The sequence below is a fragment of the Megascapheus bottae genome, chromosome 29 (assembly GCF_031878675.1).
Source record: "Megascapheus bottae isolate mThoBot1 chromosome 29, mThoBot2.hap1, whole genome shotgun sequence".
Lineage (NCBI taxonomy): Eukaryota > Metazoa > Chordata > Mammalia > Rodentia > Geomyidae > Megascapheus > Megascapheus bottae.
The window spans coordinates 16,013,441-16,156,550 of NC_143537.1; the positions used below are offsets into that span (position 1 = coordinate 16,013,441).

The 143,110-nt window shown below is 44.1% G+C and overlaps 3 protein-coding genes and 1 pseudogene across 10 annotated transcripts; 2 read left to right on the forward strand and 2 right to left on the reverse strand.

Annotated features, from left to right (window-relative positions):
* The first annotated feature begins 531 nt into the window (after positions 1–531).
* Tcf7 (transcription factor 7) lies at positions 532–21,993 on the forward strand. Of its 7 annotated transcripts, none has more exons than XM_090321248.1 (12): positions 532–952; positions 1,030–1,096; positions 1,600–1,724; positions 14,423–14,531; positions 15,127–15,214; positions 16,461–16,553; positions 17,496–17,615; positions 18,403–18,565; positions 18,668–18,775; positions 19,176–19,224; positions 19,759–19,831; positions 21,577–21,692. In XM_090321248.1, the coding sequence occupies exons 1-12, from the start codon at positions 692–694 to the stop codon at positions 21,578–21,580; spliced, it is 1,260 nt and encodes a 419-aa protein (XP_090177374.1). In that variant the 5' UTR covers positions 532–691; the 3' UTR covers positions 21,581–21,692. The 7 variants fall into 7 exon arrangements, with proteins under 7 accessions (XP_090177374.1, XP_090177376.1, XP_090177378.1 ...); XM_090321245.1 differs by having other exon boundaries at positions 534–952; positions 21,600–21,993; XM_090321250.1 differs by lacking the exon at positions 19,759–19,831.
* Positions 21,994–29,251: 7,258 nt separating this feature from the next.
* Skp1 (S-phase kinase associated protein 1) lies at positions 29,252–46,019 on the reverse strand. Of its 2 annotated transcripts, none has more exons than XM_090321214.1 (6): positions 45,893–46,019; positions 42,902–42,998; positions 37,329–37,402; positions 34,295–34,438; positions 31,766–31,906; positions 29,252–30,126 (listed from the first exon to the last, which is right to left on the reverse strand). In XM_090321214.1, exons 2-6 carry the CDS (start codon positions 42,996–42,998, stop codon positions 30,091–30,093), a joined length of 492 nt encoding a protein of 163 aa, XP_090177340.1. In that variant the 5' UTR covers positions 45,893–46,019; the 3' UTR covers positions 29,252–30,090. The 2 variants fall into 2 exon arrangements, with proteins under 2 accessions (XP_090177340.1, XP_090177339.1); XM_090321213.1 differs by having other exon boundaries at positions 45,914–45,996.
* A 9,489-nt stretch (positions 46,020–55,508) lies between these two features.
* Positions 55,509–56,033, forward strand: LOC150044876 (large ribosomal subunit protein uL5 pseudogene; annotated as a pseudogene).
* A 9,932-nt stretch (positions 56,034–65,965) lies between these two features.
* On the reverse strand, positions 65,966–84,255 carry Ppp2ca (protein phosphatase 2 catalytic subunit alpha). Its single transcript, XM_090321209.1, has 7 exons — positions 83,894–84,255; positions 76,630–76,839; positions 72,544–72,717; positions 71,270–71,359; positions 70,089–70,250; positions 69,362–69,480; positions 65,966–67,495 (listed from the first exon to the last, which is right to left on the reverse strand). The coding sequence occupies exons 1-7, from the start codon at positions 83,993–83,995 to the stop codon at positions 67,423–67,425; spliced, it is 930 nt and encodes a 309-aa protein (XP_090177335.1). The 5' UTR covers positions 83,996–84,255; the 3' UTR covers positions 65,966–67,422.
* Positions 84,256–143,110: the final 58,855 nt, after the last annotated feature.

The following is a 143,110-nucleotide window of genomic DNA, read 5'->3' on the forward strand; positions in this document are numbered from 1 at the left end:
TTTGCCACAGAGGCGCTTTCGGGTTTCTCCTGGAGTCTCATGGACTTTAACCGCCAGGGCTGGCTTTGAACCCTGACCCTCCTCAGATCTCAGCCTCCTGAGAAGCTAGGATTTACAGGAGTGAGCCTCAGGCGTCCTATGAGCAGCCTCACACCCTAGTTAAGACTCCAGGCGCACTGGGCTTGGAGCCCAGAGTTCATACAAAGCTGCCCCCAAGTTCCAGCGAGCAACTAGAGCAGAAACGTAGGCCCAGGAAGCAGGGTCTGGACGTTCCTTGAGAGTCTCCGCATTTTAGGACGAGATGGTTTTCAGGTTCGCTAAGCTCCTCCGGCCCTGGAAGAGCGAGCCCTTTAAGACCATGCCCCGAGAGCGCGTCCCAGCCTCTCCCGAGAGGGAAGGGGGCGTGTCCGGGCCCGGGCCCCGCCCCCCGCCCGGGCCCCGCCCCCGCCGCGGCCCCGCCCCCCGGCACTCCGCCGGCGGCGCCTTTGATGTTCCGCCCCGCCAGCTCCCGGAGCGGCCGTGCCCGGCGCCCTCGCCCCGCGCCCACCGCCCGCCCAGGCGGAGCCAGCCCGCGCTCCGCCCGCCGCGCTCCGGGCTCGGAGATCCAGACTCCGGGCTCGCCGCCTCCCGGGCCAGCTCCCGTACCCCTCACGCCCCCACGTCCCGCGCGTCCAGGCGGGCGGAGCGCACCATGCCGCAGCTGGACGCCGGCGGAGGTGGCGCGGGCGGCGGCGGTGGCGGCGGAGACGGCGGCGACGACCTCGGCGCGCCCGACGAGCTGCTGGCCTTCCAGGATGAGGGCGAGGAGCCGGACGACAAGAGCCGGGACAGCGCCGCCGGCCCCGAGCGAGACCTGGCGGAGCTCAAGTCCTCGCTCGTGAACGAGTCCGAGGGCGCGGGGGTCCCGGGAGCCGACGGCGGGGCCCGCGGCGGCGGCGAGGCGGAGGCCGAGGTGAGCGCGCGGCCGCCCGCGGGGACCCCGACCCCCTCCCCCCGCGCCCCTCACCTCCCCTCTGCCTCTCCCCGCAGGCCCTCGGGCGGGAACACGCTTCGCAGAGACTTTTCCCGGACAAACTTGGGGGGTCTCTGGAGGACGGTGAGTGAGTTCCGCGCGGCCCGGCCCCGGGGTGCCTCCTCCTCCTCCTCCTCCTCCTCCTCCCCCGACGGCCGCGGCTCCTCCGAGGCGGACGAGCCCCGGGGGTGGGGGCGGGGGCGGGTTTCCCGGGCTCGGTGGGGGCCCCAGCCACTTCCGGTGCCCTGACCTTTATAGGAGTAAACAGACCCCCGCCATCTCCGCCTCCCTTCCAGTCCAGGTGACTCGACTGACTTCCACCCCCCCCCTCCCCACCCCCCCCGGTTCCCCGGCGGGAGGGATGGTGTGGGGTCAGAGCCGTCCAGGGTGGAGGGGGGACGGGCAGGGGAGACCTGGAACGGACAGCCGCCTCCACCGGCTCCCTGTCAGGGCGCGAACTTACTGGAAGGGGATCCCTCGGCAGGCCCCCCGCTTGATGATTACTCCTTCTCTCAAGAGCAGACCGCAGCCTGCAGCTCAGCAGCCGCCCGGGCTGGTGTCTGACCCAGCTGTGGTTTTTTTCCCAGGCCTGAAGGCCCCGGAGTGCTCCAGCGGCATGTACAAAGAGACCGTCTACTCGGCCTTCAATCTGCTCATGCACTACCCACCCCCCTCGGGAGCCGGGCAGCCCTCCCAGCCGCAGCCCCCGCTGGTAAGTGACCAACCCCCAGTTTGCCTGCCAGCCTGTTCCCTGCTACAGGTCGAAACTTGGGCAAGAAAGTGAGTTTTGCCTAAGAGGATGAAAATTCTGTGCTGTTCCCCTTACACACACCCCCAACCATCTGAAAACCAAAAGAACTCTGCTGCGGGGATTGTCGCCCATCCCCGCTCTTCCAGCTGTAGGCATTTGTCTTTCTAGCTTGTTCACAAGCAGGTTTGGGGGGCCCTGGGTTCTGGAGCGCACAGTGGATCACTTCCCTCTGGAAAGGGGGGTTGTGATTAGAGTTAGCTTTCTCTGCCTCCACCTTGGAGGGATGGACAGGAGAGCTTGCTCATCTGTTTCTTTCCTAGTCGTGCAGGAGAGAAAGTTTCCCCTCAACTGTGACATGACTGGCTTGAGTATGGCCTTGCCACAGAAAGGCCCAGAGCACCAAATGTGTTCTGAGCTGGCTGGCTTGCTCTCATGGGTATCAGGACTGGGTCAGTCAGTGGTGTTTGTTGGCAAGTGGTTGAACGAGAGTTGAATCTTTCTAACTACCCAGAGCAGTGGGATATGTGCATAATTACCACAAATTAGGCTCCTTTTCCCCCACCCCCAGATAAAATGAGATGAGCCTGTGTGCAGAAATGGCTTTTCAGACTGTCTTCAGGTGGCCTGGGTGAAGGGTGAGGACAGATGGAAGGCTTGGGGGTGGGGTCTCTGAGTAACTCTGTCCAGTGGGGCAGCAGGCAGCTCAAGATGGGGTCCACTTGGGGAGGAAAGGACATCTCTGAGGCTGCTTCAGCTGAGGAGTGAGCATTGTGGTGAGAGTCGTTTCCTGCTGAAGGTGGTGGGAGGTGAGAAGACAGACACAGGCTATTCTCCAGAAACCTGACTCTGGACCCCCTTTCTTCATCTGTGACCCACGTATGTTGGCTGACCTGATTTGCTGCCCTAGAGTGTCTTAGCTCATGAGGCGATTCCCTTCCAGGCCTGTGGGGTGGGGGCTTGCTCCCCAACCCTGAGGCCTGACTCCTGCCTGAGCAGATGGTTAACAGAGAGATTTTAGGGTCCTCTAAGGTCTAAACCCATAGATTTAAGGCCAGTTGATAAAACCTACCACTTGTAAACCTCCGGCAGGTGCTGGTTGGACTGGGGCTAGGGTCATTGTGACTAGTTCAAAAAAATACAGGCCCATGTCTCTCGCTATGATCTTAGGCTGAGATCTGAGGACCATGGTTCAGAGAGCATGGGCTAGAAAGTCTGTGAGACTCTTATCTCCAGCTAACCACCAGAAAACCAGAAGTGGTGCTGTGGCTCAGTGGTAGAGTGCTAGACTTGAGGGGAAAATACTGAGGGACAACATTCAAGCCCTGAGTTCAAGCCCCACAACTGACAAACCCCCAAACAACTAGGTCCCAGAAGTTTCCTGGCAGGGGGGCAAACAGCAGTTCCGAGTTCCTCACACTGTCTGAGCCAGCGGCAAGAGAGTCCCCAGGGACAGATGGGTATGGGTGATGGGACCATTCAGGGTTCTGTCCAAGAGTGGGTAGACATTAGACTCCCGCAGTCAGGCTTAGCCCTATGGCCTGCCCCCGCCATGTGCAAGCCCCAGTAGTTCCTGGCTGTGTGTCGTATGTGTCCCTCTTGGCACTCCTCCCTGTGTCCCCTAGTTGCTGCTCCCCCTCCTGGCACCTCTGTGAACCTGGGAGGGGAAGGGCCACTCTGTGAGGCTGGGGTAAAGATAGAGGCTGAGGCTTGTGGTAGGGGCCGCAGGGAGACGCTGGGTAGGAAAGAATATAGGGGAGCAAAGCCCCATAGTTACATCACAGTATGGGAAAGTAGTTCCTTTCATCTGGTTTGGTTGGGACAGGGTTGGGGTGGGGAGGTGTGTGCTGGTTGTAGGCTAGACTCGGGGATTCTGGGACAAGTGCGGCATGGATGATTCCTAGGGGAATGCCAGGCTGCTTCATGGGCAGGTCAGAAGCTCTGGTTCTACCTGCAAAGTCAAGAACTCGTGCTGCAGTCTCACCTCTGAGTCGCCGTGTTGAAGACTAGGTGATGGCTGTGCGAACGGGCCCTGGGCACACGGCACCTGTGGCTGAGTGGCGCCCTGGTCCCCTAGAGTGGTCTTGCTGGCCGGGACTAGAGGCTGACACCACCCAGGGTGGAGAAGCCTATGAAGAGAGTCTGGCACCAGGCGGTTCCCAGATTTGGGGAGTGCCCAGCCAAGCGGTTAAGACAGATGAGTAGACCAAAGCTCAGCTGCAGATGTCCCAGGCAGAGCTGGCCCCAGCCCAGGCTGTGAGAAAGGGTGGCCTGAGACGGGCCTGGGCTTGAGCTTCCCTCCAAACCAATCTTAAGTCAGGTCATCCTTCTAGTGTTTTCCATTGTCCAAACTGTTCACAATGCCCGGGCCTCTACCCTCTTGCCCCTCATTCTCCTGATAGGTTTCTGACCTCAGGACCTTTGCATGTACTCTTTGAGCTCTTCACCTAAGTACCACCTTTTCATTCCCCATTCAGAGCTTTCTTCAGATGTCCGTCAGTTCTTCCCATGCTGCTCTGCTTGCTTCCCCTACCCTGATAGCTCTGGAGACAAGGCTTTATAAGACACTTGTCATGTTTGCCCGATGTCCGAGCCCTGGTTTTCTCGTCTGGACAGAGGGCTACCGATCTGCCCTCCTAGACTTGAAGCTATACCAGAGAGGCACCCAGAGGCCCAGCCTGGAGTCCAATTGTCTTCGGCCAGAATTGCTCTCTTCTCCCGAGCTTTCCTGGTGCTGGCTTGGTGGCAGACCCCGCGTGGAATCCCATCTAGGTGCTGTAGCGCCACGTTAGGTTCTCAGAGACTGTGTGGCAGCTGGACCTTGGGGCTCAGGTATACCAGTCCCTACTATGGAGTAGACCTGACCTCATGCACAGATTCTTCTTTTTAGTGATGAGGCAATACTAGGAATTGAACTCGGGGCTGTTAAGAGTTGCCTCTAGGCCTTTTTGCTTTAGGCTGTTTTTCAGCTCTGGAGCTTTTCCCCAGGCCTGGCCTCTTGACTGCAATCCCCCCTGTGCCTCCTGCATAGCTAGGATTACAGGTGTGTACCGCCACGTCCAGCTAGTTTACTGAGATAGGGTCTCGATACCGCCCGCCCCCCAGGTTGGCTTTGAACTGAGAACCTCCAGATCCCTACTTCCCAAGTAGCTGGGATTACAAGCTTGAGCCATTATGCCTGTCCCTCACCTAGGGATTCTGCGGAGAGGAAGTACTATCCCTAAGGCCACAGTGGGAGCCGGAGCTGTGGCTCCATCCGGAGAATCCCTTCTCCTCCCAAAGATTGATTTGAATGTAACTCCCCTTCCTCACCCACATAAAACCCTTTGTAAGGGAAAACAAAAGAGCCAGGCGCCAGTGGCTCACACCTGTCCTCCTCAGAATGTTGATCTGAGATCAGTTAACCAACAGAAAACCTTGAGCAAAAGAGCTCCGGAACAACCCCCGGCTCCAGGTTCGAGCCCCACAACCGACCGAAAAACCAGCCTTAAACCCCTCTTCTGTGGTGGCTCCCGGGCCGCCTCTGCTGTCTCTCCCTGGTATATCGTCAGGTGGTCATGCTCCTTACTTTCTATTGATACTATGTTCCTGAAGCACCATGTGCAGAGAATCTCGGGCTCAGGAAGTAGGAGGAGGCGGGCCTTCCGCTGCCTGCTTACCTATAGTTTTGGGTCTGTGCGGCCCTGTGGTCCTGGCGGGGCCTGTGATGAGTTTCACCTCGCTTGCTTTCCACTGCCTTTGCGCTGAGTGATGGGACCTGTGTTATCTTGACCTGCCTTTCTTCGTGGTCGGGAAGCAGTGGTATGGGAAGTCTGGCTCCTCTTGCTCCCAGGCTAGGGTTCTGCCTTGAGGGGGCTTCCTGGCCCCCCCCTGCTCTGTTGGGGACAGGGTAGGATGGCTGCAGTTTTAGGGTGAACTAGCTCAGCTGGGCAAACGGACGTTCCTCAGGCTAACGGAGAGCCTGGGTGTGTTGCTAGATTGTGTGTGTGTACAACATGTGTGTGCATGCTGGTGCTTGAGCTCAGGGCCTGGCGCTGTCCCTGTTTTTTTTTGTTGTTGTTGTTGATTTAGCTTCACTTCCAGCTTCGGAGGTTAATTGGAGGTTAAGATCTCACTGACTTTACTGCCTGGGCTGGCTTTGAACCGTGATCTTGAGATCACAGCCTCCTGCGTGAGCCACCAGCGCCTTGTCCGCTAGGACTTTGGTTCTCAGCTCCATCAGCGTTCCCTCGAGGTGGTTTCCCAAGCCTGCACCGAAAGGCATTCACGCCGGCTCTGCCTGCATCCAAGTCTCTCTGAGACTTGGGTGTGAGTGCAGCTAAAGGAGGGAGAGGGAGGCGAGCGGCCCCTGTGGTCTCTCAAGGCCACAGCCCATCCCCTGCCCCTGCCAGAGGGCGGTGCACAGGACTCCAGGAAGATCATATCACCACCGAGGTCAGGATGGGCCCCAAGCCCCCTGGGGGAGGCTGCTGTCCCCCAGCCTCCTCCCTGCGCTCCCAGAACATCCCTCACGCTTGTGACAGTGCTTCCTGTCACTGTGTACAAACAAGGCTGTGTTGAAGGAAACAGGTGTTTTGTGGGGTCACAAGAGCGCCCTCCCCTGCAGTAAGGGGCTGGGATCTCAGTTCCCGCCTGTAGATGGGGGCAGACAGACCAGAAGAGGCCCTGGGTTGCTTGGCCAATGGAACCCCATGGATGCGGGGTGTCAGATATGAGGTGTCTGGCTGGTGACGATGCTGTGCTCATGGAAACTGGGCTGGAGGCCTAACTCTGTACAGGACTTTGAGAAGGAAGCTCAGGATTGGACCTGTGTCCTCCCCTGCTGTCCCTTAGCCTCAGGCGTGACCCTTGGAATCACTCGACCTGGTTTGGCCAAGCCAAACCTCTGCCCACTCATGGCTCAGGCCTAGCGAGGGTGGAGGCAGTGCAGCCCTGAGGTTCTGCTTAGCTGGATGAGGGGCACAGAGGAGAGCAAAGCTTGGAGAGAGAGCAGGAGGTCGGAGCGTGGGGCTCTGACCTAAGCCCAGGAAGAGTTGGCACACAGCCTCGGTGCCCAGGCAGTGCTGGTTCCAGAGTCTAGGAAGGCTGGCAGAGCGCGGGGTGGGTTGGCAGCATGGAAGGTCAGGGCGGTGCCCACCGCAGATGGTTTGAGTTGGACATGCAGGGACGGAAGCAGGCAGCGCTGGCAGCTGGGCCCGACTGGATGCTGGGAGGGGCAGCTGGTGGAGGAATGCGAGCAGACCACGGAGAGGGCAGCCTCCAGCCTGGAAGACCCCCGGGGCCAGCGCAGGTCCAGGACCTCTCCACTGCTGTTTTCCTCTTACTGGTGATTTGGCCAAAGTGCCTGGGGAAGACCCAGGAAGGAAACCATGTTCCGTGCCCCCCCACCCCCAGTTCTGCCAGAAGGAAGGTGGAGGGTACCTGGGATCCAGGGCTGGGGTCCTGGCCCTCAGCTGCCTGCCACCCCAGTGCTGTGGAGCCTGGAGGCGCCTGGTGACACAGCCTTCACCCCCAGCCATGTCTCCACAGCCAGAACGCCCCGGAGAGCAGAGGAAGCGCACGGGCTGCCAACTACGCTTCCTCCTGGTCCCTTCTCCCCGGGCGAGGAGCCGTCTGGGCCCCACACCGTCTGCTTCCAGATGACGTGTGTGCAGTGGAGGCCGCAGGCCTGGGCGGGCAGATGGAAGCCTAGGGAGCTGGGGGCAAGGACTTCCCCCACCCCATGTTGTCTGGGCCAGCCTGGGTGCCAGTGGTGGCAAATGGCCTCTTGCTAGAAGAGCCAGATGTCTCGTGAGGCAGCGGCTTGTGGGGGAGAAGGTGTCCTCGCCCTGCTCCTTATGACCTCTAGCAAATCTGTCACCAGTGGGGGGAAACCCCTAGTTAAGGCTTCTGAGGTCCAGACTGGCTAGACAGGGCCTGCTGGCTGGGTGGGCATCAGGTGCATCTGGCTGGGTCGGGGAGAAGGGTGGTCAGGAGGGAGAGCTAGGCGGTAGCGTCCAGACTGGGGACTCTGAGTAACTCTGACTTGGCTCTGGGGGCCGCCATCTGAAACGCATTACTGATGCTTTGTAAACTCCACATCATTCGGCCACATGAAAGCCTGGGACCTAAAAATAGCCACTCCCGGAGGACGCCCCGCACTGACGGAGCCCAGCTGACCTCTGCACGCACACCCACCGCCGGGGAGCCGGGACGGGCAGTGCCACACCTCCCCACCCAGCGTGGGCTGAGCTGCCTGAGGCGCTGTCTAGGCACAGATCTTACCTGGCTGGTCAAGGCCTCAGGCCTTGAGACCTCACTCGAAGCAGAATGTCTGCAGGAGTCAGGAAGCAGCCTTGAGGGTGTCGTGCAGCCTCAGGACCTGTGCCCACACGTCTATACCTGGAGTTGTCCCTGGCAAGCTCCTTGCAAAGCTGCTGAGGCCCAACAAAGTGTAAGAGGATGCAAGAAGAGGACCTGACTTGCTGAAGATTGGCTTGTCCACTGGTGGGGGAGAAGGGGAGCTCTGCCTGGGCCCTAGGCTTGGGTGAAGAACAGGAGGGCGTTGCTGCCAGCGCCCACTCTTTGCCCTGCTTTCTGTGGATTCCCTCTCCCTACGGTCTCGGCGACCAACTGCAAAACCACTCTTTTCCCTAAAAATAAACATGCTTATGGGATCGAGGGAAGCTTTGTAGCTATCAAAGGAAATAATAGGGTGTTTAAGAAAATTACATTGTGTTTTAAGGAACCAGCATGAAAGTCATTAAGTTGGAAGCTTCATTCAGATCAGATGGCTCTGTGGCCAGTCTGGTGGCCAGGCAGGCAGAGGGTGGGTGGGCCTCAGATGCTGAGAGACAGCCAGGGTCCAGGCGGGGTTGGCCGCTCCTGCGGCCGCCACCCCAGAGCTGGCTGGCAGGCTTTGAAGCAGTGTGCGGCCTCGAGAGCCACCCAGCTGCCTGTGGTAAGCAACCCTGGGAGAGGGGCTGGAGGAAGCAGGGAGGCCCCAGGCCACGAGTGCTGGAGGCCAGAACATGGTGTGGGGGCTTTTCAGGATGGTATGGTAGTTTGCATCCAGAAGGGCTCGATCCTGGCACAGAGTAAGTGCTCGGCGAAGTTGTTGGAAGAACAGGCAGCCACAATGGCGTATGTTTCTAGAGCTTCCCCAAAGCCAGGCCTGTGCAGGAGTGAGAAAGTAGGTACTGTTGTTGTCCCATTCTCCAGATGGGGAAACTGAGGCTCAGGGAGGTTAAAGAACATGCTAGTAACTGACAATTCAGGATCCAGAGCCGCTTCCACGTCTTGTGGGCCTGCCCAGTTTGTTCTAGAATGTGTGGGGCTGGGAAGGTGGAAGTTACCCGGACCCTCAATTCATAAGCAAGGAGAAAGTCTGGCCTTGCCGCTCCTGATCTCCAAGCCAGGACCTGGCCAGGCTGGCACTTCTGCTTCCAACACCAGCTGAGGGCAGGGTGCCCAGCATCAGGAGCTGGTTGGTTGGGAGACCAGAGCTTAGGCTCTGCAGAGGAAATGCCATGTGGGAAAGCGGAGTGAGTGGGCCTTGCGACTCCTCGAGGTTCGGGGTCTGACGGAAGGCTGGCTGGCACTGTCCGCTGAGAACAAGCTGAGTCTGGTGCAGAATGACGGGCAGGGAGATTCCTGCAGCCTCGCCGCCTGCCCGTCTTGCTGGGGGAGGGAGGGAGGGAGGGGGCGTCTACCACTGCTCTGGTGGTTGCCCCACCAGAGGGGTTCGGTGGTCTGCTCTGATGGCAGTCAGACTGAGCTCTCGAGGAAATGGAGGGCCAGCGTCTTGACCTGGCTGCTGCTTCTCCTTTTTTCTCCTTTGGCTGGTTGCGGGGCTTGAACTCAGGACCCTGGGTACTGTGCCTGCTCAAGGCTAGCACTCTCCCCCTTTGAATCACAGCGCCACTTGTGACTTTCGATGGTTCATTGGAGGACTTGCCTTGCTCGAGCTGGCTTTGCATCGTGATCCTCGGATCTCAGCCTCCTGACTAGCTGGTGTTACCGGTGTGAGCCGCTGGCACTCAGCTCCTTTTGTTCTGTTTTTGCTCTTAAGTTCCAGCAATATTAGAAACCATAAAAGTATTCATCAGTACGCTGGGCACGGTGGCTTGAGCCTGTAATCCTTGATAGTCAGGAGGCTGAGGTCTGAGGATCGCAGCTCAAAGCCACCCAAGGCACTAAAGACTGTCAGACTCGTATCTCCAATCACTAGAGAACCGGAAGTAGCCCTGTGGCTCCAGGGGAAGGGCGGTGGCCTTGAGTTGAAGAGCTCAGGGACAGTGCCCGGGCCCTGAGTTCAAGCCCCACGACAAAATTAATCGGTGAACCCTCCCTGCGGCCCTACAAGGTAGTGGACATTGCAGTTGATGAAACATTGTGTAAACACCAGAGGCAAGGTTTGAACTCAGGTACCTGATAGTCCCCAGCTCCTCCACAGTGCTCCACTGCCCCATCGGCTGCATATATTTGTTACAGAGCTATGGCCTCTTGGCTCCCTGCGCCATCTCTTCACTCCCAGAGTTGGGCATTTCACCCTCTGCATCACGTCTACACTGTGTGTGTGTGTGTGTGTGTGTGTGTTGCTAGCAAGCCCTGAAGCCCTGAGTTCAGGTGAGACAGTCCGAGGCCTGCAGTGGCCAGCTTGCCTCTAGGCCAGTTCTTGGCAGCTGCTGTCAGCCACAACGATGCCTTTGAAGCCTGTGGTTGGAGGATGGAGTTTCTGGTCAAGAACCCCAAAAGGTGGAGTACCGGCATGGGGGGGGGGGGCTCTGCCCTTCTCGCCTCGCTCTTGCCACACTTCCCCAGAGCCTTGCTCTCCTTTTACTTCTGCCTGGCAGGGCCAGAGCTGTGCCTGCCTTAGTCCATGGCGGAGCTGGGTGAGAAACCACTAGGACCTGGCGAGCGGGGCGCCCAGCCCCAATTAGCGGCTTGCTGATGTCAGCTAGCAGCTCAGCTACAGCAGCTCCGGAAGCGTCTATTTGCCTCCTAAAAACATCCTGTCCCCCGGGGCGTCCCCGCTCAGGAGGAAGGGCAGTGCAAGTGAACGAAATGCACACAAACCACCAGAGGCTGTGGGCAGCGGGGCTCAGCCAGCTTGGGGTGATGCAGGGCCTTCAGCCCCACAGTCGCCACCGAGCCTGTTACCTGATGTCACAGCCAGGTGCTAAGGGACCGCACACATCTGGCAGAGCTGGGTCATACAGCAAGTAGCTTCCGGCTGGCAGGTGGTATAGAGCCTCCTGGCACAAAAGGGCATGGCCCGGCCATTCCCCAGCCCGGCCAGCACCTCGTGGTGGACTCACCGTGGCTAGCGTCCAGCCTGCTGTGGGTGAGACACTCGGGCTTGTCCTTGAGAGAGCCTGGCATCTTGGGCTGGGCTCCTGCCTTTCGCTCTCTGCTTGTTGGCATGCGGACCTGCGTGGCTCAAGACTGGCACACTCTTTGGGAAAGGCCAGGAGCCTGCCTGCCTCTTTGGATTATTTCTTTCTCGTGGGCCCCAGGCTAGCCAGATTCCCGAGCATCTGCGCTGGGCTGGACAGCGACCCCGGGAATGCCTGATGGGGTTCCCAGGGCTGATGGGGACCAAAGTGGAGGGCAGACATGAGACTTTTCCAAGGTGGCCTTTTGAGCGGGCCACCATTGCAATTGTTGAGGGGAGCTGTGCTGAGGGAGAAACCAGCTGGCACAACGCCCAAGCCCATGCCCAATGTGGGCCTCGTGTTTTTCTAGAATGGGTCATTTTCTCCCCCCGCCCCTTAATTAGCCTGAAGTTGTCACCTCCAAGAGTGGCCACCCAGATTTCCCCTTTCTGCTGCTCCTGACTCAGACCTGCAGGCAGGAGAGGACGGTGCCAAAGGCGAGGGGTCTCAGGTGCCAGGTAGCATGACCTTGGACGTCCTCTAGCTCTGTGTCGCTGTGACCCAGGCCTGCCATGTTCTCCCTGGGTCCACAAGACTCCACACTGCAAGAGGGCCCAGTCAATGCAATCCAAAACAAAGCATGTCCCCAGACCCCAGGCAGAGCTGCCACAGCGTGGTGGGGTCAGTGCAGGAGGCCTCCCCCACCCCCTTACCCCCCCCCCCCCCCCCCCGCCCAGCAGCTGGAGGGCTGGAGCAGGGGGTGAGATGCAGGGAATAAGGCTGCCTGGCATTCTTGAAGACCTTGAGAACCCAGAAGGGGGGCTCAGCAGGAGCAGTGAGGGGCCGCGGGATCAGGGGAGACGCCCCCTCCAGCTTTGCTGCCCCAGGCTGGAGAGGGGGAGGATGTGCAATGCCCGCCTCAATCGAGTTGACCCCAGCTGTGTCGGCGTTACTTGGCTTCACCTCTGCATTTGGCAAGCAGATGGCAGCCTCAGTGCTCCCGTCCCCTTTCTGTCAGTGTCACCTTGGAGGGAGGTCCTCGGACCTAACCACACTCCTCCAGACCCCAGGCCTCCTCCCAGACCTCGCCTGCTCACTGGGCATAGATAGGCCTTCTTCATGGAGGTGACCAGTTTCAGAGAGGAGGAAGGGGGGAGTGCTGGCATCTTAGCAGGAGGATCGTGGGCCAGTGACAGCACGGGAGACATGACAAGGGCTTTGTGGGCCATGGCTAAGTTTTACTGCCGGTCAGTGGCCCTAGCAGGTGTGTGGCAGGTCCCCGCTGTCCTTAGGGTCCCAGGTGAGCCAATCAGCCAGGCTGGAGAAGGGAAAGACTGAGCTTAGGACTGCCATAGCCTTGCTACATCTCCCTTACTGCCCCATCTGCTCACAGCAGCCACAGTGCCTTTGCCATGTAGAGGGTGGCATTCTCGAGGGACCGCTTGCTACACATGTGACCTGTGTCTCAGTCCCCTCATCTGTCAGCGGGGCAACTGGGCCCCTCTCCGGTTGGCTTGGTGTTGGGCTGCCATTGGCACCATCGGCAGGCAACTCATCTGCCTTAGACATTGCTTCACTGAGCACTTGGTGCCTCAGTTACCCCCCCCCATGGCTTGTGCCCGCTGGTGGATCCTTGCACACTGGGGGGTGGGGGTAGGGGTGCATGTCCTGGCACAGTCTGTCACAGGGAGGTGTTTGTAGAAATCTCATAGGCTCCTCTGCCCAGAGGAAGTGGCAGCTTTCTTCGCTGGGAAAGTGTTGTGGGGCTCAAGCGTTTGGGGGTTTTCAGAGTCAACCGTCAGAGGCGAGGGAGTTTCTCTGCTGGCGGTGGTGGCAGGAACTGGGCGCTCACCTGCTGCAAGCGCTGCGGTCTGCAGGGAAAATGCCGACTGTTTTTCACCTGAGCCTGCAGCAGTCAGGGGTGGGGGCGGCCTCAGCCCAGCTTGAGAGCCAAGGGGCAGGAGACCCCCCCACTTTCACCTTTTGCTGCCTGGCTCCAGCCTGCTGCGAGTGCAGGCCAAGCCCCAGAGCAAGGAAATCTTAGCCTTAGCCTTAGGCTAGGGCTGGGGGCACAGGCCTGGGTGAGCGGTGGCAGGAGGGAATCAAGGCTAAAAAGGCCTTGATTCCCAGGGAGTTTTCCACTCTAGTGGCCTCTCATCAGTTACCACCACCCCCAAAAAAAAAAAAAAATCTAGGTCAGACTTCGCACTTGAGCCCAAGGAGGTGGACAGGACAGAGAGACTCTGGTTCTACAGCGAGAGAAGGTCAAGTCCCCATGCAGGGAGAAGACCTGCCCAGCCTCCTGCAATGAAAAGCTGGCAGCATTTAAGCAAGTTTATTATACACTAATTTTACAAATTACCACTGGGGAAGGATGTAGTAAGGCAGGGAAAGGGACAGGAGTCCCCAAACCTCCGAGTTGTCTGGTGAGGGAATCCTGGAGAGGGCTGCATTGAAAGGAGAATAAGGAGGGATTCCTGCAGGGCCAGGCAATGATTACAGATGGGGAAAAAATGGCGGTCTACTTGAACCCTAACGTGTGGGAAAGAGACCAGATTCAGAAGGGCCTCGGCTGTCCACACGGGGGAAGGGTGCAACTCGCTGCTGGAGGCAGGCACACACAGCGCAGCTGGCAGCAGGGCTGGTGGTGAGAGCTATGCCACCTTGTGCCCTGCCTCAGTTTGAGCGTCTTCAGATCCAGCTTTCTCTGTCCTTCCCTGGGTCCCCTGGTTGCCAGGTTGCAGTTTATTACTGGAAAGGTTACTGAAGAGCTGAAGGCATGCAGGGGGAGTCTGGGGTGAGGCGAGCCGGGCTGGGACCGTGGTCGAGGTCACCCCTTCAGGCTGTCAGCCGGTGGCAGGGAAGGGGAGCCTGCATTGGACGTACCCACAGGGCACAGGAAAGGGCGCATGGCTCTGGCAGTGGCTTGCTGTGGCTTGGTTGTGTGTGGAGTCCTCTTCCCAAGCAACCGATGACTGAGTCATCTCTTGACTGAAACCACCCCACGGTGTGAAAAGTAAGAGTCCTGTGCTGCTAAGAAAACCAGAAAAGGGGGGGAGGTGGTCCCCAAGGGAGCCAGTTCTCGTCTCCGAGATACAGGGCTAAGTGGTCTTTTGCTGGAGGAGCAAAGAGCACTGGGCCCGGCTGCCTGGGACTGGTGGCTGTGTGCAGGCTGGCAGGAGAGCTCTCTGTCTCCCGGGACCGAGGGGAGAATGCAATGTGGACCCCCAACCCCCTTCCTCCAAGAACAGCCGAACCCTGCCTGACAGCACTTTTGCCACTCTGGCTCACTTCCCTCCTTTGCAGCACAAAGCCACGCAGCCCCACCATGGAGTCCCCCAACTCTCCCCTCTCTACGAGCATTTCAGCAGTCCACACCCCGCACCTGCAGCCGCAGACATCAGCCAGAAGCCAGGTATGGCGGGGCGGGTGTGGGAGGGGACCCGATGAGACCGGAGCCTGGTAGCTTGGCATACTTTGCAACAGCACAAAGCTACCGGGGCCTAAGACTGAAAGCGTCAGTATGGGGTGGGAGTCGGGGTCACTCTGAGGGATCTGCCACTCGCCACCTTCTGTACACTGCTGATAAGTCAGAGCTGCAGCCTTCTCCTCCCTCAGCGAGAAAATGGAAAGTGATGGTTGTGATGGCTGATTCACCTCAGTCCCAGCCCCAGTCATTCTGAAATCTACCCTAGTCAGCTGTGGGAAAGCTGCTGACTCAACCCTGGGGCTGGGTGGAGCCCTGGCTCTCCCTCCCCACCCAGGTTCCTGGAGGCCTGGTGTTCGGGCCTGGCGGAGCCTGCAGCAGGACAAATCCAGCTGCAGAACTGTGGGCCCCAGAGAGCCTCCCCCTCCTGCGTGGCGCCATAGGCATGTCACCCCAGCTCCTTGTTCCCCTTACCTGTCAGGTCACCATCCATGCTAGGAGAGCCCTAAATAAGCCACTACGTCCCGACCACTCGCAAAGGGAAGTCGGGCCAGGCTTAGCATTGACCCAGCCTTTTCTCTAGTTCATAGGCCTCTGCAGACCCCTGATCTCTCCGGATTCTACTCTCTGACTTCAGGCAGCATGGGACAGCTCCCCCACACCGTGAGCTGGTGAGTGTGGGTCCCGTGGGAAAGGAGCTTCGTGGGCTGGATGGGCTATCTATACCGCCCTTCCATGCTCATCCTTACCACTCGGTGCGCTGCTGGTGTAGACAGCACAGGTTGCCCAGCAGTTCCATTCCACCTGGCCCTGAGCAGGAGCCCTTGTCGTCCCCCGACCTGTGGGTCATTCCCCGATTGGCTTGTAGACTGTCTCTAGATCCATGTGAAAGAGGAAATGAAGGACAGCTGCTGCTCCTCAGTGCTTGTCGCTGAGTGGGTCCTGCCTTGGCCGAGTCGCTTGAGGCATCAGCTCTTGTCCACATGGTGACTGCTTGAGCTCAAGCACCCTGACCCTCTGTTGGGCTTGACTGGGCCCGAGGACATTTCTTAGCTGGAATTGGCTCTGTAAACTACTAGGTCTTCACACGCCCTTGACCTGTGTAACCCAGGTGAAGCAGGAACGACTAGCTTCCCAGGAAGACAGGGAAGGCCACAGAGCACCATTCTAAATACAAAGCAGGGCTATCTCCAAGCACCCTCAGGAGCAAGATGGGGCAGAGAGGGCTCAGAGCCCAGCCTGGTAGCGCCGGGTCAGGATTCTACAGAAGCAAATCTAACCAGCCTCTGGAGAGTTCCCCAAGTCGGAAGCTGCAAAGACCAAGAGCCTTGGCCTGCAGAGGAAGTTTAGCCACGAAAGCTTTTAAGCAGAGGAGTGTAGGCCTGCGTCCTGGAGTCCCCTTGGGTGGCCCTTGACTGCCAGAGCTACTTGAGCTGACAGATGCTTAGAGGTTTCTGCCTTCTCAGAGGGTAACCCACACAAGAGCCAGACAAAGACAGGGCACTGTTAGTATTGCTTTGCTGGGGGACTGTAGGGGCCCAGATGGCTTTCTTTACACTTGGGACCTTGGGAAAGGAGTCCCTTAGTCAGCCAACACCTGAAGAATGGATGACCAGGAGATGAAGTAGGCAAGCTGGGGGCAGAAAAGCATCTCAGACATCTGCAGAGTGCAAAGGCTCTGGGGTCGCTATTAGCCTAAAGTGTCAAGAATGCAGCTGGGAGGCCCAGGAAGCCTGCCCAGCTGGGTCCTGGGAGAAGGCCAACATTAGGCCAAGGCTGGGAACACTAGTACAGCCAGCAGAAACATGTGCAGTTGCCCACCGGTGGCAGAGGCCCATTTGTCTCCAAGACTGCATCCTCAGTAAAGTGTGACTGGCTGGCAGCCAGGCTCCTAACAGCTGTCTCTCCCAAACACAGGCCCAGTCCTCCTCTCTACCCCCTGTCCCCTTCCTGCGGATATAGACAGCACTTCCCTGCCCCTCCCGCAGCCCCTGGCGCCCCCTACCCCAGGTGAGTTCCCTGCTGGTGGCCAGGCTCCTGCTTCCTGTCTCCCAGGCTTCAGTGCCCACACAGGGCTGTGCTTCCCCTGTGTCCATCTGTCCGTCTGCTATTCTGTGCCTAAAAGCTAGCGGGAGTCTGAGGCCTCAGCACAGCACATGATTAACTCGCTAGGGTCCTGCGCCCTGTTGGGGCACCTTTTACACCACTGCTCCCTCCCTCCCACCGCTGGCCCTTAGTGCTGCCAGTCCAGCTATCCCACATTGTGCAAGTGGTAAGGACAGTTCTCCCCCACCACACAGCAAGATGAAAGGGGAAGGGGGACAGAGACAAGGAGTGGCACCTGCCACTTGCAGCCTTAATAGAACCACCACAGCAGAGGGAATTCTACACACAAGTAGCTGGGGAAAGCAGAGAGACTCGAACCAGGCATTCGGGACAGGCAGGGAAGGATCATGGGAATGAGAGTATTCTCAGAGGCAGGGAAAATTGTAGAAGCTGCAGCTGGCTGGGAGTGATAGGAAGCAGAAGATGGAGGGGTCTCAGCAATGAGCTCAGGCAGGATTGAGTCTGGGCTTGATTCTGTGAGCAGTGGGAGGAAATGTCAGCAGGAATGAGGCAGAACATTCTAGATTATGTTGAGAGTGACCTTACAGGGCAAGTGTGAGGAAGCCCACAAGACAGTGATAAGATCTTGAAGCCCCCACTAGTGGGGGCAAATGGCAAGAAGGGAACACTCAGCGCTACTTGGGACCCAGTAACCATGTGAACTGCATCCGCACAGTTCTGTAGTGTCTGCAGTGTGTTGAGAGCAGGACTTGTGTGTGTATATCATGTGTGTCCAGGCTGATGGGGTGTCTGTTCACCTGTCCTCGGCACAGTGCAAGGGACCCCAGTGTGCCCAGTCTGGTCCTAAGTCCTTCCTGGCTCAGTGTCAACCCCTCCTGCTTCCAGGTTCACTCACCCGTCCTTGATGCTGGGTTCAGGTGTTCCGGGTCATCCAGCAGCCATCCCCCACCCGGCCATTGTGCCCCCCTCAGGGAAGCCGGAGCTGCAGCCCTATGATCGAACTCTGTGAGTGAGAACGCCCAGAGCCAGGGACGGAGGGGCATTCAACAGATGTGGTCACCCAGAATGTCTACACCCTTATCAGGCCCAACATAGGCTTCCTAGCAGCTTGAATTGCCAGCGGGACACCGCCCCCCCCCCCCAATGCCACCTTGTGGCATGAGCTACTCATGATCCTGGGGCTTAACTCACAGCTAATGCTAGACTAGTGCTCTACTACTTGAGCCATAATTCCACTTAGGGATTTTTGCTGGTTAAGAAGAGAGAAGAATCTCACAGATATTCCTGCACCAAGCTGGCTCTAAACTACCATCCTCAGATCCGATTCCTGAGTTGCTAGGATGACACAAGCACTCAGCTGAGGGGGTGGATAGGAGAAACATGAGCCAAGGTAACCAGGTAGTGGTGGCTCATGCCTATAATCCTAGCTACTAGGAGACAGATTAGTGGATCTCCATTTGAAGCCAACCTGGTCAGGAAAGTCCATGGAACTTATCTCTTAACTTCCAAAAAAGCCAGAAGTGGAAATGTGCAGCTCAAGTGATACAGCACACTACCCTTGAGCACAGAAGTGCAGGGACAGCCAACAAGCCCCAAGTCCAAGCCCCAAGACCAGCACAAAAGGGAGGGGGTGGGAAAGATGGGCTACGAAATCTGTACCCCTGCATCTCCCTGGCTGTAGTCACAGTGTGGCATCTTCGAGATGTCGTTTGTCAGTGCTAGTGTACATACACTTTATACAAGAGGGCCAAGGCACTGTGGGTAGCTCTTAAATCATCTGTGTGCTTCTCAGGAAAACACAGGCAGAGTCCAAAGCAGAAAAGGAGCCCAAGAAACCAACCATCAAGAAGCCCTTGAACGCTTTCATGCTCTACATGAAGGAGATGCGAGCCAAGGTTATTGCGGAGTGTACACTCAAGGAAAGTGCTGCCATCAACCAGATCCTGGGCCGCAGGGTGAGGACGTGGGCAAGTGGGCTGGCAGGGAAGGCCCCTTTACTATGGCACAGCCTGTGGACTCCCTGATGCACTCCCATATGCCCCTCTCTCCTACTGCAGTGGCATGCACTGTCTCGAGAGGAGCAAGCTAAGTATTATGAGCTGGCCCGCAAGGAAAGGCAGCTTCACATGCAGCTATACCCAGGCTGGTCAGCACGGGACAACTACGTGAGTGACTGAGGATGCGCCCCGGGGTGGGTTGGGAGCCTTCTCAGAGCAGAGCTCCGTCCTAATGACACAGATGAGGCAGTGGAGCTACTGTGAAGGCAGGCCCACGTGTCCTGTGCCCTGCAGAATGCACGCACCATGGGGCTGCTTCCCAGCATGTGGCAGGGCCACATGAGCAGATGAGGGGACATCTGGAAGTTGTTTCCTCCCTTCAAATTAGAAATCAGACTGGGAGAGGAAGAAGCCCCCAAATGTCTCTCTCTCTCACAAGAACCACAATCAGAAAACATTGAGGCCTCAAGGTAGATGGGGTGATGCCCAGAATCCCAGGCCGGCTGGCCAACCACAGGCCAGGTCACTTTCCACCTCCTTGGTCTGAGCATCTTTTCTTTCCCTCTAGGGAAAGAAGAAGAGGCGGTCAAGAGAAAAGCATCAAGAGTCCACCACAGGTAAGGTCTTGCCTCAGCAACAGAATGTCCTCCCGTGTCCCCACTTTCAAAAGAATCCCCTTGCTCTGGCCCTGGGGACATATTGAGGAGCAAGCCTCTGTGCCCTAGGGATCACCAGCAGGAAGCAGGGGGTCAGGGAACCCTCCCTTGGCAGCAGCTCCAGTGACAAGAGATGGATAGAGCGGGCAGGTAGCTGTGGTGGATGGGCTTCCCTAAAGGCATTCATGGGCTCTCGTGAAGCCTCCATGCTAGAAGGGGCCTTGGAGGAGCCTGCCTGAGTAGACCACCTCCCCACTCCATCCTTCTTCCCCCTGCTCTTCTACCCAGCTGGGTGACACCTTTTCTGGTATCTTGCTCTAGGCCCCCACTGAGGCTAGCTGAACCACAGAAAGGTCCAATCAGCCTGTGGAAGCTCTAGGGTGTCTGTAACTATCTTAACACTGACATTACCTCTTCTTTCTGGGCCCTGCTCTGTCCTGCTGCCTGCCTGCTCGCCCTCTGCCCTGTTCTACCCCTCTGGCATGCTGTGAGCAGACCCTGGCTCGCCTAAGAAATGTCGTGCTCGCTTTGGCCTCAACCAGCAGATGGATTGGTGTGGTCCCTGCAGGTGGGTTTGTCCCCACCATCATTTTCCCTTTGCTTCAAGCTGCTTCCCCAACTGCATATATTCTGCCGGGCCTGTAGTTTCCTCCTTTGGCCCCTCGGACCCCCTCCCCTAGCATGCCCAGGAGACAAGGGAATACCTATGCCTTTTAAGAATGAGAATACAGGCCAGGAGTATAGCCTAGTGGTAGAGTGCCTGCCTAGCATGCACAAAGATCCAGGTTCAATCTCTAGGTACCACCTATTTAGAAAAGCCAGAAGTGGTGCTGTGGCTCAAGTGGCAGAGCACTAACCTTGAGGGGGTAACCTCAATGCTCAGTTCAAACTCCAGGACTGGCAAAAAAAAAAAAAAAAAAAAGAGTGGAGAGACAGAACATTCTAGAAGGAAAGGCAGGTGGCTCTGGTGCCAGCCAAGGTCTAGCAAGTCCCCCCAAACAAATATCACACACCACACAGGTGGCATGGGCCCTTGCCCTCAGGCCATAAAGGTAGGTAGGATACCTGCTGATAGAGAATGCCAAGGAAAGCAAGGTAAGAACATTAGAGGACTGTCTGTAGAACCTGGCTGCCAGTCAGAAGATTTGCTGACTTGTTTTAACCAGAGGGTTAAAGTGGGGAAGGTGAACCAATGGTATCCCTGGGCCATCATAGTTAATGGGCTGCATGGTACAAAATTTGTGTACTTTAAGAAATACCTGCAAGTAATCCAAGTAGCCACAGCACCTGTTTTTGTTAAAGCACTTGGGGCCAGTGACTCGTGCCCATAATCCTAGCTACTTAGGCGGCTGGGGGCTGAGGATCACAGTCTGAAGCCAGCCCAGGCAGAAAAATCTTGAAACTTACCTCTAATTCATCACCAAAAAACCAGTAGTGATGCTGTGGCTCAAAATGGTAGAGTGAGTCAGAAGTTCATAGGCCCTGAGTTCAAGCTCAACAATCAATGAAGTTTTGTATATTAAGTCCATTTAAAAAAAACAACAACAAAAAAAATATCAGGGGCTGGGAGTTTGGCCTAGTGGTAGAGTGCTTGCCTAGCATGCATGAAGGCCCGGGTTTGAGTCCTCGGTACCACATACATAGAAAAAAGCCAGAAATGGTGCCGAGTCTCAAGTGGTAGAGCTCTAGCATTGAGAAAGCCCAAGGACAGTGCTCAGGCCCTGATCAAGCCCAGGACTGGCAAAAAAAAAAAAAGTAAAAAAAAGACAACACAACACAGAAGTACCCAATGTATACTGTCAGTCCAAAAAATGTTCACATTTCTACAATCACTTGGTAAGAGTATAGTTAAAAAAAAAAAACAGAACAGAGGAGGTAGAGGCACAGTGGGAAACGCTGTCCTCAGAAGGGATCCCATTCCATCCATTTTGTGCTGAAGACAAACTGGCCTAGATAATTCTTAAGTTCATAATTCTTAAGTTAGTTAACAGACAACTAGGGATTACACAGCCTAGAAGCCACCAGGCACTGCACATAAGGATCCCACAAGCACATGAAGCAGAAGCTAGAAAGACCAGGGGGATGCTGTTTCTGGAAAAGCAGAGGTAATTCCCATGGATGCCTATTCAAGTTCCCTCTGCCACCTGGTGGTGATCATGAGAATTGCACCTACTCTGGGTCAGGCCATCTAAAGTAGACTCAGGCCTGAGGGTAAAATGTCACTCAAGCCATGGGGGAGGGCACACCAAAGGGCAAGATCAGCATTTTTTTTTGGTTGTGGTATATGACTATGAATTCACCCTCTGTTTACAGATAACTCTCTTCACTATTCCTAGGAGGAAAAAGAAATGCATTCGGTACTTACCCGGAGAAGGCCGCTACCCCGGCCCCGTTCCTTCCGATGACAGTGCTCTAGGCTGCCCCATGTCCCCTGCTCCCCAGGACTCACCCTCATACCTTCTGCTGCCCTGCTTCCCCACAGAACTTCTTGCTGGCCCTATGGAGCCAGCACCAACATCCTCAGGCCTCTCTGGCACTGTCAGCCACCCTGTCTCTGAGCCCCCACAGGTCCCCCACCACAGCACCCTTCAGAGTACACAGGTACAGCAACAGGAGTCTCAGAGACAGGCTGCTTAGTGTGCCCAGGGTGAACCCCAAACCTGGGAGGAAGCTGCAAGAGATTGAAATCACATGGAAACCAGAGAAGGACTTGTCAGGGTTCTGGCTCTGAAGCTTTCAGAACCTGCACAACTTCTGCCCAAACTGACCTGGGGCCATCAGTTCAAACTGCTGAAGCAGTGTGGGATCACATCTGTGTTGCGTCAGTGCCCTGAATGAGATGACATCTACCAGCCCACATCATCTCTGCTGTGCTAGCCAGATGCCCTTGCCTCCCTTGCTTTTTCTTTGCTGTAGGATATAGATGGGCCAGACTTTCTCTACAAATGACTTGTGTCCTTTCTGCCACACCCTCCTATGCCAGACATTCTGCATGGACCAAGAATGACCTGTTGTAGCAAAACATGCACAGTCAGCTGCAAAGCTCAAGATGACAATACTTCTACGGGGATCAAGAAGCTCTATTTCCAACAAACCAGCTGCCACTCCTAAGCTGGACCAGAAGCCTCTCACCGTATTCTAAGCTTGCCACAAACAGCAAAAAGAATTAGGTCTAGTTCAGGCAACAGGAATAACCTGGCCCTCTGCTAGCAAGCAAGTGTGGGTATGAAGGGTATCTGCTTTTACTTCAAACATGTCTCCATTTATTAAATCTTTACAGCCACATCCAGCTCATCCCCATCAGTTGAGCCAGTTTTGGGGCAGCTATGGAGAGGACAAATCCTGGCCTTCCCCCTGCAGAGCCTGTTCAGCATGCAGACCAGGCCAGCGTACATATCCTTACAGGGCTACAGGAAAGTCCACAACTAAAAACAAGGAGCCCAGTAACCTCTAGTGGTGGACGTGAATTTCACCACGACCCACTTTTGAGCCAAGCTTCAGTCCTGAGCCTTATTTTTTATTTTTGCATTCTCACCATATATAACCCGACTCCAAAGAAAACTGGCTGTCTACTCTACACGCCTCTCAAGAAAAGCTTTTAGTTCCTACTTTAGCCACTGGTTTCTCAGAATCCAAAGACCATATATTCTAGTGTAGTGTTACAAGAAGTCTTGGGGGGAGGAGAAACCAATGTAGTAATGAAAGTATTTTTGTATTAATATGTCATCATAGAGAATCTTTTGTAAACATAATAAAAATACTTTTTACTGGGTTTTTTCAATGCCCGACACTGAACTAAGCTCTTTTGGGTCAAAGAAACAACTTGGGTTATTGTACTACATGCATTACATAAAGGCTCTGGCCTATGGAATCACAGCCCCAACCAGGGATTACTCTTCTTGTTTCACTGAGAACCAGCTCATGCTGGTTGTAAGTTCCCTTTCCAAAGGCCACGGATTCTACAACTAATGCAGGCTAGCCAGCTTTCTAGTGAGCTGCCATTCAGAGACACATGATAGACATTCACAAGAACACACCAGAGGGCTTTGTTTTTAGAACTAGGGTTTAAACTGGACCTGGCATTTGTTCAGCTTACTAGCTCTATGACTTGAGTCAGGCCTCTAGATAGGCTTTCTCGGTTATTTTGGAATGTAATTATTAAGAATTGTGCCTGGGCTGGTTTTTAAGTCACAATGCCATCTTAATATTCTACGAAATGAGTTTAGTGTCACTCTTTCCTTCCAAAGGCCTGTGTTAAAGACAGTTTTTCCTACTTTCAAGATGTATATGTATGAAGCCTAGACGAAAATCTCTTTTACATGGTAACTGTCATCAAGTGAATGTGTACTGCTGCTAGCTGCCTGGTGGCTCTTTTTTTTCAAGTCCTGGGCTTGAGCTCAGGGTCTGAGCACTGTCCTTGGACTTTCTCAAGGCTAGAGCTCTACCACTTGAGCCACAGCACCACTTCCAGCTTTTTTCTATGAACGTGGGACCAAGAAATCAAACCTGGGTCATCGTGCATTAGAGGCAAGCACTCTACCACTCGGCCAAACTCCCGGCCCCTGGCTCATGCCTTTAATCCTTGGTACTTGAAGGTTGCCATCCAGGCAGAAAAGTCAGACACGTCTCAACAAAAGCTTGAATGAAAGTATACTGCTCTTGTAAATGTGAAAGAGATCATAAAGCCACCAACAGGTTAACCAGACATTAAATGTTAAGAAATGTGTCAAAGGATGCTACTAAGCCACCATCGTGTACTTTTAGTTCAGATTTAACATTTTAAATGTATGTATAAAAAGTCATTTTTCAGAAAGTAGTGTTTATAAAGGAGGCCACTGGACTGGGCTAGGAAGTATGCATCTGTAATCTTAGTAATTGGGAAGCTGAGACAAGGATCACAAGTTCAAGGCAAGGCAGTCCTACATGGTGAGACTGTCTCAATAAAATAGGCCAGTAGAAATTAGTCCCAGATCTGCTGCTTCCTGGGAGGGTGCTATAGGAAAGGAAACAAACCATTCTCTGGACATCTGTCCCATTTTAAAGAATTCCACTGTAGCTACTGGCCTACTTGTTTCCCAAAACTGCAATCTATTAGGGCTTGTGCAAGGCTGGGTTGATGAGTCTCATTTACAGCACACTGCTTAAACAAAGCACCCTTTGTGTAGTTGGGTACAGGGCAGTCTTTAGCAACTTTGTTAGAATCAGACCCAATCTCCAGGGATTAAAAAAAAAACAAAACCCCTTGACTTCAAAAAGGAAATCTGAATCCTCACAAGTCACACCACAACACTCCCAAGAGACCAGAAAGTGATGAGATTATAAACAAATGGAACTTCAAAAACTATTCTAGGCCCCCCAGTTGTAGGCAGCCAAAAACCAACCCAGTTTTTGGAGCTAGCACAGAAACAGGATCCTAGTCTCATGTACTAATTCTAGATACCTGGCTGGCTGACTACTCTTTAGCAGCTGCTGCACCCCATCCTGTGCAGAGGGTAAAGGCTCAGCCCAGCAACTCAACTGGAAGCCATTTTCCCCCTGAGAAGGGGTCTAGAATTGATTTCCCAGGGTCTCATGTTTCTTTCAACTGTGGAGCAACAAGTAGGGTCAGATATACTGCTTCCTAAACCTGTTTCATGCACAACAAGGAGCTATGCTAAGCACGTCCACTTACTAGAAGTAGAAAGCTCCTTTTCTATCAAAACGTTTTCTTTAGATAGAGAAGTTTATTCTAATGATGGCTCCAGGAATTAACAGAACAGAAAGGGCAAGACCATGTCAGACTTTATACTTGCCAGACTAATAAAGCAAAGCAGCACTCAAGACCCCAAACTAACTGGTTACACAAAAAACTCAACTGGCTTTTGAGGTAATGAAAGCTGCATTAGCTGACTGGTCTAAAGTTCCTCAAAGCTTAATAGGTTCAAAAAGGTTCTTTGAAACAAAGAGGTCCACTTGAGCCAGACTATGATTTCTGAATTCTCCCAATCCATGATTGCCACCACCTTGTTGCAAGTCTCCACTACTTTTAAAACTCAGGCTTTGTGAATCTTTGAATAACAAAAATTTTAGCTGGGTGTGGTGGTCATGCCTCTAATTCTATCTACTCAGGAGGATCTAGTAAAATACTTCGACAGTTCCACAAAAGACATAGTTCTACAGTATCAGAATTATTAGAATCTACTGGAAGGGGCTTATTTTTGGCCTATGAATAGGGTTAAAAAAAAAGTCAACATTCAGGAAAGGTTTGGTTTTTAAATCACAAATGACATAAGACATTCAGTGTAAAACCATCAAGCTAGAGAACTGAGTCACCAGAGTTATTATTCACTAGAATGGATGGCGCTGTAGGTGGCAGCTATGTATTTTCCCTGGGTGCAGAGAAAACTGGGATTCTTCACCCCCACTAAACTCACCCCCAAGTGCCAAATACTTTCTGATTATTTCCTTTCCTAGCAAAACAAAGGGTATTTCTTAATTAAGTGTTTAAGGTTAAGAGGAGGTTCCTTTCCTTTGAGTACCAGGAATTGGAGAACTACCTTCATAATTGTCACCAATCACTAATATGCAAACCAAGTCTGCCATCAAACATTACCTCTTACACATGGGAACTACTTGTTTTCATCATACCTAAACTTGAGATTTTTCACTTCCATTTTCTATTTATCCACTCAGAGCAGTACACTGAAAGGAAAATCTGCCACCAATCAGCCCATAAATTTAGTTTCAAAAGGCTGACTGCACAAGATTAACAGCTACTGTTTTCAACCTGCCGAAGGTCATGCAGAAGCACTAAGAAGCAAGGCAAGAATCTAGTCTTGGAAGTGGCGCTGTGGCTCAAGGGATACGTGGTAGTCTTGAGCTGAAGAGCTCAGGGACAACGCATAGATCCAGAGTTCAAAAGTCCCATGATGGACCCCCCCCCCAAAAAAAAACCCCACACCTGGTCTCAAGGTATAGCATATGACATCTCCACAAAGAGCTGAGAGGTGAAGAATGAGGGTACATTTCAAAAGTGAGGCCTAGCTACTATGGATAACAAGAAAGGGCTCCTTAGATACCAGCGAACAGGAAAGAGAAGTGTAGCAAAACATTACCACAGCCCAAGTGAGAACTGCCTTATCTGGTCAACATCCACAACAGCCCATTTTCTCAGAGGAGCTTTCAGATAGATTAACATGAACCTAAAATGATGAGAAACCAAATGTTGATCATCATTCCTTTAGCTCCTCAGATGAAGTTCAAGACCAGCCTGAGCAACATGGCAAGATCCCATCTTAAAAAGATGAGTAGGCAGCTGGATGCTGGTGGTGCATGCCTATAATGTTAGCTACTCAAAGAGGTTGGCATCTGAGAACCACTTGGAAACCGCCTACACATGAAGTCTTGAGTCCCATCTTCAAATAACCACCAAAAAGCTTCAAGTGGAGCTATGCCTCAAGTGGCAGGGTGCTAGCCTTGAGGAAAAAGCTTGAGGACAGTGTCTTAGGCTCCAAGTTCAAGCACTAAAACACACACACATACACAAAATCACGACAGTCTATAATCTAGCTGAAAAAGAACCTTTATGTATAATGGTATTTCTTCCTTTTGTCATTCTAGTCAAGAGTTAATGGGTGGTGTATACTGCTACTTCTGCCTTTTTTGCTGGTTAATTGGAGATGTTTCATCAACTTTTCTGCGCAGGCTGAGTTCAAACCATTATTTTAAGAATCTCAGCCTAAGTAGCTAGGATTATAGGCATGAATCAATGATACCTGGGGCTCAGTCTTTTTTTTTTTTAAACAATGCTTATTTTAGGATCAATATATACACTGGTTAATTGGAAGGCTGAGGAGGAAAGGGGAAAAAAAGAATTCCCAGGCCACATCCCATCTCAAAAGTCCTCTTTCAGAGGACTCATAATAGCCTCTTTCAAAAGCTAATGCTTAGCTAGTAATCCTGGACCTTCAGTAAAGATCGGTGTTTGTCAGGACATTAATAGTATGCAGGTATTACAGTACTCATTATAGATTAAAAAACTCTGATTGGTGCCGGTGGTTCACGCCTGTAATCCTAGCTACTCAAGAGGCTGAGATCTGAGGATTGAGGTTTAAAGACAGCCAGGGCATGAAAGTCCCTGTGAAACTCATTTCCAGTTAACCACTCAAAAACTGTAAGTGGGGCCTGGAGTTTGGCCTAATGGTAGAGTGCTTGCCTAAAATGCACAAAGATCCACGTTCAATTTCTAGGTATCACATACATAGAAAAAGCTGGAAGTGGTACTGTGGGTCAAGTGGTAGAGCTCTAGCCTTGAGAAAGCCCAAAGACAGTGAGTGCTCAGCCCTGAGTTTAAGCCCCAGGACTGCCCCCCCCCCCAAAAAAAAAATTGCTGTGGCTCAAAGTGTTAAGTGCTAGCCTTGAGCTGAAAAGCTCAAGGACAGCATCCAGGTCCAGAGTTCAAGCCCTACAAAAACGAAACAAAAAGACAAAACTTCCCAAGTGAATGAGAATTAGAAACTTTAGGGACCAACAAACTGTATAAAATGCCAGATATTAAATATTTTAAAGCCTTTTTGGTAAGAAGATGCAGTCTGTTTTGGGGGGGGATTTTCTTTTGTTCCAGTCCTGGAGCTTAACTCAGGGTTGGGTGCTGTCCAGGAGTTTATTTCACTCAAGGCTAATGCTTTACCATTTAAGTCCTCTACTTGACTTTTTTGCTGGTTAACTGGAGATAAAAGTTTCAACTTTCCTGCCCAAGCTGACTTCAACCATCCTAAGAATCTCAGCCTAAGTAGCTAGGATTATAGGCATGAACTAATACCTGGGCCTCAGTCTTTGTTTTTCTTTCTTTTTAAACAATGCTTATTTCAGGATAAAGAACATCACGGTCCAGGTATGACCCACATAGGTATATAGTTTGCAATCTTTGGCATAAAAAACAGGTATGATGTTACTTGTCTGTAACCTCATCACTTGGGAGGCTACGACAAAAGAGACCATACATTTGAAGCCAGCCAGAACTATGCAGTAAGACTTTAAAGTTATAATATTCTTAGCCGGGTATGATGGCTCATGCCTGTAATCCTAGCTACTCAGGAGGTTGAGATCTGAGGATCAAGGTTCAAACGCAACTATGGCACAAAAGGATCTGAGGACTCTTATCTCCAATTGACCTCTAGAAAATGGAAAGTGGGGTTTGGCTTAAGGGAAGGGCGGTAGCCTTGAGCTCAGGGACAGCAAGCACCCAGGCCGAGTTCAAGCCCTGTGATACACACACACACGCACGCACGCACGCACGCGCACTCACACACACAAAGTTATAATATTCTTCTCTCATAAACCTAAAAGGCATCATAAGGCCATAGTAGTAGATCACCCAACCATTAGGATAGCAAAAATTAAGCAATGTGTGACAACATATAGGGCAATTAGGCAAGGTGAACTTGGCAAAATAGGTTTTTACATAACCAACCAAAGCCATGATAGCTCACAATAAACTAAAAAAAAAAAAAGAAAATATGTGAGCTAGGAAAGAGGGAAAAAAGGAATAAGGGGGGAAGAAAGTCAACTTAACTTTTTGATGTAACTCAAGCCATCAAAACATTTTGTACCTTCATGGAGAAAAGCCAGCAACATCAGATCAATCACCAACTGAAACACTAGTTTCAGTTAACATATAAACAGGTTATTAAGGAGCTGGGTGCTGGTGGTTCAGGCCTGTGATACTACTCAGGAGACAGATTTGAGGTTATAGCTTAAAGCCAGCCCAGGCAGGAAAGGCTGTGAGACTCGTCTCCAATTAACCAGAAAATTGCCAAGTGACAGAGCACTATAACAAAAAAAATAAATAAAAATAAAATTAGGAGACCAAAGCCTATCAGTACATTCAAGTTCTACTAGAAATCTGATAATTTAGTGAGACACATCTGTTTTAGTAATTTTTTCAAACTAATAACCAAATTTAACCCATTTAAGTGAGAAGACACATTTAAGCCACAAAAGCAAACTGTTACCTATTCTGCAACTAACTCTTTATTGAAATAATTATACTTAGGATTTAAAAAATTTAGCCACCTACTCAATGGCAAAAGTTTAACTGCTTTTTTACATGCAACTAATGTAAACTGTTTTCTCCATAAGGAAATCCTGATCATAAAAAGATGACATATCACATGAATTAAGTGTTTTTAATTGAAAAGCTAACCAGCTGTCTAGTTACATTTCTCCAAAACAGAAAAAACAACCCTCCCCCACACAAACTTGACAGTAACTGAATCTCTAGGCAACACATTCAAAGTTGAGATTAAAAATTGGGGGAGGAAAAAAAAAAAGTCTCAGACACAATTAAGAACCATGCTTCGTATGTATCAGTGGTCCTGGCTAGACTCTAGACAACATCCTAAAAAACCCATTAAGAACATTAACTTCAAGTAGCCTTTTTCCAGTTTCCAATTTGTGAATAAAGATGTATTTTAATTCTATCAGAAACCTGTTGCAACTTATTTACAAGGCCAAATTCTAAAAGCTGAACTAAAGTTAACTAGATAATAAAATTGGCAGAAACTGCTCTACAGAAAGAGAAATCCTAAAATGAGACTTTCCAGAGAACCCACAATTGTTTTATTCAGAGTAAAGAAAAGAGAAGCTTTTGTTGGGACTAGAAGAAACTCAGCCGTAAGTTTGGGATGTGTATTCAAACTACACATGCAATGAGGACAATATTATGCTAATACAATTGATGTGCTGTTGCATTTGTCTACTGTTTGTCTAATATTAACAGTTATATAAACAGAGCAGTGCAACTAGTATTTGAAACAATCCTTATAGTGTTACAGTGTCAGGCACATTTCACTTCTCTTCACACCACTGGTTCTCTTTGCGTACCTAGAGGAAGAGACAGACATTAGGAAGTACCTCGAGTAGTCTTGCCTAAAACATCTAAGTACTAGGTCCTGATAGACCTAGAGGTTAGACTCGAGAGACTAGAAACCCTAATATTCAATAGTCTGAGTCAGAAGGGCAGATGAAAAGCTGGAAAATTATCAGTTAAGCTTATTTTCTAGTCAGATACTGGTGGCTAACTACTCAAAGGCCAAGATTTGAGGGTCACGTTTGAAAGATTCTTTTTTTTTTTTTTTTTGGCCAGTCCTGGGCTTGAGCTCAGGGCATGAGCACTGTCCTTGGATTTTCTCAAGGCTAGAGCTCTACCACTTGAGGTTCAGCACCACTTCCGGCTTTTTTTTTCTATGTATGTGGTATCAAGGAATCGAACCTGGGTCTTCATGCATGCTAGGCAAGCACTTTAACCACTAGGCCAAACTCCCGGCCGTCCATGAGACTCTTATATCCATTTAAGCACCAAAAAAGCCAGAAGGGGAGCTGTAGCTCAAAGTGGTAGAGTACTGGCTTTGAACATAAAAAGCTTAGAGACCATGCAACAGGCCCTGAGTTCAAACCTCAGGACACAGACACACACACAAAGTTTAATCTCCTGATTCCCTTTCTTTTCTTCCCCACCAGCTTTGTATTCTGCCTTGATAATCAAAAAAAGCAAAGACAATGGGCAATTAAGTTTCAGTCCTTTGGGCTTATTTTTCTTTTTTTTTGGTGTCTCTCCCCCCCTTCCCCCCTAGTCCTGGGGCTTGAACTCAGGGTCTGGGCACTGTCCTTGGGCTTTCTCAAGACTAGCTAGGCCTCTACCACTCGAGCCACAGCACCACTTCCGACTTTTCTGTGTATGTGGTATCAAGGAATCGAACCAGGGCTTCTTACATGCTAGGCGAACCTCTACCACTAGGCCACACTCCCAGTCTCTGGGCCTATTTTTCTATAATCAAGTATGACAAAATCAAACATATGACAAAATGTCCCAGGTGTTCAAACTAGAAACTGTTACTGAAAAAAAAAGCATCTCTCAGGCTCAGAATGTGGCTTAGTGGTAGAGTGCTTGCCTAGCATGCATGAAACCCTGTGTTTGATTCCTCAGTACCACAGAAAAAGCTGTAGGCGGTACTGTGGCTCAAGTGGCAGTGTGCTGGCACAGAGACAGTGCCCAGGCCCTGAGTTCAAGCCCCATGGTTGGCAAATAAAAAAAGAATCCCTTTACTCAAAACACTTTTTTTTCTGCTTATAAAACAGCAGTGCCATTTAAGTGTTTATAGACTCAAACACATACATGTAAATGCAAGGTACATACTACTCCCTCAAGTATCAAGACTCCTTGAAAGGAATGTGAAGAGCTATGTGATTTGCTGGGTGCTGGTGGCTCACGCCTATAATCCTAAATACTCAGGAGGCTGAGATCTGAGATCTCAATTCCAAAGTCACTCTGGGCATGAAAGTCCATGAAACTTATCACTAATTAATCACCAGAAAACCAGAAATGGTGCTGTGGCTCAAATGAGAATACTAGCCTTGAATTGAAGTGCTTAGAGACAGCACCCAGGCCCAGAGTTCAAGCCCCACAAGCAACAATTAAAAAAAAAAAAAAAGTATGATCCAAGAAAAACAATGTGATACCCACCTGGGCTTCCTCCTCTTCAGTAAAGTCATTCTTAATGTTGAAAGTTTTGCGAATCTCCTCAGGAGTTTTCCCCTTAATCATATTGGCAACAGTCTTGCATGTGACATCAAGCAAACCTTTGATGTCTAAGTAGTTTGCAGCCTGTAAAATGACAGAATGACAGCTGTTTACTGAAGTATACTAGACTAAACCCAAAGTTAGTGACAAAACAACCTCAAACTAACTTTGAAATGCTACATAATTTTCTAATTTTTTCAGCTTTTTTGATTTATAAGTTACTTGAAAATGTGTTACTTTTTAAAGTATTTCCACATTTTCCTAGTTATCTGCTAACTTAATTCCACTGAAGTAAAAGATTATTTTTGTGTGTGCGTGCCAGTCCTTGAACCTGAACTCATGAAGTGGGCACTATCCCTGAGAAAACTAAGCAAGGCTAGTGGCTCTTCCAGCTTTGTTTTTTCCCATGGGATTTGAACTCAGGGCCCAGGCACTGTCCTACCACTTGAGCCACAATGCCACTTCTGCCTTTTTTCTGTGTATGTGGTATGGAGGAATTGAACTCAGGGCTATGTACATGCTAGGTGAGCACTCTACCACTAGGCCAGACTTTCAGCCCTATTATATACCAGCTGTATTAGTATTTTATTGGAGGTAAGAGTCTGCCCTGGGCTGGCTTCAAACTAAGATCTTCACATTTCGGCCTTGTGAGTAGCTAACATTACAGGCATAAGAAATCAGCTCTGAGGGACCAGGAGTTTGGCCTAGTGGTTAAAGTGCTTGCCTAGCATGCACGAAGACCCGGGTTCGATTCCTTGGTACCACATACATAGAAAAAAGCCAGAAGTGGTGCTGAGGCTCAAGTGGTAGAGCTCTAGCCTTGAGAAAGCCCAAGGACAGTGCTCAAGCTCTGAGCTAGATCAACTTTTTATAACCTGTTCTTGTGACTTAGTTTATGGCTTAGAATATAGTCAATTCCTTTTGGTCAATTGTGGAGCTTAAACTCTGGGCCTGGGCACTATCCCTGAGCTCTTAAGCTCTTCAAGCTCAAGGTTAGTGCTGTTACTTTGAGCCATAGCACCACTTTTGGTTTTCTAGTGACTCACTGGAGACAGTCTGGGCATAGAAGTCCATGAGACTTATTTCCAATTAATCATCAGAAAACCAGAAGTGGCACTGTGGCTCAAATGGTAGAGCGCTAGCCTTGAGCTTGAAGAACTCAGACAGTGCCCAAGTCCAGAGTTCAAGCCCCACAGCAACACCCCCAAAATAGTAAGTAACAAATACTGGATTATCTATGACTAGATATTTACATCTTTCTGGTCTGACTTCCACTGATTTTTTTTTTCATTTTCTGTAAATTCTGTCTTATATCCTGAGTAAATTGATATCTCTTAATTGTTAACCATCTTTTAGTACAAAATCTACTTATGTATAATCACTGTAGCCTTCTTTGCTTTAGTGTTAGCATATACTTGTTTCCCCATCTTAAATCCAATTGTGACATTACATTTAAAGCACAACTGAGACTTACATTCCTTTCTTTTTGCCAGTATTGGGGCTTGAGCTCAGGGTCTAAGCAGTGTTCTTGGGCTTTCTCAAGACCTACCATTTGAACCACAGCATCACTTCTGGCTTTTCCCCATGTATGTGGTAATGAAGAAACAAACAGGGGTCTTTGTGCATGCTAGGCAAACACTCTACCAAGAGGCCAAACTCCCAGCCCTGAGGCTTACATTTCTATCTAATCTGACCTGTCTTCTAACTGGTGTTTGTATCACTTACATTTACTGCAATTGTTAGTATATAGATTTAAATAAAACCTTACCGCCTGTAATCCTAGCTACTCAGAAGGCTTAGACCTCAGGATCATGGTTCAAAGACAGCTAGGGCACTAAAGACTGAGACTCTTTATCTCCAATTAACCAGTAAAAAACCAGAAGTGGTGCTGTGGCTCATGAGGTAAGGTGGTAGCCTTGAGCGAAGAGCTCAGGGACAGTGCCCAGGCCCAGAGTTCAAGCCCCATGATTGACAAATATTACATTTGTGCTCAGAGGATATTACAGCTCACTAGTGATGCATTTACCAAATTCAACTCTTTTTTTTTTTTTTTTTGCCAGTCCTGGGCTTGAGCTCAGGGTCTGAGCACTGTCCTTGGACTTTCTCAAGGCTACAGCTCTACCACTTGAGCCTCAGCACCACTTCTGGCTTTTTTTTTTTTGTATGTATGTGGTACCAAGGAATCGAACCCGGGTCTTCGTGCATGCTAGGCAAGCACTTTAACCACTAGGCCAAACTCCCGGCCCCCCAAATTCAACTCTTTTAAGAACTACCACTGAGTGCATGCCTAGTATGCAAGAAGCCCTAGGTTCAATTCCTTAGTACCATATACACATTAAAAAGCCAAAAGTGCTATGGCTCAAGTGGTAGAGCACTAGCCTCGAGAAGGCTCAAGGACAGTGCCCAGGCCCCAAGTTCAAGCCCCAAAACTGTCCCCCACCCCCCAAAAAATCTTACATATTAAGGACATACCAGAATAAGTTCGAAAAGTGTTCCTTGGTCAACTTTCAGGAATTCTTGGTCCCAAACAGGAATATCATCTGTACGCTTCTCTTTGTTCTCATCATCCTCAGGAGGAGGAGGATCATCCTTGTGGTGGGTGCACCACTGAATGACCTGAAACAGAAGAACAAATCCCTCTGTAGTGTTTGGTTACAAGGTACTCATTCCACTGCTAGAACACTCCTACCTTATTCCTGGGATAAGTTGTTAATCTGCTTGCTCAAGTCAACACTTCAAACAAGCTTTAACGAGCAAAAATGAAGCTTGAAGAATCTTTAAAAATACTAACAGGTGAAAGAATGATTGTGGTTTGATCATAATCAAGTTAACAAGGCCCAATCTCAACCAACAATCTGTGTATGGTGGTTCATTCTTTTTTTTTTTTTTTGCCAGTCCTGGGCTGGAGCTCAGGGCCTGAGCATTGTCCTTGGACTTTCTCAAGGCTAGAGCTCTACCACTTGAGCCTCAGCACCACTTCCAGCTTTTTTCTATGTATGTGGTACTGAAAACTGAACCCAGGTCTTCATGCATGCTAGGCAAGCACTCTACCACTAGGCCAAACTCCCTGCCCTGGTGGTTCATCCTTTTAACTACATCTATGCAAATATCAAGTCTTTCATTTGTGTTAGGTAAAGAGCACAATACACTATCTCTGAAAAAAATAAGGCAAGAAATGGCTTGAGGTGTGCCTTAAAACGGTACAACTCTTACCTAGAAAGAACAAGGCTCCAAGTTCAAAACTAGAGTTTTGTAAAATAAAGGGGGGAAAAGGGGAAGAAAGATTTTAATAGCTTTTGAAAGGAATCTATTAAGACAGAAACAGCAATTAATACTTGCTTCTAGATTTTATTTTTAAATGTGGCTCAGGGCTGTGACCCTTGCACTTGGGAAGCTGTGGTCAGAAGATCCTGAGTTCAAGCCTGGGCTACAAGTCAGAACTTGACTCAAAAAAAGAAGCCAGTGATACTAATAAACATTTTTAAAATTAAAAAAAAAAAAAAAAAAAGAAGAAGCCAGGCATTAGTGGCTCAAGCCTATAATCCTAGCTACCCAGGTTTTATCCCAGTATCTCAACTTGAAGCCAGTCCAGGCAGAGAATTAACCAGCAAAAAGTGAGAGGTAGTGTGCCAGATTTGAGTGAAAAATTTGAGGGAGCCAGGCACGGTGGCTCACACCTGTAATCCTAGCTACTCAGGAGGCTGAGATCTCAGGATCATGGTTCAAAGCCAGCCAGGGCACTAAAGATCATGAGACTCTTACCTCCAATTAACCACCAGAAAACTGGAAGTGGTGCTATGGCTCAAGGGGTAGGCCTTAGGCTGAAGAGCTCAGGGACAGGGACAGTGACAAGGCCCAGAGCCCAAACCCCACGACTGACAGAAAAAAAAAAAATTATTGAGGGCGAGCAGAACATATGGAGTGCAAGCCCCAGTTCCAACATGCACAAATATGTATGTATATATATGAATACACACACAATGCAAATGGGTTAAAAACCTTAAATCCTCAAAGGTAGCCTGAGATCACTATATACACTTCCTCGGTCTAGCTCCCACACTAGCATATTCTTGTCTTCCTGTCAAGTATACCCACTAGCTCCCATAGCCCAAAATTCGTTCTCCTCAATCTTTCAAAGTCTAAGTTCTCAAGAAAGCATTTCCTACCCATTTTAATTATAAAAATAGCTTAACCTTCCTTCCACCTACCAACTCAAAAATCCTTCACTTCTCTATTTTCCACAGCTTTTCTCTTACATTGACATATTTTTTTCTTTTTTGTTGGTCATGGGGTTTGGACTCTGGGCCTGGGCACTGTCCCTGAGCTATTCAGCTCAAGACCTACCTTGATCCTCAGATCTCAGCCTTCTGATTAGCTAGGATTACAGGCGTGAGCCAATGTGGGCTAGCTTAAAAGTTTTTACATGTTTCTATTGTGGCTTGTGTAAATGAGTAGGAGTAAAGCAAGAATATGATGGTCCTTATCCTCATCCTAAACCCATTTCCCTCATGGAAAATGTTTATTCAGACCAAAATTCCTGAAAGTGGACTCAAGCACATTTGAACTTACTCTGCATAGATTGCGTGTGTGCGTGTGTCCCCGTCCATCGTGGGATTTGAACTCTGGGTCTGGGCATTGTCCCTGAGCTCTTCAGCATGGTTTTTATTGAACTTTATCAGTATTTTAGCTGTTAATGCCTTTTTTTTCCCCTGCCAGTCCTGGGCCTTAAACTCAAAGCCTGAGCACTGTCCCTGAGCTCAAGGCTAGCACTTTACCACTTCTGGCTTTTCCTGTTAATGTGGTACTGAGAAGTGGAACCCAGGGCTTCACAAATGCGAGGCAAGCAGTCTAACACTAAGACACATTCTCAGCCCTTGAAAGAACTTTGGTTTGTAGTCAGTTGTTTGTAGTCATTTAGAATTGTATACAGCTCTGAACTAAAGATACAAAGTTAAAACAATGTACTTTCTAGAAGGTAGAAATGTCCAACATGAGAAATATGTTAATGTAGCCAGATGCAGTGGCTCATGCCTGTAATCACAGCTACTCAGGAGGCTGAGATCTCAGGATCATGGTTCAAAGCCAGCCAGGGCACTAAAGATCGTAAGACTTATCTCCAATTAACCTCTAGAAAATGGGAGATGGGGCTTGGCTCAAGTGTATGGTGGTATCCTTGAGCTGAAGAGCTCAAAGACAGCGCCCAGGCCAAGTTCAAGCCTCGTGACCCACAAAAACAAAAAACAAAACTTTTATGCTATGTTTGGTAGTACAAAGTAGTAAGGACACTGAAGGAGAATCTTGTAAGTGTTCAGGCAGGTCAGAGATACACTGCCAAGATCCTGTCTCAAAACAAAACAAAATCCCAAATGACCTGATTCTAAAAATTAAGCCCTTTAAAGACCTTACCTGAGGCTGGGAATGCATCTCAGTGGTGGCTGAATATGTATACCATGCTCAAACTTCTGGGTTGATTGCCAGCATACTCCAATAAAAACAAAGACTTTACCTTTTTTAATATTGCTGCATTAACATTTGGTAGAGGAACTGGGTCATCATCTCCTTCATCATCCATTCCCAAATCTGAAAATACCAGAGAAGAGTGAATATAGTTTTCTAACTCCACTATAATGGCTACACCAAGCAATTTACACGTCAAACAAGTAACTTGCAAGACAAGTTGTTTCAATGAAACTGAGGTGTTTTAGGAAGTAGCATTGTGGTTCGAGTGATAGAGCACTAGCCTTGAGCTGAAGACTTCAGGGACAACATCCAGGCTCAGAGTTCAAGCCCAACTACGAACAACAGCAACAAAAAAAGTAGAGTTAGGTTTAAATGACTGGGCAGCTGGCCACAAAAAACATTAAAGCTGGTAGTTTTTGGGAGGGTTGTTTTTCTTTTTTGCCAGTCCTGGGCTTAGGCTCAGGGCCTGGGCACTGTCCTTGGGTTTTCCCCCCACCCCTCAAGGCTAGAGCTCTACCACTTAAGCCAGAAGTGATGCTGTAGCTCTTTTCTGTGTATGTGTATCCAGGTCCCTGTGCATGCTAGGCAAACCCTCTACTACTAAGCCAAACTCTCACGCCGCCCTGGTGGGGTTATAAGTCTCATGGACTTCCCAGCTAGAGTTGGCTTTAATTTGTGATCATCAGATCTTAGCCTCTTGAGTAGTTAGTATTACAGGTATGAGCCCTCAATGTCCAGCTATTTTTTTTTTTAATTGTGATGACTATTAAAAGTGATTTACAGAGGTCTTCTTTGGGGCAAGGTCACCCCTTTCCTTGCTCTCAGTTTTTCCCTCCCATCCCCATCCACAACTTTCATAGTCCATTTTCTACACAGTGTGTATTAAGTACCACTACTACGTGTGTTCACCCTTTGTCCCTCCATTTCTATGCGCTCTTACTCTTCCAAAGACAGATAAACAAGACAGAAAAATAAAAACAGCAAGGAGAAAATCTTTGTTTCAAGATAGGTTTTCTTTCAAAGCTAAGTATAAGCTGGGCATCAGTGGCTCATACCTATAATCCTAGCTACTGAGTAAGCCGAGTCTGATGGTTAAAAAATGCATGAAGACTCTCATCTCCAATTGACTATTAAAGAAGTTGAAGCAAGCTATGTCTCAAGAGGAAGATCAACAGCCTTGAGTGAAAATGCTCAGACAGCCTAGGTCCTAAGTTCAAGCCCCAGGACCACACCAATGAGAGAATTAGTAAAGCTAGATGTGGTAGTTCACACCTATAATTCTAGCTACTCAGGAAGGTAAGATCTGGAGATCTTGGATCAAAGCCACTTAAACAGAAAAGTCTCAGTGAGATTCTTTTCTCCAATAAATTACTCTAAAAAGCCAGAAGTGAAAAGAAAACACTAAAAATTGTCCACAGGCTCCTGATCTTGGGCTAGGAATATGACTTAGTGGTAGAATGCTTGCCTGGCATGCATGAAGCCCTGGTTTTGAATTCGTAAGTACCACTTCAACAGAAAAAGGTGAAGTGGTGCTGTGGCTCAAGTGGTAGAAGGTTAGCCTTGAGCAAAAGCAGCTTAGGGACAATGCCCAGGCCCTCAATTCAAGCTCCAGGACTGGCCAAAAAGAGAAAAGTAGCCGGGCACAGTGGCTCATACCTATAATCCTAGCTACTCAGCTAGGATCTCGGTCCAAAGCCAGCCTTGGCACTAAAGACTGAGACTTATCTCCAATTAACCAGTAGAAAACAAGAAGTGGTACTGTGGCTCAAGGGGTAGGACAGTAGCCATGAGCTGAAGAGCTCAGGGATGGTATGCAGGCATACAGTCCAAGCCCCACTACTGACCAAAAAAAAAAAAAAAAAAGGTAGATTCATAAAGAATTCATTTTCTCCTGTATTTACTTATCTCCCTTCTTCCTCCCTACCAACTTTGCTCTTAGCCCATCCATAATGTAGGAAAACTATAAACTAAATTAAGACTCAAGTTCCATTTGGATTAAGTCATGTTTCTCCTGAACAGGTCTACTTTTTAAACAAGCAAGAGAAAGAAATTATACTGTAAAATGTTTGTGTTTAGGGAATACATTGGTAAAGAACACAGATCAGCTGTCCTATTTCAACTTATAGGAAACAGCCTATAAATAGGAGTGTATCAAGTTCCTTGTGGTTATAAAGAATCACTTCTCTACCATTTAGGTGTGCAGTCTTTTCTTTTTGTTTTTAAGATAGAATGCACAAGTACCAACACTCACTCCTTTATGCTATCTTGTTTCAAGGACTTCTGAAAAGACACCTGTATCCTGCTATCACACCCTGGACCAGAAAAAAATAAGCCAATCCACATACACATGCCAAGATCTTCACTTCTGATAGGAAAAGGTGCCATGTTCTAAGCCATACGAAACTAACCACAGATACTGAAGATGCCAAACAAGGAAAGCACCAAAGATGCCAAATTCAAGTCTCCCATATAGAATCCTATGTAAGGCCACTGGTACTTAAACCATTATCTTTTGATCTTCAAAGGAAAAGCAACTTTACTTGCTTCAGTAATCAAAGGAACCCTATGTTCTTAAAATTGGCAAATACTTCTGTGAAGCAGCAGAAGATGAGCTAAAGAACACTGCCACTGCCCAAACTAGTATACAGGCAGCAATTCTATCAGTTCTCAGTCTTTTGGGGACACTTGGGATTATTTTTACACGAGTGGTGAGCAAACCATGCTTTTTCATTCAACAGGTACTTGATCAACAAGTACTGTGGAATGTATCAACAATTTTACAAATTTAATAAAAGATCTCTAAGTGGCCAGGATACAGGACTCCAAATCCTGGTACCTATTACCCAAAAGAATGCATTTTGCTTTTATCAGGAAACAGAAGTCACTAAGTTAGAAAACTGAAAGACATATTCTGCTATTCAGCCTCTAAAAGATGAAGTTAGGGGGGCGGGAGTTTGGCCTACTGGTACAAGTGCTTGCACAAAGACCTGGATTCGATTCCTCGGTACCACATACATAGAAAAAAACCGGAAGTGATGCTGAGACTCAAGGGTAGAGCTCTAGCCTTGAGAAAGTCCAAGGACAATGCTCAGGCCCTGAGCTCAAGCCCAAGACTGGCAAAAAAAAAAAATGAAAGTTAGGGTAAGGCTGGGGTGTTAAGAATATAGAAGCCAGAGCCCCCAACTCATGCTTAGTTCTAGGTACTTGAGAGGCAGAAATCAAGGACCTTGATGGCACCCTGGAGATAAAGATGAAACTTCCTCTCAATGCGAGGTGACTAAGCATGGTAGTATGGGAAGAACAATGTGGGCACAGTGGTGCTCACCTGTCATTCCCAGTGACACGAGAGAGCCTGAGGAGGAGGAGCCAGGCTGGTCTAGGTATAAACTGAGATTATACAGAACAGGTCTATCTTTAATAGACTAGAACTCAGGCCAAGATCCATACACAATTGCCTAGTATATTGCTACACAGATCTTTTGAAAGAATCTTAGTTCAAACTCCAAGTCATTTTCTTTTCCATTCCTCTCAAAATTCATACACAGAACTAGGCACAGTGGCTCACGTCTGTAATCTTAGCTACTCAGGAGGCTGAGATTGGAGGATCATGGTTTCAAAGCCAGCTGGGGCACAAAAGGACCTGAGACTTTTTTTTTTTTTTTTTTTTTTTTTTTGCCAGTCCTGGGCTTGAGCTCAGGGCCTGAGCACTGTCCTTGGACTTTCTCAAGGCTAGAGCTCTACCACTTGAGCCTCAGCACCACTTCTGGCTTTTTTCTATGTATGTGGTACCGAGGAATCGAACCCGTGTCTTCATGCATGCTAGGCAAGCACTTTAACCACTAGGCCAAACTCCCGGCCCCAAGGACCTGAGACTTTTATATCCAATTAACCTGTAGAAATGAAAAGTGGGGCTTGGCCCAAGGGTAGGGTGGTATCCTTGAGCTTAAGAGCTCAGGGACAGTGCTCGGGCCAAGTTCCCATGACACACACACCCCTTATACACATACACACAAAAAGTAATTACAGCTCTGCCAGCCACAGTATTAAAAGCCTATCCTATCCCAACAAATCAACTTAAAACTCAATTTTACTTTTTCTTAATTAATCTTGCTTACCTCAGCAGTATCTTCCAAAACATCCCAATTATTAGCTACCTAGGACTTCATTAGTGTTTCCAAAACCTGAAATAACACAAGCCAAGATGCTCCAACAGCACCACTTGGCACTTAACTAGTGCACTAATTACATAGTTTGACAGTTTGCTTTTAGTGACTGGCTCTACTCCCTAGTTCCTAAATTCTTCAAGAGCAAAGACCATGTATCCTCCACCTTCTTTTCGCTAGCATGTAGCTAAGCACAACACATAATCCTTCCTCTTCTCCAAGCCTTTCTATGTAGCTCACCCTCCCCAATCCTGGGATTATGAAGGTGCACTACCATACTGTTTATCCTCTCTTCATTTACTTATAAGTTGTAGATTTTCTTTTGGGGCAGGGGAGTCCTAGGGCTTGTACTCAGGGCCTGAGCACTGTCCTTGGGCTTAAGGCTAGCACTCTGCCACTTGAGCCACAGCACCACTTCTGGCTTTTTCTATATATAATATGTGGTACTTGAACCCAGGTATTTGTGCCTGCTAGGCAAGCACTCTTAACAAGCACTTGGCCAAACTCCCAGTCCTACAGATCTTTTTATGTAAACACTTTTGACATCTGAGTAGTGATACATAGGTTCTGTACCAATTTCTGAACAATGTCAAGAAAAAGGCTTATTATAAAAAAAAGGCAAGAGGCCGGGAGCTTAGCCTACTGGTAGAGTGCTTGCCTAGCATGCACGAAAAACCGGGTTTGATTCCTCGGTATCATATACACAGAAAAAAAGCCAGAAGTGGTGTTGTGGCTCAAGTGGGAGAGCGCTAGCCTTGAGGAAATCCCAAGGACAGTGATCAAGCCCTGAGTCCAAGCCACAGGACTGGCCAAAAAAGAAAAAAAGGAAGCCATGCACACTTTTCCACACATAATCCGTTTACTCCCTCTGCAACAGCATGCTCCATTTAGCTGCTATATAACAAGACCACATTTTCCAAAAGCTTTAATTTTTGCCAGAAGAACTTGTGAATCCAAATTTATTTAAAACAGAAATGAGCTAGTCTGAAGCTTGGGGATAATTTCAATCTTTAATAGGTTATGGTTTTATCCATTTACTGATGGGGGGATGCCCATCAATTCAAACAATGAAGAAAGGACTAACAATGAACTTTATTCATCTAAAGCCAAACTAATTGTGTGTGTGTGTGCCCATCCTAGGGTTTGAACTCAGGGCATGGGCGGTGTCCCTTGCATTTTTTGGCTCAAGGATAGAACACTACCACTTGAGCAATAACAGCTCCATATCTAGCTTTTCTGTGTTTCATTGAAAGGCTGGGCTGTCTTTGGACCTCAATTCTCAGATCTGTCTCCTGAGCAGCTAAGAGTGCAGGAGTGAGTTACCAGCACCAAGTTCAACATGTAAATTTTATCCTTCCATATTTTTGGATCTTGTAACACATTATGACTCATAAGCTCAATATTTATCTCAAATTTCTTTTACTTTCCTCCTACTCAGATTTTCTAATAAACTTACCTTCCAACATGGTCTTGATAGTCACAGATTGTTTGGCAATTTCTACATCAACTTCAAATATTTCTCCATCAGAACTCTGTAACTTAATTGAAGGCATCTACAAAAGGCATAGCAAATGGGAAATTTTAAAAAGATACTGTCATAGTACAGATTTTTTTTTTGCCAGTCCTGGGCTTAAGCTCAGGGTCTGAGCACTGTCCTTGGACTTTCTCAAGACTAGAGCTCTACCACTTGAACTTCAGCACCGTTTTCAGCTTTTTTTCTATGTATGTGGTACCGAGAAACCGAACCCGGGTCTTTGTGCATGCTAGGCAAGCATGTTACCACTAGGCCAAACTCCCGGCCCCTCATAGTACAGATTTTATCAACTAGTCAGAAGCCTCTTAACTCTAAAGCCATGAGGACATCGTATGTAACCCTTACAAGTTTTCTAAGTATTACCTCCAAGGACCAGAAATCTTTAAGGTCTTCATTTCTACTAACCAGCGTTATCTATAAAAATGTTTCCAAAGTAATTTCCAAGGAACAAAAACTGCCCCACCTCCACCTTGGGGCTTGAACTCAGTGCCTGAGTACTGTCCTTGGTTTTTCTCAAGTCTAGAACCCTACCCACTTGAGTCACAGCATTCACTTCTGGCCTTTTCTATTTATGTGATACCAAGGAATCGAACCCCGCCCTTCGTGCATGCTAGGCATGCACTCTTCCACTAGGCTAAACTCCTGGTCCAAACAAACTTTTGTAGTCTACTCTTCTACTGAATTCACTATTGACATGAATGGGTTTTTCAGTGTTGATGCAACATGTTTAAATTATTCAATTAGTCATTTGAATTACAATTCTCTGGCAGGCCAGAGGGAAATCAGTCCAAAATAAAACAAAGATACCAAATAAACAGCAATTTTTTCCCCAGACCTACCAGCGAAAAATGAGTTCCAGGCTCAAGCCATAGTATGCTTGCACAAGTATCAGACCCTGAATCCTAGTTCCTTCCCCTACCCCTTCCAAAAAAGCAAAAAATTAGGTCAATCTTTAAGAGTAGATCCCAACATGTTCATTTATGTCTGAACACACGATACCATATAGAAGAGAATAAAGGACTTTAGGACAAACGTATCAAAATAAGCTCATAAAGAGCTTAAATTTCCCAGCGCTTTTGATCTTTCATTACTCACTGTCCAGGTGTCTTAAATTCAAGATCTGGTAAAATCATAATTGCCTGTTACTTGTTTCAAAAACGCACTTATTAACTCAAAAATCCACTTATTAACTCATAAATTATAAGCTATTTGGAGAAAGATCTTACATCAAATTAAACAATTAACTTCAGAGGACAAGGTTGTGAAGAAGAAAAAAAACACTAAAACGCTTCAGTTCTAAACCAGCAATTACGAATTATCTCCCTCCACAATATGTCAGGCTGTAAATCTAAAGACCTCTTTAGAACTCACTTTCACATATAGCTTTTACAGGCTTGTGCTTCTGAAATATTCACAATCCCATGATGCTTACTATCTGTTAACACTCTAAAAGTGGGTTTGTATTAACTGAGTAAATTTTCACAAAAATGCAGTTTTGACAATTTTAGGTTCAAAGACTGAGGACCCACTAATATCACTCAAAACATTCATTTAGTTTTCCTGAAAACAATTGTTCTCATCCCAGAAGCAAATAATCTGCTAAAAGAAACACTTTACAATCAGCCATCAAAATATCCAGTCCTCACTCATCTATGGTTGGACAGAATCAGATTTCACTTTTCACCTCACAAACATGTCTGCTTCTCCATGCTCCCTAAATGCCTGCCAATAATGCAACTGTCCTGTTCCACGGATAAAGGCACTGTGATAAGGCAACAAAAGGTAACTTGAAAAGAAAATATTCTAATATGTGCTCAATTTTTAATTAAAAAAGTTTGTTGTTTCTATCCCATAATTGTTATGAGCATTCCAGAACAAGTCTAATGATGTAACTGATAAAATTACTTTGTCAATTTTCTTGAAATAATTCACAATAAAGATGTGCTTAGTCATAGTCAAATTCAGGTGTTGGATTACTAGTAAAGAAGCCAGGATCTTATTAAATAACACAGGCAAATCGGTTAATCTGTAATTCGATGCACTTTGTAATTCTAGACAAAACAGAAAACTTTTAGTGTTCCAGTAGAATTGAAGTGCAAATTTTAAAAAAGAATGATGGGATTTTTTTAATATGACATCTTCAAAAACATTTCTTCAATCCTTCAAGCTCCTGTACCTATCAATCAACCTTTAAGGTTGGTACAAAAATCAAGTTTAATCAAGTTTTATCACATTCTAAGTTTTAAGTGACCTGGAATTTTGACTGCTCTCCAATTCAAGGTAGAGGGCTGCATTGTCCAACGCCAGGTACGCTGACATTGCATGAGACAATTCCAAGCCTAAACCTCCACTTTACATTAAAAATAAAAATAAAAAAAAACAACCAAAACAGGTGAATAGAGAGGTCAGACTCCACCACAAATCGCACTACTATGGCTGCTAGGAATCATTTCACAGGTTCCAGGCTGAGGCAAAACAATGCAGAGAAAATATTCAGAAAAAGCAGGCTGTTGTCTACAGAAATGCGGCCCGACTGGTAGCTAGGGACGCCAGGAGCAGAGAGAAAGGAAGGGGGGTCAAGAACCCAGACGAGCCGGCCAGGGCCGAGGCCCACGCCCCCCACTCTGGAGGCCGGGGCCGTAGCCCAGGCCTATGCAGCCGCGCCGACTGGCGCCGTCCGCCCCGGGGCTCGGGGCCCTCACTCCCCGAGCGCTCCGCCAACGCGCAGCCAAGACTCAGGCCCAGGGAGGGCGGCCCAGGCCTGAGGGACCCGGAGTACGAGGCCGACGGGAGGCTCCCGCGCGCCTCGAGCGAGTCCAGGCCCGGCTGGGCCCAGCGGCCGCCCCCTCACGCAAGCCAAAGCCACCACAGGACCGCCGCTCGGCCCGCCATCCTGACGCCACGGCCCGTTACCGCTCGTGGGCGGCTACTCACGGTGTTTGGTCTCGAAAAGACGGCGGACAGGAGTCTGCCGGGAGCGGGGCGCCGACCGCGCAAGGAGAAGAGAAAGACGAAGACAAGGCCACTACAGCGAAGCCGCGCGGCGCCTCCTTTTATAGAGTGGGGCAAGCGCCGAGGACCCCGTGACCCGTGACGTCATACAGACCACCGGGCTGGCCGCCGAGAATGCCTGAAGGCGGGCCGCGAATGCTGAGGACGGGCCCAGGGCCTTGATCGCGGGTTCACCGGTGGAAGGCGGCAGGGCGGTGGATTGGGATGTCTAAGAAGGACTTCCACCTTACTAAGGCCCGGCAGAGCGTGATCTCTTCCCCCACACAGGCCCGGCACCGGTTAGGTAACAACGCGGCCCGGAAGGGTCTTTCGGGCAAAGGCTGTCCTGAGCTGAGTGAAGACCCCGCTCAAGAAGGGCCTGGAAACAACCACAGAAAGCCGGGTGTGGATGTGGGGGGCTGTTGGCGGGGCGGGCGGGGGAGTGTATTTTACGCCAGTCCCCCGCTCTCCCCGTGAATAACAGCGTTTTTGTTGTTGTTGTTGCGGCTTTTGGGGGGGAGGGGTGAGAATTTGAATCCTGGGCCTCACGCAGGCGAAGCAGGTGTGCTACTGCTGAGCCCCCGCCTGTCGCCCTCCACAGGATGAGCTCTTTAACCCTTATTTCCCATTCTCAACTTGTTGGATCTAGCAGCGAGGATTAACTTGCAGCCATCTAGAGGCCTCTTGCTAGGTGGAGGAAATTTCACCCAGAGCTGAAAAAGCCTAGAGGGTGAGAAAGGCTATTCATTGAATGCAGACGAAGGCGCTGCTTCAGGAAAGCTTTGCACATGAAGAATGAAGGTCTGGCATCCTGTCCTCGTGGTGGGAGATGGTGAACCCCCTCATCCACTCAGGTAATGGGTGTTCCTGAGTCCCTGGAAACAGTAGTGGGCACTAGACAGGTTACTAGACCTGTCAAGTCCAGTGCCTGGGACAGGGAGCTTCCTGGGACCCTTTGAGCTGTTCCCAGAAGGCTCTGTTAGAATGAAGCAGCTCAAAGGAAAGAGAAATCTGAAAAGCATCCACCTCGCCTCACCCCAATGGGGATTGTGCAGCCTGGAGCATTACATCCCTCCCTGGAGGCTAAGGCGCCTGGTTCACCTTGCCAACAAGCACGTGATGATAGTCCTGACTGGGAAGACAAAAGACACTGCCACCGAGGGCCCCCCTAAAGAAACCAGAGACCGACAGCTGCTCTTGGGATGGGACTGGGCAGGGAGGCCAAGCAACTCCTTGGGTTACCAGGTCTTTGTCTGCAAGCCGTGGTATCCAGTGTCTGCCAGGTGCCACAGCTGATGGCAGAAGATGAAAGGCCCACAGGTCTCATGCTTTCTCTCTTTAGCTCCACTTTCCAGCCTCTTAGACCAAGCCCACAAGAGTGCCTTTGCTGTCCTACCCATCTATGAACTGACACCTTATAAAATTGTTGAGCTTCCTAAGTAGAACTGCTGTACTACAGACAGCACACTGCTAATCCTGAGTGTTGTAGGGACCCCCTCCCCTCAACCAGAAGGCTCTGTTGGGATGTGAAAGATCCACCATTGGGAAATTATGATCTGAGCTTAGAAATGAGCCATTCCAAGCTGCAGGAACCGAAAGGTGGCATGGCCAAGGGTGCTTTGATCTTTTCTAGCTTTAGAGAGATTTAAAGTAAATCCACGTTTCTGTAGATTAGATCAGTCGCAAGTTCTAGTTTGTTGAAAGGAAGGTCAGTCAAGGAGATGAATTCAGTTCAGTAAATGTCCACTACACCCAGAACCAAGACTTGAACAAAGGAATAATACTCAGGAATGTCCTTAACTCTGCTTTTGTAAACCTGCTTCCTTACATGTGCACACCACCTGTGTGTAGTTTTTGCTTTTATAAGCTGAGCCTCACTGATGCTCCAGGATGTTCACCATCCGGATGGTGGGGGACAGACCCTGCATAGCTTTTAATAAAAGATTCCTAGCCTGATTGACTGTTGGTGACTTTGTTGTGGGTTGGGTCCCAACATGATAAATGGTGGGATACTTCACTGAGGACCCAGCACAGGGCCTGGTACAAAATAGATATGTTGCTCCAAATATCTGTCAGCCCTCAGTGTTAGAAACATCAACAGAGGCTTGTCTTAATAATAAAGGTTAGGAATATAGTTCAGTGGGAGGTCAGGTGCTTAACCAGACCTTGGTTCAGATCCCACTCCTCCATGTCATTTGCTTGAACAGACCAAAGTACAGATTATATACTGTTTAAGGTACAGATTATGGCAGGAAAGATAACCCAAAAAGATAGACTAGGTGCCTTGAGATGTAATTTAGAGTGATTTTTCACTTTTTTTCTTGCTAGTCCTGGGGCTTGAACTCAGGACTGTCCTTGGGTTTTCTCAAGGCTAGCACTCTACCACTTGAGTAACAGCACCACTTACGGCTTTTTTCCCCCATGTATATGGTACCCAGGAATAGAACCCAGGGCTTCATGCTAGGCAAGGAATCTACCACTATGCCACACTCCAGACCCTGTAATTTATTTATTGCCCTGTTCTTCCATTTGGATATCAATCCAGATGAATGTATTACATATTGATTTCTTTGTTGTTGGTGGTGGTCATGGGGCTTGAACTCAGGGTCTAGACACTGTCCTTGAGCTCTTTTCGATCAAGACTAGTGCTTTACCACTTTGAGCCACAATGCCACTCCTATTTTTCTGGTGGTTTATTGAAGTAAGAGTCTTATGGAGTTTCCTGCCTGGGCTGGCTCTGCACCAGGATCCTCAGTCTGCTTAGTATCTAGGCTTACAGGCATGAGCCACCAGCACCTGGCTGAAATATTTTTTACTTCAAGAAATAAATTTGCAGGGCCACAAGTTTGGCCTAGTGGTAGAGTGCTTGCCTAGCATGCACGAAGACCCAGGTTCGATTTCTCGGTACCGCATACATAGAAAAATGCCGAGAGTGGTGCTGAGGCTCAAGTGATAGAGTCTAGCTTGAGAAAGTCCAAGGACAGTGCTCAGACCCTGAGCTCAAGCCCAGGACTGGCAAAAATAAATTTGCGGGGCTGGGAGTTTGGCATAGTGGTAGAGTGCTTGCCTAGCATGCACGAAGACCTGGGTTTGAGTCCTCAGTACCACATACATAGAAAAGGCTGGAAATGATGCTGTGACTCAAGTGGTAGAGCTCTAGCCTTGAGAAAGCCTAAGGACAGTGCTCAGGTCTTGAGTTCAAGCCCCAAGACTGGCAAAAAAAATTTTTTTTTCACTGTCCAAAAAGAAAGGTACTTATTACTTGGCTTATGAAACTAATCTCTTGGTGCATCACAATAATAATGATTTTGAAAAGTTAAAAGTAAATTTGACATAACCCAGAAACTTTTGTTGCAATTTACAGACAGTCCCCAATTTTTGCACAAAACTTGTAAAATGAAATTTAAAAATGAAGTAATTGATCTCAAGTGAATCCACTCTTAATCTCATTCCACAGGGACAAGTCTTTCTGTCTTTTGCACAAGTTCAGCGATTCTTCGATGGGGTAACTTGAGAAACTTTAGTAGGGGTTCAGTGATGAAGCACCGCCAAAAAGGAGCCAGCAGTATTTTATCTGAGGTGACTGGTTTATCACTATACTTGCCTTTGCTGTAATCTTCCACCCAACCCCTTGGGTGGTTACAGAACTGTGGGAATACAGGCCCCAGATCTTTACTTACCCACATTTTGAAACCCACATCAGAAAGAATTGGCCACATTGTTTCTTTAGTACATATGTGTGAGAGAGGGGGGGTACCTCTGGTTCCAGAGCTGGCCCTAAGGAAGCCAAAAGAGGCCTCATCCTTACTTCACTCTGTAATCAAAACCTCTTATTCTACCCAGGAAGGAAACAAACTCAAATACTTTCCCATACCGGGCAGCTACTGAAGAGCAGAGCTGAGGCTCCAACCCCTGATCCTGCCATTAAAGCCCAGTTACTGAACTTGACCCCACCATTCCAGTGCTAGGAACATTTCTGATTTATATCTGTTCCCAGCATACTATGTTCAGAGAAACTGAAGGCCTGAAATTCTAGCAGCCTGGATAGTAAACTAGTTAGTTATGGGGAATCCATTTCCAGAAATGAATCTCCTTTGTAAATGGAGTCTTCATTGCTTTCACACATTCATAGGATTCCTTTAAGATGAAGCCTTTTCTGTACATCAAAAATGGTTTGTTTTTTCTTTCCCAAGCATTGGTTGCTCATGCCTAGCTACTCAGGAGACTGAGATCTGAGGATGGTGGTTCAAAGCCAGCCCAAGAAGAAAAGTCCATGAGGCTTTTTTTTAAAAAAAAAAAAAAAAAAAAAAAAACAATCCCCTACCTCTTGAACTCAGGGCCTGGCCTCTACCTCTGAGCCTCTCTGTGCTCAAAGTTAGTGCGAGTCACAGTGACACTTCTAGCCTTTTCTTTTTATGTGATACTGCGGAATCAAACCCAGGGCTTCATGCATGTTAGGCAAGCACTCTACCCCTAAGCCATCCTCCCAGCTTCCATGGGACCCTTATCTCCAGAAAACCAGAAGTGGAGCTGTGGCTCAAAATGGTAAGGCACTAGCCTTGAGCAGAACAGTTCAGGGACAGGGCCCAGGCCCTGAGTTCAAGCCCCACAAATGACAGAAATAAAAATGGAGTTTTACAGCTCAGAAAAGAACTTATTTCCCACTCTCAGGCATTTCTTCATGGGACAGACCTTGGACACTGGACAACATAGGAGCTAAGAATCCAGTTGACTTGTTCAGAGGTCTTCTGGCCGCAGCCTGTGCTGTGTCACCTCTGTCCTATTTCCCTGAAACATACCTCTTGTCTCCGTTCTCAGCTAAGTCACGTCAGCTCTCTGAGATTCAGCTTCCTTTGTTGGAAGAGTTGGGAAGAAGGAAGTAGGATGATACCAGAATCGTTTTTCCAAAAATCTGGGGGTGGGGAAATAATTAAGCCAATTAGTGTGGGGTTCTGAGAAGAGCCGCACACTCTCTGCTCACAGGAACAGAGATGAGGACACCTCATGTTGGTTTGTCAAGAGAACTATTCTTTGGTCACTAGGAAAGTAGTTTTCCATGGTAGAGATGGTGGTTCACACTTAAAATCCTAGCACTCAGAAGGCTGACACAGGAAAATCAAGAGTTGAGGCCAGCCTAGACTACCCTATCTCAAATTAAAACTAGTGGTAATGTCTAGCATGTGTGAAGCCCTGGATTCAGTCCCAGTACTGAGGTGATGGAGGAGTGGAGAATGGGAAGGAAGCAATGAAGAAAAGGAGTGTGTGTCATTTTGGCATACTCATGTGATCTGCAACAGTGTCGTTCCCTTGCTCAGTCAGTGTTCTCTGTAAGGAACTTTACAACAAAAATAAGACATCAAAAACATACCCATTTTATTTTTGGTGGGTCCTGGGACTTGAACTCTGGGCCTGGATGCTGTCCCTGAGCTTATTTTGCTTGAAGCTAGTGCTCTTCCACTTGAGCCACAGAATCACGTTTGGCCTCTTCTGAGTATTTTATTGGAGATAAGAGTCTCACAGATTTTCCTGCCCAGCATTGCACTGTGATCCTCCGATCTCAGCTTTCTGACTAGCTAGGATTAGAGGTGCCTAGCCTCTTTACCTGGTGACTTACATAACCAGAACCCCTCCATATATCACCTTTATAGTAATTTTTTTTTTAAACTATCCAAATGACTTCGGAGAAATGGGGTGGGGGGAGACATCATAGGGGTTTTGTAAAAACTAATTATTTTAATCACCACAATGGCCAGCCTTAAGAGAATGATACTGTCACGTGATAAGGATGTGGAACTGGAACTTTCCATTTGGTAGCTAGAGGACACAACAACATGATACCGGTGTCCACTTCCTGTCGTTACCTCAAACTATGGCAGGGAAGAAGAAAGGGGCCTCATGCATGGGGGTCAATCTGCAGAACAAAGGCTCTCTGTCAAAACTTAATTCCCTCCACAAGGTCAGTTTTAATCCCTTCCATGGAAAGGTGTCCCCCATGACCAAATTACCTTGTAGGAGGTCATTTAAAAAATAAGGAGAGGTCAGGAGCATGGTACCCTAGTGGTAGGGTACTTGCCTAGCATGCACAAAGTCCTGGGTTCGATTCCTTAATACATAGAAAAAGCTGGAAGTGGTGCTGTGGCTCAAGTGATAGGGTCCTAGCCTTGAGAAAGCTCAAGCACAGTGCCTAGGCCCAGAGTTCAAGCCCCAGGACTGGCAAAAAATAAAATATAAATAAAAATAAAAAATTGAGCTGGGCGCGCTGACTCACGCCTATAATCCTAGCTACTCAGGAGGCTGAGATATGAGGATCACAGTACAAAACAAGCCAGGGCACAAAAGGACCTGAGACTCTTATTTCTAATTAACTTCTAGAAAATGGGAAGTAGAGCTTAGCTCAAGGGTAGGGTGGTAGCTTGAGCTGAAGAGCTCAGGGATAGTGCCCAGGCCCGGGGTAGGGTGGTAGATTTGAGCTGAAGTGGGGCTTGGCTCTTGGTAGGACGGTAACTTTGAGCTGAAGAACTCAGGGACAGCGCGCAGGCCAAGTTCAAGCCTCCTGACCCACAAAAATATAATAAAAATAAAAAACTGAGCTGGACACTAGTGGCTCATACCTGTAATCTTATAATCATAGCTACTCAGGAGGCTGAGATTTGAGGATTCAAAGCCTGATCTGGCATGAAAGTCTGTGACACTTTTATCTCCAATACACTACCCCAAAACCAGAAGCAGCACTGTGGCTCAAGTGGTAGAGTGCTAGCCTTGAGTTGAAGAGCTCAGTGACAGTGCCCAGGCCCAGCCTTCAAACCCCATGACAAAAAAAAAAAAAAAAAAAAAAAGAATCTCAGTGACAGTGCCCAGGCCCCGAGTTCAAGCCTCCCAGGACTGGCACAGAAATCAATAAAATGAAATTTTAAAAAATCTGTAATATGTGTGATGGAATACTAAACAACAATGGAAAGCAACTACTGACACAAACAACATAGATGAATCTCACCAAGTTGAACGGAAGCAATTGGATATGAGTACTTTCTGTAGAGAACCATTTAAGTAGACACAAAATAGGTGAAAATTGATCTAAGGAAATTTCTAACATGAACCAGGTAATGCCAGCAGCATAAAAATGTATTAAGCTTGCTAGGCATTGGTGGCTCACACCTGTAATCCTACCCAGGAGGCTGATATCTGAAGGTGGGAAAGTCTGTGGAAATATCTCCAAATAACTTCCAAAAAAACCTAGAAGTAGAGCTGTGGTTCAAGGGATAGAGTGCTAACTATGAGCAAAAAAAGCTCAGGGACAGTACCCAGGCCTAGAGTTCAAGCCCCAGGACTGGCATTAAAACCAAGAGACATCATTAGCTCATACCCTGTGATACTGCTATTCTTGAAGCTGATACCTGGAAGATTAAGATATAAAGCCATGCCTAGCATGCATGAAGACCCGGGTTCAATTCCTCGGAAGACCCGGGTTCAATTCCTCAGTACCACATACATAGAAAAAAAGCCAGAAATTGTGCTGAGGCTCAAGTGGTAGAGCTCTAACCTTGAGAAAGTCCAAGGACAGTGCTCAGGCCCTGAGCTCAAGCCCATGACTGGCAAAAATAAATAAATAAATAAAGCCAGCCCGGGCATAAAAGTCTATAAGACTCTATCTCCCATGTTACCAGCAAAATACTGAACTAGAGATGTGGCTCAAATGACAGAATGCCAACAGTGAGCAGCAAGCAAGCCAAGTAGGAGATTCTGAGTTCAAGCCTGGGGTGTGAAAATTTCACTTAACCTCAATTACGTTTCTATGCTTTACTTCATGTAAATCACAACACAAAAGAGGGGAAAGTAACCACATAGTAATGCCTGTAGCATGCTCGCATGGTGCTAGTCCATTCCTGAAGGACTTCATATAGCTACTCCTTCAAACAGCCAGTCAGTCACTGCCAAGGCTGAAAAGGCAGTGGGAGGGGCTAGGAGTGGAGCTGGGAATTGTCTGCAAGATCCCTGAACCCATGATTTATTTGCCCACAGCCCCAGTCTTTGGATCTTGATGGTGGACAAAAAGTACAGAAAAAGGGCTGGAATATGGCTTAGTGATAGAGTGCTTGCCTAGCATGCATGAAGGTTCAATTCCTCAGTAACATATAAACAAAAAAAGCCAAAGTGGTGCTATGGCTTAAGATAGAGCGTTAGCCTTGAGCAGAGAGAGGCTCTCAGGGACAGTGCTTAGGCACGAAGTTCAAGCCCCAAGACTGACAAAAAAAAATCAAAGAGAAAGAAAGAAAAGAAAAGAAAGAGAAAGAGCTATTCATCAAGCTGTTCATAAGAGTTCCTGTCTACCTGGGCTGGTAGAAGCCTCCTTTGGACAGATGCTGCGACAGCTTTGAGGTAAGAGGGGTAACCCACACCTAAGTGATGAAGGAGAAAACTTCTGGCTATCTGTACCCCATGCCATCGCAAGCTCAGGTGGGATCGGAAGGTCTTGTCAGGCACAAGTTGGCTTACCTAAGAGGCAGGAACTGAGAGTGACACTGCTTAAATCAGTGTGCCTGAAAGCTTCGTATTGCCCTGATCTAAGGGAAACACTTCCTGTATATTACTCACAGCAACCCTATGAGCTGTTACATTATTTCATTTTACAGGAGTGATCGCTAGGCTGCCACAGACTAGGTGATCCACCCTACGCCATATATCAGTGAAGTGATCGGTGAAATTTGAACCCAGAGTTGGTTAACTCACTGCAGATAATTCGGAGATTCTTATAATGGCTACACTCTATTCTACTTATTCTCAAAAGGAGCCTCCCCCACTTATCCTACCTACTCAGAGTGGCTACAGACAATAGAGAAGGCAGCTTGGGCTGGTGCAATTGGTCTAGCCAGCAGGTGGTGCCAGAGGGCCAGGCTGGCTGTCTGAATCCACAGCTCCACTTCTGGTTTTCATTTTTTGAAATGGTTTACTGGAGTTTCATTGACTTCCCTGCCAGAGCTGTCTTTGAAACAATCTTCAGATCTCTGTCTCCTGAGTAGCTAGGATTAGACGCTTGCATCCAGCAGAGCCTCGCTATCTTGCTAGGCAGGTGCTCTTTAAGACATCACTCCAGCCCTGCTTTTGCCGCGTGTGTGTGTGTGTGTGTGTGTGTGTGTGTGTGTGTGTGTGTGTGTGTGTGTGTGTGTGTGTGTGTGTGTGTGTGTGTGTGTGTGTGTGTGTGTGTGTGTGTGTGTGTGTGTGTGTGTGTGTGTGTGTGTGTGTGTGTGTGTGTGTGTGTGTGTGTTCCTAGGGCTTAAACTTGGCCTTATGCTTTCACTTGGCTTTTCTACTCAAAGCTGGCACACAACCATTGGGGCCAAGTGTCCAGTTCTGATTTTTCTGCTGCCTAACTGGAAACAAGTGTCTCTTGTATTTGTCTACTTGGGCTGAACTGTGATCCTCAGATCATAGACCTTAGTGGCTAGGGATATAGACAGAAGCCACCTGGTGCTTGGTAAACCTCTTCTTCTTCTTCTTTTTCAAAAAAAAAAAGAATTTAGCATCTCTTCCTGTCTTTATCATGGTACAGGATAAAGGTGAAAAGGAGAACCCTGTGCAGGAGCATGGAATTCACAAGCTCTGCCTCAACATCTGTATTGGGAAGAGTAGAGACAGACTGACTTGGCAGCTAAGGTGCTGGAGCAGTTCACATGTCAGATCTCAGTGTTTTCCAAAGCTAGATCCACTGTCAGATTCTCTGGCATCAGGAGGAATGAAAAGATTGCTGTTGACTGCACAGTCCATAGGGCGAAGGCAGAAGAAATCCTGGAGAAAGGTCTGAAGGTACATGAAGATGAATTAGGGGAAAAAAAATAACTTCTCAGAGTCTGGAAACTTTGGTTTGGGGATTCAAGAACACATTGACCTGGGCATCAAATATGACCCAAGCATTGGACTTCTATGTGGAACTGGGTTGGCTAGGTTTCAGCATCACAGACAAGCAGTACAAGACAGGCTGTAATATTGCCAAAACAGGGTCAGCAAAGAAGTGGTCATGCGCTGGTTCCAGGAAAAGTATGATGGGGTCATACTACTTGGCAAATAAATCCCTGTTTCTATCCAAAAGCCAATAAAATGTTCTCAATGTGGGGCTGGGAGTCTGGCCTAGTAGTAGAGTGCTTGCCTAGCATGCATGAAGACCTGGGTTCAATCTCTCGTTACCATATATAAAGAAAAAAAGCCAGAAATGGTGCTGTGACTCAAGTGGTAAAATGCTAGCCTTGAGAAACTCAACAGTGCTCTGGCCCTGAGCTCAAGCCCAAGACTGGCAAAAACTACAACAAAAATGTTCTCAATGGGGAAAAAAAGGTATTTAGCTAGTACCCTTGTACTCCACAGAATATTAAACAAGGCAGAAATAAGATTTCTGTTCTTAAGAAGAATAACTTTTAGTGGACGAAAGGTGGTAAGCACAAACAGGAGAATACTAGGTGGGTAAATAGTCTTAGAAAGTGAGAAGTGGGCTGGGAATGTGGCTTGGTGGTAGAGCGCTTGCCTAGCATGCATGAAGCTCTGGATTCCATTCCTTAGTACCACATACATAGAAAAAGCCAGAACTGGTGCTGTGATTCAAACAGTAGCACTAGCCTTGAGCAAAAAAAGCAGCTCAGGGACAGTGCCCAGATCCTGAATTCAAGGCCCAGGATAGACAAAAAAAAAAAAAAAGAAAAAAGAAAAAAGAATAGAAAGAATACAAAGGAGGGACTGGGAAACAGAAGACATTGTACAGGCTGGGATGTGGCTCAGTGGCAAAGCAAGCGCAATATACTGCATTCGATCCCTAGTACCTGGAGGAAGAAAGACAGAAGACACTGTACAAAAAGAAATGTACTCACTGCCTGACTCAAATAATTGTAATCCCTTTGTACATCACCTTTATAATAAGAAATTACTGAAAAGTTGCTCAGTAATACAAGAGAGACAGAATGGGGGTGGGGGGGAAGCAAGTGAGCTAGGTGCCAGTGGCTCACACTTGTAATCCTAGCTACTCCGGAGGCTGAGATCTGATGATCACAGACAACTCTGGAATTCCTATCTCCACTTTACCAGTAAAGTGCCAGAAGTGGGTTGAGCACTGGTGGCTCATGCTTGTAATCCTAGATACTCATGAGATTTGAAGATCATAGTTCAAAGGCAGCCCAGACAGAAATGTCTTCATGACACTCTGATCTCCAATTAACCACTCAAAAACTGGAAGTGACCAGGTGTGGTAGCTCACGCCTGTAATCCTAGCTACCCAGGAGGCTGAGATCTGAGGATCGTAGTTCAAAGCCAGCCCAGGCAGTAAAGACGGTGAGACTCTTTATCTCCAATGAGCCACTAGAAAACTGGAAGGGGTGCTGTGGCTCAAGGGGGAGGGCAATAGCTTTGACCTGAGCTCAGGGACAGTGCCCAGGTCCAGAGTTCAAGCCCCACGACCAGCAAACAAAATAAAACAAAACCTAGAAGTGGTACTGTAGCTCAAATTGTAAAGCATGAAGAGGCTTAGGGACCCAAAGAGTTGACCTGCTATGCTCTCAATAGCCTTAGAATGCTGATAAAGCCCAGCTTTCTCATGATATCCTACAAAACCCATCATGCTTTGCTTATCAACTTTGCTCTCATTTCCTCACTCTCACCCATTCATTAAAATCTAATGATGTTGACCGGGATATTCTGGAACATACCAAGGTCCTCCTTAAAGCCTGCACACACCCTAGTACATGTCTCACATTTCTTTCCAAGACTGGCACCTTGTGAGGTTTCTACCTTAATGTATTGCTATCTGTCTCTCCATTCCTGCCTTCCTCCCTTTCTCTTTTTCTCTCTGCAATCCTTAGATCACAACCTCCCTGAGTAGGTAGGGTTATAGGCACAAGGAAAAACTTCTTAGAGGGTTTGGAGTATGTCAGAAACAATGGAGAAAAAGAGATGGTCTGCAGGTCTGGCTACTGGATTACATGTAGAGAGAAAAATGCATGTCAAGGAGAACTGTCTGAGTACATACTGAGAAAGGAAACACCAGATTGGCTGGGAGACCAGGAACTGTTCCAGATGTTATGTCATGTGAATCACCAGTAGGTAGCTCGATGCATAACTGAAGCGCTCAGGAGAGAAACGAGTCTAAAAATAAAAATGTAAGTTAAGGCTTTTTTTGCAAACCGATGGGATTTGAAGAGATGAGCAAGGTAGAAAGGAGACGTCAAACACAGACGTCAAAAAGGTTGAAGGAAATGCACGCTAGTATAATAAAGCAAAACAACAATAACAAGTAATCTTAGCACTCAGGAGACTTAAGATCTGAAGACTGAAGCTGGAAGCCCACTCAGGCTGTCAAAACAAAAACACCCCCCACCCCACAAACATCTGGAGCAGCGCTAGCTCACACCTGTAATACTAGCTACTCAGGAGGTTGAGATCTGAGGATCATGGTTCAAAGCCAGCCCAGGCAATACAAAGCCTGAGAAACTTATCTCCAATTAATCACCAGAGAATGAGAAGTGGGGCTATGGCTCAAGGGTGAGGTGGTAGCCTTGAGCTGAAGAGCTCAGGGACAGTGCCCAGGCCAGAGTTCAAGCCCCATGACGCCCCCCCCCCCCCAAAAAAAAATAAAACGAAACAACAACTAGAAGTAGAGCTGAGGCTCAAATGGTAAAGTGCTAGCCTTGAGCACAAAAGCTCAGGGACAGTGCTAGCAATAGATTTCAGGACTATGGCACCAACTGTTATTTCCAAGAATCCATAAATCATTTACACTGAAATCCTGCAGGCCATCTACCCATCCAGGTTGACAGCAGAAATATCTACATGCCACCAAGGGATGACATAAGCAAATAATTTCATTTTGAAAGCCCACAAATCATCTACTGACATCCTCAGACCAGCTTTAAAAATCTTGGCTTCTGGCTGGACGCTGGTGGCTTATGGTCTGTAATCCTAACTACTCAGGAGTCTGAGATCTGAGGATTGCAGTTTGAAGCCAGCATGGGCAACAAAGTCCATTTAAGATTTTTATCTTCAATTAATCATCAAACTACCGAAGAAACAGAGCACTATCCTTGAGGGGAAAACAAAACAAAACAAAACAAAAAAAGCTAAGGGAAAGTACCTAGGTCCTGAGTTCATACCTCTGGACCAGCAACAAAAATAAAAAATTAAAAATCTTGGCTTATGGGCTAAGAATGTGGTTTAGTGGTAGAGTACTTGTATGCATGAAGCTCTGGATTCAATTCAATGCCACATAAACCGAAAAGGCTGGAAATAGCACCATGGATCAAGTGGTAGAGTGCTACCAGGAATAAAATGGAGGCTGAGTTCAAGCTCCAGGACTGGCAAAAAAAAGGTAATTCTTCGCTTTTGTTGCTCAATAGGACTGAATAGAGAAAGGAGGAAGATGTTATTCTGAATAAAGAAACATATAAGTCTGAAATGCTATTCTCTGGTGAAAGCCTCTGGTGTAGTTTTAAAACACTAATAAGATGAATTAGTTTGTTTGCATGTATAATAGGTCGATGAAACCTGTTGAGATTGTTTTAAGAAAGGAGGAAGGTTACAGAGAACGAGGGGATAAGGCAGAATACATTTGTGTGTGTGTGTACAGAAATGTCACTTGAATTCTCTCTTGTACAACTAACACAAAATCCTAGTTTCTGACTTGTATTCTTCCTAGGATGAGGTGGAGCTGAAAAACCCTAAAGATCCTCAAAATAGTTCTCAAAGTTTAAAGAAACCCAGGGGCAAGCTATAAACAGGTGAAAAATTGGTACATCCAAACGAGATAGCAATATAGTAACACCAGCCTCACACTGTCTTTCCAGGCATGAGCCCTCTGCACAAATACCCCAAAATCTCACTTAAATTTCTTTTCTCAATTGCCTTTGCCCACCTCCATATCCTCCGCTCATTTTTTTTGGGGGGGGGTCAGTTGTGGGGCTTGAACTCAGGGTTTAGGCATTGTTCCTGAGCTTAATTGCTTTACCACTTTGAACTACAGCTACAGCTCCACTTTATTTTTCTGGCCACTTTCCTGCCTGGGTGAGCTTAACTGTGATCCTCAGATCTCAGCCTCCTGATTAGCTTATTAGCTAATATGTTACAGGCATGAGCTACCAGTGCCAGGATCCCTATCCCTTTCCATTACATTCATTTCCAGTGTGGTTATCCACACTGGTTTCTCCAGTGTGGAGAAAAAGAGAACAAGGGAAGGACGGCACACCATCAAAAAGAAATGTACTCATCACTTGACTTATGTAACCGTTAACTATGTACCTCACCTTTAAAAAAAAAAGTGGGCTGGGGCTTTAATTTTATAGAATATTGAAAGGATCAGAATTAAAACAGTAGTTTCATTTCTATAAAAACAGAGATCAATGTATTTCTGGGACACAAAAACCACCTTTCTTACCTCTTCTGCCTGCTGGCTTAAGTACATACTCCAATCAAGAGCATGTTCTAGACTTCCTGTTTGTGGTATCTCACTATACCTTTTTAGAAAGGCATATTTGATCATAAGGCTACCACTTGATCAGGACTACGAAACCTGATTAACCTGTCCCCAAGGTTCCACGTCGCAGTGGAGCAATTCCACAATCACTGCAAAAGCCCAAATCAAATGATAAGAGCTGCCATGCGGTGGCTCACACCTGTAATCCTATTCATGAGGCTGAGATCTGAGGATAATGGTTCAAAGCCAGCCCAGGCAGGAAAATCTGTGGGACTCTTATCTACAATTAACTGGAAGTGATGCTGTGGCTCTACATGGTAGAGCAGTAGCCTTGAGCTGAAATCCTCAGGGACAGCAACCAAGCCCAAAGTTCAAGCCCCACAACTGACCAAAAAAAAAAAAAAAAAAAGACAAGAGCCAGATCAGAATATATGCCTTGAGCATTCCCAATAGCTATCAATAAGACCTTTCACTATAGCCTTCCTGAGTGCTCCACAATTCAAGAAACACTTTTTCTATCATAACTCTGGTCCTTGGCTTCCACTAACGAGAGATATTGGCAGGCCCGGGAGGTCATTAGAATGCTTGCCTGGCATGTTTCGAGGTTCTGGGTTTGATCCTCTGTACCACAAACAAAAATGATTGAGAAGTATTTGCTGAATCAACTCTTAGAAGAACACATAAGGTAGAGTCTAATAGTCTTTTCCCCTTGACAATATTATGGATGGTTGAAGAGACAGTACACCATGGCTAAAGTTATCTCTAGAATGATCCCTAAAGAAAGGGCTGAAGGTCTGGCTCAGATGGTAGAACACAGCCTAGCAAATAAAGACTCCGAATTCAAACTCCATCATCAGAAGTAAAAGAGCAATTTCTAGTCTAAGAGCAGCAAAAAGCTGCTGCATTAGCAGTGTTATAGGTAAACACTCCTCCCAATGCAGTAAGGATATCAATAGCTTACAATCCAAATGTAATGAGGGTCTGGATTTGCCGTTCAAGAAAGGTGGTTTTTTTTTTTTTTTGCCAGTCCTGGGGCTGGAACTCAGGGCCTGGGCAGTCCTTGGACACTTGTTCATAACTACTGCTCTGCTACTTCAGCCACAGCACCACTTCTGGCTTTTTCTTGTGGGTCATGGGGCTTGAACTCTGGGCCTGGGCCCTGTCACTGAGTTCTTCAGCTCAAGCTACTGCCCTACCCCTTCAGCCACAGCCCCACTTCTCATTTTCTAGTGGTTAATTGGAGATGTCTCATATTCTTTAGTGCTCAGGCTGGCTTTGAACTTTGATCCTCAGATCTCAGCCTCCTGAGTAGCTAGGTTTATAGGTGTGAGCCACCAGCCACTTCTGGCTTTTTCTGAGTATGTGGAACTGAGGAATCGAACCCAGGACCTCATGCATGCTAACGCAAGCACTCCACCACTAGGCTACACTCCCAGCCCAAAAGGTAGTCTTTTTCAGTGTTGAATTACTTGCTGTTAATTCTTTTAACTCTTGGGAATGAACAATTCTGACCCACATGATTTGTAATGTATTCTATTGTTATTATATTTTAACAAATAATGAATTCAAACATAATCCCATTTCCTTCTTTCAAACATATACACCAGCTGATGAGCAGCATGGTATGGCACTCATGATAAAAGGATGGTGGTGGGGATATGTATGGTGGTTCCTGACTGTAGTCCTATCAGGGATGGGGTATTTCTGCCAAGGACCATTTAGGTATTTATATGTCATTATTGAGCCATATAAAATGATCATTACAGGTTGTAAGGAGCTAACAAGAAGCACTCAAGAAAATGTTTTATGTCTTATCATCTACCAAATGAGAACAGCAGCTTTTATGGATCACTGTTAGAAGTTGAGACCCCTTCCTTAACTCAATATAGTGGTACATATCTGTCATCCTGGGCATGTGGGCGACTGAGATAGGAAGAATCCTGGTTACAGCCCAGCAAGTCTCCACTCCAATCCCAAGTAAATGAGGTGTGCCTAATATTCTAGAAGTAAAAAGCAGGAAATTTGAGGTTCAGGGAAAAAGTCAGACCTACCTATAAAAACAGGCAGCACACACACACAAAAAAATACCAGGAAAAAAGGGCTGAGAGCATAACTCAATAGACTGCCTGCATAGCAAACACAAGGCCAAGTTCAAACCTCAGTTCTCACCATGGAATGAGCAAGAACATTAAGAGACTGGGTCAGAACTTCACATGGTCAAGAATGGATCTGCTGTGCACTTTGTTTCCCTGACCTCTGTGGGCTTCATGGTATAACCTGGGATCCAGATGCTCAACAGAACTCAAGCCAGTCCAGTTGTGAAGACTGATCACGCAAACTCCAGAGCCAGAACTCCAAACAGGTAGGAAAGTCTGAGAGATCTTAATTCCAATTAACCACCAAAAAGCCAAAAGTGAAGTTGTGGCCCAAGTAGTAGTATAGCCTTGAGGAAAAGAAAATACAAATAAAACAGCTCAAGGCAGTGCCCAAACACTGAGTTTAAATCTTAAGGGAGGGACACACACACACACTCTCACAGTCTGGATGGATTGGTGTTACATTAAACCATGCCAACTTGCAACTTACATACATGGCTGAAAATGTCCCAACACTACTTTGTACAATGACATGTGAAAGGGTATCAATGTGTGGGAATTAAGGCACCATTTATCTGGCAAATATCATGTAACCCTTCTATTAATTACAATAAAAAATATATTAAAAATAAATGTTTTCAATCAACAAAAAAAAAAGTTTTAAGCTGGGCACAAGTAGCTCATGCCGGTAATCCTAACTACTCAGGAGGCTGACAGCTGAAGATCATGGTTCTAAGCCACATGAAACTTTTTTGTCATAGGGCTTCAACTCTGGGCCCGGGTGCTGTGGTTCAAGTGAGGAGTGCTAGCCTTGTGCAGCAAAGATGCTCACGGATAGCACCCAGGCCTTGAGTTCCAGTTTCAGGGCTGGGGGAGGGGGTGTTTTAAAAAGTAAAAAACATACTTAAAATCTTAAAACATAAAGCTTAATTGAAGCAGATATTAAGATTACCAGGCATGCCCAAATACATGATCACTTTGATAAAGGTTATTTATTACAATACTGATACAATTAAGTTATAAAGTTTATAAAGGCTAAAAATATTCAAAGAATGTGTAAGAACTGATTAAGGCATTAATGGAAACAGTTTTAGCCCCTGGGAACAAAACCAACCTCAAAACAATAGTTATTACTAAACTTAAGGTCCATTCCTAGGAACAGATTCATGGTTGAAGCTAGGAAATTACTTATACAGGACAGGTAAAGCACAGAAACAGTCATGTAATACATTTATTACCAAAACTAATGAACCACTATCCATCACTACATAACCCAGTTTTCTTAAATTTATAGTTTGGAAAGAGTAATTCTTAACCCTAGATACAAATGAGAATCACTTGAGACTCTTGAAATTACTTTGAGGACTTTGGTTCTTATAGAACTTTGGTACAGAACCAAAGGCTAAATTTGCCCAGGCCCTCCTCCAAATAATTTACATCAAGATCTCCACACATATCAAGACAGAAAACTACAGAAGTAACCTTTTCCCTACTAAGCAAAGAGAAAAAAAAAATCTAATGCTGATACTTCCATTTAAACAAACTTACTACAACCAAATATTTAATATGTAGCCAAGTAAAGGGGGGAAAGAACCATTTGTGTAGGGGAAGGATTAAGAGGAAAAGTTGGTCAATACTGAATAGTTAAAACAAAAGTAGTTCTGATGTCCTGCTGTACAATAGGATAACTAAAGGTAACAATAAAGCACTATACATTTAAAAAACCAGAAGGATTTTTTAAGTTTTTATCATAGATGACAAATGCGAAAACAGCTAGTTAACCTAATTTAAACATTACACAATGTATGCATCAAAACACTATGCAGCAAAACAGTATAGTACCTTATTAATCTGTACCTTTTGCCATTACCAGTTAAAAATTTTTTTAATTACATAAATTAAAAAAAAAAATCTTGTTTGGCAATCTGAGGGTTGAGATTCAAAGCCAGCCTGTATCGGAAAGTCCATGAGACTCTTACTTCCAATTAACCACCAGAAAGCTATGGCTTAAGTGGTAGAGTACTAGGCTTGAGCAAAAAACCTCACTAACAGTACCTAAGCCCAGAGTTGAAGCCCCAAGACCAGCACACACATAAAGTTTGCTGAAGAAAGTCAACTCAACCAACAAGCTTATTATTTTACAAAGGCATTGTTTCAAGCAAGCTTCTGTGAACATTCAATACAGGAGTACTCAGAACAAGTGCTTTATTGATTAGCTATACTTAGCTCACAACATTATTCTTAAATCTTTTGTTCTTAGAGAACTAAGTTTTTGTGTGTACCAATTTTTGAGTGGTACTGGAGTTTGAACTCAAGGTTTTATGCTTGCTAGGCACCCAATACTTTCACTGGCTCTACCAACTGAGCCATGCCTCCAACCCCACTTTTAATGAAATTAAGAAATCTTTTTTCATCTGGGCATGATGGCTCATGCCTGTATTCCTACCTACTCAGGAGGCTAATATCTGAGGATCAAGGTACAAAGCCAGCTCAGGACCTGAGACTCTTACCTCCAATTAACCTCCAGAAAATGGGAAGTGGGGGCTTGGCTCAAGGGTACAGTGGTAGCCTTGAGCTGAAGAGCTCAGGGACAGTGCCCAGGCCTAGTTCAAGCCCTATAACCTACACTAAAAAAAAAAAAAAGGAAAGAAAGAAATCCTTTTTCTCCCCAGTACTAGGAATTCTACAAAAGACCCCTGCTAGACAAATTCTCCCATCCAAACAAGCAGCTTTAAGGATTGTGAAAAACTTGTTCTAATGTTACTATTTGGGAAATTAGCATTACCCAACCTAGTAATTGATTTCCAACTAATTACATCTTTTCATAAGAAAGCACTATACTTACCAACACATTTTTCTTCCTCTCCTCATACTTGAAAATGGAAAAGCCCAGTCATTCTAACTGGACAATTATTCAAGAACCAAACAACTTCTGCCACAAGCCCCATACTGCTAACCAAGATTTAGAGAATTTGTGGATAACTCCACAGGTTAAGATAGAAATTCCTTTAAAATCAATTTTGTTATTCACAGGACCTGAAAAATAGCTGCTAGGTGTATAGATCACTTAAGTATTGCCTGGTTAGGAAGGACTTAATATAACGAACTAGAGAGGGAAAGGATGGAAAGAGAGGAAGAAAGTAAAAACTTATTTTTTTAAAAAAGGCTTTTTTAAGGTCAGAGACCAAAACTCAAACTCTGTATCTTCCACTTTTACCCACTGCCTAGCACTCTACCAACTAAGACATGCCTCAGCTACTACAAAGGGCTTTTTTTTTTTTTTTAATTTGGACAATTAACTTCATAAGCCACCAGATAAAGTATCAATGAGATCCAGAGAAGAGAGAATAAAGTGGACATTAAAGAAAATTGACTACAACTATGAATACACGCTTCCAAACTGTGTATATGATATTTCATTTGGGCTTAAGAGAAATGTCATTTCTGTTAGTTTCAATCTTAACACAGTACAAAGTAAGGAAACATTTATTTATCATACCCACACAGTAATGGTTAAGCATCCTGAAGTGTACCCAGCTAACTTAAAATGTCAAATATTAATTTCCACAGAACTATCTTAACTTTAAATCCTATTCAGAGGATGAGAGAAATTCACTGGAAGTTGAGCACTTGCACTTCAAGTGCCACTTCTGTCTTGAGACAACACACTAAGCCATGATCCAACAAGTTTTCTATTTGGTTTCATTAATTACCACTTAAAGAACTTAACAGAGACTAGAGCTTTAACAGCATTCTTACTGAGATAAATTTAACTTTAAGATCAAGTCTCAACAAATAATGTACAAATATTTGTTAAGAGCTTACCAATCTGTCAATCATTTTAAAGAATTCATGTAACATACATAGTAATATATTTATAACCAGAAACTACTAAGTAGACACATCATTTGTCAAGCTCTACCTGAAAACATGCCATTTTAAACAGAACCCTAAAAACTTAACTTGCAAGTCATATGGTTTAACATTAAGTCTTACTGAAGCAGCAGAGATTTCCTTTCTTACACACAAGAGCATACCACCAATCTCACAAATCATATTATGCTTTAACACAAATAAATCCTCAAGGTCTTCTGTAGAATGCCAGAGGTCATGTAGTGGCCTTGATCTTTGTTTTTCTTTACCTAGAATTCTACAAATTCTGTATTTATCAATTAGGTTTTTTTTTTTTCAATAAACAGCACCAGTCTTGCGCACTGATACAATTAAAATTTGACTTTCTCAGTTCTTAGTTCACAAGTTTATTATGAAAAACACTGCAGTGCTCTTGTGCAGTAACATCTTACAGGAGGGGGAAAACAGCTGTTCAAAACAACTCACCAGGTTCTGACAGTAACAAAGAACAACATGGGGCTGAGATTTGAGAAGGGAATAAACTTGAGTGCAGACAAATCATACAATTAAATTAAACGGTATCCCTGAAAATAAACAAAACAATTCCAAAACTCACAAGTAAAGGGGGAGGCCTTGGTACTTATTTTTAAAAATGTTCATTAAGCTCCAATGATTGTTTGCTGCTATCCTTATCTACAGTCATGCTGAGTAAAGCTATAGCTAAATGGAAGTTAAACTGTATTCACGAGGTGTTAATGTTTACATCTTATTATCTGCAGTCTCTCAGAGAAAGCAAAAGTAACTACAAATAGCGCTATGCCAGAAACTGGTTTCTTGACCAACAATGTCGCTTCAGCATGCAATGAACTGGTTCATTCTAAAGTGGTCACGGCTGTTGATGACAAGAAGCTTTGTATTTTTATATGGCACATCTTTTGGTCCGTGTGAAAACAAGTTTTTTGAATGTTAACTATTTTCTGACACTTTGGAGTTACTGTTGCTCTTCCCATTTCCATTAGGTCAATATATGGTTCATGGCAATACTGTACAAGTTTAATATTTCATTACAGGAAGTAGTCTGGAGTACGACGAGTCACATGTGGCTCGCCTCTACGAGGTGCTGGATCAAACTGCAAGCTGAAAAAGAAGAAAAGATTCACCATTTCCATTCCAAATCATGTTCCTATCAATCACAAAAACAAGCAAAACCTGAATTCAGTCTTTTGAATTTCCAACCTCACACACCTTTCCAAGTTAATAAAAAAAAATTTTTTAAACTAGTATCATAGGAACTTCAGCCAAAAAAACTATGCTTTTCAACAATGGAGTCCTTCTTAAGTCACAGAACCTGGAATGAGGGTTCTTCTAAGCAAAGTTTAAAGTCTGACCATGGTACACGGGTGTAACTGCAAGCTTCCACATGGAAATATGTAGGAAGACTGTGGTCTCTTAACTGAAAAACACTGAATAAAGGGTTGGGATGTGGCTCAATTGGTCTAATACTTGTCTTATAAATGCAAGGACCTAAGTTCAAAACCTCAGTACCACCAAAAAATAAAGAAAAGGCCATGTATTTGTGGTCCATACTTCACAGTCTATTATTATTTACATGGAAACCAAATATGGAAAGGATTTCAATTTCAGGTCAGCTCTGGGGGGAGAGGGGAGAATCATGGGACTCCCTCAACTCACCCAATAGCTAGACAGAGTAACGAGTACTTGTTACTCAAGTTACTTAGGAGGCTTAGATCAGAAGGACTGTGGTTCCAGATCAGCTCAGACAAAAAAATGTTCACAAGACTTCCATTTCCAACAGGAAGAAGCAAGCATGGGGATTTGTACCTATTATCCAATAGCTACAGTGGAAAGCGTAAAACGGCAGTCCAGGCACAGGCCTAGACCCAGGCAAAAACTGAAGACTCAAGCTGGGTATTGTGGCTCACACATGTAATCCTTGCTACTAAGGAGGCTGAGATCTAAGGATTCCCATTCAAAGCCAGCTGTGAGATTCTTTATCTCCAATAAATTACTCAGAAAAAGCCAGAAGTGGTACTGTGGCTCAAGTGATAGTGCTAGCCTTGAGAAAAAGAATCTAAGGGACAGTGCCCAGGTCTGAGTTCAGGCCCCAGGATCAGCAAAAACAACAAATGGCTGCTCAAGAAGTATTGTGCCTGCCTACCAAGCACAAAGCTGAGTTCAAACCCCATAACTACCAAAAAGAAAATATACATATGGAACAATTACATATATACACATACACATATAACACTCTGCATGTATGTATTGTTAACGACATAATAGAAAACCTGCAGGGTACAATGGTTTACATCTATAATCTTAGCTACTTGGGAAACTAGGATTGGAAGAATCATAGTTCAAGGCCAGTTCTCAAGTAACTAGGCACAATTGTGGTCCAGGTACATGTCAGGGAAAAAAATGGGGTTGGGGAAATGAGAGAAGGCCTATTTCAAAAAAAACCAGTGCTTTTGGCTGGAAGAATTCATTGATGAAGCTCTTACCTGGCAAATACCAGCTCCCTAAGATCAAACTTTGGTATCACGTGTACCCCCCCCCCCAAATCCATACCTAATAAACTTTAGAGTCTAGAAGATTATATTATTTATTTATTTATTTATTTATTTATTTATTGCCAGTCCTGGGGATTGAACTCAGGGCCTGTGCACTCTCCCTAAATTTCTTTTGCTCAAGGGTACCACTCTACCACTACTTGAGCCACAGTGCCTCTTCTGGCTTTTTCTGTTTACGTGGCACTGAGAAATTGAACCCAGGGCTTCATGCATGCCTGGCAAGCACTCTACTAAGCTACATTCCCAGCCCCAAGTTAATTTTTTATCCATGTGTTTGTTTCAACAGCATAGGGACAGTTCAACAGAAATGTAATAAAAATTAAGAATCTGATTTAACAGGAGCTTGTAAACAAGCAGCTCCATCAGAACGGAATGCACAAAGGTGGCAACTAAATGCTGAAGTGTGAATACTTACAAAGAATATTTTAGAGTGTCATCAAGCTCCATGATTGCAGCTTGGTTACCACAACGATAACAATAGTTAGGAGCACTGAAAATCGTTACTACATTCCGGTCATGGCACCAGTTATACCCCTACAAAGAAAAGAAGTAAAAACTTACTCCTCCTTTTACATAAGTAAATGTTAGTTCACTCAAGAAAGACAGTAATAACTATACAACTTCCCAAGCAAGTCTTTCTGCCTTTTGAACAACATTAAAATACACATACATTTACTTTCTCCCAACTACAAAATTAAGGAGGTTTTTGGTCCGAAACTAGAACTTGGGACTTAGTACCTAATGCTTTCACTCACTGGCTAGCACTCTACTACCACGTGAGCCATGCACCCAATCCCCGAGTTGTTTTTAAAACTACAACAACTTTAGCCACATGTGGTGGTACAATCAATTTAGCTACAAAGAGGTTTCTAAGTAGGAGATTACGTTTCACAACAAGACCCCTTATGAGAGAAGAGAAAAAAGAAACCTGCCTACCAGTACCAATTACCAAAGAAGTCAGGGCTTCTTATAAAGTTGATCTCCTGTAAATGTTAATGTTTCAGTTTATCATTGGAATGACTTTAAACACGTAGACCAGTTTTCTGACCATTCCTTGTACAAGCAAATGCTCACTGCTATACTCTGAATGGCAGTTATAAAAAAGCAAATCATGTTTCAAAGATTCAAAGAACAGAACATACCTCCATCACCAACTGATGAGCTCTAGACACCAATGTGAGGCCATTGGCATGATTAAATGTCTCAGAAATATCCTGCCCAAACGTGTAACCAGCTCCTCGAGGAGATATACCCCAACCACCACGATCATCTGGATCTGACCACAGCAAGTCACACATTGGACCCTAAAAAAAAAAAAAAAAAAAAACAAAAAACCAAGCACAAATTATAAACTACCCTTTGCAAAAATGGCAAATTCATTATTTGAGTAATTTATCACTATCAGTTTCCTACTAAGTCACTTTTAGAGTAGTGTTTGCTGAGAAAGAGCAGATTTTGTATGAAATGTCTCACTGAAGGGTAATATTTCCCAAGTCTTTATGTGACAAAGCTGACATCATTACTAAGTCCCCTAGCAACATGGACTCACATGTCCACAGTATGCAAATTTCAACCATAGGCAATATGGGCTGATGGCTAAGAGAATTTCTTAAGATGGAAAATATATGTTTTAGGCCGGGAGTTTAGCCTAGTGGTTAAAGTGCTTGCCTAGCATGCACAAAAACCCAGGTTCGATTCCTCGGTACCACATACATAGAAAAAATAGCCGGAAGTGGTGCTGAGGCTCAAGTGGTAGAGCTCTAGCCTTGAGAAAGTCCAAGGACAGTGCTCAGGCCCTGAGCTCAGCCCAGGACTGGCAAAAAAAAAAAAAAAAAGAAAATGTATATTTTATTAAGTTCAATCCCAAAGCTGTTTCAGTACTGGAATTTTATTTATCTACTATTATTTATTATTATTTTTTTGTGGGTCATGGGGCTCGAACTCTGGGTCTGGGTGCTGTCTTTGAGCTCTTCAGCTCAAGGTTACTGCCCTACCTTGAGCCACAGCCCCAATTCCCATTTTCTAGAGGTTAACTGAAGATAAGAGTCTCAGGTCCTTTTGTGCCTGGACTGGCTTTGAACCTTGATCCTCATATCTCAGCCTCCTGAGTAGCTAGGATTACAGGCATGAGCCACCATGCCCGGAGATAATGGAAAGTTTCTAAGGCTTCTTCTGAACAGCGAGGTTACCAAAGTTCACAGACTTTTCAGGGTTATTTCAAGAATTAAAAAAGTACATAGAATTACATACACAGACACACACACAAATTTCTGCCCTCAGGAAACTTTCTGAAAACTAATTTATGACCAAATAAAAATCATACCTCATGGGGAACTTCCTGTAGGCGATCAAGTGCTCTGATGTGATCCAGTGTATCTATGGATGGTGAGAGACCACCATGTAGACAGAAGATCTGAAAAGATTGGTTTAAAATGTCAGGTTCATTGAAGAAACTACCCTTCTTTCTTTGATACACCGTGGCTTTGGCACCCAAATTGTATCAACTCCAAGCAAATATTGATCTAATTTATCCATAACCCCTGCCAGAGACTACCTTCCTACTCAGGATTTTCTTGCAAAGCTCTTCTATAGACAACTCTCTACACACAGACTCATTGAGAAACAGCCAGAGGCTTTCCCATGCCATATACATCAGTACCCAATACAAAACAAGAGTAACAAAAAAGTTCAAATAAATGCCAACAAGCCAGGAAAGGTGATGGGACCCCTTTAATGCTGGCTACGCCTAAGGCAAAAGCAGAAGTACAACTGTGTGAAGCCAACAATGGGCAAAGTTATTAGCAAGAGCCACCTCAAAAACAAAACAAAGGTGAGGTGCTGGTGTCTCACACCTGTAATTCTAGCTAATATCTTACATCACAGTCTGAACCTAGCTCAGATGGTCAAACCCAATTAACCAACACACACACAAAAAAGCAAGAAGTGGAGGTGTGGTTCAAGGTTCAAGTAGTAGTGTCAGCCATGACCAAAACAGCTAAACGAGAGCACAAAGCCCTGAGTTCAAGCCCAGTACCCACTACCAAAAATGGGAGGGGGCCCTAGTGGTTCTAATACAAGAGAGTTAAAAAGCTATTTACTACGATATGTAAACGAAATGTATTCATGGGCTGGGAGTTTGGCCTAGTGGTAGAGTGCTTGCCTAGCATGCATGAAGACCAGGGTTCGATTCCTTGGTACCACATACTTAGAAAAAGGCAGAAATGGTGCTGAGGTTCAAGTGGTAAAGTTCTAGCCTTGAGAAAAATCCAAGACAGTCATCAGGCCCTGAGCTCAAGCCCAGGACTGGCAAAAAAAAAAAGAAATGTATTCATTAACTGACTTATGTAACTCCTTTTAATAATAACAATTAAATTCTATTTTTAAAAAGATGCCATTTACTGGTGGCATAACTAATATGCTTTCCTAGCAAATAGAAGGCTTTGGGTTCAATCTTCACTAAGGCAAAATAAGTATAAATAAACAATGAACAGACAAATGCTGACACTATAGGGGGGAAAAAAGATCCCTAAAAGGATGTGAAGATGGAAAAAAATTATATTTCTAAAGATAATCTGCAATATTTAAAGATGCACAAACCTGCCCATCCACCAAGGCAGTGAGAGGAAGATAGTCAAAAAGATCTGTAAAATATTTCCAAACATTTGCATTTCCATATTTCCTTAAGCACTCATCATAGAAACCATAAACTTGTGTGATCTGTCTGCTCTCATGATTCCCTCGAAGAATGGTGATGCGTTCACGGTAACGAACCTAAAACAAATAATAAGTTTTCAGTATCATTTCCTCACATTACAAATGAAATGAAATCACAGATTAAAAAAAAAAATGTTAACTGGGGCTGAGAGTTTGGCCTAGTGGTAGAGTTCTTGCCTAGCAAGCACGAAGTTCCAGGTTTGATTCCTTGGTACCACAGACACAGAAAAAGCCAGAAATGGTGCTGTGGCTCGAGCGGTAGAGCTCCAGCCTCGAGAAAGCCCAAGGACAGTGCTCAGGCCCTGCGTTTAAGCAAGGACTGGCCAAAAAAAAAAATTACTATAAATGTGATATACCATTTTGTAAGTCAGGTAATAAGTTTTGTGTTTTGTTTTTTTTGCCAGTTCTGGGCTTGAGCTCAGGGCGTGAGCACTGTCCTTGGACTTTCTCAAGGCTGGATCTCTACCACTTGAGCCCCAGCACCACTTCTGGCTTTTTTTTCTATGTATGTGGTACCGAGGAATCCAACCCGGGTCTTCGCGCATGCTAGGCAAGCACTCTACCACTAGGCCAAACTCCCGGCCCCAGGTAATAAGGTTTTTATGTTTTGTTTTGCCAGTCCTGGGCTTGAGCTCAGGTCCTAAGCATTGTCCTTGGGCTTTCTCAAGGTTAGAGCTCTGCCACTTGCAGATTTAAACATTTTCAGTATTCATTAGGTAACCCTCAATAAAAAATATCAAACTTATGCTACCACCAACTTTAAACCAAGAATTATGAGGATTTATAGCCTCATAATAAACATAATTAGGATCAAGACTTTTTTTTTTTTTTGCCAGTCCTGGGGCTTGAACTCAGGGCCTGAGCACTGTCCTTGGGCTTTCCTCAAGGCTAGTCCTCTACCACTTGAGCCGCAACACCACTTCTAGCTTTTTTCAGTGTATACGGTACCGAGGAATCAAACCCAGAGCGTTGTGCATGCCAGACAAGCACTCTACCATTAGGCCAAACTCCGGGCCAGGATCAAGATTTTAATGAATTTAAAATTACATAACAATCCTCACAACTCAATTTTAGAACCTTCCATTATCTCAAAAAGATCCCTCTGCTAGGTGCTAGTGGCTCACCCCTGTAATCCTAGCCTGAGTACATACAGGCTTAGACCTTAGTGCTCCTACTAGTATTCTACATACAGTTCTACTTCTGGCTTTCTGGTGCTTGAGATAAAGAGCTTCTCAGACTTTCTTGCTCTAGCTGGCTTAAAACAGGAACCCTCAATTCTTAGCTTCCCAAGTAGCTAGGAATATAGGCATGAATCATCAGAAGCAGCTGCATTTCTACCACTTAAAATATCTGTCTTAGGCACAGTGCCTCATACCTGTAATCCTAGCTACTCAGGAGGTTGAGATATGAAGATCAAGGTTTAAGGCCAGCCAGGGAAGTAAAGACTGTGCATATAACTCAAGATCATAAATTTTTTATTTGTTGTGGGTCATGGAATTTAAACTCTGGGCCTGGGCACTGTCCTGAGCTAGCTCTTCAGTTCAAGGTTACCATTCCACCACTTGAGCCTCAATGCCACTTCTGGTTTTCTGGTGATTAATTGGAGGCAAGAGTCTTAAGGACTTTAGTGCCTGCATTGGCTTTGAGCCTCAATCCTCAGATCTAAGCCTCCAGAGAAACATGGATTAGAGATGTGAGCCACTGGCACCTAGCCACAAATAATTTCTTTTAGAAGTTACTGCTTTCGCTGCCCGATCCACTCTGTTCACACACCATTTGTGACGGAGCCATCATTCCCCTACAACATTCATATGTTAAGGAAGTAAGAGAGAAGTATTTTTTCGCATGGTTCTGGAAGCAGAAGCCAAAGGTCAAAGTACTAGCAGTTTAGTGTCTCCTGAAGGCTTCTCTCACCCTCCCATCTTCTTTTCTGTCTGTGCCTTCACCTGTTCTCTTAGGGATGCTACTCATATTGGATCAAAGCCTTCCAAAAACCATCATGTCGCCTTTTTTTTGTGGCCAGTCCTGGGGCTTGAACTCAGAGCCGGAGTACTGACTGTCCTTGGGCTTTCCTAAAAGCTAGAGTTTTACCACTTGAGCCACAGCACCACTTCTGTTTTTTTTTTCTATGTATATGGTACTGAGGAATTGAACCTGGGTCTGGGTGCATGCTAGGCAAGCACTCTACAACTAGGACAAACTCCCAGTCCTTCATTTTTTTTTTTTTTTGGGGGGGGACAGTTGTGAGGCTTGAACTCAGGTACTGGTGTTGTCTCTGAGCCTCTTTGTGCTCAAAGCTAGTGCTCTACCACTTGAATCACAGCATCACTTCCTGCTTTGGGGTAGTTAATTGGATATAAGAGTTTCCCAAGGAGTTGTTTCCCTGGGCTGGCTTCAAACTGTGATCCTCAGATCTGTAGGGGATTTTAGGCGTGAGCAGTCTCTAGTGCCCAGCTTCAAATACGATCACTTTCTGAGGTACCAGGAATTAGCATGAGAACTATGAGGAATCACACTCTCCTGCATGGAGTACTCAGGGCCTGGGTACTGTCCCTGAACTTTTTTGCCTCAGGCTAGCACACTACCACTAGAGCCACAGCGCCACTTCGAGCTTTTACTGTTTATGTGGTACTGAGGAACTGAACCCAGGGCTTCATAGATGCTAAACAAGCACTCTATCACTAAGCCACCTTCCCAGTCCCTGCATGAATTTTTAATGCAACACATCCATTTCTCTCTGTGCACTAGGACTGACCCTATGATTAACATAAGCTTCTTTCAAATTATGTACAGTCACTATAGAAACCTTCTACCATTTAACTCTAAATCAGATGGTGGAAGCTTTACAAAATTTTTATTTTATAAACATAGAAAATGACTTCTACAACGTTTACAGCATTTTACAAAACTTAGCTATGAATCTCCTAAAATTCAGTTCTCTCAAAACCATGTCTCATTGCCTCTAATAGTAGAAAAGTATATGATTAGCAGCAACCTTATTCTATAATAAGGCAGTCTATGAAAGGTGGGGGGAAAATGCTCCTGAAAGGTAAAGTAAAAATTTTCATAAGCAAAAGGAAAAAACATTTGATCCTAAGAACTTTCTTTTTTAAAGAGGGGATTTTTTTTAATTAAAGAATTTATTAACATTGACTTTTATATCATATTTCAAATGACATGTTTAACAAACAGGTATTCAAGAAGGGAATCTATATACAATCACTGGCACTTAGATTTTAGAACATAATCAAAATTAGGCTGAGGGTTTGTATGTAATCCTAAGAACTTTGTTGTTTACAACTCGTCTACCTATATACTTGACAAAGCTGTAATTGCTTTACACAAAATTCTGCAGGTTGCTTCCTTCAATTACCTTATTTGTCCTTCTTTTAGTTGACTTTTCTTTTTTCTTTTAGAGTAGGGTCTTACTATGTAGCTCAGGTTGACCCCGAACACTATCTTTCTGCCAGGGCTTCCTTCTTAGTATTAGGATTACAGGTGTCTATCATTACACTATTTATCCCCATGACCTCCCCCCCCAAAAAAATTCTAGCAGCTGTTGTGGTGGCGCATGCCTATAATCCTAGCTACTCAGGAGGCTGAGATCTGAGGACCTAGGTTTAAAGTGAATCCCAGGCAAAGACTTGCCTCTGGGACTCTATAATTAGCCACTAGAAAACAGGAAGTGGTGCTGCAGCTCAAGGGATAGGGTGGTAGCATTGAGCTGAAGAACTCAGGGATAGTACCCACACACGGAGTTCAAGTTCCACCACTGACCCCCCACTTCCCCCCAAAAATTCTAAACCATCCCCTCCCCAATAAAGAGGACCACAATCGTTAAGCCTTAAGCTTGAGTTCCTAAGACACAGAATTTAACATTTGTATGAAGAAAATCACCCGTCACCAGAGTGAGAAAAAACATTCAACAGAAGTCTTACACCATTCAAAAAGGCATAAAATTGAAATTACCTTAAGAGCTACAAGCAGTGTGACTGTTTCAACGGAATAATATCCTCTGTCAACATAATCTCCCATAAACAAGTAATTTGTATCTGGTGATTTTCCACCAATTCTAAACAGTTCCATGAGATCGTGAAATTGCCCGTGCACATCTCCACAGACAGTGACTGGACATCGAACCTCTTGTACATTGGATTCTTTTGTCAGGATTTCTTTAGCCTACAGATGGGAGAAAACAAATACATACATATAATACATGTATTTGGTATTAAAAATAGCATTAGCGAAGATGTATTTACTTACAATGTACATTAAAGGGCATATCTGGATATACTTATTATACTTACACCTGGTATAATTATAGACACTTATGATCTTATTAAAACAACATATGGCTAGTTTCTTTCCACTGGTTTTTTGATCCTGTAATACCAAGAAAAACTGTCTCAAGGTACAAAGTCTCATTTCTATCACCAATATTAAGAACCTATAAAGCAGATCAAATTGCCATCTAATTAAAATACCAAGGAGCTCATTATCATCCACATAGGAACAAAGAAAACACAGTAGATAGAGATGTACAGATACCTACTTTCCTCATCCTCAGAGTTCTAACTACTCATTCCAGGTTTCCAAGGCACTCAGGTTTCTTGTTCCTGTCTCTCTCTCTCTTTTTTTTTTTTTTAAAAAAAAAAAACATTAAATTTTGTCTGCTATTCTGGTGCATTTTTATATTCATTATCAAAATACAAGCGTCTCTTACAATTGGATTATCTATGTACATGCTTCTTATGTAATATGCATTCTCTCACATAATCACAAGTTCAAACACTAGGTTAAGGGTTTTAGAAACCAAACTCAAGTCATACATTCAGTCAATAAACATCTACGGATCATTTATTATATGCTAGAAAAAATGTATACCCAGAGATGATTTTTATTACCTGAACAACTATATACATGCCCAGACTATGGAAACCTCTGGACATACACAGATCATTCTCACAGCTACACAGTAGAAATGCCACCAAAAACCAAGCAACAAGATACAGACTATGAGCTGGATGTGATGGCTCACACCTGTAATCCTAGCTACTCAGGAGGATGAGATCTGAGGATCTTGGTTCAAAGCCAGCCCGGGCACTGAAGACCAATCTCCAATTTAACCAACAAAAAACCAGAAGTGGTGCTGTGGCTCCAATGGCATGGTGATAGCCTTGAGCTGAAGACCTCAGAGACAGCATCCAGGCCCAGAGTTCAAGACCCACTACTGACCAGACCAAAACAAAATAAAATCTATGTTAAGCATCATAAAGGAAAGGAATATTATCAGAGAGAAATACTACTAATGAGCCAGCGCTCATTGCTACTTTTTTTTCTTTCTCTTAGGGACAGTTGGGACGTAACCTAATCTCTTATGTGCTAAGCAAGCACCCTACCACTGAGCTACATACACTCCCAGCCCCTACTAATACAGTGTGACAAACAAGGATCACAAGTTTAAATCAAAGATATACAACTACAGCTGTGTATTAAAACTCTCAATATTCCTGTTCCTCCAATTAATATAACTGATATTATGCCCCCCCCCCCCCAGTGCTTTCCTAGGTACATTCAAATTAAATAAAATAGAACTTGAACTCAAGAGTCAGGGCACTGTTCCTATTGCTCAAGGCCAGTGCTCTACCACTTCAAGCCAAAGTGTCACATCCAGTTATCTAGTGGTTACATGTAGACAACAGTCTCAAGGACTTTCCTGCCTGGGTCGGCTTTGAACCGCTATCCTCAGATCGTGACTTCCTGAGTAGTTGGGATTACAGGGGTGAGCAACCAGCACTCAGAAAATGATAACTTTAGTTTACATTGTTTTCCATTCTCCAGACATTTGGGTTCTATTCCTCCATACCACATACACAGAAAAAGCTGGAAGGGGCACTGAGGCTCAAGTGAAAGAGGGCTAGCCTTGAGCAAAAAATGTCCAAGGATAGTGCCCAGGCCCACCCTCAGTTCAAGCCCCAGGACTGGCCAAAATAAATAAACAAATCACTCCAAAACTTTTAAGTTTAGGAAAAATTTACACATTTCAAAAAAGCATTTCTTAGTAAATACATGTAACTATTGTTAAATTCTATCTTATTATGAACATTTTTCTCTTGAAGATAAGTTAAATCTAAAAAGCAGACATCATCAGCTAAGCACCATGCCTGTAATCCTAGCTACTTCAGGAAGCTGAGATCTTGAGATCTGAAGACTGCAGTTGGAAACCAACCCTAGTAAGAAAGTCCATACATTTTTTGTGTGTGGGGGGGAGGGAAGGGTGCCAGTCCTGGGGCCGGAACTCAGGGCCTGGGAACTGTCCCTGAGTTTCCTTGTGCTCAAGGCTACCACTCTACCACTTCAGTCCATAGTACCACTTCCATTTTTTTTCTAAGTGGTTTACTGGAGATGAGAGTCTCACAGACTTTTCAGGTCCAGGCTGGCTTTGAACTGTGATCCTTAGATCTCAGCCTCCTGAATAGCTGAAGAGTACGAGTTAGTCACTGTTACCCAGCCAATCCATGATAGATACAGATAGATAAAATTTAATGCTTTGGTGGATGTTTTCTTAATATTCTAAAAGAATTTAATAGGATTTCAATTCATTTTCACAACTGGACAAAAGTGTGTATAAATCTAGATTTGATAAGGTAGTAGTATCTTACAAGCTCTGGAAACACTTTACACTTATCTTTCATCATAACAAAATTTTATAAAAACAAAATTGTATTCAAAGGAACTATGGGATTTACTTTTGCCTCTAACCAAAATAAATACGCATTCAATAAAAAAAAAAGCCTTGTGCAACAGAATTCACCTTATTTTTTACATATATGTCTGTGAATTAGTCACTCATAACCATTCCCATACAGGAAAAAAAGTTACTATAAATGACTGATAACTGTTGTATAATTTCCAACTCTTCATAGAAAGGTCACTTTGAGATATAGCTAATTGTGTAATCCAATAGAATATATGATAGTATATTTAATAATGTAATTGGATAAATATTCTCACCATGATAACTACCAGAAACAAAATTCACTCACTCTAGGTTTATTTCCTCCCCACCATGTGGATAACAAGCCCTAATGAGTCCTTAAGGCTCCATTCTGAAGCACTTTTTAAGGCTCTTATTAAGTCAATGACACTGAACACAAACAGACCATTGCTATTACTGCTTTTTTACAGAAAAAGAAAAGCTATTTGGTCACCAATTGCACAAGTATTCTAGAATAGCTTCCATCAAGAGTTAACTACAAGGGCCAGGTGCTGTGGCTCATGCCTGTAATCCTACGTACTCAGGAGGCTAAGATCCGAGTATGGAGATTAAAAGCCAGCCCAGGCAGGAAAATCTTTGAGACTCTTATAGCCAATTAACCACTAGAAGATCAGAAGTGGCACTGTGGCTCAAGGAGTAGGACAGCCTTGAGCTGAAGAGCACAGGAACAGCGTGCAGGCCCAGAGTTCAAGCACCACAACAAAGAGGATTGAGAGTCCTAGAACAGTCTGTGCTCCACAGTGAAATGCTGGGCTCATGAAACAAAACAGCACAAAGAATTAACTACATTGGCCAACCTAGTTAATTTGGCACTACTATTGTGATAAAAACGAAAAAAAAAAAAAAAAAAAAAAAAGCCCAACCCAAAGTAACAATTCCTGTATAGACAAAACTAACAAATATATGTATATAACATATAGTATCACTGATAGTTCATACATAATCTTTGTGAACTGAACTTCTCATTCTCATGCCTTGTAGTCATGTAAAATGAGCTATAGCGCTTGTTTTGCAGGGCCAGTCTATCACAAGGGTAAAATTACCTGGGCACTATCCCTGAGCTCTTTTGCTCAAGGCTACCTACCACCTTACCCCAGAGCCACAGGATCAATTCTGATTTTCTAGAGGTAAATTGTAGAGATGAGCATCAAGTCCTGGGCCGGGAGTTTGGCCTAGTGGTTAAAGTACTTGCCTAGCATGCACGAAGACCCGGGTTTGATTCCTTGGTACCACATATATAGAAAAAGCCGGAAGTGGTGCTGAGGCTTAAGTGGTAGAGCTCTAGCCTTGAGAAAGTCCAAGGACAGTGCTCAGGCCTTGAGCCCAAGCCCAGGACCAGCAAAAAAAAAAAAAAAAAGAGTATCAAGTCCTTTTGTGCCCGGGCTGGCTTTCTGGGCACTAAAGTCTGTCCCATCTCCAATTAACCCCTAGAAAACCAGAAGTGGTGCTGTGGCTCAAGGGTAGAGTGGTAGCTTTGAGCTGAAAAGCTCAAGGACAATGACCAGGCTCAGAGTTCAATCTCCACAACTATCTTATATATCCAACATCTTCTTTGTAGCTCTAACTTCAAGTATTATTTCATTTTTTGGCTCAGAACTAAAATTTAGACAGAGTGAGAAAGAAGCAGAGACCTAAAGTTCAACTTCACTACATCTTAGTTTTATAAAAAAGCTGACAACAATGCAATCTGGCTCCAGTAAGATTCAGCCCCCATGTGTCTAACACTATCGTTTGGTCCATCTCCACTTGTGCTTATTACCACACTATGCTAGTCTTTCCAACTAGATTCAAAACTCCTAAGAACACATGTAATTATTCATCATTGCCTTTTCATTTCCTTGGTAAGAGTAGGCAACCATAGACGATCAACACATGTCTGGCATCTAAGTACAAACTACTCTACTTGTTGAAATTATTTACCTCAGAGCACCAGATATCTAGCCTAGGTTGACCTGGAACTCATGACGGATCCCTCTGGCTCAACCTTCTTAGTGCTGAGATTTTAGGTGTGTACCACCAAGCATGGCTTCAGGTGTTTAACAGTCAGGTTTTTTATTTTTAGTTTATAGTCAAAGACCAAGTGGCTACACCAAAGCTAGTCACAATTACTCACTCAGGAGCAGAAAAAGGACTAATGATCAAGTCTAACTAGTAGTTCAGGTGATAGTCTTTCAATCATACAATCTTTTTTTTTCAGTGTTTATATTTACATTTAACTAGTTATGTTTACAAATAACTAAACGATTTAGGTAACTACTCCAAAAATTTCATGTAAACACTGGTAATTGGCCATCTGATAGTACCCAGAAACTGAGATCTGGCAGCATACATTGAGAAACTTGTGGGGCTAGGAGTTTGGCCTAATGGTAGAATGCTTGCCTAGCATGCAACACGACCAGAGTTCAATTCCTCATTAACACATACATAGAAAAAAGCCAGAAGCGGCGCTGTGGCTCAAGTGGTAGAGCTCTAGTCTTGAGAAAGTCCAAGGACAGTGCTCAGGCCCTGAGCCCAAGCCCAGGACTGGCAAAAAAAAAAAAAAAAAAAAGAAGGAAGAGGAAGGAAGAAAAAAAGAAAAGAAACCTGGGTGTGTGTGTTCCCTTCCCATTCCCTGGCTTGGGCTCAGCCTTGCACTAGTCTCTAATCTAATCTTTTTTGCTCAGGGATAGGGTTTCATCACTTGAGCCACAACTCCAATTCTGGCTCTTCTGCTGGTTAATTGGAGATAAAGAGTTTCACATACTTTCCTGCTTGGGTTGGCTTCAAACTTTGGTCCTCAGATTTTACCTTTTTTGAGTAGCTGGGATTACAGGTGTGATGCTAGCTACAGTAAGTAATTTTAAGGGCCTATTTTATCTCCCCCAACTCACTCTCTTTCTCTTAAAGCAATACTGGGGAGTTGGACAAGAGCTACAGATACAGACACACTGCCTGTCCCTAAAGACCTATTTCTAAACCTTTAACCAGTCCGAGAGGTGAGAATGAGAGATCGAAAATCCAGAGATTCAATACATTGCTACTATTAAAAAATTCAACTTCCTCAAACTAGTAATAGGATTTTATTCAGGCTTGGAATAAAACAATCTAAATCTGCCTTACATTCCAACTGCCCCTAGCAGTTTCTGAAAAACTATTATCTTGAGAACATACATATTAATCTTTTGAACCTAATTATCACATCAAACCACAAGTGCGTGAGCATATTCAAAGAACAAAAACTCAACTCTAACATGAAATACTAATACTCAATCTGCACTAAAATGAAATGCTAGTTAATTGTGCAAAAGATAGCTAAATTGTTCACAAAGATGAACACTTCAGATACCTTAGAAAATTGAATTACAAAGCTTTTAACAATACAACACAGCTGACAGCTAAATAGTGTGCTTCCCCAGCATGTAGGGGAAAATGAAACTGGCCCAGGTTAATATACAGAGTTCAGCGTTTTTAGATGGATCGGAGCAACCCCTTCTCAGTATCTGTGAGACATTAAACAGTCAGCACAACACCTGGGGTACAGAAAGACGCATTATTACACTACCAGCAGACACAAAAACACAATCAAGTCACTTTTCCAACAGAGTGAGGCTACAAAGCTTGACACTCTTCCAGTTTCGTTGCTCATTCTAAAAATAAATGGCAAGATGCCAAGTATGTTAAGCTCAGAGAAGGGTTTCGCACTACCCACTTTTGAGTCAGCACTGTAAATCATAGATTAAACTGACACTTGATTTCCAATCCAAAAGCTCCTTCTTGTAGTATGACTCACCAAATCCTCCATGTCTTCCAACTATGAAAAAATAAAGTTTTACTTAAGTTAATAACTACCACCATGACCTTCGTTAAGAAAAAAAAACAGATTAGGTTAACGATTTCTTGTAACTCAACAGCCTTTACACAGGGTTCCCAAGAAGACGGCCTTTTGAGAACTGACCACCAGACACCTAGGGTGACGAGAAAGCTGGGGTGACCTTTTACCACGGGACCTGAAATTCAGATCCACCAGTCTGCCTGATGAGGGACCCTACGGGGCAGCTCGTGTCTCGAGAATGAGGCCTAAGTGAAATAAACGCCTTTTACCGACACGACCCTCGAGACTCCAGCCTCCCCACCCTACACCCGACCCGTTCCCGAAATCCCTCTCCCAGCCTGGGACCCCCGCGGGGGTCTTCGGCCCTTCATCCGGCCCCGCCCGGCGCCATCCCGGGAGGCTCCGAAGCCCCGGAGTTGGGCGAAAGGCGCCATTTTAGGCGGCGGTGGCGGCAGACAACCAATCCGCGCGCGGAAGGCAGGGGGCGCCGGGTCGTTCGGGGAGCCGCGGCGGGCCGGGCCCGGCGCCGGGTCAGGAAGGCTCGGAGGGACCGGGACGGCTCCGCCATATTGCACCCGCCTCACGGCTTCCTCCCAGGAGGACCCGGCCCACCGCGCCTCCCGCAAGCCCGGGAAGCGGCTCACCTTCTCACAGAGACTCTTGACCTGGGACTCGGACAGCTGCTTGCACTCGTTCAGCTGTTCGATCCACTGGTCCAGCTCCTTGGTGAACACCTTCTCGTCCATGATGCCACACGCCCGAACCGGCTGCCGCTCCGCGCTGCTCCCGCGCCGCCCGCACACGGGCCACACGCACACGCCGCCGCCGCTTCCCGGAGTACTTCTGGGGTTCCTAGCGGCTGCCGGGCGCTGACGCTAACCCCTCGCCGGATCTCTCCGCAATGCTCGGCCGCCGGCCGCTGTGCCTCCTCCTCCTCCTCCGTTCGCCCTAGCCGGACCTCGGCTCTCTGTAATGGCGGCTGCCCGGCGTGGTGACGTCACACGCCGGCGTCAGGGGGGGGGCGGTGTAGAGCAGAGAACGAGGGGAGAAGAAGGGCTGGGACTCGAGATGCGCAACTGCAGAGCCGGCCGCGGTCCTGCGCCCAGCCGGAGCGAGGGGCAGAGAGGGGTGGGTGGGGGGGGGCGGGAAAAAAAAAAAACGCACGTTGGGGGGGGCAAAGCGCAGGCGCAGCGTAGCTGGCTTCACTGGGACCCGAGGCGGAGGGGGGGAGGGGAGCGGACGCCGGGGCTTGCGCTCCTTTGGGGCGTGGTCCCTCCGAGGGCGGGGGAGGGGGGAGGGGCCGGGGCAGAACCGAGAAGGAGCATGCGCAGTGCTAGAAAATGCGGAAGGGGCTGAGCCCTGGAATTCGACGCGCCGGCGCAGGCGCGGTGTAGGTGTGTGTGGGGGGGGGGTGCGCGCGGGAGGGTGTTCCCCGCTGCCCTGCCGACCTGTTCCCCTGGGAAACGGGCTGCCTGGGCGACGCAGCTCTCAGCTCCTCATCTGTAGACTGGCTGCGTTAGCAAGGAAGTCAGGATTGAGGACCCCTGCTCCCCCCTGCACACACAGCCCTTCTGGAGGGCAATCGGCTGCGGGGATGACACGGGCTGCTGCTTTGTCGGAGTGACCTGCCTTTCCCACCCCTTAATTAGGTCACCCGTGGGCGGACACACACTTGTGGGTTACGACGATGACCAGGCTGAGGTTTGGCCTTTTCTTCCAGCCCCCCCCCTCCCCACCGTGTCTGGGGGGGGGGGGGAGGAGTAGGAGGATGCAGTCCAGCTCGCTCTTCCTTTCCTCCAAGTCAGATTTCTCGCCCCAGAATGGGAGATTCCCACCCCGGCTTCAGACCTGCCTGCTTTCTAAGAGAGCAAACCTGTAGGACGTGGATACAGCCGTCCACGCCTTGTCCAGGTGCTGGTGATGACGATGGAAGCCAATACCCTAAGGATCCGACCTTGGTTTGGTTGTATCTCCTTGGGGTTTGCGAAACGCTTTCAACATTACACTGTCCCTGCATTTACAAAAATATTTGGCTCCGCTGGGCCACAACTCTCTGCCAGATCCCTTGCCTGGAGGATGGGGAGGGAGGAGGGGGGGGGGAGGAGGTGGTCAGTCCAAACAGAGGAAGGCTCTTGCCCTGGTGGAGCTTGTGTTTCCCTGTTTGGAATAGTTTAGAGATTATGATGTTCCCAGATATGCAAAGGAGGTTTAATCATAAAGGGCAAGACCATAAAAGACAAGACCAGTGCAAAGTGTGTTTGTTTGTTTGTTGTTGTTTTTTATATTGTTGGTCTTGGGTCTTTAACTCAGGGCCTGGACACTGTCACTTTGAGTTTCTTTGCTCACAGATGGCCCTCTACCACTTGAGACACACAGCTCTACTTCCGGCTTTTGTGGGGAGTTTTGGTAGTTGAAGATAAGAGTCTCATGGACTTTGCTGCCTGAGCTGTCTCTGAAATGTACCCTCAGACCTCAGCCTCCTGTGTGGCTAAGATTACAGGCTTGAACTACCGGCACCAGCTGTAAAATTGTCATTTCTACTCATGCTACTCTCAATCTCAGTCAACCCTGCCTGCCACACCTAAGAATTCAGCCATGCAGCCTAGGAGAGTTTTTTGTTTTGTTTTGTTTTTCCAGCTCTGAGGACACTGCCACGACCCACAGGCCTCCCAACTACCCTTCATCTCTAACAACCTGCTTGGCGAGGCAGACTGGCTTGGCTTCCCAGAGCTGGAAACTGTAATTCTGCTTTCCCTTTGTACCTCCATTAGTGTGCCCAGAAGAAAGCTCTGAGATCTACTATATTTCATATTTTACTAGACATGAAAAAGTCCTTTTTTTTTTTGCCAGTCCTGGGCTTGAGCACTGTACTTGGGCTCTCTCAAGGCTTAAAGCTCTACCATTTAAGCCTCAGCACCACTTCCCTCTTTTTTCTATGTATGTGGTAACCTAGGAATTGATCCTGGGTTTTTGTTCGTATTAGGCAAGCACTCTATCACGAGACCAAACTCCCAGCCCCAAACAAGTCCTTTTTTTGCAGCTAACATCCCCACATAGACAAGAGTAAGTGAAATGAATGGAGGGGGGGAAAAAGATCACTTGGTGCTTATGATAAAGCCATGCCTGAAGTGCTATCTTTTTTATTTTTATTTTTCTGCCAGTCCTGGGACTTGAACTCAGGGCCTGAGCACTGTCCTTGGACTTTCTCCAGGCTAGAGCTCTACCACTTGACCTACAGCTTTTTCTGTATATGTTGTACCAAGAAAAACTCAGATCTTCATGCATGCTAGGCAAGCGCTCTACCACTAGGTCAAACTCCCAGCCCTGAAGTGCTATCTTAGTCTTCAGTATTGCCCTATCTGTGAGAACTAGACCTGTGCAAGGAGCACACAGGCGCTCTGAAGAGATGAGACTTGCCCAAGGTAATGGTCAGGATTTAAACCTTCACACTCACAAGTCTCAGCTACCCACCATCAAGAGTTGACCTTCCAAGAACTGAAATATGGAGCAAGGTCAGTGTCATTTCCCTTTTTCTGAGTTATCTTACCCATGAAGACAGTGATGATGGGCATCCATGATTCATGCCTGTCATTCAAAGTACTCAGGAAACTAAGACAGTGGATCAAAGTTCAAAGGCAGCCTGGGTAGAAAAGTCCTTGAGTCTTATTGCCAATTAACCAGCATAAAGGAGGAACTGGAGATGTGGCTCAAGGGGAGAGCACAGTCTTGAGCAAAAATTGCAAAAGGACAGTGTCTAGGCCCTGAGTTCAAGTGCCAGGGTGGGTACCAAAAAAGAAGAAAAGAAAAAAAACATGAACCAGTGGCTCACATCTGTCATCCTAGCTACTTGGGAGGGTGAGATCTGAGGAATAGAGTTTGAAGCCAGCCAGAAAGTCCATGAGACTCTACTAAAATTACCCCCCAAAAATCAGAAGTGGAGCTATAGTTCAAGTGATAGAGTGTAGCCTTGAGCTCAAAAGCTCAGGGCAGTGCCCAGGCCCAGAGCTCAAGCCCCCCGGATTAGAAACAAAACAAAACAAAACAAAAAAACTTGTTTGGCAGATTAAGAAGTATTGAACACCAATTACATGTTAAGATTATGAGAAGGGTTTCCAAACACGATAGATGCCTGGTTGGTAGCATTAATGTAGGTGTTATTTACCCTGGATCAAGATTACTTGGCTTGCCACCATCAGAAAACGGAGGGAAGATATAATTATATGTAATTAAAACACACTGCCAAATAATTAGATGCTATGAGTTAAATTCTTAAGGAATGAATTCTAGGGAGCTCTTAATAGCATTCTGTCTGTGAAAGCAAGGCAGACGTGATCATACAGAACTATGCTAATCAGAGTATCTTTGCCTTTAGAAGAAATCTAGCATGTTTTTCTTACTCTATAGCACTCAAAATGGATTTGAAAGTATAGCTTGATTAATCTAGCCTTAGCTAGTGTGATCTGACTGACTCAATTCAACAGATGGGGAAGACTTGGAACAAAAACTTTAAAGTAAATCAAAATGAAATGTCTATTATTTTTTTGCCAGTCCTGGGGACTGAACTGAGGGCCTGGGCACTGTCTTTGGGCTTTTTCAAGGCTAGTGCTCTATCACTTGAACCACGGCACCAGTTCCAGCTTTTCTATGTATGTGGTACTGAGGAATCGAACCCCGATCTTCATGCCTGCTAGGCAAGCACTCCACCACTAGGCCAAACTCCCAGCCTCTTTTTTTTTTCTTTTCTTTTTAAGAAAAGAAAATTCCTGGAGGAAAGCAGAGAGTGAACAAAGCAAATTTGCTTGGAGAAAGAATCTTCGCTCAGATGACAAATTCAGTATACAGGGAGTCTGAGTATGGGCCATGATGTTTAAACATGGCTATAAATAAAAATCATATGATGATGGGGGTGGGGTGGGAGGAGGATAACCTTTAGCAAATAGCTCTATAATAGGCACTCTTAGCCAATTTATAAAAATTGACATTAAACATGGAGAAGAAATGAGGCAGATCTAATTTGTGAGCAATTCTCTGGGCCTTACCTTAGGTTTATTTTGTTGTTGTTCCTTCTAGTTCCCTGACTTCTAAACTTACTGGAACATAAAGTAGGATAAAGTAAAAAATAACACTGACATCAGATCAACCTGGATTTCAATTCTTGTTATACTTTCTGAATCTCCATTGTCTCATCTATAAAGTAGGAATGATTATTCTCACCCAGTCAGGTTTTTTCTGAGGATCAAATGAAATTATAGTAAAATACAAAGAAGTAGATAATAAATATTCAACAAGTGTTATTTACTACTTTTATGGGTTTTATTTTTGATGATGCTGGACCTTGTACTTGCCAGGCATGTGTTCTGACACTTGAGCCATGCTCATTTATCTTTATTTTTTAGACAGACTCCTGTTTTTGCCTGGGGACAGCCTTAGATCATGATCTTCCTACTGCCTTCTAGTAGCTAGGTTAACAGACTCATGCAACCATGGCAAAATTTATTCATTGAGATGGGTGTTTCTCCAATTTTTTTGCCTTAGACTACAATCCTCCTAATCTCAAGTAGCTGGGAGTACGCATGAACCACAACATCCAACTATTTCTATAGTATTTCTCAGCAGGCTCTGATTTAATACTGTGGTGCCAATTGGAGTCCTTCAGCATATGCCATGAAATACATGGTAGTGTTTGGATAGAATGTATACAGACTAGAAATATGAAGAACATCATGTAGGCAGGATTCTCCTGTTTCACACTTATAATCCTAGCTACATAGGAGGCTGAGATCTGAGGATCACTATGAAGCCAGAACGGGTAGAAAAGTTCTCCCAATAACCATCAAAAGGCCAGAAATAGAGCTGTGGCTCAAGTGGTAAAGGACTCTTGAGTTCAAGTTCCAGTTCTCAAAGTGGGGGGAGACATTGGTTAGGCTCATATTCCTGTCAGCTCAGAATCCTGTATCTGAAAGAGGTGCCATACCTGAAAAAGAATAATATTCTCTTTGTACCTATGCCTTCTATGCCAACAGAAGTCTCCAAATAAAGTCTTAAGCAGTTACCATGTTAGTGGCTGTGCCCTTAGAAAACTTGACATGTTCTGGCTAACTGAACCTCCCCTTTACCAGATTTTTGTACACAGCACACCCAATACTTCCTGAAAGTCAAAGTCTGTCTCAGTGTCTCACTTTTGAAGTTTTTAGAAAAACTCAATTTATATTGCCCTTTCACCTAGAATTAGATGTGGCCAATGTTTTGTGGCCAGGAACCTTGCCACAGATTCTGACCTTCCTTCCAGCTCCTGTAGTTTGGCTAAGGCAAAAAGAAGCAGAGAAATGATCACGTCCCTGGTTTCTGCCCATGATATTCATGGGCATTCTCAGTTACAGAAGGAAATGTTATTCCTGGGGGGGGGGGGGGGACAGAACGACTCAACCTGGAATGGAATGCAAATTTCAACACTCCAGCAGGCTGGTAAACACCTTATGAAGGTTATTTACAAGCACTACACTGCAGCTCTTAAAAATCCTATTGTGGGGCCAGGAGTTTGGCCTAGTGGTTAAAGTGCTTGCCTAGCATGCATGAAGACCCGGGTTCGATTCCTCGGTACCACATACATAGAAAAAAGCCGGAAGTGGTGCTGAGGCTCAAGTGGTAGAGCTCTAGCCTTGAGAAAGTCCAAGGGCAGTGCTCAGGCCCTGAGCTCAAACCCAGGACTGGCAAAAAAAAAAAAAAAAATCCTATTGTAAGATGGATGCTGGTTTTGCTCCTGCCTATAATCCTAGCTACTCAGGAGGCTGAAATCTGAGGATCATGGTTCAAAGCTAGACCTGTACAAAGTTCCATGAGGCTCTTAGCTCCAATCAACCAGAAAACTCAAAGTGGCACTGTGGCTCAAATTGATAGAGTGCTAGCCCTGAGCTGAAGAGTTCAGGGTCAGTGCCCAGGCCCAAAGTTCAAGCTCCAAGACCAATTCCCAACAAACACACACACACACACACACACACACACACACACACACATCCTATTGTAGAGCTGGGAATATGGCTTAGTGGTAGAGTGCCTGCCCAACATGCAGGTAGCCCTGAGTTCGATTCTTCAATATTACATAAACAGAAAAATCTCAGGAACAGTGAGTGCCCAGGCCCTAAGTTCAAGCCCCAGGACTTGTAAAAAAAAAAAAAAAAAAGAAATTGTATTGTAGTTGGGCACTGGTGGTAGCTCATATCTGTAATCCTAGCTGTTCAGGAGACTGAAATCTGAGAATCACAGTTCCAAGCCAGCCCAGGAAGAAAAAATCTGTGATTTTTTTTTTTTTTACCAGTTCTAGGGCTTAAACTCAGGGCCTGGGCACTGCTCTTTAGCTTCTTTTGCTCAAGGTTAGCACTGTACTATCTGAGCCACAGAGCTACTTCCAGCTTTTTTTGTGAGGTGGCTGCTGCCTCCCCTTTTACCACAAGGATCCCACTCTGTGTCAGTGCCATTCACGAATTGCCTCCTTGTCTCTACATGAACCCTACTTCTCCAAAACAAGTTTGGTTTTCTCTGGTAATTTTAGGTATCTTCTTTTTCCTGCCCCTGGCCTTGAAGCTTGAACTCAGAGCCTGGGTGTTGTCCCTGAGCTTCTTTGCTCAAGGCTAGCAATCTATTACTAGAGACACTGCTCTACTCTGGCTTTTTTGGTAGTTAATTGGAAATAAGAGTCTCATGGACTTTCCTGTCCTTGCTAACTTCAAACCTTGATCCACATATCTCAGCCTCCTGAGATTACAGGTGTGAGGTACTATGGCTGGGTTTTTTAGATGTCTTTTGATTGGAGGTGTCTACTAGATTAGGAGATCTCAGAGGGTATAGAAAAGTGTAGAGAGCTGGTACTTGTCAGAGTAGAGTGTGAAAGAAGACAAGCTTGCATGTGAGCCTAAGTATAAGATGGTTCCCTAATGACTCCCAGAAACCTTATTGAGGACTGGGATACTTTGCAGGTAGTAAGAAGAGGAAGTCTGTTCAGATTGTAGCTCACTGAGCATTCTACCTTGATTCTAGACAAGATTTAAACATTCGATTCTCCAAAACAGGTGAAAATATTTGAACAGTACAGTGAAATTTACTTCCAACTACAGAAATACAGGTCTATCTGATGCAAATTCTCTTCATAGGAGTATTTGTTCCATAAGCCAACAAACAGAATTCCAGACAGGAGTGTTTAGGTGCTTGTCTTTAAATGATAATCCAACTAGGTCCCCAAACAGAAGAAGACTGTGCACAGCAAAAAAATAATGAGTGGCCGGGAGTTTGGCCTAGTGGTTAAAGTGCTTGCCTAGCATGCATGCAAACCCGGGTTCGATTCCTCGGTACCACATACATAGAAAAAAGCCAGAAGTGGTGCTGAGGCTCAAGTGGTAGAGCTGTAGCCTTGAGAAAGTCCAAGGACAGTGCTCAGGCCCTGAGCTCAAGTCCAGGACTGGCAAAAAAAAAATAATAATGAGTAATATGGTACTTACAAGTTGATGATTGGCTCGTAGAGAAAGGATGTCGTGTCTTTGAAGGTGTAGACAAGACAGAAAGAGTCTCTGTCAATTAAAATAGCAATAAAAGGGTTGGAAATGTGGCTCAGTTGGTAGAACACTAGCTAATGAGAAAAGTGACAGGTACTAAGTTCAAGTCCCAGTCTTGGACCTAAAAAAAAAATAAAACAACAAGGAAGCTGGTATCTCACATCTGTAATTCTAGCTACTCAGAAAAGCTGAGATGTGAGTATGGAGAATCAAAGCCAGCCTGGGCAGAAAAGTCCCTGAGACTCTTCTGTCTAATTAGCCACCAAAAAAGCCAAAAATGGAGCTATAGTTTTAGAGTGCTACTCTTGAATGAAAAAGCTAAGAGACAGATTAAGCCCTAGGGCTGGCACATACAAAAATAAATCTAGGGAGATCTCAGTTTCCCAGTGATGATACTTTACTTTAGTGTAGCACCACAACTTGGCTATTGATATTGATTTAATCATCTTTTTTAAAAAGATTTCCTTAGTTCTGCACATACACATTGTGGATGTGTTAGTTTAAATAATAGTGTTATACTATTTATTTATTTTTTTTGTATAGACTTTTCTTCCAGGGAAAACATTCTTAGCTTTTTTTAAAATCAGATTCTCCCAGGAATCAGAGTCCCCAAAATGGTTTTGATTCCTAGCTCTAGGAATTCTGTAAAGTCATACCCTAAACCTTTATAAATATAGATTCCAACAAGAACTTTTGTTGTTATTTTGAGACAGGATGGTTCAGGCTGACTTTGAACTTGAGCTCTTCTACAATAGCCTTTTGGATGCCTTTAAGATCCTAGGTTCCATAGTATTCTTTCTTTTGAATTCTGTCATGCCCAACTACAAAATCAACATTTAGTTAGCACTTACTGACCACACAGCAGGCATAGGGATACATGTGAAAAAAAAAAGGCAATGCAGAGGGGTATAAAGAAAACAGATGCATATTACACAGTATATCAAGTGTTTGCTCCAGCAGGGAGACTGACAGTACCAAAGGACCTGTTTCTGGCCTGGGAGTGTAGTCTAGTGGTAGAGTATTCGCCTCGCATGCACGAAGCCCTAGGTTCAATTCCTGGGTACCACATACTCAGAAAAAGCCGGAAGTGGCAATCTGGCTCAAGTGACAGAACAAGCTTTGAGCAAAAGTGTCCAAGGACAGTGCCCAAGCCCTGAGTACAAACCCGAGTACTGGCAAATAAATAAATAAACAAACAAACAAACCTGTTTCTTGAGGAGAACTGTGGAGGTATTTCCACAGAAGCTATTCCTGTATTTTGAAAAATAATCCAGAAGTCTTCAGCTAAGAAGATAGGACAGTGTTAAAATCAGTCTCTCTTAAATCATATCTATTCTCAATGCTTGGACAAAACATCGGAAAACATGCCTGTGTTTGTTTATTCTACAACATTAAGGTGTTAAATTCTTCAGATCCCAAGTGCAGGTGCTGAAGCCAAGAGATTTTTTCCTCTTGAGTCTGTTTTCCACTATCTTGTCCAAACTGGATACCAGATCCTGCCTGCTTAGGCTTTGAGAAAGGCATTTTATCTGTGACTCCTTGATCCCATCAGAGCTTATATTTAAAGCACGAGTGATGAGAAGAGACCGCAGCTTAGTCTCTGGCTTCATCTCATCCCTAGAACACTCCCCTTCTGTCTTTGAGACTCTGCAATCTCATCTTTCAATAGCTAGTGGGAGTCAGAACTGGCTAAGCCACAACTAAACCATCTCAACTCTCCAACCAATGGGATTTCTTTTCCAAGGAGAGACTCATCAGAAACTTGCAGGTGTTTGGCTGCCATGAACCCCTCATGACTGCTCTCCCTATGTTATCCAGTTAGCTACCTTGTGTAGGCTCTGGCTCAGACATGCCAGGTCACCTCTTTCTCTGAGTGAACTTAAGGTCCTAGGTTCCATAGTATTCTTTCTTTTTTTTTTTTTTTCTTTTCTTTCTGGAACTTAAACTCAGAGCCTGGGCACTGTCCTTGAGCACTATTGCTCAAGGCTAGCACTCTGCCACTTGAGCCACAGCACCACTTCTGGCTTTTTCTGTGTATGTGGTACCAAGGAACCAAACCCAGGGCTTCTTGTATGGTAGGAAATCACTCTAACACTAGGCCACACTCCCAGTCTCCTAGTACTATTTTTCAAGGGATCATTCTGGTGTAATCATTTCTAGGTATGGAAGACAAAGATTATCACCAAGGGCCGGGAGTTTGGCCTAGTGGTAGAGTGCTTGCCTAGCTTGCACCAAGACCCGGATTCGATCCCTCAGTCCCACATACATAGAAAAAAGCCAGAAGTGGCGCTGAGGCTCAAGTGGTAGAGCTTAGCCTTGAGAAAGTCCAAGGACAGTGCTCAGGCCCTGAGCTCAAGCCCAGGACCTGCAAAAAAAAAAGAAAAAAAAAGATTATCACCAATCTATGCTTTGAAGTGCTTCTAGGAAGCTACATACAAGACACCATTTCTTAGGCTTTTTATGTTCTCTTTGTACAAGTTATTTAACCTACTACACTTTAACATTTTCATATGTACTGTAATATAAATCAAAATCAATGTAGTATAGTATAAGCTATAATAATACTGTCTTCATCTGGTTATCTTAAGCATTTAAATAAGTTATCCCATCTGAAGTTCTGAACATGACAGTCATGGGACTTGAATACCCAGGGCCTGGGTATTGTTCCTGAGCAATTTCACTCAAGGCCAGCACTCTGCCACTTTGACCTACAGCTCCACTTCTGGTTTTCTGGTGGTTAATTGGAGATAAGAGTCTCATGGACTTTCCTGCCCCAGCTGTCCTTGAACCACAATCCTTAGATCCCAGCCTCCTGAGTAGCTAGGATTATAAGTGTGAGCCATTGGTGCCCTCGTTAATATCTATTTTTTGTAAGAAAATGTATGTACCCTAATTTTATAATAAAAATATTTGTAATCATATGAATTAATGTTTGCTGTAGAAAATTGAATTAGTTCAAGTTTAAGGAGGAAACATACAGAGACAGGAGATGTCATCGGGGCCCAGAGTTTGGCCTAGTGGTAGAGTGCTAGCCTAGCACGCACCAAGACCAGGGTTCGATTCCTCGGTACCACATATATATAAAAAAAAACAAAAACGGAAATGGTGCTGTGGTGCAAGTGATAGAACTCTAGCCTTAAGAAAGCCCAAGGACAGTGCTCAGGCCCTGAGTTCAAGCCAGGGCTGGCAAAGAAAACCCCAAACAAACAAAAACGATGTCATCATTTAGATGTTCATTTCTTTCAGCTAGTGTGTGTGTGTGTGTGTGTGTGTGTGTATGTGTGCACATGTGCGCATGCACGTGTGAACTCACATTTTTCCATATACATACTCAGGGAAACTTAAAAAAAAATAAAACTGGGTCAGGTGCGGTGGCTCATGCCTGTAATCCTAACTACTGAGGAGGCTGAGAGCTGAGGATCCATTAGTTTGATTCTTAGTTCTGGTTTGTTTGTTTTTTTTTTGCCAGTCCTGGGGCTTGAAGTCAGAGCCTGAGCACTGTCCTTTGGCTTCCTTAAGCTCTACCACTTGAACCTGGGTCTTTGTGCATGTTAGGCAAGCACTCTACCACTAGGCCAAACTCCCGGCCCAGTTTCCTATTTTTATATTTATCCATGCAGAACTATGATAAAAGTCAATTGTGTGTGTGTATATCTTGAACTCAGAATGTGTATACTCACATACTCATGTTTCAGGGGTTTGAACTCAGAGCCATATGCTCTTGTTTAGCTTTTTTGCTCATTACATAGGCTTTACCACTTATATCACCCTTTAATTCTGGCTTTTTAATGGTTCTTCGATTATAAGAGTCCTGAAGATTTGTCTGCCCGAGCTGGCTTCAACCAGAGTTCTCAGAGCTCAGCCTCCTGAGTAGCTAGATTTTTAGGCATGACTTGCCAGCATCCTGCCATACATTGTGTATTCCTCTGTTTACTTCTTTAGGATAAATGCTTAAGAGTAGAATGACTGCACCTAAGGCTAGACTCTGCTTTTTTTTGTTTCAGGTCCAGCCATTCTGTGTACCTGGTTTTTGTTAATTCAGGTGGAAAATTCATTAATTTAATCATGTTGTTATTATCCATCAACTAACCACCCAAAACAAAAACTAGAACCATGTCAATAATCAAATTCTAACCACAGTCCCCTCCCATTTTCTTATGGTCACCAGGGAACCATCCAAGATCTTCTGGTTTTACCTTTGCTTTCTTTCCTATGTAGTTTTTATTTATTAGTATGTTTTTCTGAGGAATAATTTTTTTAAAAATTATGCTTAACTTTATAAAGAGCATGTCTCTTATATGTAATCTACATTGCTTTGCTTCACACTTCACTGTAGTTAATTCATTTTGACTGAGACAGAATAATCCCAGGAGTTTATCATCCAAAATAATTATACCCAGGTTTATAATCTACTCTCTCATTGAATGGGCAACTGTATTGTTTCCAAGATCTTTGTGCTTCTGCACATTGCTATTGTGACATTATTACAAATGTCTCCTGTTGCATACAGGCAAGTATTTCTCTAGAGAATCAATTTTATACTTCCAGAATAAAAAAGAGAACCTCTTTGGCTTCCCATCTTCTGGTTCATGTTTCCATAGTTTGGACTTCATGTCCTCAGGTTGTTCTCCAAAATGGTTAGATCATTATCCTTCAGTTGAGGGTGTTCATTCTTTGATCTTAAAACTCCTTTCAATATAATGGGGATCCTTTAAGCTGTGTGTGTGTGTGTGTGTGTGTGTGTGTGTGTGTGTGTGTGTGTGTGTGTGTGTGTGTGTGTGTGTGCTGGTCCTGGGGCTTGAACTCTGGGTCTAGGAGCAATCCCTAAGCTTTTGTGCTCAAGACTAACAGTCCAACACTCGAGCTACAACTCCATTTTGAGCTTTTCTGATAGTTAATTGGAGCATTTAAAGGACTTTACTGTCCAGGCTGGCTTTGAACTGTGATCTTCAGCTCACAGCCTTCTGAGTAGCTAGGATCACAGGTGTGAGCCACTGGCCCCTGGCTAAATCTTTCTGATCATTCAAGAGGAGAAAAGTCTGTCATTCAGCTCCATAGCAAAGTACTCCAAAAGCTTTTGACTCAGAGAATTGTTCCCTGTCTGATAACTGACATTTCTGGAACTGAATCCCCAGTGGCTCAGCTGCTTTCCCATGTCCTAAAAGAGGTGACAGCGTTGGAAGGAGGCAGTGATGGGAGCCAGGATGGGAAACAAGCCCAGATTACTACAGTAAAAGCTTGTCCCCTAGTGTTTCCCCTGCCAGTGTCAGAGCAACCCTAATGAAACAGGCATTATCTCTCCCTACTCACTAGCTAAGAAATGCCAGTATAATGTCATCCTTTGTTGTTTGCATTGATAAATTTAAACCTCCTTCCCTGCTCTGCAGTAAAGGAACTTTCTATTTTGGGCTTAGTGACATAGCCAAAAACCAAGCAGAGAGCATCAGGCTGCAGTGTGAGCTAATAGTTTTTCTTTAAGGAAGAGAGAGGATCCAAAAGCAAACAGAAAGACCTTCCAAAAGACATCTGCATGGCAACAACAGCCCATGACACTGGCTGCCTTTCTGCTGACAGATAGATTTCAAGGCTGAAAACTGAACACTACTTAACCTTCAGATCAAGTGAATTAATCTTGAACTATCATGCTTCTTAAAATCCATTTGCCAAGAATTTAATGATGCCCCCATGCACCTAGCACCAGACTTCTAGCCCAGTCAAGAATTTTATACTGATTTAAGGAGTGCCCTAAATATTTGCGTAAGAATTCAATTTCTTCAGCTAGTCTGTTGCTATGGAAGAATTCCTGCACATATTGGGTAGGGTCTTAGGTCTTAGGAATGCCTCAGGCATGCAGAGAAGGCATGTTCATATCTGTTTTAACCACTGGTATGTGACCACACACCCTGGCTTGGAAGAATGGGCCAAAGGAGAATAAGTCCTCCCTTGTTAAAAACTCTCCTATTTCAAATATGCACAAAAGTAGAGCTCAGAATGTAACCAAACACTACTACCTACCAGTACCTTGATTCAACAGTTATCAATATATAGCAATTTTGTTTAAATGATATCCCAGACCTCCCTCATTTCCATTGGCTTTTGTTATTTGCTTGCTTTCTTTCTTTCTCTTTCTTTCTTTCTTTCTTTCTTTCTTTCTTTCTTTCTTTCTTTCTTTCTTTCTTTCTTTCTTTCTTTCTTTCTTTCTTTTGCCAGTAATTGGGCTTGAACTCAGGGCTTGGGCACTGTTCTTGGTCACTTTTTGCTCAAGGCTAGCACTCTATCACTCAAGACATAGCCCCACTTCTGGCTTTTTCTGAGTATGTGGTATGAAGGAATCAAACCCAGGGCTTCATGCATGCTAGGTCTCTACCATTAGGCTACCCTCCTGGTCCCTGGCTTTTTTATTTTCTTATGCAAATACTTTGTATGCATTATTGGGCTGAGAGTCAAACTCAGGGTATGATAAATCCCCTATCATTGGCTATACTACCTAACCACAGAGTTCATAAATGCAGCTTAGTAATGTGTGTACGTGTGTTTCAGTCAATAAGCACATCATTTTTTTTTTTTTTGCCAGTCCTGGGCTTGAGCTCAGGGCCTGAGCACTGTCCTTGGACTTTCTCAAGGCTAGCACTCTACCACTTGAGCCTCAGCACCACTTCTGGCTTTTTTCTATGTATGTGGTACCGAGGAATTGAACCCGGGTCTTCATGCATGCTAGGCAAGCACTTTAACCACTAGGCCAAACTCCCGGCCCCAAGCACATCATTTTTTGTATGACCTACCCTGAGAAACTTCAAGGTCACTTCTGCTGTGCTCTGCTGGGTAAAAGTCACAAGCTCACCCAGGTGGTTAATGAGAGATGAGTCTCACAGACTTTCCTAGTGAGCTGACTTTAAACCACAATCCTCATGTCTCAGCCTCCTGAGTAGCTAGGATTACAGGTGTGAGCCACCCTGACAGACAGCACCTAGACAAACCTAGTTTGGCAAGGTTCCATGGGGGTTAGGATGGCCATAGAGATTAGGCTAGGATGAGCCTGGCTTTCCTTCCCCAATAAGGACAGGTGTTGCAAACAATGGAAACCTGGTAGAAGAAAAGAGAGAGCTGGTTGGTAAGGCCACATCCTTCAATTGTGTCCAATGTACCTTAAACAAGTGAGGGATTGAACTACACTGGAACCCAGAGAGACTTGCTCAACCTGTGTCTTAAGAGTGGGGCTATACCTCCAGGAAGGCAAAGAACCTTTTCTAATATACTACAAACTACCACAAGGGCAAAGGTAGCTCAGGGACTATAACAGGTGACTCTCTCTAATGTATACTTACTAGGCATCTAGTGATATGCTGGTTTGAGGGAGAGAATAGAATGTTTTGATTTAAGCTGCCACCCACAAGTTGGCCAATAAATGGAGTACCTAAAATGTAACACTAGATGACTCAAATACTGTCTTTAAATTTTGTTTTTAAGCACATGGTACTTTTTTACTTTTTAGCATTGATCTAGATTCCTGTAGACCTATCTTTGAAGAAGCTAAAACACTGTTCCCCATATATGTAAGCCTCGCTTGATCCATCTGTTCTACAAATGGCCATGAAATTTCAAAGAAAATGAAGCCAAAGAGAATTGAAGGTCTCTTCTCCTTCTCCAACCCACTCCTCATCCTTTCCTTGTTCACTCTGTTCCTTTCCCTTCCCTTCTCTTTCCTCTTTTTTAAATTAAAAAAATTTTTTTGTGGGTCATGGGGCTTGAACTTGGCCTGGGTGATATGCCTAAGCTCTTTTTGCTCAAGGCTAGCACTCTTAGCACTTTGAGCCACACCAACAGTACTGGTTTTCTGGAGATAAAAGATAAGTTCTGGTTCACTGGAGATAAGAGTCTTACACTTTTCATTCCAGGCTTGCTTTGAACTACAATTCTCAGATCTCGGCCTCCTGAGTAGCTAAGATTGCAAGCATGAGCCACCAGAACCAGGTCTTTTCTCTCTTTCCTGTTCCCTTGTATTTGTTTTCCTTCAATTCTCATTCATCATTACCATAGCTTTATATTTGGGTAAAATCCCAGGAAAGTAAAGGCTTACATTCCTATTTATGGTATCAGGAAAATAATCTCCAAGTGCATTGTACATCCTTGACTCTGATAAAAAGCAGGCTTGTTTTGAGACTCTTATAGAATCCAGATTCATGTTTATCACTGAAATTATTCAAAAGCTATAATGATGCTGTTAAAACCACTGTAGTCATCAGAAACTGGGTGGAGGAAAGCCTCAAATGGTATGGCTCAGGGCACTTATTTATTTATTCATTCATTTGTTTATTTTGACAGTCCTGGGGCTTGAACTTAGGTCCTGGGTACAGTCCCTGAGCTTCTTTTGCTCAAGGCTCGGGCTCTACCACATGAGCTACAGCACCACTGAGGAATTGAACTCAGGGCTTCATGCATGCTCAGCAAGTACTCAACTATTAAGCCACATTCCTAACCCCTTAATCTTTTATTTTTATTTTTAACTCATTAAGCCTCAATTATAGTAATAATTAAGGTAATCACCATTTTCACTTCAAAGCCCTTTATATGTGGATCACTGAGTCCACACAGGCTTCTTTTTTGCTTTCTTTCTTTCTTTCTTTCTTTCTTTTTTTTTTTTTTGTTGGTGGGTCATGGGGCTTGATCTTGGGCACTGTCCCTGAGCTCTTCAGCTCAAGGCTGCCACCTACCTTTGAGCCACAGCCCCACTTCCTGTTTTCTAGAGGTTAATTGAAGATAAGAGTCTCCAACCCTTTTGTTTCTGGGCTGGCTTTGAACCTTGATCCTCAGATCTCAGCCTCCTGAGTGGCTAGGATTGTAAGCGTGAGCCACCGTACCTGGCCTCTTTTTGTTTTCTGTGTTTATGAATACACAACCCTTCAAGTCCTTCCACTTGTTCTCCCATCATAGACCATCATTTTCATTAGATAATTATATTTCTTGGCTTCTATCTGTTCATGGGAAGTTTAGTACATATATGTTTTCATTTATGTCACTAGTATTGCATTACATATCTCATCCAATATCTTCATTTTTTCCCTTTATCTTTTCTTTACAGCAGCACTGAAGTTTTAAACTCAGAGCCTCACAATTGCTGGGCAAGTACTTTCCTACAAGAAGCCACACCGCCCCCCAGGCTTTTTTGTTGTTGTTGTTGCTTTTGTTATTTCTCAGATGAGTCTCACACTTTTGCCTGAGCTGATGTCAGACCAAGATCATCCTGTTTCTATATCCCAAGTAGTTAAAATCACAGGAAGGAGCCACTGCACTGAGACGGTGTCCTTTTCCACTTTTCATTCTGTTTTTAAGACCTATCCATGTCGTTATGTGAACCCTGAGCCCATCATTCTGACTTCGAGAGACTTTTTTTTTTTTTTTTGCCAGTCCTGGGCTTGAGCTCAGGGCCTGAGCACTGTCCTTGGACTTTCTCAAGGCTAGAGAGCTCTACCACTTGAGCCTCAGCACCACTTCTGGCTTTTTTTCTATGTATGTGGTACCTAGGAATCGAACCGGGTCTTCATGCATTCTAGGCAAGCACTTTAACCATTAGGCCAAACTCCCGGCCCCTTCGAGAGACTTCTTAACTGGACACTTATTACATCGGACACCTCTGGCCACACCATGAGCCGCTAGCTTCCCTCTCCAAAGCAGTGCTCCCATGAGCATCCTCATGGGACATCACAATAGACCAGTGTGAAAATCTTTTCAGATGGCCTCTTACTCATATACCTGGAGGATGCAGCCCCATAGTATAGCACAAGGTTTGGCAAAGTGGACCTCAGGCTGGATTCCAGCCCCACTCCTCTCTCCAGTGCAGCTTTGTTTGTGGTACTATCTGTATAACTGCAAACAAACTTTCTCCTGATTCTCAGATGGTTTGCAGCTTTTCTCCTGTAGGTATAAGAAAGGGAAGGTATCACACGACCACAGAAATCACAGGATAGATATATAAACATAGATATAACTTTTTTGTTTTGTTGGTTGTGAGGCTTGAACTCAGGGCCTCAGGGCCTGGGCACTGTCCTTGAGGTCTTTTGGTCAAGACTAGCTCTCTACCATTTGAGCCACAGTTCCACTTCTAACATTTTTAGTAGTTTATTGGAGATCAGAATCTCATGATCTTTCCTGCCTGGACTGGCTTTGAATGACAATCCTCAGTTTCCTGAGCAGCTAATATTACAGGTGTGAGCAGGATGGCGTTCACAGCTATGTTCATGGTAAGGAAAGAAGGAGGTAGTATAGCAAGATTCACCACCGGCTAAGGAGCCTGGTCTGGGAAGCTAGGCTTCCTTACCTGTTGGTAGAGGCAAAAGAAGCAAAATTTTTCCCATCAAGGGTTTGGGCCTTGGGAGAAATGGAGGAGCCATGGGTACTGGGATGAACTGTTCATTTGTGCAGTCTCAGGAGCTCTGGAAACTGTAGTGATGGCATGGCTTGGCATTGTTTAGTACTTCCAAGAAGTGTTCTTTAGTACTTTCCTTTTGTAGTAGTTCTGAATGGATAACTGACAGATATCAGAGGTTTTCAGATTTGGGAACACTTGCATAAATTTTGCAGGTTTGCTCTCCCAAATCTGAAAATCCAAAATCTAAAGTGTTCCAATTATGCACTGGATCCAAATTTTTGAATTAGGGGAAGCTCGAACTTAGTGGCACTGCAGTTAAATGGAACACTTCTAGCTTTGTTGTGAATCGTTGGGGGGAGTGATCTGATCTCGCAGCAAACTTATTAATTCGTTTATTTATTGGAAGTATTGGGATTTGAACTCTGGTCCTAACCCTTGTTAGGCAGGAACTCTATCATGATGACTTTGGGCTATATCAATCACTTCTTATTTAACTTACCTGAGACTCGATTGCTGTTTTGTACGAATGTAATCCCTGGAAGTTTCCTGGTTTTAAGAAAAGTATCTAAAATTGGAAGAAAGACATAAACCGGGCTACAGTCTTAAGCTTATAGCCCTAGGCTATCTGCAGTCTTGGGCTACTGACTTGAGCTCTAGTCCTCCTGACCCCATCTTTTTCTTGTCTTCTTCTTCTTTTCTTAGTTCCTACCCCCTAAGTCAGGAATCCCCATTCGCTGCCCACTGACTCTGGCAAGGACTGACTTTATTTATTTTATTTTATTTTATTTTGTTCGTCCTGGGCGCTGTTTCTGAGTTTTTCAGTTCAAGGTTACTGCCTTACCTCTTGAGTCACACTGTCACTACTGGATTTCTACTGGTTAATTGGAGATAAGAGTCTCATAGTCTTTAGTGCCTGGGCTGTCTTTGAGCCATGATCCTCAGATCTCAGCCTCCCGAATCGCTAGAATTACAGGCAAGAACCGATGACACCCAGCATCTGGCTTAATCATTGTTATTTGTTCCATTTATACTAGGGGTAGGGAATCAGGAGGATATATTCCCTATGAAAGGAAAATTAGAAAACCTACCTCAGGAGCAAGTTGTACAATTTGGAGACTCCATTGGTGAACCAATGTTGCAGTGTCACACATCTCAAACCAATGCACACAGCTCAGGAATGTGAACAAACCCAGTGGGCAAGGGAGCTATTTGTAGATCTAAAGTCAAGAAGCAGCAATCTAAGAGTTTTCCAATGTCTAGCTGTGTTGCTTTCTGTCTCTTCAGAACTCCTTTAGGAAGTTATTTCATCTGTAATAGCATATTTAGTATCATTTAGAAGAGTTAGAAGAAAATATGGAGTCATGTAAAAATAAAAAAATTAAAAAGACTTTTAGCTGGGCACTGGTGGATCACACTGTAATCCTGGCTACTCAGCAGGCAGAGAACTGAATATTGTGGTTCAAAGCCAGGCTGGTCAAGAAAGTCCATGAGACTTTTTATCTCCAATTAACCACCCAAAAGCAAGAAGTGGAGTTGTGGTTTCAAGTTTTAGAGTGTTAGCCTTGAACAAAACAGCTCAGGGACAGCACCCAGGCCCCAAGTTCAAGATATATGACCAATAATAAAAAAAAATGTATTTTTGTTATAAGGAATATATTTGTATATATGTGTGTATATATGTGTGTGTATATACATACATACATATATAGTCTCCCTATTCCTTTGTAATATTTGTGAATATTTGTAATATTTGTGAATATTTGTGGGTTTTTTTTTGTCGGTTGTGGGACTTGAATTTTAACCTTGGGCTCGCTGTACCCCGTGAGCCACAGGACCACTTTACATTTTTTGGTGGTTAATTGGAGATAAGAGTCTCACAGACTTTCCTGCCTGTGCTGGCTTTCAACCTTGAACCTCAGAGCTCAGCCTCCTGAGTAGCTAGGATTACAGGAATGAGCCAGCATGCCGGGATTAGTGAATATTTCTTTAAGGAATGATATACATAGGTCTGTGTATAATGTTCCTAAGTGAATAATGCTCCGATGTGAAAGTATTCTCTACAACAGGCTGGGCATAGTGATCATACTTGTAATTCCAGTTCCTTAGGAAATGGAAATAGGAAGAGTAGTCCAAGGCCATCAAAGGTTAAAAAAAAAAAAGTTAGCAAGATTTGATCTCGAAGAACAAGTGGGTTCCCAAATACTGGTAGCTCAAGCCTGGAATCCTAATTACTCAGGAGATTGAGAGGCTCATGGTTCAAAGCCAGGAAAGTCTATGACAGTGGAATCTCCAATGAACTATCAGAAAGCCAGAAGTGGTACTGTGGCTCAAAATGGTAGAGCACTAGCCTTAAGCAAAAGAGAGCTCAGGGGCAGGGCCCGGGCTCTAAGTTTAAGACCCACAACTGACAAAAAAGAAACAAAACAAAAAAAAACCAAGTTGGCTAAAGTGGTACAAGTTTGTCATCTGAGCTACTCAAGCAGTATAGGTAGAAGCATCTCAGTCCAAGGCTATCCTAGGAAAATTATAAGACTTTATCTGAAAAAAAAAAAAGCACTGCAGGTGTGGATCATAGTATAAATTAGCCTATCGTTTATGAAGACCTGAGTTCAAAATTCTAGAACTAAAAAACAAAAAACAAAACAAACAAAACTTTAGAACACATTTTGTAAACTTAGAATTATCTCCTAAAAATACCTAACTTAACTTCTTTAGAGTCTAGATTTTTTTTTTCTTTTTTGTCAGTCATGGGTCTTGAACTCTGGGCCTGGGCACTGTCCCTGAGCGATTTTGCTCAAGGCTCACGCTCTACCACTACAGCCATAGCAACACTCCCGGTTTTCTGTTGATTAGTTGGATAAAAGAGTCTCACAGACTTTCCTGCTGGGGCTGGCTTTGAACAGAGATCTTCAGATCTCACCCTCCTGAGTAGCTATGATTATAAGCATGAGCCACTAGTGCCTTGCTTTATTTTCTCTTAAAAGGAAACAACATGATGTAGGTTTACAGGAGGAGGTCACATGTTACGGAAGCTTCATGTAAACGTTGCCTAACTGGTTTTTGTGTCTCCACACCTTCATACTGAATTGTCTTCCTGAAACCACATCTGGTCCTGCCACTTCACTAATAGACATTTAAAGCTTCCATCGTCATCATCTTAGCCCAGCATTCAAAGATCTCTGTCGTTTGTCCCTGATTGACTAGAACAATTTGATTTTCCTCTGTTCTCCCTGCTCAGCAAACTCTATGATTCCACCAAAATCATTGCTGCATGTTTGAAGAATGTGGTTTGTGTTTTACTAAACATTGAATCACTGAATTCACTTCTAGGATAAGGAATAAGGCAGTGCAATGAGTAAGAGCTACCCTTTGTGTTACCTTTGTGACTTTGAGAAAAATCAATTTACCACAACTTCCTTCTCTTCTAAAATGGGATAGTAAAACACGTTTTTCATTGAGTTGTCTGTCATTAGAATTACTTATAGGCACATTTCTACTCAACTTTATTGAATTCCTGACATGTACTGTGGGCTTTCAGGGATTGAGGGAGATAAAACATGAAGAAAACTTGATTGCTTGTCATAGAAAATCTACTTAGCAACCAATTAAAAGCAACTCAAATAACCTTCACCAGTTTGTTGACTAACGATACACTTCATTCTTATCATTGTGTTATTTCAAACCCCCTGGTAGAAAAAATACACGCACACACACACACACACACACACACACACACACACACACACACACATATTCTCAAGGACTAGCTGGGCGTGGTGGCTCTCACCTATAATCCTAGCTACTTAGGAGGCTGAGATCTGAAGATCACGGTTCAAAGCCAGCCTGAGCACTAAAGAACATGAGACTCTTATCTCCAGTTAATCACCAGAAAATGGGAAGTGCGGCTGTGGCTCAAGAGTAGGACAGTAGCCTTGAGTTGAAGAGCTCAGGAACAGTGGCCAGGCCCAGAGTTCAAGCCCCATGACCTACCAAAAAAAAGTCTCAGGGACTTCAGTGCCTGGGGTTGGCTTTGAACCTTGATCCTCAGATCTCAGCCTCCTGAGTAGTTAGTATTACAGGTGTTAGCCACCATGTCTGGTAAATCACTGTTTTTGTTTTTGGTACTGGGAATCAAACCCAGGACGTTGCACTTGCTAGGCAAGCACTTTGCCACTGAGATACATCCCAGCCCTTAAATTTTTTTTTTTTTGCCAGTCCTGGGCTTGAGCTCAGGGCCTGAGCACTGTCCTTGGACTTTCTCAAGGCTAGAGCTCTACCACTTGAGCCTCAGCACCACTTCTGGCTTTTTCCTATATGTGGTACCGAGGAATCGAACCCGGGTCTTCATGCATGCTTAGGCAAGCACTTTAACCAGTAGGCCAAACTCCCGGCCCCCTTAAATTTTTTTTTTAATTAAAATTTTTTTGGTAAGTACTAGGGCTTGAACTCAGGGTATTGGTGCTGTTCCTGAGCCTGTTTTGCTCAAGGCTAGAAAGAACTCTAGCACTTGAGCCACAGTTCCAATTCTGGCTTTTGGGTGGTAAACTGGAGACAAGAGTCTCACAAACTCCTGCCTGAGCTGGCTTTGAACCATGATCCTCCTATCTCAGCCTCCTGAGATATTAGGATTACAAGTGTGAGCCAGTACCCAGCTATGAAGCAGAATTAACCTATTGAGAACAAATGCAGTGGGGATATGATTGAACATAGCTTAGCTGAGTGAGCTCTCAAGGGAAAAATAATAGAGATGGTATCAAAAAACCAATGGTATTATCAAATCATGCCTTTGTTCCCAAAGCTTTCACTAAAATGAAATCACCAAGTAAGTGTTGGACCTAAAATTTGGTGGGTGGCTAAAAAGAAAAAATCTCTTAGAACCTTCTCTTTCTGGTGATACACTTGGGTTATACATTTTTGATGTGTTTGTGATTCAGACAGGATGCACAGTGAAAGCTAGGTAATTGAGCTAAATCCTCTCATCCCAGCTACACTCAAGGCTGGGAGGTAAAGGAAGGACAGCCTGGGACTTCAGCTACAGAAATCTGGTGATTCTGATGAAGACATCATTTTTCTTGTACTAAATGATGCCAGGTTCTCACTGTCACCAAGACCTCAACCGCACCCAAATACCAGAAGATGACACCTCTAATGCCTACTTGAAAAAGAAACAATGCAGCTGAACAGCATATTTGGGCCATGTGAACTGGACAGAGTCATCAAGGAGGCACCTCAAGGCATGATGGCCCTGGGGTGCCAGAATAAGAGAGGTACTGTTCTCCTGGGCAGAGGCTGTTTACATGCTCCTGTGAATAAGGGCTAAGAGTTCAGCCAAGGTGACAGATGACCTGTTCCCAGCACCTCCCAGGAACTCATCTGTCTTAACAATATGTCACTTATTTGTCCCCCCAAGACATCACTGTCATTACATTAGCAAGTCTGCCCCATGGCTTGGCAAAGGGCACCACACTGCAGTAGCCCATCTCTAATGGATAAGAGCCTGAATAGAAGACAAGAAAGCACATATCTTGACATACAGTGAATATGAAATTAAAACAATGGAGATGAGGCACTGAGTTCAAATCCCAGTATCTCCAAAAAAAATCCAAAATCCTTCTTTTCATCTTCCTTCTTTTCTTGCCCTTCTCATCTTGATCTTTCCTTCCTTCCTTCCTTCCTTCCTTCCTTCCTTCCTTCCTTCCTTCCTTCCTTCCTTCCTTCCTCCTTCTTTCTTCCCCCTCTTTTATTCCTGTCTTTTCCATGCTAAGGATCAAACCCAAGTCTTCACGTGTGCTAATCAGGAGCAACTGATACCCCCTCAGACCCCCTTCTATTTTTAAAATTTTGTATGTATTATATAAAATTCAAATTAAAACATAAAGCAAAATATGGATAATCACCTGTATGAATGTGGTAAGAGTCCACCATGTCTTGCGTGGACACCTAAGACTTATGCCTATCTCTTCTTGCTTGAGAAACGTGCCATTCTGAGTCAAGATCTATGTAGCCCAGGCTGACCTCAAACTCATGATTTTAGCCATCTGAGTCCTGGGATTAAAGGATGTACTACTACACCTGACTTAAATTTGCTTTTATAAAAGTATTTTTATTAGGAAAAATGTATTAACAAAAATGTAATTGACTTACTTGAAGTATAAGAGTGAAACAAACTTCCTTGAGCCATCAATTCAAGAAAAAGAGCATCATTAGAAGAACCATTTAAAGTCCACGTTTGCTCTTAACATTTTCACAACAGACAGAAACTATTTACTGTTTACTATTCCTTGACTTTGTTTATAATCTAATCATTGTATGTTTTGAAAATCTTCAATTCTGGGTCCAGGAATGTGGTCTACTGGTGGAGTGTCTACCTAGCATTCATGAAGCCCTGGGTTTGCTTCCTCAGTACCACATACAGAAAATGCTGGAAATGGTGCTATGGATCAAGTGGTAGATCACTAGCCTTGAACCCAAGCCCAAGGAGAGTGCCTAGGCCCTGAGTTCAAGCCTTAGGACTGGTAAAAAAAAAATCAATTCTGCATGTATTTAGATAATACATTAGCATCACCATGTGACTTTTAAATATGAGCAACTAGTTCCTGGCTAGTCCTAATTTTTAAATTTTAAATATAATCTTGTTACAATTAAGGTGTTATATAGAGGGGTTACTATTTTATGTCATAAGTCAGGTAATCAGTATATTTATTTTTCTTTGCTTTTCCCTAGTGGAGCCCCTCTCATCCCTGCCCTCAAGTCACATAGTTATTTGTCTTGTAGTGTCTATATAATAACATGATTATTTTACCCTTCCGCCCTCCATTTTTGTGCCCCTCCTTTGCCCCCCCAAAAAAACCCTCCAAAGATAAAACAAATACCACTACCACCAAACAACAACAACAAACAACAAAAAAACATGTTTCCAAGCTAGCCGGTGTTGCTGTGGTGGCTCAAGCCTGTAATCGTAGCTACTCAGGAGGCTGAGCTCTGAGGATCAAGGTTCAAAGCCAGTCTGGGCAATACAAATCTGAGACTCTTATCTCTAATTAATCACTAGAAAATGGGAAGTGAGGCTGAGCTCAAGCATAGGGTGGTAGCCTTGAGCTGAAGAGCTCAGGGACAGCGCCCAGGCCAGGGTTCAAGCTCCATGAACCCCCGATAAAACAAAAAGAAAACAAAACAAAATATTTCTATTTCCTGGAATTGCTAGTTCCAATTTTGTGTGTGTGTGTGTGTGGGGGGGGGGAATCTTAGGCCTTGAACTCTAAACTTTTAGCCTTGAACAGTGATCCTCAGACCACAGCCTCCTGGGTAACTAGGATTATAGGCATGAGCCACCGCACCTGGCCCAATTTTTTTTTTTTTTTTGCCAGTCCTGGGCTTGAGCTCAGGGCCTGAGCACTGTCCTTGGACTTTCTCAAGGCTACAGCTCTACCACTTGAGCCTCAGCACCACTTCTGGCTTTTTTGTATGTATGTGGTACCGAGGAATCGAACCCGGGTCTTCATGCATGCTAGGCAAGCACTTTAACCACTAGGCCAAACTCCCGGCCCCAAGGCCAAACTCCCGGCCCCCCAATTTTTTTTAAAACAAGAAAACATCTCATTTCCATTCTTGGAGTTCTTTTTGTGTGTGTGGGTCATGGGGCTTGATCTTGGCCTGGGTGCTGTCCCTCTGAGCTATTCAGCTCAACACTAGTTCCCTACCCTTGAGCCAAGGCCCACTCCCAGGTTTTCTAGAGGTTACTTGGAGATAAGAGTCTCAGGTTCTTTTGTGCCTGGGCTGGCTTTGAACCTTGATCCTCAGAGTTCAGCCTCCTGAGTAGTTAGGATTACAGGCCTGAGCCACTGTGCCTGGCTTTGGAGTTGATTTTTATAAACCGCTAGTCTGGCTGTGCAATATTTTAGCGTTCTTTCTAAAGGTTTTCATCTCCATTTCCATTTATGTTACATCAGGAATTTCTGGGCTTGGTATGAGGCAAGAATTTCATTCCTCATTTTCTGTGTGGGTTACTAATTGTCTCAGCCCCCCCTTTATTAATAATCTAGCCTTTTCCAAACTACTGTAAATGCCACTTCTGTCAGATGTCAAATTTGTGTGCATGGGTGGGTTTATTTTTAGGCTCTTTTATTCAGATGCATTGGTCTATGCTGCAGGATTCCTTATCTTCTTCCTGATTTTTAGAGTCACTTATTAATACGTGAATTTACAGTTAGGGCTTCTGTACAGATTCCCTCTTTCAGATTCTCTTCCACTCATAGTTAAACTGACATTTGTTTCTTTTAACTAAGGATAGATATCAAGAAGACAGAAAAGAACAAACAAAAAAAATGGATATTGATGAGCCAAACAGAGTAGAACATGCCTTTAATCTTAGTGCTAAGCTGTGGTACAAGAATTACAATTTTTTTTTTTTGCCAGTCTTGGGTCTTGAATTCAGAGCCTGGGCACTGTCCTTGAGCTTCTTTCGCTTAAGGCTAGCACTCTACCACTTGAGCTACAGCCCCACTTCCAGCTTTTCTGTTTATGCAGTACTGAGGAATCAAACCCAGGGATTCATTCATGCTAGGAATTTCTACCACATTCCCAGCCCCCCCCAAGTACAAATGTATAGTAATAACCAACTTGGGCTATGTAGTTAGTTCAAGGCCAGCCTCAGCTACATAGTAAGATCTTGTCTCAGGGGAAAAAAATAGACATTAGTCAAATGCAGTAGTTCAATCATGGGAGGGAAAAGATTGGCAGATCTGAATTGAGTCCAGCCTGGGCAAAAAGATGTTGCCATCTTAAGACTCCATCTCAACCAATGATGAGGGAAAGCACAAGTGGGAGGATCAAAGTGCTTCACCCTACTTTCTAACCATAGTGCTTTCCTGAAAGCCTTCTGTGGCACAGAGGACTCCTTCTGCTCAGTGCTGGTGGCTCATACATGTAATCCTAGCATTCATTTCTATTTAGTGGTTTAAATATTTGTCATGAATAATGGTTCTGTTGTTCTAATGTATAGTAATTTTTTGTTACTGGATGACAGGCACATACTGTTAAAATAACTGTTAGGAACTTTTTTTTTCAAATTTCCTATATATTAAAGTTTGTTTTGATAGGAAATTGACTTACCTAGGTCCATTAGTGTATGTTTGTAAATTATGTAAGAGCAGATCTTAAGTGGTTTGTATTCTAAGGTAGTTTGCCTGAAATCACTACTGAATTCCTTGGCATCCAGGTGCTGGTGGCTCACACCTGTAATCCCAGCTACTCAGAAGGCTGTGATCTGAGGATCACTGTTCAAAACCAGCCAGGACTGGAAAGTCTATGAAACTCTTCTTTTTTGTGTGTGTGGGGGTGGGGAGGTGGGTCATAGGGCTTGAACTTGGCCTAGGCACTGTCGGTGAGCTCTTCAGCTCAAGGCTATTGCTCAACCTCTGGTCCCTGAGCTCTTCAGCTCAAGACTACCACCCTACTCTTGAGCCATGCCCCACTTCCTGTTTTCTAGAGGTTAATTGGAGATAAGAGTCTCAGGTCCTTTTGTGCCCAGCTAGTTTTGAACCTGGATCCTCAGATCTCAGCCTCCTGAGTAGCTAGGATTACAGGCCTGAGCCACAAAACTTTTATCTTCAATTAAAAATGCCAGAAGTGGGGATGTGGTTCAAGTGATAAAGTGCTAGTCTTGACTGAAAAAGCCAAGGGGCAGCTTGGCTCAGCACCCTGAGTTCAAACTCTAATACTGGCACCAAAAGAAAAAAAAAAGAGGGCCGGGAGTTTGGCCTAGCGGTTAAAGTGCTTGCCTAGCATGCATGAAGACCCGGGTTCGATTCCTCGGTACCACATACATAGAAAAAAGCCAGAAGTGGTGCTGAGGCTCAAGTGGTAGAGCTGTAGCCTTGAGAAAGTCCAAGGACAGTGCTCAGGCCCTGAGCTCAAGCCCAGGACTGGCAAAAAAAAAAAAGAAAAAAAAAAGACCAAACATAGAAGCAAAACCCCCACAAGAGTAAGATCCCTGTACAGTGGCTGGCAAAATCGTAGGTTTCAGCTGGGCTCTGTTGGCTCATGCCTGTGAGGAGGTTGAGATCTGAGGATCATAGTTTAAAGCCAGGCAGGGCAAAAAATCTAGGAGACTCATCTCTAATTGACCACCAGGGGGAAAAAAAAAAGGAAGAGAGCATTAGCTTTGAGCTGAAGACCTCAAGGACAGTGCCCAGGCCCAGAGTTCAAGCCCCACAACCAACCAAAACCAAAATCAAAACCAGAAGTGCTGCTGTGGCTCAAAGTGGTAGAGCTTAAGAATAGTGCCCAGGCCCTGAGTTCAAGCTTCACAACTGAATAAAAAAAAAAAAAAAGAACCAGCTTGGGTTTCTCCCAGCACTATGATATCTCTAAGAAGCATTTAGTTTACAGATCCTTGTAAGCCAGCTTGGCTGGCCTTGTAAATTTCACTGTATGTACAGTTTGGGTAGTTCAAAAAGCAGAAGCCAAGAAGGGGATCTGATGGATCCCCTATGACTTATTTATTAAAGTAAATGTTGCAAGGAAAAGAAAAAAAGAGCCAGAGGACACTAGAAATTTTATGATTGCAACACTGGTCTGAATCTTAGGAGAGGAAGGAAAGGCTGAATGGAAGGAAGGCAAAGGGCGTGCTCATTTCTGAAGAACAAGACTGTCTGTTTAGGCTTTAGAAACTCAATCTTTAGAAGAGAATAACACATAAGAAGTTCAGACTCTAGGGCTGGGAGTTTGGCCTAGTGGTTAAAGTGCTTGCCTAGCATGCACGAAGACCCGGGTTCGATTCCTTGGTACCACATACATAGAAAAAAGCTGGAAGTGGTGCTGAGGCTCCAGTGGTAGAGCTCTGGCCTTGAGAAAGTCCAAGGACAGTGCTCAGGCCCTGAGCTCAAGCCCAGGACTGGCACAAAAAAAAAAAAAAAAGAAGTTCAGACTCTACAGAAATGTGATAGTGACCAGCCGAGACCAGTCAATTAAGGCTCTGCACAGACAGCTAAATAGTATACATTTCAGAGGCCACCAAATAGTCATTTCTTGCAGCAAATAGATTCATTTCTCAAATTTCGAAGAGGGATTGCCCCATGATTCCTATCGCCTTTTTCTTCCTAGGGGAAAATACAGAAGAGAAGAATAATCAGACAAACTTACAGCCCTTAGGATAGAAGTTGATCTCAGAGTTGTAACTGGTCCTCATTCTCTCTCACCTCCACCACTCATTTATTCTGAATTCCATCCATCACAGGTATCACTTTAGCACCAAACCTACATTTGGGAGTGTAGATTCTTAGTAATCATACCATGTTCAGTCAGAAGTTGCTATCGTTTTCTATTCCCAGTTACCAGCAATGCAAGGCAACATCAGGAGACACTTGAATAATTAAGTTAAACACATATGCTACTCCATCCTCCTCTCCTAACAGCAGTCGTACCTGCTCCTGTTCATCAAGGCAAACTACCTCTACCAGTAAGGTGACTTTTCTTTTTCCTGCTACTGTCTGTGCACAGGGAATCTGAAGATGTCATAATAATTGTAACTTAAACATTACTCTTGCTCCAGGCCTCTAGCAAGAGTGTACTTTTTGGATATCAGCACTCCCCAATTCTTCAAAACTCAGGGATGCAAGGATGTATCCCTGAAATTGAAAATTTCCCTAGTTGGGAATGATGGTAAATAGAATTGTTCCTGCTCCCTAGAGCCCTGTATTTGACCATGTGTATCTGCCATATTCCTTCAGGTCCTTGCAAGGATGTTAAACCCTACATACTGAGAAAGTAGGTCAAAGTCAATTTATTATTTGTATCTAGGCCTCTCTTGAAGTCTCTTTAATTAAATGCCCCTCTAATTCTCTAATATGAGAGTACTAACTTGGCTTCTGCTACTACCCAGGGTACTTCTTGAAAATTCTTTTGAGGATAGAGATCCATGTCAAGGTTTCTGATTTACTGCCATGTTTTATTCCTGAAGAAAGACATGCCAGTTTTTCAATGTATGTCCTCTGAGCTGCCACTTGACTTGTGAATATAAAAACTGGTTCAGTGTTCTCTGAGGCTGGTTCGGATAATGTGAATATGATATTGCCAGTGAATCTCATAGCACAAAAGGTGTTGGATTGCCATGCTGTGCATGGTTCTGTCATTGGATTTTGGCCACTGGTTCCAGAGTCAGAAAGATCTTAGTTTCATTAGAGGAAAAAAATTCAAAGATGGACACTGGAGATTTAAGCAGGAGCCAATTAATTAATTCAAAGCAAAATGAAAGAAAGGCCAAAGGGCATTGTCCAAGAGAGTGATCAGGCTCACAGGGAGAATCTAAAATTTCAAACTGATTTTGCTTTCAGTGTCTTGTACTTTCCAGGCAGGTGTTATACAACTTGAGCCATGCTCCCAGGCCTTGGTGTTTTATGTTTTTTAAAAATAGGATCTCCTATTTATGCCTAGGCTAGCCTGGACCACAATCCTATAGAATATACTACTATGCTCCGCTTTTATTAGTTGAGATGGAGGTCTTCTGAACTTTTATTTTTGTCAGTTGTGGGGCTTGAACTCAGGGGCTGAACGTTGTTCCTGAGTTCTTTTGTTCAAGGTTAGAGCTGTACACTTCGAATCATAGCTCCATTTCCTGTTTTTGATGGTTAATTGGATAAGAGGCTCATAGACTTTTGTGTCTGGGCTGGCTTTGAAACGTAATCCTCAGATCTCACCTTCCTAAGTAGCTCGGATTACAGGTGTGAGCCACTGGCATCTGGTTTTCAGGGGAATTTTTTTCTTCTTTTCTCCCCCCCCCCACTCCCCCTGGCCTTGGGTCATGGAACTTGAACTTGGCCTGGGCGCTGTCCCTGAGCTCTTCAGCTCAAGGCTACAGCACAAGGGAAATTTTTGAAGCCCAGTAGTTTGGATTTGCTGTGGGTTGCCACTGTGGTTACTGTCTATGGCAAGAAGAGGTCCTATTCGACTGCCTTTTTTTTTTTTTTTAATGGAGTGGTCCTGAACCATCATCCCTTGGCAGATAATGGAACTGGGCAGGAAACCTTGGGGAAAGTACTCTGTCTACCCCAGATAGATGTGACTTGGTTCTGGGACTCAGCAGTCAAAGGAATACTAAAGCAAGCATTGGCAAAATCCAGAAGAGCAGGATAAGATCTCATTTTAACAATAGTAGTAGGTTCTTGGCTCTTTTAGCAACAGTTTTTGCCCCGGCATATAGAACCAAATACGGGTTCCCTTCTTTGGAGTAGGCCTAAGATCCAATTAGAATGTGGGCAGTTGCACCCACCTTAGTCATTGCTGCACTCGTGGACACATCCTGCAATGCATCATGATGATGGTGTAACACTTGGGGACCATTAAGGACAATTTTCCCTGATAGCATGCTAAGTACCCTCTGGCAGTAGGAATACTATGCAATAGGGAAGAAGCTTCCAGTTGGTCCCAGCTTCATTGGTCTTTGTCAGATAACCACAGCACGTGAAGAAGTCTCTTCCACAACAAGAACTTGCCATCCAGTTCTGGTGTACAACCAATTTGAGTGGCAATAGTCTATATGCTGGACACAGGGCCTTAAGGCTCCCCCGGCTAAGAACTCATAGGGAGAGGCCCGAACTCCAGCACTGCCATTTTTTTTTTTTTTTTTTTTTTTTTTTGCCAGGCCTGGGCTTGAGCTCAGGGCCTGAGCACTGTCCTTGGACTTTCTCAAGGCTAGAGCTCTACCACTTGAGCCTCAGCACCACTTCCGGCTTTTTTGTCTATATGTGGTACCGAGGAATCGAACCCGGGTCTTCATGCATGCTAGGCAAGCATTTTAACCACTAGGCCAAACTCCTGGCCCACACTTTTTTTTTTTTGTATGGGTCATGGGACTTGAACTCTGGCCTGGGCACTGTCCCTGAACTCTTCAGCTCAAGGCTACCACCCTACCCTTGAGCCAAGCCTCACTTCCCTTTTTTTCTAGAGGTTAATTGGAGATAAGAGTCTCAGGTTCTTTTGTGCCCAGGCTGGCTTTGAACCTTGATCCTCATATCTCAGCCTCCTGAGATCTTATAGGTGTGAGCCACCACGCCTGGCAAGGTCACACTTTTATAGATGTTTTGATACTAGCTGTGACTTGTCTATCTTTCCTGGCAGGCTATACTGTTAAGCATTTTTCACCTTGTGTAGGGCAAACATTTTTTTTTAGTCTTTATTTTGACTAGCCAGGTATTACAGTCTTTACCTATTATATCCTTAGGTAGAATTGTGCAATTATGCTGTGTAGGGTGTGTCCTAGAAGCACATTCACCCTTTCCTTCCTGGAGAGAGCTCCGAACAGTTCATTCCCAGGGAAAACCTGTACTCCTCTTTCCACATCCATCTGCAGCTCTATGTTTAGGGGGGATTGTTAAGAAAAGGTATACTCTGTACCAGTCTGCATTATGACAGTCCATATGGTCTGTATATTATTATGGGATCAGTATATTTACTGGAGAATCCCAGTTCATCTTTCAGTGGATTTTCCTATGTGGATGCGGGACCATGATGGATTTTACATTTAAAAACAAGGTAGGGCTTTGATATAATACCATAAAAAGTTCCACACACATTTTAGACTTTTTCTTCTGCCTTTAAGAAAAGAAAAAAAAAAAGCTGGGTACAGTGGCTCATGCCTGTCATCCTGGCCACTTGGGAGACTGAGATTTGAGGATCGCGGTTCAAAGCTAATCCTGGGCACCAAGAAACCTTATCTCCAGTTAACCACAAGAAAACCGGGAGTGGCTCTGGGACTCAAGGGGTAGTCAGTAGCCTTGAGCTGAAGAGCTCAGAGACAGCGCCCATGCCCATAGTTCAAGTTCCAAGATCGACAAAAACAACAACAGCAACAACAACAACAACAACAAAAGAACCCCCCTAAAAAAAGAGCTCCCAGTCTCCTATTTATTATCTCTTTACAAGACAGATACAAGTCAGCAGTACCAGCCAACCTCCATCTCCATATGTATTCTTTCTTCTCCACAGTCTTTCACATATCTATTATCACCTGATCCTGGCTTCAAGAGACTACAGCTAAGAAAAACCATGCATGCTCAGGATGCCTAGAATTCAATGCTGTACTGCAGATGCACTGCAGATTTAATCTTCCCATAATGCCACACAACTTCTGCTAAAGACATGCACCTTAAAAATGTTACTTTATCCCACGAGCATACTTTTACATTGTTTTCTGAGTACCATTTTTTTTGGGGGGGGGAGGAAGATTGTCAGAAAATTGAAGGAAGAAATCACTCAGCAGATCACACAATGATTTAAATACAGCTAACCATAGCATAAGACTGATTGAGAGGTGCTCTGCATTAATTGACCTGTGGAGTACACCCACAGGAACTAAAATGTTTTGCTTTTAAAATCTTATTTTTTTTTTTTTTTTTTTTTTTGCTGGGTACCAATGGCTCATCTTGTAATCCTAGCTATTCAGGAAGATGACATCTGAGGATCACAATTTAAAGCCAGCCTGGGCAGGAAAAATCTATGAAACTCATTTCCAATTAGCCACAAAAAGCTAGAAGTAGAGCTGTGGTTCAGGTGATAAAGTGCTAGCCTTGAGCAAAAGAAGCTCAGAGACAACATCCAGGCTTTGAGTTCAATCCCCTGTATTCACACACACACACACACACAATTCATTGGGTTTTTTGTTTGTTTTTTTCTATGCTTGCTCAAAACCACATGTAATGAACATAAATAAGGCAGGCTTATTTAGGTAGTTTAAATTCTATAAGCACCTTGGATTTGTCTGAGTTTAATACAAATAGCTATATTCTTTACTTTCCTGCTAATGATGTATTCACCTGCTCCTACTTGTTTTAATGTGGTCAAGCAAGGTAATTCTACCTATATATATTTTCCTTTTTTAAAATTTTCTTGTCCAGGTAATGTATAGAGGGGTTACAGTTACATTCATCAGGTAGTAACTGCATTACTTCTTGCACATTGATACCCCTTCTCATGTTTTTGTTTCTGTTTCCCTCCCTCCCTAAATTTTTATTTTTGTATTATTTTCAGTGCTGGGAATCAAACTCAGGGACTAAATGTCAGCAATCCTATCAGCACAGGTAAATCTGCTGAAAAACTGCTATTGACCCACTCTTACATGAATTATTTATCTTCAGGCCAGAAGCATAGCCTAGTGATAGAGTACTCACCTTGCATGCACAAAGCCCTGGGTTCAATTCCTTGGTACTACATACACAGGAAAAAAAAAAAAGCTGGAAGCGGTGCTGTGGCTCAATTAGCAGAATGCTAGCCTCAAGCAAAAAGTGTCCAAGAACAGGGCCCTGAGTTCAAGCTCCACGAATGGCAAAACAAAACAAAACAAAACAAGCTGGGCGGGGCACAATGGCTCATGCCTGTAATCCTAGCTACTCAGGAAGCTGAGATCTGAGGATCATGGTTCAAAGCTAGCCCTGGCATTAAAGTCCATGAGACTTTTAAAAATTTTTCTGTTGCTGTTTCATTTTTCTTTTTGGGGGGAGGGGGCCCTTAAACTCAGGGCCTGAGCACTGTTCTTGAGCTTTCTCAAGGCTAGAGCTCTACCACTTGAGCCACAGCACCACTTCCAGCTTTTTTTTTTCTATGTATGTGGTACTGAGGAATCAAACCGGGGTCTTCGTGCATGCTATGCAAGCACTCTACCACTAGGCCAAACTCCTGGCCCCCATGAGACTCTTATCTCCAATTAATCACCAGAAGAAAAACTGGGAGAGGCACTGTGGCTCAAGGGGTAGGGCAGTAGCCTTGAGCTGAAGAGCCCAGGGACAATGCCCAGGCACAGAGTTCAAGCCCCATGACCAACAAAAAATAATAAAATAAAGAAAAAAGCTGGGCTGTGATGCTCCTACTTATGCTTTCCTATGTTGAGGATGATAAGCACAGACCACTCTGCCTGCGCTTGCTCCATAGTTGGGATGAAGCATCTTTCAAACTTCTTTGGCCTGGGCTGACCTTTAACCAAGATTTCATGATCTCTGATCCAAGTAGTTAGACTTCTAGGCTTGAGCCATCATGCCTGATAGGTATTTGCCTTTTAACTCAATCTAACTAATATGTACTGTTTATACTATAAGGATTTTTTTTTTAGTCAGACCTGGGGCTTGAACTCAGGACTGGGCTCTGTGAGCCTCTCTGTGCTCAAGGCTAGCACTCTACCACTTGAGCCATAGTGCCACTTCTAGCTTTTTCTATTTATGTGGTACTGAGGAATCGAACCCAGGGTTTCATAAATGCTAGAAGCAAGCACTCTACCACTAAGCCACATTCTCAGCCTACTATATGGATTTTTTTTTTTTTTTGCCAGTCCTGGGCATGAGCTCAGGGCCTGAGCACTGTCCCTGGATTTTCTCAAGGCTAGAGCTCTACCACTTTAGTCACAGCACCACTTCTGGCTTTTTTCTATGTATGTGGTACCGTGGAATCGAACCTGGGTGTTCATGCATGCTAGGAAAGCACTCTACCACTAGGCCAAACTCCAGCCCCCTACTATATGGATTTTTATAAAAATAGAATATTCATTCAATAAACACTTTTTATTAATCTCTAGGAATGTATATAGTTTCAACAAATATTCTGCTGCCACTAAATGTTCTTTGGAGAACAAAGAAAAATTAAAGGGAAATTTCAAACTGAATTACAATCCAAAGAAGACTGCTAATAATAAATAAAATAAATCTTGTTTTTCATGAGGCATCAGATGCTTTTAATATTGTAATAACACAGTTCAATGTAATAATTAGTAGCCTCAAAGAAATTACTCAGAGGAGACGCCCAAGAGTAAATGCTGCCTGGAATATGTATAAATATTCTAGGACTAGGTTTGAAATATCCTAAGACTTTGGGTCATGTGTATGGAAATACAATCCTTAGCTTGCATTTTTATTACATCTCTCATCTAGAGGATTTAGAGAGAAAAGTGTGATATAGTATCCCATCTCAGAAACAAGTTTGGTGCAACAGAAAAATGGCTTGTTATCTGTTAAACCAAGTAGGGGCTAGCTCCAGCTGGATCTTGAGCTCCCTCTGGAGGATACCTGAGCTATCTGGCCTCAAAGAAAACTTCAGAAGGAGCCTTATTCTCTTGTTCAAAAGGGGCCTATAGACCACGTGCTAGCCACTGTGTACCTACAATGTCTGTGCTGTGATCCACCGAGGTACATGCCTGTAGCTCAAGCTACTTAGGAGTTTCAGACAGGAAGACTGAGGAAAGGAGTTCAGTGTCACCCTAGGGTACATAGCAAGACTTAGGTCTCAAAGAACAAAACAAAAATCCTAGCATACTACAGAGGCTATTTGAATTCACCAGTACAATTATAACCATATTTCATTCTGTGGGTTTTTTTTTTTTTCAAGGCAGACATTACCAAGTGTCAATATATGCTACGGATTATTCTAAGCATGGGGAATACAGTGGTGACAGAACACTAAAATCTATGCCTTTATGGAATCATGTTAGGGAAAGAACATGATTAATAAGCAAGATAAATGCCATACAAGCTTTTCAATTCAGAAAATCCCATGTGAAAAAAATAAGGCAGTAAAGAGGAATAAGAATGGGGAGTTCTAATCTTTTTTTTTTTTTTTTTGCCAATCCTGGGCTTGAGCTCAGGGCCTGAGCACTGTCCTTGGACTTTCTCAAGGCTAGAATTCTACCACTTGAGCCTCAGCACCACTTCTGGCTTTTTTCTATGTATGTGGTACCAAGGAATCGAACCCGGGTCTTCATGCATGCTAGGCAAGCACTTTAACCACTAGGCCAAATTCCTGGCTCAGTTCTAATCTTAAGTAGGGTGATAGGGGAGGTTTTGCATGGAAGTGAAAAACCAGTAAAGGGGCTGTCTTGAACAACAACAAGTGAGGAAGAAAATCAACAGTCACAGGGGAAAATGGATTTCTAGGCAGTGGAAATGACAAGAGCAAATTCTGGAGGCAGTAGGATAGCTTTGGTGCTCTGAGAATTGTGAGGGGAATAACCACCCTAGAACAAAATGAACAACAGAGAGAAAAATGAATAAATGTGGGAAGAGGGGAGTATATTACCTAGAGCTGTTTTCTTTTCCCTTGTGGGACCTAGGTCTTGAACTCAGGGCCTGGGCACTGTCCCTAAACTCTTCAGCTCAAGGTTAGTGTTCTACCACATGAGCCACAGGGCCACTTCTGTTTTTCTGGTGATTAATTGAAGATAAGTCTCACAGACTTTTGTGTCCGGGCTGGCTTTGAACCTCAATCCTCAGATCTCAGCCTCCCAAGTAGCTAGGATTACAAGTGTGAGTCACCAATGCCCTGCTATTGAATTACTCTTAATTTCTTCAGAAGAGATTAGTTAATGAGGCTAACAGTGAGTCTATTAGAAAGGTATATTATGCATACTCAGCTATTAATTCTAATCAAACTTTTTTTTTTGGGGGGGGGGGAGGCGGTCAAGGGACTTGAACTCTGGCCTGGGCACTGTCCCTGAGCTCTTCAGCTCAAGGCTACCACCCTACCCCTGGGCCTTGGTGCTATCCCTGAACTTTTCAGCTCCATGCTACTACCACAGCCCCACTTCCTGTTTTCTAGTGATTACATGGAAGTAAGAGTCTCATAGCTTTGTACTGGGCCTTGTATTGCCCCAGCTGGCTTTGAACCAAAATCCTCAGATCTCAGCCTCCTGAGTAGCTAGGATTACAGGTGTGAGCCTCCTTACCCGCTAATCAAACTTTTTTTTTTAGAAGATACTAGAATATTGTGATAAAAAAAATTGTACTTTGTTTTGTGGTTTTGTATTTAGTACATACAAAATCAGCTATACTAACCAGCTTTAGTACATACCAAGACCAGCTAACTTGGTCTGGTAAAATACCACATAAACAAATTTTATTAATGCTGATAGAGTGGAAAAAATGTAGAATTTATAGTTCTATGGAAGTTCATATGTCAGCTGAGGGTGAAGCCAAGTGGGACAGCAACTGTCTAGCAATTAGGTGTGACATTCTAGGTTCATTCACCAACATCCAGATATTTAGGGTTGGAGCCTTTGGAAGATAGCTATGATTAGAGGAGATCATGAGAGTGGAGTACTTGTGATGTCATTAATGGTTTTATTAGAAATGGAAGAGAGGAGGGCCAGAAGTTTAGCCTAGTGGTAAAATGCTTGCCTAGCATACATGAAGACCTGGGTTCGATTCCTCGGTACCACATATATAGAAAAGCTGGAAGAGGTGCTGTGGTTCAAGTGGTAGAGCTCTAGCCTTGAGGAAAGCCCAAAGACAGGGCTCTGGCTCTGAGTTCAGTCCCCAGGACTGGCAAAAAGAAAAAAAAAAGAAGAAATGGAAGAGAGGAATGGAAATGTGGTTTAGTAGTAGAGTGCTTGCCTAGCATGCATGAAGCCTTGGGTTCCATTTCTTAGTACCACATTAACAGAAAAGACTGGAAGTGGCATGGTAGCACAAATGGACAGGGCCAGTTCAGAAGAAAGAAAAAAGTGTAAAGCAAGAAATAAAGAAAAAAAGGCAAGGAAAAAAGAAAGAAAGAAAGAGGCTGGGAATTTGGCCTACTGGTAGAGTGCTTGCCTAGTATGCAAAAAGACCCAGGTTCGATTTCTTGGTACCATATACATAGAAAAAAGCTGGAAGTGGTGCTGTGGATCAAGTGAGAAAAGTCCAAGGACAGTGCTTAAGCCCTGAGTTCAAGCCCCATGACTGGAAGAAAGAAAGAATGGGAAAAAGAAAGAAAGAAAGGAAGGAAGGAAGGAAGGTAGGAAACTGGAAGAGAGACTTAAACCAGCATATGTTTTTATGCAGCAGGATGCCTCTAAAACTGTTAGCTGTAGATGTTGGCACAGGTGGCTCACACCTGTAATCCTAGCTATGCAGGAGGCTGAGATCTGAGAGTTGTAGTTCAAAGCCAGTTCAGATATCTAAGGATTGTAATACAAAACAGCAAAGTTCTTGAGACCTTTATCTCCAATTAACCATGAAAAAACCAGAAGTGGCTGTGGCTCAAGTAGTAGAGTGCTAGCCTTGAGCAAAAGAGTTCAGGTACAGTGCCCAAGTCCTAAATTCAAGCCCCATGACCAACAACAAAAAACAAACAAAAAAGAGTTTACATCAGGCTGGCATAGTGGCTTACACTATAATTACATTATAATTCTAGCTACTCAGGTGGTAAAGATCAGGATTGCAGTTCAAAGCCAACTCAGAAAAAATCTTTGTGGTACCATCTCAACAGAAAAATCTAGGCAGGGCTGGTATGTGCCTATCTAGGAGGTATAAGTAGAAGGATCAAAATCTAAGCTGAACAAAAAAAGGCCTTTTACTACAGCAAAAAGGACTGAGGATTAGCAGAAATTGTAGAATATTTCCATAGCAAGCATGAAATTCTGAGTTCAAACTCCAATACCAAAGCATAACTAAAGAAAACTCACTCTGGAAAGCCTTGGCATTCTTTTTTTTCCATATTTTTTATTGTAATTAGTAAAAGGGTTACATGATATTTGCCAGATAGAAGGTGCATTAATTCACATACATTGATACCCTTTCACATGTCTTGGTAGCCTTGGCATTCTAGGAGACAGCTAACTTTGGATGTTCTGTGATTCTCAGAGGGCTGAGGTCAGGATAAATACAGTGGCAGGATATGTTACCTACTCAGTAATTAAGGCAAGTAAAGAAGCAGACAGAGAGGAGAGCGATGACTTTATAGTTCCAAATCAAAGAATCTGAACAACAGAATTCTTAGACAAGAGAAGGAAACAGTCACTATTTTGCTGGTGAAACCGAAAAAAGTTGTATGATGAAGATTCAGATTGAATGACTAGCTATCTTAACAACAGCTATAGTTATATTTCTGTTGTACATAAAACAAAAAGGGGAAAGTTATCAGTTTGTGTTTTCAAGATTTAAAAGACAATAGAAAAAAGGATTTAAAACACTACCAGAAAAAAAATCAGTTCCTCTTCAAATTCCTCTCCTCACAATGGTCATCTCCACCCTAAAATTAGAAGCCAAGCTAGTAAGAACCAGTGAGAATAATTTAGACATACACTGCCAAAACCATGGAGTTTATTAATGTTAAATTACATGTAATATGTTAAATAATAAACATGCTGGTGAAGCCAAAAGATTTGCTTCAATGCTTTGTGCAACTTGTACCTTTCAAAGAATCATCATTCTGCCTCTCCAGAATGTTCAGTGTGGACCTAAACAAATAGTTCATGTTTATCAACTATTTTCTTTTTTTTTTTTTGCACCAGTCCTGGATCTTGAACTTGGAGTATGGGTTCTGTCCCTGAGCTTTTTGCTCAAGGCTAGTGCGCTATCACTTGAACCATAGCTCCACTTCCAGCTTTTTTTTGGTGGCTAACTGGAGATAAGATTCTCACAGACTTTATTTCCTTGGGTGGCTGTGAACCATAATGTAGCTAGGATTACGGGCTTGAGCCACCAGCACCTGGCTTATTCTTGTTTGCCAGGAATATCTAGTGTTCCCAGACATTGGATCTTCCTTTATTACATATCTAGAAAACCTTTCTTCCGATAAATTGTAAAGTTCTGAACCAAACCTAAGAATAAACATTAATCAAATATGCCTGAAATAACAAACAGAAGATCAAATAAAATTATATGACTTAATGTAAGCTGCAGTTTTATTAGGATCTATCAGTCAGGCAGTTTTAATAAAATTTATGTTCACATTAAGAAAACATGAATAAAGATTGTAAGTTTTAAAACAGATGTAGGTGATTATACCCATAACTATATAAGATTTGCAATACACCTGATTCTCTAAGTCAGCATTTCTGTGTACATAACATTAGTAAAGAGGATCTTTTTAATGCCATACAGTAATTCTGGGATTCCCTGAATTTTCAGCTGCTGCATTTTCTACTCTTCATCTTGCAGTTTGTGCATTTCCTGTATATTTTTTTTTGCCAGTCCTGGGCTTGAGCTCAGGGCCTGAGCACTGTCCTTTGACTTTGTCAAGGCTAGAGCTGTACCACTTGAGTCTCAGCACCACTTCCGGCTTTTTTCTATGTATGTGGTACCGAGGAATCGAACCCGGGTCTTCATGCATGCTTAGGCAAGCACTTTAACCACTAGGCCAAACTCCTGGCCCATTTCCTGTATTCTAAGAAGTAAATAGAAACAGGACCTTAGCTGAGGAAATATTGAGTCTTTGGCTAAGGAAATGCAGGCAGAAATAAAATACTTGTACTTTGCAGCTGGGGATTATTTTGTAAAGGTACAAGGAAACTACTTAGCAAAAACAAACTAAAGGTAGACTTTGTTATGTACTCTCTTCTTTCTTGTCTAAGTTATACATTTGCAGTAGAGTTTTCTCCCTAGTCATGAAAGTCATGCACGATTACTATGTAGATACTTAAGATATATAAGGAGTTGAATGTTCACCTAGAAAATACTTGAATCTACTTAAAGTAATTGTAAAAGTCAATGGCAGAGCCAAAAACAGAAGAGTAAATTGCTATTCCCTAACGTGTTTGTTGTTTTGGTGGTAATTTGTCTACCCTTAGTTTTGAATCTTCTGAGTAACTAGGATCATAGGTATGAGACATTAGTGCCTGGCATTTGTTTTGTTGTTTTTGTTTCCTGTCTTGGTCCTGGGGCTTGAACTCAGGGCTTGGGTGCTGCCCCTGAGATTTTATGTTCAAGCCTAGTGATCTATCACTTGAACCAGACCTACACTTCTCACTTTCTGGTGTTTAATTGGAGTTGAGTCTCACAGAGTTTCTTGCCCAAGCTGGCTTCGAACTACAATGCTCAGAGCTCATCCTCCTTTAGTAGCTAGGATTACAGATGTGAATCACCAGCACTTGGCTTCTGATTAGTTTGGAGAGATAGTTTTGGTATGGTTCCTGTCGTAGATGAGATAGCAAGCATACACACACAGCTTTCTCTGTTGAGATAGGAATCTGGTAAACTTTTATCTGGGCTCTGGGCTGCTCTGGAAACTTGATCCTCCCAATTTCAGCCTCCAAAGTAACTAAGATTAGGGATCACCGTGTGTGTGTGTGTGTGTGTGTGTGTGTGTGTGTGTGTGTGTGTGTGTGTGTGTGTGTGTGTGTGTGTGCGCGCGCCTCGGGCTTGAATTCAGGGCCTGGGCATTGTCTCTGAAATTTTTTTGCTAGAACTCTAACACCAGAGCCTCAGCTCCACTTCTGGCTTTTTGGTAGTTAATAGAGATAAGAATTTCTTGGACCTGGAGCCACGAGTTTGGCCTAGTGGTTAAAGTGCTTGCCTAGCATGCATGAAGACCTGGGTTTGATTCCTCGGTACCACATACATAGAAAAAAGCTGGAAGTGGTAGAGCCTCAAGTGGTAGAGCTCTAGCCTTGAGAAAGTCCAAGGACAGTGCTCAGGCCCTGAGCTCAAGCCCAGAACTGGCAAAAAAAAAAAAAAAAAAGAAAGAATTTCTTGGACCTTCCTGCCCAGGCTTGCTTTGTATTGTGATCCTCAAATCTCAGCCTTCTTAGTAGCTAGGATTACTGGTTGTGGGGCTTAAACTCTGGGCCTGGACACTGTCCCTGAGCTCTTCAGCTCAAGGCTACTGCCCTAACCCTTGAGATACAGTGCAACTTCTGGTTTTCTAAGTAGTTAATTGGAGATAAGAGCCTCTCAGACTTTAGTTCCCTGGCTGGCTTTGAACCATGATCCTCAAATCTCAGCCTGAGTAACAAGGATTACAGGAGTGAGCCACCTTGCCTGGCTTTCAACCTTTTTTTTTAAAGACCCAGATGTAAACAAAAAAGTTTTCCCCTTCCTACTTACTTAGTTATCCTAAAAATGATATAAAGTTTTAAGAATTCATTTTTTCACAGTGTGCTGGATGACTGAGGTCTATAAAACTTTATTTATTTATTTTTCTTTTAGTGGTAGACTTGGGGTTTGCACTCAAGAGTGTAGGTGCTGTCTCTTTTGTGCTACCTCTCTATTACTTGAACCACAACTATACTTCTGGCTTTTGGTGATTAATTGGAGATAGGACTCTCAAGAGATTTTCTTGCCCATGACTGCTTTGAACAACAATCTTCAGATCTCAGCCTCCTGAGCTTGTAGGATTCCTGGATAAGCCACTGGTACCTGGCCCAAAAATAACTTCTGGAAATTTTCTGCAATTGATTATTTTATGAAAATATAGAGAGAATTCCAGATTTCAAAGATTGCGAAGTTTGAAATTTTATATAGCTTTTCGATAGTAATACCTAAATTTATACAGTCAAGGACCTTAAATAACATTAAAAGCTATAAACAAAACATTTTACTTTTTACTTTTCTTGATTTTGATCCACATTAAGTTGGTATTTTAGGTGAATCTGATTTCTTTGACTCCCTCTTGAGCATTTTTATGTTTAACTTTTACAAAAATATATAAAACAATGAAAGTTCGTTATCCCTATCATGAGAACTTACTTTCCTTTTAAGAATTTCAAATGGAAATTCTGATGTCCATTAGTCAGTTTCTTAGTTTATTCCAAAGGACTAAATAAGGCATTGCAATAGTAAAGCATGGTAATAAATATTTGTTTTATAATTTAAAAGTCAATCAAGTGTTAAAAACATTTATTTTATTTCATTTTTGTTCTGAATAAAACTGTTAGAGTAGACCAGATAAATTCTCTTGAGTTGTCCAAGTACTACATTCTTGCTATTATATCACATTTTCACAAGGTGTCACTATTCTTCAAAGAAAAATACGAACATTTACTTAGCACAAAAATAAACGGGTTTCATTCTAAGACAAATTTAATATTAAGCTAAATCTCAAATTTATAATCTTAACCTACCAAATCCGTTGATGTCTAAAACACATGTAACACTCTTATTTTAATATAGTGACAAATAATCACAGAGCAACAAAGGAAGTGACTTATTCCAGGTCACATTACTGAGTTAAAACTACTATTCTCTGCCATAGAAGTTTGCAAGAAGTTTATGGAGCACGATCCTGATGAACTTAGGTTTAATGCAATTATTCTTTCTGTAGCATAGCTGGATGATAATGGAAACACCAAATAACTGTATTATTTGCAACAGAAGTTAAATTCCCGCTGCCATACATTAACTCAAAATTTTTTATATTTTCAGTAAGTCAACTGATTAAACTTCATGTGAATTAAAAAAAAAAACTACTATCCTCAAGGGACTGGGAATGTGGTTCAGTGGTAGAGTGCATGCCTAGCATGCATGAAGCCTTAAGTTCAATTCCTCAGTACCACATGAATAGAAAAAGTTGGAAATGGCACTGTAGCTCAAGTGGTAGAGTGCTAGCCTTGCACAAAAGAAGCTCTGACTTCAAGCCTCAGGACTGGCAAAAAACAAAACCAACCAACCAAACAAACAAAAAAAATCTACTATTCTCAAATACTGTCTCGGAAGTTCACCATTAAGCTAATGAAAATGCTACCTTTTCAGGCAGATAACTTTGTGACACTATCTCCATTAGGATGTATGACGAATTTTAGTGAAAACAGCTTACATATATAAAAATAGAAAAATGAGATCTGCTGAAATTGTTTGAGGAAGGGAGATGATATAAGGAGAAGTAATACATGGGATTGGTTGATTGTATGCATGTATGGAAATATCCCAAAGAGCCCAATTGTACAATTAATGTATGCTAATGAAAATACAATAAAGCTGGGTACTAGTAGCTCATATCTAGCTACTCAGAAGGGTGAGATTTAAGAACCATGGTTTGAACTCAGCTCAGGGAAATAAATCTTTGAGATTCTTAGTTAAAATTAACCAGCTAAAAGCTAGACTGAGCAGGACAACAGTGACTCATGCCTGTAATCCTAGCTACTCAGGAGGCTAAGGTTCAAGTTTGAGATAACAGCTAGGGCCAACAAAGTCAAGAGACTTGAATTAACCAGTAAAAGCAGGAAGTGAAGGTGTGTCTCAAGTGACAGAATAGCTTGAGGTCCTAAGTTCAAGCTCCTGCACTGGTACAAAAAAATGGACTACAGATGTAGCTCAAGTGTTAGAGTACCAGTCACAAGCTAAATGGTTGATAGAGTGCACAGGCTCTGAGTTCAGGATCCAGTACTGGCACAACACACACACACACACACACACACACGAAATAAAATCATTTACATTAAGTAACACACAGAAATGTACTATTTTCTCAGCAATTTACTATTTTTTGACCTGAATCGCAGTATAAAATTAAAGTTAGATTGTGAAACATTCTGTAAATGGTATCATTTATAAAGAAATTTGTGAAGTCGTACAATAAATATGTACCTTTCATGTCCTTTGTATTAATGGCAATTCAGAGAAATGAAATTCTTTCTTGTCACATCTGGAAAAATTCAGCTTCCTTTTGTTCCCATTTGTTATTTGGTCACTTGACCTGTTCGCTCATTAAAAACACCCTTCTCCATTTGGTTCTAAACAAATAGACTTTTAAAAATTGTGTAACTATTTTGTGTAACTAGGACAATCTCAGAACTGCTATTCATTTGGATGATGTAAAATAGAACAATTATTCCCTCCCCCCTCCCCTTTCTCTCTCTTTCTCCAGTCCTGGGGCTTCAATTCAGGGCCTGAGCACTGTTCCTGAGCTTCTTTTGCTCAAGGCTAGCTACCTTTGAGCCACAGTGACACAGACTTTCCTGTTTATATGTACTGAGGAATTGAACCCAGGGCTTTAAGCATTCTAGGCAATCATGCTACCAATAAGTCACATTCCCAGCCAATGAACTATTATTCTCATAACTAGGAAGATTAAAGCCGATGGCTCACACCTGTCATCCTAGCTATTTAGGGGGTTGAGATATGAGGATCTGAGCTTAAAGCCAGCTCAGGCAGGAAAGTCCATGAGACTCCCACCTCCAATAAGCCACCAGAAAACCAGAAACAGAGTTGTGGCTCAAAGTGGTAAACACTAGTTTTGAGCAGAAAAGTTCAGAGACAATGCCCAAGCCCTAAGTTCAAGTCCCAAAACTGACAAGAAGAAGGAAGAGGAGGAGGAAGAGGAGGAAGAGGAGGAGCAAGAGGAGGAAGAAGAGGAGGAAGAGGAGGAAGAGGAGGAGAAAGAGGAGGAGGAAGAGGAGGAAGAGGAGGAGGAAGAAGAGGAGGAAGAGGAGGAGGAGGAGGAGGAAGAGGAGGAGGAGATGATGATGATGATTAAAGTCTAGGATGCCAGAACTCAGGAGGCAGAATCAGGATTGTGAGTTCTAGGCTAGCCTAAACCACATAGCAGGATTGTCTCTAAATACATTAATACATACAAACAAGCAAAAATAAAGTAGAATATCATTAAATGTGTAAGCACATCAAACTCCATGAAAAGTTTTATAAAGCAACTTTTTTTATTATATGTAGTATTCTGAGAACTTTAACTTCCAGAAACAGAATCTTACTTTTAATTTTAATACTATTCACTGTACATGACCTTGGATTAATTTCTTTGGTTTTATCAATAATTTATTTTTAATATGTTTAATGCTATGTTTTCTGGACCCCAGGAAACTCAAAGGAAGAAGAAAACATCTTGTTCAGTCATTATCTGGAAACTTTTTGTGTTAATTTTTTGTCTTTTCTTTTTTTCTTTCTGGTCCTGGCCTTGAACTCAGGGCTTGGGCTCTGTCCCTGAGTTTCTTTTGCTCAAGGCAACACTCTCCCAGTTAAGCTCTCCCATTTGAGCTACAGCACCATAAATGGCCTTTTCTGAGTAGTTTATTGGAGATAAGTCTCATATATTTTCCTTCTGGGGCTGGCTTCAAACAGCAATCTTCAGATCTGATTCCTGAGTAGCTAGGATTACAAGTGTGAGCCACCAGGGCCTGGCTATTTTTTTTTTTTTTCCTTTTAGTGGTATTAGACTTTGAACTTAGGCACAAGTTGTTTGCTAGGTAGGTCACATGATAAATATCAAATTATGATATAGCAAATTAACTAAAACTGAGCTACATAGAAGAAAGATACTTTAAAAATGTGATCTAGGGCCGGGAGTTTGGTCTAGTGGTAGTGTGCTTGCCTAGCATGCATGAAGACCCGGGTTCAATTCCTCAGTACCACATACATAGAAAAAAGCCAGAAATGGTGCTGAGGCTCAAGTGGTAGAGCTTCTAGCCTTGAGAAAGTCCAAAGACTGTGCTCAGGCCCTGAGCTCAAGCCCAGGACCGGCAAAAAAAAAAATGTGATCTATATTCCTATCTGGAAAAAAGAGGGCTGGTGGCGGAGAGTTTAGCCTAGTGGTAGAGTGTTTGCCTAGCATGAACAAAGACCCTAGGTTCCATTTCTTGGTACCACATACATAGGGGGAAAAAAAACCCATAAGTGGTGCTGTGGCTTAAGTGGCAGAGCTCTAGCCTTAAGAAAGCCCAAGAACAGGCCCTGAGTTCCAGCCGTGGGACTGGCACACACACAAAAAAGGGGCTGGCAATGCAGCTCCGTGGTTGAGCATGTGGTTAGCTTGTGTGAAGCCCTGAGTTTGGTCACCAGTGCCAGAGACAGTGAGAAACACAGAGAAAGATACACATGACAGACATAAACTGAACTTTGGTGGCTCACACCTACAATCAGAAAGCTGAGATCTGAGGATTGTGGTTCAAAGCCAGCCGGGGCTGTGAGACTCTTATCTCCAATTAACAAGCAGCAAACCAGAAAGTGGGGCTGTGGTTCAAAGTGGTAGAGTGTTATCCTTGAATGAAAAAGCTCCAGGAGGGCGGGGAATGTGGCTTGGTGGTAGAGTGCTTGCCTAGCATGTGTGGGTTTGATTCTTCAGTATTACATAAAGAGAAAAAGCCAAAAGCGGTGCTATGGCTCAAGTGGAAGAATGCTAGCCTTGAGCAGAAGAAGCTCAGACACAATGCTCAGGCCCTGAGTTCAAGTTACAAGATGGGCAAAAAGAAAAGCTAAAGGATAGCACCTGGGTCCTGAGTTCAAGCCTCATGACCAATAACAAAAAAAAAAAGATACACAGAGGGAAAAAAAGCCATAGAAAGAGAAAAATTAAAAGCATATTGTATTTTTAAATGTTAGAGCCCAGAGACAGAAAAAAGGAAAAAGGGGTGATATTAAAAAAGGCCATTTTTTAAATGACTAGTTTCTTTCCTTACTTGAGTTGGACCTGTGACCTCTTGTCTGGTATTAGATATAACATGTCCAGTAGTTTTTTGGGTTTTTTTTTGCTCTTTCACCTAACCTATTATTTAAAAATAAATGAGAAGTTATAACTCCCCAGAAGTATTTGTTTTAGTTTAAGTATAAACAGGACTGGGGATGTAGTTCAGAGGTAAAGTATTTATTTGGCTTGTACAAAGACATGGGTTTAATCCTTAGACTGAAAAAGTAAGTAACTAAATAAGTCTAATAATCTTTTCCTGGATGTGGAGGTTGAAGAAAGATCAAAAGTTCAAGGCTAGCCTGGTGAGATCCTGTCTCAAAAAAAAAAAAGTAAGTTATTGCCGGGGCCAACCGGCAGCAAACCAGGGTTCGCAGATTGGGGTTCCTGAAATAGGGGACAAGGACTAGGAAGAAAAAGAAGAGAGACAGACACACTAGGTCCGGGATGTCCGCAGTCCAGGCAAAGACTGACTAGACTGCCGCGTTTATTTTCCCCTCCCCCTTCTTCCCTCCTCCTCTCCCAGGGAACCTCCAGGTGTTACATTCATATGGTAATTCTCAGGTCATTTACATAGAATAGGGCCAGAAAGCAATAAGACAATATAGCCATCGTCTGATGCAAGTCAAGGTACAGTTTGATTCCACTCTGGCTCCCAACAAGTTATATCATAGAATCTACAATTAGAACACAGAGTACTAAAAAACTACTGTTAGTTCAGAAGTACCAAGAGCTCCAAAGGAGCCTAGCACATGCCATCCCTTTTCCTTGTAAAAAGTACATGGTCTAGCTGGGCGTGGTGGCTCACGCCTGTAATCCTACCTACTCAGGAGGCTGAGATCTGAGGATCAAGCTTCAGAGCCAGCCCCAGCACAAAAGGACCTGAGACTCTTATCTCCAATAAACCTCTGGAAAAAACGGGAAGTGAATCTTGGCTCAAGGGTAGGGTTGTAGCCTAGAACTGAAGAACTCAGGGACAGTGCCCAGGCCCAGGGGTAGGGTGTTAGCTTTGAGTGGAAGAGCTCAGGGACACCGCCAAGGCCGAGTTCAAGTCCCAGGACCCATTAAAAAAAAAGTACATGGTCTCACCTCTGATATTTTGTCATAGCAAGGAAGAGAAGACTAAGACATAAGACACATGGATACTAGAACTAAGGACAAATCATTTTTGTTCAAAACAGGCGATACTTTTCTAAGGATTTTTTTGTTGGCCAGTCTTGGGGCATAGCACCACTTTTGGCTTTTTCTGTGTATCTGATACCGAGTAATCAAACGCAGGGCTTCATGCATGAGTGCATGATAGGCGAGCATTCTACTGCTAGGCCACCTTCCTGGCCCACTAAGGATTGTTTTTTTTTATTATAAAATTGTTTTTATTGTAAAAAATGTTTTTATTGTAAAATATCTACAATAGCCAGCTATCTAGAGCCAACTCATAATTGGTTTTATGATTGTAGTTTTCATTGGCTACCAGCAGATGGCAGATTTATTTCCTTTTTTTTCATATATTTTTTATTGTAATTAATAGAAGGGTTACATGATATTTGCCAGATAGAAGGTGCATTACTTCACATACATTGATACCCTTTCTCATGGCTTAGTCTCCATTTCCCTCCCCCCCAAGGATTGTTTTTTTAATGAAAAATTTCCAAAACTTAGAGACATCACTGAAAACTTAAATATGTTTACAGCAAAAAAAAAAAAAAAAAAATTCCATAGCATCCATAAGAACTACTCAGGTGGGGCCGGGAGTTTGGCCTAGTGGTTAAAGTGCTTGCTTAGCATGCACGAAGACCCGGGTTCGATTCCTCAGTACCACATATATAGAGAAAAGCCAGAAGTGGTGCTGAGGCTCAAGTGGCAGAGCTCTAGCCTTGAGAAAGTCCAAGGACAGTGCTCAGGCCCTGAGCTCAAGCCCAGGACTGGCAAAAAAAAAAAAGAACTACTCAGGTAGGGCAGTAGCCTGGATCTGAAGAGCTCAGGGACAGCGCCGAGGCCCAGAGTTCAAGCCTCATGACCGAAAAACAAAAACGACAAAAAACTACTCAGTAAATGTTATTTTCGATAGATGTTTGTCAAATTGAATTTACACACAGACACCAGGAAGACAATTCTTTAAAATACCATATGCAGGAACGCTGTATTACTTAGGTCTCTGCTGTTATAGCTCACCTTGCATTAGAGTGAGGGAGATTTAGACTGGAGTTTGCAGCCATCAAATTATTGTTTGTAAGGTCGATGGGGGGCATAATCATACAGCCTCCAGCATATGAGTCTTCTTTCATAGCATTAGTGCTAGTGCTGGGGTGGCCAAGGGCTTGGTGGGTCAATGATTACAGGTTTTGTGTCTAGACATGGAGCTCGAGCACTGTCAATCACTTCCTGTTGATGATAAACGCCTTCAGACTCTAACTTTTTCAATTCTGAGGTATCACCTTTTCCTCCTTTGATATTAAAAACTCTGACTCTGATGTCCTTACTCTTTTTTTTTTTTTGCCAGTCCTGGGCTTGAGCTCAGGGCCTGAACAATGTCCTTGGACTTTCTCAAGGCTAGAGCTCTACCACTTGAGCCTCAGCACCACTTCTGGCTTTTTTCTATGTATGTGGTACCAAGGAATCGAACCCGGGTCTTCAAGCATGCTAGGCAAGCACTTTAACCACTAGGCCAAACTCCCAGCCCGAGGTCCTTACTCTTTTTGTCTTTTTTCTGTTTCCTGGACAGATTGAACATCTGAGCGAGTCATCAGAACAGCTATTTTTATCTCTTGAGTGCTAACTAGAATATGGTTGGAATGAAAACGAAAGCACCTTTCCAAAGTGTGAATTATCATTGCATTATTAAAGTTTGTTTTTCTTTCTTCTCTCACAAATTCATTTTCTTTAGGAATATCCTTTGTTTTCATAACTGAATTGAGTTTTACTTCTGAGCAGTAATTTAGCTCTCAGCTCTGGTAAGACTCAGAAAAAACAAACAATATCAAATAATGAACTTTTTATTTATATAAATATTTTATTTATCCTAAAGAATTTAATCATTTAATGTACATTTTAGGTACAGCATAAATAATGCTGTATAGTTATAATCCATGCCAACCAATGATATAATTTGGTAATTTTTGTGCCTGTGTGTGTGTGTGTATGTGTGTGTGTGAGAGAGAGAGAGATACTCCTGGGGCTTGAACTCAGGTCTTTAGCTTTTGTGCTGAAGGCTAGCGCTCTACCATTTGAACCACACTTCTGTTTTTTTGGTGGCAGGCTGACTTCAAACCTCAGTCCTCAGATCTCTGACTCTTGAGCAGCTAGGATTACAGATATGAGCCACTACAACCTAGCTCAGGATTTTATTTTACTTTTTTTTTTTTAAAGGCAGAGGCAGTAGCAATGGCAGAAGCAGTAGCATCTTGAGTGTGAGGCCACCTTGAGATACACAGTAGGACTGTCCCCAAACTAATTCCCTTCCACTGAAGAAGGTCCACAAAAGAGGCATCTTACCAAAGGAAAAGTCCTTAGCCAGACATTTTCTGAAAGTTTAAAAGTTTGAACTCAAGACAATTTTACTCATAATAGTAATTTTTTTTTTTGTGGGTTGTGGGGCTTGAACTCAGGGTCTTGGCGCTGTCCTTGAACCTCTTTGTGCTTAAGGTTATTAGCAATGTACCACTTGAGCCACAGCACTACTTCCAGTTTTCTGTTTTTTTGTGGGTCATGGGGCTTGAACTCGGCCTGGGCGCTGTCCCTGAGCTCTTCAGTTCAAGGCTACCACTGCACTACCCTTGAGACAAGTCCCACTTCCCATTTTTTCTAGAGATTAATTGGAGATAAGAATCTCAGGTCTTTTTGTGCCCAGGCTGGCTTTGAACCTTAATCTTCAGATCTCAAACTCCAGAGTAGCTAGGATTACAGGCATGAGCCACCACGCCCAGTTACTTCCAGTTTTTGAGTGATTAATTGGGAATAAGAGTCTCACAGGGACTTTTCTACCTGGACTGGCTTTTAACCATGATCCTCAGATCTCCGGAGTAGCTAGGATTACAGGCATGAGCCACTGATGCCCGGCTACTAGTAAAATCTTAATACTTAAGTACCAAAGGAATTATTTTAGGTTTTTTTTTTTGTCAGTTGTGGGGCTTGAACTCTAGACCTGGGCTTTGTCCCTGAGCTCTTCAACACAAGGCTAGTGCTCTATCACTTCAACCACTTCTGGTTGGTTTTCTGGTGAGTTAACTGGAGATAAGAATCTCATGGACTTTTTGTAACCAGGCTGGCTTTGAACCTTGATCCTCAGATCTCAGCCTCCTGAGGAGTTAGGATTACAGGAGTAAGCTACTGGCATCCAGCTTTCATTTTAATTTAATGTAATTGATAGGAAGCAAACTTATTTAGTTACTGATAGTTTTTTATCAATGGCACTTTCCTCAATGGCACTTTCCTCAATAGAGTACTACCTCATCTTTTCACAGCAAAATTCCTCTCATTCTTGAAGATCTAGTTGCTCTCAAAGATTCATTTTTGTCTTTTTACTATTTATTCTAATGGCAGTTCTCAGATTTTTCTATATCTAATTTTAATTCTATATCTATTTTATATTTAACCTTAATTTGACATATGTTTTTCCAAGGTCATGTCCATAGGTTAACTGAATGACTTTATAATTAATGAGAATCTTTTCTTTCTTTCTCTCTCTTTCTCTTTCATTCTTTTCTTTTTTCTTTTTAGTGGAGCAGGCAGTACTAATGTTGGAACTTGGGGACTCATGCTAACTAGGCAGGTGTTTTACTGTTATGTCATGTTTTCAGCCCTTCCTATCTTTTTCAAAGTCCAAATATAAACATTTTTTTATCTTTTTTAAAATATATTATTTATTGTAATTAATAGAAGGATTACATGGTATTTGCCAGATAAATGGTGCCTCAATTCCCACACATTGATACCCCTTCACATGTCATGGTTCCCATTTCCCTCCCCCCCTCCCCTACCCCTTATCTTGCTTTCCCCCATTCCCTATCCAATTTCAGATAACCAAATACAAATATATCCGATATATCCGGTAACAAAGTGAGATAGTGTAACAATATGAAATAACCAAGGGACAGTAGAAGTGATGAGAGATAACATAGTACCTTAAGAACAACAATCATTAATTATATGGCTTATGTTTACATCATATTTTAAATGACAAGTTTAACAAACAATTGTTCAAGGAGGGAATCTCTAATTATATTCTCTGGGACTTAGTCTTTAGAACTTAATCAAAATTAGGCTAAGGGTTTGTATGTCATAGAAACATATCAGTTTATGAAATAAAACATTATAATTATAGAGTCATAGGTTTTTATATCTATATAGTTATGTTTGTATTTCCATTACCATGTCCATTGCTTTGGGTATGCAGTTATTGAGTCCTCGCTCTTGTACACTTTGGATTTAATAACCGCATATTAAGGATACCATGCACCCTTTGTTCCTTAGGTCTTGACTTGTCTCACTCAGCATGATTTGCTCTAGATTCATCCACTTCCCTGCGAATGCCATTATTTTATCTTGTCTGTTGACTATGTAGAATTCCATTGTGTATATATACCACATTTTCTGTATCCATTCATCTGCAGTAGGGCATCTGGGTTGTTTCCATCACCTGGCTATTGTGAATAGTGCAGAGATGAACATAGCTGAGCAGGTGTCCTTATAATATCTTGGGTCATGATGTTCAGGATAGATGCCCAGAAGTGATATGGCGGGATCGTAGGGAAGGTCTATTTTCAGTTCTTTAAGGAACCTCCACACTGCTTTCCAGAGTGGCTGAACTAGTTTACAATCCCACCAGCAGTGCAGTAGGGTTCCTTTTTCTCCACAACCCCGCCAGCAACTGTCATTGTGTGAGTTCAAAGTCTTGGCCATTCTTGTTGGGGTAAGGTGGTATCTTAGGGTTGTTTTTATTTGCATTTCCTTTATGACCATAGATGATGAACATTTTCTCATATGTTTTTCTGCCATTTTAATCTCTTCTTCTGATAGGTCTCTCTTTAGTTCCCTTGCCCATTTAGTGAATGTTTTATTGGGTTTTCAGGGGATTAGTTTCTTGAGTTCCCTGTAGATACTGGATATTAAGCATTTGTCAGATGTATTGTTGGTGAATATCTCTTCCCAGTTGGTTGGCTGTCTCTCTACTTTTGCAACTATGTTTTTATCTGTACAGAAACTTTTTATTTTTAGGTAATCCCATTTATCGAGTCTCTCTCCAATCTGTTGTGACCCTGGGATTCTGTTCAGGAATCTGTTGCCTGTGCCTATGAGTTCCAGTGTCTCTCCTACATTATCATGTAGCAATTTCATGGTTTCTGGTCTGACGTTGAGGTCTTTGATCCACTTTGAGTTAATGCTTGTGCATGGCAAAAGGCTAGGGACAATTTTTAGTTTTCTGCATGTGGCTGCCCAGTTTTGCCAGCACCAATAATTGAATAGACTGTGTTTGTTCCATTGTATATCTTTGGCTCCTTTGTCAAATACAAGTTGCCTATAGGTATATGGTTCTCAAATATAAACATTTTTTTAAAAAGAATTATGGCTAATTTCAATCAACCTAAGCATACATATAATGGACAATGTGGAATTCAAAAACAGGGTTTTCCTGGGCTGGGCACATGGCCTAGCAGTAGAGTACTTGCCTAGCGTGTATGAAGCCCTGGGTTTGATTCCTTCATACCACATACACAGGAAAAGCCAGAAGTGGTGCTGTGACTCAAGTGATAGAGCTCTAGCTTTGAAAAAGCCCAAGGACAGTACCCAGCCCCTGAGTCCAAGACCCAGGAACTGGCCAAAAAAAAAAAGTTTTTTCGTGGCCGGGAGTTTGGCCTAGTGGTAGAGTTCTTGCCTAGCATGCAGGAAGACCCGGGTTCGATTCCTCGGTACCACATACATAGAAAAAAGCCAGAAGTGGTGCTGAGGCTCAAGTGGTAGAGTGCTAGCCTTGAGAAAGCCCAAGGACAGTGCTCAGGCCCTGAGCCTAAGCCCAAGACTGGCCAAAAAAAAAGTTTTTTCGATGCCATCCTAGGGTTTGAACTAAGGGCCAAGGCGGTGTCCCAGAGCATTTGTGTTCAAAGCCATCATTCTAGCATTTGACCTGGAGCTCTACTTCTGAATTTTCTGTGGCTGACTGGAGATAACAGTCTCCAGTCTGGCTTTGAACTGTGATCCTAGATGTGATCCACTCACACCCAGTAGCTCAATAAATGTTTAATAAAGTACATGTTTTTTGTTTTTTGGGTTTTTTTTGCCAGTCCTGGGCTTGAGCTCAGGGCATGAACCCTGTCCTTGGACTTTCTCAAGGCTAGAGCTCTACCATTTGAGCCTCAGCACCACTTCAGGCTTTTTTCTATGTATGTGGTACTGAGGAATTGAACCCCAGTCTTTGTGCATGCTAGACAAGCACTCTACCACCAGGCCAAACTCCTGGCCCCAAAGTACATGCTTTTTAATGTTAATTTATGTAGCAATTCTTAGGCTAGCAACATTTCTTATTACAGAACACTAAAAATACATTCATAATATGCTTACTTTTCAACAAATCCATCTCTAGTAAAATATTCATGATGCAAAAGATCATGAGATGATATCCTTTCAGCAGGATCAATTTCTAAACAAGTCTAGAAAGGAAAAAAAATAGTTCAATAATAACTGAGTTGCTTTTATTTGCATATATCCATTGTATGGGGGGTTATTATGACTTTCCACACACATAAGAAGATATATTCCAGTGAGCTGGGGGCTGGTGTCTCATGCCTGTAATCTTAGCTACTGAGGAGGCTGAGATCTGAGGATCGCAGTTCAAAGCCAGCCTGGGCACAAAAGTCTGTGGGACTTTTATCACCAATTAACCACCAGAAAACCAGAATTGGCATGCTGTGTCTCAAGTGGTAGGGCAATAGTCTTGAGCTGAAGTGCTCAGGGACAGTGCCCAGGCCCTCAGTTCAAGTCTCACAAGTGACAAAAAAAAAATTACCTATTAAAATAAGTGAAAAAAATTGGGGAGGGTGTAAATTATTGTACTTGAACTCTGGGCCTGGTAGCTTAAGGCTACCTCTCCCCTACCCCTTGAGACACAGCACCACTTACAAAATAAGTGAATTCTTAACAGGGTAAAATTTTTATTTGTTAAAGAATTATGCCAAGGGGCTAGGAGTTTGGCCTAGTGGTAGAATGCTTGCCTAGCATGCAGGAAGACCCAGGTTCGATTCCTCAGTACCACATAAATAGAAAAAAGCCAGAAGTGGTGCTGTGGCTCAAGTGGTAGAGCTCTAGCCTTGAGAAAATGCAAGGACAATGCTCAGGCCCTGAGCTCAAGACCAGGACTGGCAAAAAAAAAAAAAAAGAATTATGCCAGGCACTTGTGGTTCACGCCTGTAATCTTAGCTAGTTAGGAGGCTGAGATGTAAGGATCATGGTTCAAAGACAGCACAGGTATGAAAGTTTGGGAGACTCATCTCCAATTAACCACCAGAAAGCCAGAAATGGTGCTCTGGTTTAAAGTGATAGAGCATTATTAGCCTTCAACTGAAGAGCTTAGGGACAGTGCCCAGGTCCAGAGTTCAAGCCTCAGGCCCAACAACAACAACAACAACAACAGAATTACCCAACACTAAAACAGTTTTTGAAAGGTAGAATTGGATCTAGGATGGAGGTGGGAACATGGTCTAATTGTAGAGTGCTTGCCGAGCATGCAGAAAGACCTGGGTTGGCTTCCTTGTTAGCACATATGCAGAAGCCCAGTTTGGTACTGTGGCTCGTGTGGTGCTGTGGCTCAAGTGGTAGAGTGCTAGCATTGAGAATGCCCAAGGGTTGTGTCCAGGCCCTGAGTTCAAACCCCAGAACTGGAAAAAAAAATTAGATCTAGGTATGTTCTGATTATTTACTTCCCTATAAAAGTTGTACTTGCAAAGCGCTATTACTGATTAAATGCTCTGTGATTCTAGCCAAAAACAAAGCTCTATTTTTTTTTTCTGTAAATGAAATAAATAGGTTTAGAAGTATAGCTCAAAGGTGGAGTACTTGCTTAGCACAGTCAAGGCCCTGGGCTCCATCCCTAGTACTTTGAAAAAGAACAAAGATGCACAGAATTAACTTAATAGTTATTTGATCCTTTTATCAACCCAGTGTGAGCAGCTGAGTTGCTTGCTCACTGTGCTGGCCTATCATTTGAGTCAATCTTCCAACACACCTTTCTAGTGATCATTTTTAGAGTGGAGTTCTTGGACTTTTCTGCTCAAGATTGCTTGAACCTGTGATCTGCCATATCTCAGCCTCCTGAGTAACTAGTATTACAGGAGTGAGCTACGAGCACTCGACACCCTCTCATAACCGGTTTACTTATTTACTTATTTATTGCTGGTCTTGGGGCTTGAACTCAGGACCTAGACACTGTCCCTAAGCTTCTTTTTGCTCAAGGCTAGTGCTCTAGCACTGGAGCCACAGCAATGGCTTCTGACTTTTTTTGAGTAGTTTGAGATAAAAGTCTCACAGGGACTTCTGCATAGATTGGCTTTAAACTGAGATCCTCAAATTTCATTTTCCCCAGTAGCTAGGATTACACTGGCATCCAGCTGTTTTATTTATTTATTTATTTTTCCCTGTCAGTCTTGGGCCTTGAGCTCAGGGCCTGAGCACTGTCCATGGGCTTTCTCACGGCTAGAGCTCTACCACTTGAGCCACAGCACCATTTCTGGCTTTTTTCTATGTATGTGGTACCAAAGAATGGAACACAGGTCCTCATGCAAGCACTCTACCACTAGGCTAAACTCCCAGCCCAGCTGTTTTACTTTTGTGCCTGCTCTGGTGCTTCAACTCAAATATTGAACACTGTCCTCTCGCTTTTTTTTTTTTCTTTCTCAAAGCTATCAATCTTCCACTTGAGTCACATCTCCATTTCCAGTATTTTGGTAAACGGGAGTCTCAAGGACTTTATGTCCCAGACTGGCTTCCCACTGTAATTGTCAGATCTCAGCTTCCTGAGTAGCCAAGATTACAGGGAGGAGTCACCATGCCTAGCTTTTCTGTAATTTTTCAACAAATTAACATTACTTTCAGGTTTATTTTGGAAGTTCATTTAAAAGTAATATTTTTAAATTTGTATTATGGTTTCTACAAATTACTCACATATAAATACTTAATCTACTAACATACATGAACCATATCTGCTAACAATTCATTAAGCTTTGGGTGTTTTTTCCTTGCATTTTGGGGGTGTTGAACTTGAGAAAGTATCACCCCATCAAAAATAGGACTCTTGGCAAAGATACTTTGCAAGTGAGGTGTCAAATTGCCTGAAAAGAAACAAATATATATATATATATATATGAAGCACAAAAATTAATATATAATTAAAACAATGAAGTTGCTATGTGGTTTGCACTAAATTACTGAGAACAAAGATAAGGAAGAGTAACAATTATGTTTTATTTTTTTCTTTTTTTGTGCCTTAACCTCAGGCTTAAATCAGGGCCTGGGAGCTGTCACTGAGCCTATGAGCTTTTTGCTCAAAGCCAGTGTTCTACCATTTGATCCATGACTCCACTTCTGGCTTTTTTTGGTAGTTAATAGTCTTATAAATCTTCTTCCCTAGGCTGGCTTTGTACTGTGGTCTTCAGATTTTAGCCTCTGGAGTAGCTAGGGAGCTAGGATTACAGATGTGAACCACCTGTAATTTTTATAATTGCGCAAAAAAGTATCTGAATATTTATTTTATTTTTATTTATTTATTGATCTTGGGGCTTGAATTCAGGGGCAGGGTACTGGTCTCTCACATTTTTTGCTCAAGGCTAGCACTCTACCACTTAGCCACATCTTTACATCAGGGTTTTTGGAGGTTAACTGGA

Bases quoted from the DNA above. Each gene is read 5' to 3' on its own strand.
- Tcf7 (XM_090321245.1), top strand. From the start codon at position 692: ATGCCGCAGCTGGACGCCGGCGGAGGTGGCGCGGGCGGCGGCGGTGGC. The intron at 18,566-18,667 runs GTGAGGACGTGG...CTCCTACTGCAG, and splicing joins ACCAGATCCTGGGCCGCAGG to TGGCATGCACTGTCTCGAGA. The intron at 19,832-21,599 runs GTGGGTTTGTCC...CACTATTCCTAG, and splicing joins GATTGGTGTGGTCCCTGCAG to GAGGAAAAAGAAATGCATTC.
- Skp1 (XM_090321214.1), bottom strand. From the start codon at position 42,998: ATGCCTTCAATTAAGTTACAGAGTTCTGATGGAGAAATATTTGAAGTT. The intron at 37,403-42,901 runs GTAAGTTTATTA...TGGTATTTTCAG, and splicing joins TATCAAGACCATGTTGGAAG to ATTTGGGAATGGATGATGAA. The intron at 34,439-37,328 runs GTAAAGTCTTTG...CTTCTGTTTCAG, and splicing joins ATGCAGCAATATTAAAAAAG to GTCATTCAGTGGTGCACCCA.
- Ppp2ca (XM_090321209.1), bottom strand. From the start codon at position 83,995: ATGGACGAGAAGGTGTTCACCAAGGAGCTGGACCAGTGGATCGAACAG. The intron at 70,251-71,269 runs GTATGATTTTTA...TTTTTTTTTTAG, and splicing joins TACAGGAAGTTCCCCATGAG to GGTCCAATGTGTGACTTGCT. The intron at 69,481-70,088 runs GTATGTTCTGTT...TTTTCTTTGTAG, and splicing joins CTCATCAGTTGGTGATGGAG to GGGTATAACTGGTGCCATGA.